The 144,179-nt window shown below is 38.9% G+C and overlaps 1 protein-coding gene across 1 annotated transcript; it reads right to left on the bottom strand.

Moving 5' to 3' along the window:
- Positions 1-28,651: 28,651 nt before the first annotated feature.
- On the bottom strand, positions 28,652-108,516 carry LOC116997743 (syncytin-A-like). The gene is made up of 4 exons (XM_033062822.1): positions 108,272-108,516; positions 101,710-101,793; positions 92,050-92,138; positions 28,652-29,978 (listed from the first exon to the last, which is right to left on the bottom strand). Exon 4 carries the CDS (start codon positions 29,813-29,815, stop codon positions 28,652-28,654), a length of 1,164 nt encoding a protein of 387 aa, XP_032918713.1. The 5' UTR covers positions 29,816-29,978; positions 92,050-92,138; positions 101,710-101,793; positions 108,272-108,516.
- Positions 108,517-144,179: the final 35,663 nt, after the last annotated feature.

Here is a 144,179-nt window from a genome sequence, read left to right on the forward strand (position 1 = left end):
TAAAACAGTTATTAATAGTTATTGCAAAGAAAAAAAAAGCTATGGTAACCACAGTACCTAAATATAGAGGAAATACTCTTTCAGTCTCAGCGAATATTGATTTCTCAAGTAATACTTGTGTGGTAGTCCATGCAACTTTTTTGTGTAAATTATTTAGACATTAGACAATGTAAGTTTGTTGATAAACTGATTATGGCATACAGACTTAGGTCCTGTACATTTTGGATGCAGTTTTCCTGTGTTAAAGATTATTTTCTATAAGTTAGATTCCTGAATAAGAATCATATTTGAGGCATCCCTCCTAAAAAGCTTCTCCAGCAGGGGAATCAATATGTTATTTATGTTCTGTTATCTGTTAGATCATGTTGTGCTGAGTCCAGTGTGACCCTCTGGACTACAGTGCTACTCTTTGTGAGGGCTGATGCCACTTACTGCAGCCATGTGACGGGCCATGAAAAACAGCTTATAATGACTGTGAACAAAGAGAAAATGAAGCTGGCAAATTCTGCCTTTACTTTGACATTTTCATGCTTTACTGAAGATTATTACTACATTTTGTTAAGCTAAATTTGAGTGATATATATAGAGATACATATGGATGCAAACATAGCAGTCCTAGTTTTCTATTATGTAGTTAAACTTGAGAACTGTTGGTCCTCCAAGAACAATTTCTGGAATTCTGACATATCCTTATTTCAGTCTGTGTTCTTGGCGCTATAATGTGTTTATATTATTTTATTATCATTTTTTAAACTGTACAGCCATTACAAAGTATTTTTGTAAGTCACTTTAGTCCATACAAATCATTATTATTTGACAACTGAAGTTTTTATACAAAATGAAGTTCTTCAGAATAATAAGGAATGTGTAATATATTAAAGTTTCATGCTAATTTTCTTTCAAATTATGGTTTTTTGTGAAAAAAAAAAGAGAAAATTTATACTTTTGGGTCATTCTTCGTCTTTTCACTCTTTATCCTCTGGATGTCTGAAACAGTACTGCAGCTTAAGTTTCTAATGCTCAAAGAGGCAAATACATTCTTGCAGCACCCAGGGAGGAGGGTGAACACACAGACCTTGGGAATGACGAGTGGAAAGGAATTGGTCCTTTGTCTGATTGTTCTCTTGAGTCTCATGCATGGGTTAGAAGCCTGGCAATATTGGCATTGCTATGCATACTCTGTACTTGCAATCATGCATCAGGTCCTGCCTAGCTTTTGCTTGCTCTGTGTGCTAGTAAGAATATTTTAAAAGGAAAGTAAGGCTTTCAAGCTGAGAGATTTCACTGAATAATTATTTTTCTTATTTCTACCCACATGATGGCAGTATAAGTTAATCCAAGCTAAGATAATAATAATAATAAAAAAAAATAACTTTACAACAACAGAGTTCTGTTGCACTCCCCCAAAATCTAAAAAGCTATGAGACGTTTCCAAAAGCCATTATGACCAGTTATGAAATGATAGCTCTTCTTATAGTAAAAGCCCCACAGAAGTGGTGAAGCATTGCTTCATGCAAGAACCACATGAAGCTAATTCTGAATGGGCATGGCATGGTGCTGCGTTAAAAATAAAAGTGGTCAGTAAAGCTTTGTCAGTCATGCTTGTCTTAATCATTTGTAGTCAATAAAGTCATTGAAGTATAATTGCCACTCCCTGGCATGGGTTTTGCAAATGCAGAACTGGAGGTTTGAGGCTGCATGGGCAGCTGGGTGCGGAGTGTTTCATCTCTGGTAAAAGGACAGAAAGTCTAAACAGATAGACTATTGAGATACCAGCTGCAAAAAAGTTAGGCATTCCTTCAGAAGGATTATAACAGGAACAAAATCTATTGAATTTTTCAAGCTCTTCATCTAATTGTAAGTTGAATAAAAAGAGTTTGAATGGGGGGTGGTGGTTCTGAGTGTGTTTACTGGGTGGAACCAGATAATTTTGTCAGTAGTCATATATTAAAGCTTATGTTAAAACAAAACAAAACAAAACAAAACAAAAACAACAAAAAAACCCCAACCCCCTAGATATAACCCAGCTGCAAACACAATCTGAGCTTTGGCATATCTGTAAGCACATGCTATTTTTTAAAATTTTCTGTGCACTGTAATTTAAAAGTCTAGTACACTTAATTTTAAACTTCAACATTTTTTTTCACATCAGCGTTAGATAAGAAAATGTCAGTAGCTGAACTGTGTGCTTTCAACTGCAAAAAGATCAAACAGGTCACTCCAAATGCAAGAATAAGAGGTATCTATGAAACCCATCATGTTCCTTTATGTAAGGTCTCAGATGAGTGATACCTGTAACCAATTTACCTCCTGATCAGTTACAGAAGATGTGAGCACAAGCAACATTTTTTTCATTTTTCTTGGTTTTTTGAACTCAGAGTTCAGTCTTAACAGATGTGATTTTTCTTACTTTTTCCTGATGTAGTGTAAATGAGAAATTGCAGCAGTACTGTTGTATTTCTGCAGCTTTGGTTCTTGAAAAACCTGGACTTCTTGATGTCTGGAGACTTGCATGGCATGTACATGCAGATATGAAATTTAAAAAGTGGGAACTGAAGCAGCTAAAGTACCAGAGTGAGTAATCCTTTGCTATTTTTGTTTAGCACAGCTGAAATTCATGTTTCTCAGGTTGTAGAATATTGTATAATGCTAGTTCTTTCTGGCTTCTTGTATGACTATCATGGTTAATGAATTTTCTTACAATGCATCTCTTTTACTTGCTACTATCCATAACCAAAGTCCTTGCTCTCATTATTTATACTTTATATAGGTACATAGGAACTTAATGTGACATGCTACACTCCATATGTTTGGAGTTAAGACTCAAGTGATACTTGAAAATAAATCCCCAGAAGTATTGTGGTAACTCATTCCAATGTCTGCATATGACTGGTACTACTAATGGGAGAAGTCCTGACATCTTCAGTGCCTAGGGAGTTTTCTGGCCACATAATTCCTATAAATTTGATCAAGTGCTCCTTTCGTTTTACCTTTATTTACCTCTGTAATATTCTTTTGGAACATCTCACCTCTCAGTAGGTAGCCTACAAATAATAGTCTAGGAATTGCCTCTCAAAACTCCATAAATGCCTTTTTCCTCTGTTCCCTCACCTCTTATCTTGCATTAAAAAAATCTCAGTTTCCCACCATATACTGTTCTGCATGGCCAGGCTAGGACTATTTAATGACATTGTTGTTACACAGTTTACTGTACTATACTATACTATACTATACTATACTATACTATACTATACTGTACTATACTACACTACGCTATACTATAACTATACTATACTATACTATACTATACTATACTATACTATACTATACTATACTATACTATACTATACTATACTATACTATATTCTATCAGGAAGTTTTCCTATTAATTCTACAGAATCACAGAATAGGACAGGTTGGAAGGCACCACAGTGTGTCATCTGCCAACCTCCCTGCTCAAACAGGGTCATTCCAGAGCACATTACACAAGATTGTGTCCAGATAGTTCTCAAATATCTTCAGTAGGGAGACTCCACACCCGCTCTGGACAATCTGTTCCAGTGCATGGAACCTGCACAGGAAAGTTCTTACTGGTACCCTGGTGGAACTTGTTGTGCATCAGTTTCTGCCATGGCTTTGTGGCTGTTGCTTGACATCACTGAGCAGAGTCTGACTCCATCCTCCCACAAGTCCCTTCAATACAGACAGACATTGACAGGGTCCCCTCTCAGTCATCTCTGCTATAGCTGGTCAGGCCCAGCTCCCTCAGTCCATCCTCATCAGAGTGCTCCAGTCCCTTTATCATCTTTGTTATTGTGCACTGGAACTGCTCCAGGAGCTCCTCATCTCTCTTGTACCAAGGAGCCCAGAGCTGGGCACAGAACTCCACGGCTGAGTAGAGGGTCAGGATCACCAACCTTGACCTGCTGGCAATACTCTTCCTAATGCACCACAGGATACCATTGGCCTTCTTGTTCACAGGGCACACTGCTGGCTCATGGACAATTCGTCATCCACCAGGACCCCCAGTTCATTTTCCACAAAGCTGCTTTCCAGCAGGTCAGCCCTCAGCCTGTACTGGTATGAATAACCCCTGTTACCTAGAGTTATTCCTCCCCTAGTGCAGGACCCTGCATTTCCTTTTGTTGAATTTGAGACAGTTCTTCTCCGTTCATCTCTCCAACCTGTCAAGGTGCCTCTGAAGGGATCCACAGCATTCTGGACTACTGGTCATTTCTCCCATCTTTGTGCCACCAGCAAACTTGCTGAGGGGGCATCTGCCCCTTTGTCCAAGTCATTGAGTCAGTTAAACAACACTGGACCAATATTGAACCTTGGAGGACACCACTAGTGGCAGACCTCCAACTAGACCCTGTGCCACTGATCACAGTTCCCTAGCATCTGCTGTTCAGCCATTTCTCAATCCACTGAAATGTCAGCTCGTCCAGTCCACACCCCCGAGTTTGCCTATGAGGATATTGTGAGAGAGTGTTGAAAGCTTTGCTCAAGTCCAGCTAGACAATATCCACTGCTCTCCCCTCATACAAATTCAACTCATTTAAAATGTGCCATTTAGTAGAGCACAGAGATAATCCAGGACTAGAGTCTCCCACGCTATGCCCCATTCACATGAAGAAAAAATGTTTTCTGTAAAATGATTAACATGAAAAAAAAAAGAAAATTCAGATACAGTTACCACTAAAAGCTAGATAAGAAAGTAAGACTGTTGCAAATTAGGATAATGCCACATCAGGGGCAATGAGGGAAAAGCATTCCAAAAGATAAATATGATGGAAAAAGGGATAGATTAGATATATTAGAGAGGAGACGGAGGAGATCATGCTGTCTGTTTCCTACATATTGCAAATACAGTTGAAATTAGTTTTTATAAATATGCAAAATTTTCAGAATGTCCAGAGTTCTTTATTTAGGATTATTTCTACTGCCTGATTTCTTTCTATGCCTAGACTCCAAAATTATCCAGAATTTGAATATTAATAACAATATGAGAAAGCATAGGGAGACTCTGTACCTGTTTGAGTTTGGATTGCTGCCCTCTTGTTTTTTCAGCATTGGAAAGCAGAAATATGGGGTGAAAAATGACTTATCAAACTTCTCTTGGATGTTTTGGAGACAACCATCAGGGTTGCTCAGAGGAAACAGATATAGTTAAGCATTTGAGCGTCTGTATCATATGACACATGTACTCTGATACCCAACTTGCTGTCTCATTCCCTTACAACATTTGTTCAGGTTGAAGCAGTGCAAGATACTGAAGTCTAAGAAAATTGTTTCTTCCTTTGTGTCAAGCTGTATTTCATGTTCCTTCTTAGTTGTTTTGCTGTATATGTGCACTCCTAATAGTATTCGAGCAAGTGCATTTTTTGTCATGTCTAAAATAAATTTTTTAGACTCTCTTTTAAACTGTCTGAAAAAATTCCTAATGTGCTATAATTTGCTGTAAGAAAACACAGAGATTACTGACTACTTGACAGTGGTTAGAGAAACTTTCAACAGCAAGGTACTGTGAAAAATCCCATGCAGTACATTGCAACCAAGCTGCAATTAAGACGGTAACAGCTCTCAGATTAGTTTGGTGTCCTTTCAGGCCTCAGTGGGTAAAACCCTTGGCTATCGCTACAGCTGGTGTCAAAGGGTGGCCTGAGGCTGTCTGGCATCCACTGGGATTTCTTTTGTACAGACTTCCCTCCCTGCCCCCAGCATCAACCAGCCTAGCAAGCCAGCAGGATGTTTCTGGAACTGAGGAGTAGCTTGGATATTGCTGTTTCTCCTGTTAGCCAGTGCAAGGGTGTGTCTGGAAAAGACTATTAATTTGGCTGCTCTTTTGCTGCAGAAATATCCCTTTATAGGCTTCTGCTTGCTTATGTAGTTCAGAGAGGCCTTGGGGCTTCTTTGACCTAGTTCCCTGTAAAGATTAATGGGAGTACTGCTCTCAGGCTCAAAGAGTGCCTTTGTTTATAGTTTCCACTAGCACAGTGAGAGATTTGGCTTTGGTGGGCTTGGAGAGGGATAGCTCTGACCACCTTGTTCTCAGTGTTGATACCTTTCAGACGCAAGTGCCCAGTGCTGGAGCTGGTGGCACAAGTTTAATTACGGCATCAGCTAACTGTCTTTAAAGTGCAGGATATCTACAGCCATTAAGTTCTTCTTTATCCCCGTGTCAATTCAGAATTTGGGTTGTTTTCTTCAAGACAAAAGCTCCGTATGATTAGGTTATACACAGGTCAACAAAGAGCAATCAGTAGGTCAAGTAACATGCCCATTGATTAATTGATAAAGAGCTCTCAAACATTTGATATAAATTAAATGTAGCTTTATCCAATACTGATAATAATGAGAAAGCCTGACTTTGCCTAACTGATTTGGCTGGCTCTAGGCACAGTACTTGGCTAACCTGTCCAGGGTATGATGGCAGCTCTAGCATTCTTTATGAAAACAGTTTGTATTTTTCCAAAAATAATGATGCAGAACTGTAAATTAGTAGAAGCCGAAGTTTCTCTTGGTTTGTCTAAACTGAATTGTGGCGTGGACACGGACTACGTAGCATTTTCTTATACAAAGCTCATTATGTTGTGGGTGAAGTAATATTTCTAAAGGTTCATGATAATTTTAACATCTAATATCTATTTGTTTCTTTAGGATTTCTAAATTTTTACATCATCTTAAATGTAACTTGTGCAATGGCCTTCCAAAAATGGGCATTCCTTGTAAATAATACATTACTATTCTTGTCATTCTCTTAGATTGCCCTCAGAATATAGTTAGGTAATGATTCTAGAGTTTAAAAAGTCAACATTTCTTTAAATATTTTTTGCAAATAATCTTTATGCCTCAAAAGATGGAGAAATCTAAGCTAAAAATGCTTGAGACAGGAAGTTACCTTGGTGGTTAACAGAAAAGTATGTCTTTCTGGGCTAGCAATTCCAGAAATTACAGATAAACAACAGCTGAACTTGCTCAGGCCAAGTATGAAGATTTAATTTTACTCCACTGATGTTCACAGAATTGCAATGATGTAAGTTTTTTTTTTCCTTTGATGTGAAACAGGAATACAGGCCAACTCTAGGATACCAGTCTCCTAAACAGCCAACATAGTTTTATTGCCAAGCAAAATTATATCGTCATTAATATTTTGATACTCTGTTTGTTATGAAGGGTGTGATGGTCTTGACTGCATTATACCCCTGGCTACCTTTTTCACTTTACTTTGACACTTTTCAATAAAATTTGTTACAGAACAGTCAAATGTGATCAAAAAAGAAGTTTAGAGATTGGCACTGATTTTTAGAGCTTAACAATTCTCTTGGTGGGTGGAAAATCAATTATATTAAACATAAAGTATTTTGATGTTGTCAATTTGGTCTAAGACAGAGAATAAACTATTCTTATTTTCCCATATTGAGAAACTTATATTAAAACTTGCAAAACAAAATGATCCATGTTACTGTGTATCACTCAGGTACCTAACCAACACAGAATTTTTCTATTTAAAATTTGGTGCCTCATGGCTGCAGTAAAGCCATGACATCAGTGTGTCCTTAGTGCATGAAGCAATGAGGTGCAATTGATTTTTCTCATGAAACAGATTTGTCACATGAGTCCATGACCATGGATGGCATATGAGTTTATAGCAACATAAATCTGGTATAATTAGAAAGTCAAGAATGTCACATCAATTTACACTGCTGATTGTGTAGTCTCCAAACACAAATTTAATTGGATTTAGGCAGTTGCAACCAGAAATAACATATTGCTCTTGGCACCTCAGGTTGATAAGGGGCAGGGTGGGACTGACATGTGAAGGTGTGCCTTGGTCAACAGCCTTAATCACAATATCTTGCGGCCAAAATAAGGAGAGCTGTCTCTCTGGCACTGCAGTGGAGTTGGTGTCTGGCAGTTCATGTGCGTATAATAAAATATCTGCATCTCTCCGTATAGCAGCTGCACTGCATGAGAAGTAGTTCACTGAATTTACTTTTAACAGTGTTTTGGTTTCAGTGTGAAATGCTCCCACACACAGTTTTACGGGAATGTCTGTCTTCCAGTTAGGCAGAGTAGTAACTAAAGAATTCCCTTCTTCCATTACCCCTGCCCAGTGGGGGAGGACAGCTTATACACAGCAGGATCTTTTTTATGTCCATCTGTAGGTGGAAGTGCCCTGCAGCCAGACACTGGTTCTATGAGGAAACTTGAGCAATAAAAATATTTTATGCTTTTAACCGCCCCATCATTCAAGAAAGATATTTCTGCAGGTGTGAAGTGGCTTCTCCAGCAAAACTTCCTTCAGAGGCAGAGTAACAGGAGAGATGTTTGGCACTGCTGAAGAAGAGGTCAGATGACTTATACTGTCTTTTCAGATATGATATGTTTTCTGTGCTACAAGGCCAATATATGACCCTGCTGTTGTTGCAAGATAAGAGGATAATTGCACATTGTAAACATTGCAGTTGTGGCAATGAGAATTTACTTGGGTAGCAGGACCTGTAAATTTGGGGCTCTCACTTAGAAAACTAAGATAAAAGCATAGAATATAAACAACAAAACAATTTGTTACTTGAAGGAATGAATGCTCTGGGGATGTTCCTTGTCTTACCTGTCAAGTATTTAATAGTTATTTCTTACTGTCAACTGGAATATAATTCAGTCCAAGGCAGAAATTAGTCACTGTGCTTAGGAACAGGACTACCCAGTGGCAATTTGGGTGGTTCATGGACTTGCAAGTGAGCCAGGGTTTAGGACTTGATCAAATCGGTTGGATCTATCTCTGTCAGAGGCCAAAATTTTAAGACATAAGATCGGTCTACCTTTGAATTAAAACATCCAGAAATTTGTCTCTGAAGCAAAGTAGTTGCCAAGATGGCTTAAGCCTGATTGTCACAAACCCACATCCTACACTTGCTATCCAAACTATCCTGTTGTTACATTTGTAAAAAGGTAAAAAATGGCAAATAAAGAGTAATTTTTTCATGCAGCTGTGTGCACAGTGTACAGTCATAACTACTCCTCAGCTTTATGTAATGACTGCAGCATAGCAAAAAACCCCTCTGTGTAAATGAGTCAGTCTTGGAGAACTTGCTCAGTTATTGACCCCTCACACCTTGTTTGTTCCATTTTAATCAGCTCTAGCAGTAACAATGTTTCACCACAGACATGCAAGTCCTTTTCTTAAAGCACCAAAGCTCATATGTTTATTTCTAGCACAGCTTAAAAGGTTGTTCAAATGTTTTTGGGGTGTCTAGCATTTGTTGAGTAGCTGCAGACTACGATGTTTCATCTCAAATAACACTCCTCTGAACTGCTACTTGCAGAAGGCTAAAGTTGGCTGAGAAAGGAGAAAAAGAAGAGAAATCAGACATCTTCCATGACTTCACTTTTGACCAGGAATGGTGTCCTATACCGACTGTGGGCAATGAATATCAATGAGCCATGAGCTTGCCTTGCACTGCCCATGCTATCCATCAGCCAAGTAATGGGATAGTGCCTGAACTGCCTGGCTTACTCAGGAAACTTCTTGGCAAAAGGACCATGGTGTTTCTACTTTTAAGAAGGCTGAAATGACAGCTTGATATTTTTCTCTCTTTTTTGACGTTTCTTTCTTAGCACCAAATATACAAAATGGTACTTTCTCTGCATTTCTTCCCCTTACTCTTTCCTCCACCCCAAATGCCTCTCTCATTATAGGAGTATTTGAGGGGAAATGTTATCTTCAGCTCTGTTGGCTTCTCCACCAATTTCCTAAGTAAATGCCTGGAACAAAGAGAAGCCACTTGACTGTTCCTTCCTAAAAGTGCAGTTGGGATGTTCTGTCTGCTGCTGCTGCAGTGGTTATAGATTCACACTCACTTGTGAGCTTTTGATAGCCCTGTGCTGGCCCCAAAGACTCCTAACCTGGCCCCAAAGGTGTTACTGGGAATTTCTGGGCTCTCTTTCACACACCATGTAGCCTCAGTAGCCTTCCACAGCTGTGCCACGCCTGGGAGATGCTGCCAAAGCTCACTGATGAAATCTGGTGATTCACCGCTTGACTAAATGCTATGTAGGTGGAGAAAGAGTGATGTGGGGTACAAAGCTCTAAGACAGTGGATTTCGTGGACAAAAACAATTCATCAGAAAGCAGGCTGGCTTAGTGCTGGGACCTGGTGTGATTGCTGTACACAGCTGATATAACAGGCATTCTTCAGGCATGGGGAAATAAAATGGATTCACAGGGCATGGCTGCTGCACAGGAGAAGCAGAACACGAAGCTGTTTATACTATCACAGGGGTGAAGTAAACACCCAGTACCTGACTACTGATCTATGACAAATTTAGAATGCTTTACTTTTGGACTGGGTCTTTAAATGAAAAAAAAAATCCTAGCCTGCTTGTGGGAAACTTCATGTTCTTTTAATTCCTCATTTCTTTAAAATAATTCATCTTGCTGATTATACAGGCTTACCAAACTTCAGACAGTATGGGTCTTTTCTTTGGTGGTTATTCCCAAGCTTGTCAAATCAAGAACTATGCTGTTAAAAGTTCTAAACACTAACATTCCTCAATAAACAATTTCTAAATGATACAGACAGCACAAATATTTGGAACAATAATGAAATCTTTCCTGCATGTTAAGGCATTGGAATAAAATTAACTTTATTTTTTAAAACTGAGAATCATTTCTACCTGCTTCTTTTTAGTTAAGACTGACTTAAAAAGCCAAGTTTATATTTTAGTTTGAACAGAATTTATACAATGAAATTTTATCCTCATATGAAACTGATTTATAAAACACAGAAATAGTTTATAAAGGTAGTGGGAAGAACTCAAAACTTATTTCAAGAAGAATTTTCTATGATGCATGTTGTTTTTATTTATCTGAATAAAGTCAAATGAAAACAAATCCTAAAATAAAAAGTTAATTTTGTCTGCAATACTTCCTTTTACCATTTTTCCTTATATTATCTCCAGACCTCTAATCTAGGTAGAGAGAGAATATGATCTCATTGCTTTAAAGTACATTTATATTTACTTTTTGATATTTATTTTAATATAAATCTTTCTTGAAAAGTTGAAAAGAGTCCTTCGCATGACTTAGTGCTTTTAGTCTCTGACTGGGACACGAGAATGCAGAAATCAAGACTTGGGATTTTATTACAATAGTCCTACTGAGCTCTGGATCATAAATTGTGAAATGCTGTTATGACTTCTGTATTTTTTCTCCACCTACCAAGTGCTGTCTTGGGGAAATGGACTGCCTGTGGAATAAATGCTGTTAAAGGGAGGTAGTAATGCTGGTTTTGCTTCCATTCTTTTAGGTGCTCACATAATTTGCTTGAGTTTTTACTGGTCTTTTTCCCTGGCTAATGAAATGTATCACACTGTTATGCCTTTCACCAAAATATTTGGTCCTTCTGGAACTTTCAAATCTTGGTGAAACTATTATTTTCCCAATTTACAACCTTGTATGTTCCTTAAATCTTTTCTTAGCCAAGCTTGGGGATTTCTTCCCATCTCAACCTTAATCCCAGCCTCTCTCAGCATTAAGTCTTGTCCTAGACCTGTGGACACTTCAGCACTGTGATATAAATCTAGCTCTAAATCACTGAATTTCACAACATTATCTCTATTCTCACCCTAAACCATGCAACCTAAGAACTTCTGCTCATGTAGGACATAATCTAAACCCCAAGTGATTCACAACCTTCATGCTAATCTATTGGCACTTCCAAAATTGGCAACTAGAAAGATATTCTTATCACCCTGAATTAACCTGTGAGATTGAGTAATAAGCATTGCTCTTGTCAACGCATTTTGATTTTTGTTACAGTAATTTCATGAATACAAGCTGCACTGAGTATAAGCCGCATCTCTGGGTGTTGGCAAATATTTCGTTCTTTGTCCATAAATAAGCCACACCTGAGTATAAGCCACTCTGTTGTTCGCAACAAGGACCCGCGTGCAACAAAGTTGCTAAATAGTAACAGAACGGCGGTAGGGCGGGGTTTACTGACTCAGCTAAGGTTGTGCAGGTTCGGCCTGCTCGGGGTTGCCGACGGGGCCAGGTAGCCCAGTCCAGCGCTGCCGCTCGGCAGGGCCGCTCATGGCTGGCCACCACTGCCAGTGGGCTCGTCACCCTGGCCCGGCGCTGCCCCGTGGTGGCAGGCAGGGACGGAGCCCCCCGCCTCCTCCCCGAGCCGTGGCGATGGCGGCACGGGGCCCCCCCCGTCTCTCCCCCGGGCTGCGGCAGAGGAGGGAAGGAGAGAGCTCTCCCGCCTCTCTCCCTGCTCCCCATGCTGCCTGCAGGGAGTCAGGCTCCACCCGCTGCGCAACAGAGTAACAATTTGTAACAATCGCGAAATGCCGGCTTTTACTGGCAGCTGCTCTGCTCAGCACCCTGGCTGGCACTTCTGAGGTTGTAAATGTCAGAAAATTATTCACATATTAGCCGCTCCTGAGTATAAGCCGCATTTCCGGTTTAGGAGCAAAATCTTAGTCAAAATGGTGCGGCTTGTATTCGTGAAATTACTGTAATTTTAAGCTTACAGAATCCTGTGCCTAACCTTAAAAATCTGCATCACCTCAAGTAATTACTTCAGTTTGGGGGACCAAAATGCTTTAAACTCTACCATGAACTGTTCTATTTCCAGTTATATCTAAGCTGCCCAGCACCTCCTCCAAACAGCTCAACTTTCCTCTTAGCCTCTCTTAAAGAGCAAATCTTAGCCCTATTTCTTTTCTGTCTATGTATTAAATCACTTGTCTACTGCACATGGCCTTTGCAGTGATTCAAAAGGCCTTGCTATAAACAGTCCTCCATCTAATCCGAGTCCTGCTGTTACCTCTAGCTTTAACTTCTGACACAACCAGATCTTTCCCTCTCAGATTTCTAAATTTGAATTGAGGGTAACAAGCTTAATCCAACTACTGTTAGAAATGCAGGTGTGTTCTGGTTCACTTGTCCCTCACTGCAGACTTTCCAGGTCCTGACACACCTTCAGTGCCTCTCCAAATGTCTGCTGCCTTGAACCCTTTAATTACACGAAGAAAACAAGCATAATAGGAAATTGCTGGATTTTAAATGAGCTCAAACTTTTGAATTCTAACTCTGGGAACAGAATGGGCATTTCTGCCAAACACTCTTGGTGGGTAAATTTCCATAACTTATCCAACTTACTGAAAGTTTTCAGTAATCTCTTGGGTTTTTAATTTGTTCCATATTTTTTTGTTATCCTTGATCTCTTGAAACAGACAAACAATATCCATGAGTATCCCTGACTGGAGGTCTTAAACATTGGCTCAAAAGACTTTATCATTCAGAGATTTACTTTTCCTCTTTGTGTAAAAGGTTATAATTATGCATCATTTGGACCTTCAAAGGAAGATTTATATGTCAGAAAAGTTATATGCAGTATTTTGGCATGGTAACAAATTATTTGGCCAAGAAACAGGCCAACCAGATTTTTTCTTTGTTCTATTGGCTGCACTTTTTCTGATGAGAGGAATGACATTATGGGTCTCATAATGCTGAAGTTCTAAACTGCCTCTTGCTTTCTGAGGCAGCTGATAATTTTTTTTTTTTTTTTTTGCCTTTGGGTTTTCTGAGGATGGATTCTATGGAAGATGACAACTAAAAGGCAGCTTACATCTCGGAAGTTCAGAAGACAGCTGTATGGTCAAGAATGCTTTGACAAAAAAGATTCAACTTATTTTCTTCATGACAGGTATTGTTCTTTCACAACTTAGAGAACCATCTTTGTTTAAAAATAAATTTGATAGTAAATCCTTGGATTATTCTTTAAGAGGTGAAATTATTTACAGTAGATCCTCTAGGCATTTCAATGAGCAACCTCTTATGATCTTGAGGGATGAGTAGAGGGCCAATCTGAAGTGAGGGTGGTTGTAGCTTTTTGCTAAAAATCTAGATGTATCTAGCTATTGGCCATACATTAAAACCTTTAGGCCCCTGAAAAAAACCCAGCTGTTTTGTTCTGCCTACTGCACAGGCAAACTGCAGACCCTAAGTGCTGACAGAATCCCCAAATATATTTGAGTACATTAAAGGAAAAATATTTAGAGCTAGGTGGTTTCCCCCTACATGAAGAAAAAGTATTTTGTCATTGGATTCAATTGCTAAGTATCCACTAAACTCCTGAGGATTTCAGTGTTGAACATCACTTATTCAAGGTTGGATTCCATTATTTATGTGTGTTTGGTTTATTTTCTGTCCTCAAAACCAATAAAATATACTGTATGTATTAGTTAGACATGCATACCAATTATTTTAAAAATTCTTCTGAATAAAAAATGTATGTGCTTCTTCATATCAAATGTAATTTAGGACAAAAAAGTCTCACTTAAAGAGCAAACTTAGAGACCACCTTTTCCTACATACTGTTAAAAATTATGAGTATGGCCCTTCATCCTGTGAGAACAGAAGCTTAGGTGGTTCTTATAGCACATGACCATTTTCTTGCCTTTTTCCAGTAAGGAAAAAAAACCATAATCTTGTTCAAGGAAGGATGGCTGAAGTTTGAAAGAGTAAGAGGAAGCTGATGTTAGTGCACAGGAGATGTGCGTAGAAATGCATTTTGAGAGGAAAGAACATCAGTAACTCTGAACAAGATCATGGATGATACATCTGTGGAGAGAAATAGAAGCTACAGAGAAGTTGGATAGATAGGGAGGAAGGAGTATGGGGAAGGCAGGGAAGAAAGCAGTAAAGAAAAGTCAAGATTTCTAGGAAGTTTGAAATATTATAACAGATGGGAAACTCATGGAATCCCAGAAGAGGTTACTTTAACAAAGTGGGATTTGGTAAATTACAGTGTTTCAATTGCTCTTTTGCAGCTAAAATTATCTGAGAAGTCCAAATGGGGAGGGACATCTGTATTTGAAAAATTAGGATTTTTGGGGGTTTGTTTTTGTTTGTTTTTTTTTTTTTTAATTGTTATTCTTCCATGGTGTTTCCCACCAAAGAATTCCGTTTCATTATTTTTTCTGATGTCTTTATCTGGATTATAAAATGCTGAGGCTCTTGCAAGACTGAAAAAAAGGAAATGCTTTAATCTCCAATGCTCTAAAATATTATCTGAGCAAAAAGTTGTTCCCAAATACACAAATCTGTGTATACTTGTTTCTCTCTTGCCTGGCCTCAAATGATTCAATTTCTCCTGTGTTTTTACCTCTTCAAAATCTGTAACAAAGCTGTAGTGTTTATATCTCAGAGCTGCTTACTCTAACTCAGCTAGCCAATCTAGAAAACAGCTTCTCCTCCCTTTTTATTCCTCTCCACCTCCCTTGGCAGGGAACTGTTGCTAGTTGAATTTTTTTATTTGATCCCTAGACACCATCCCAGTTTGCCGCTTTTTCTGTCAACAAAGACACAAGCAGTCTCTTTTATCTTGTTTGACTTTTATCTGTTCTCTGTTCTCTAAGATGTGACCTAGAAGAAAAAACAGTCATCACTTAAATTCACATTGAGGTGAAAGATCAGACATTACCTGTGCTAGCAGTCCATCTTTGATACAAGCTCACCTGAGAGCATGAGAGTACAGCCTTCAGAGATGTTGCTGCTGTCATTAGTGAAAGCAAATAGGAGTTTTAGGAACCTCTTTGCTGGAAGAGTGATGGTTCCTTCATTTGTTAACAAGAATCTGAAAAATGAATGGGAAAATATTTAGTGATTCAAAGCTGCTACGTGGGGTACTTCAATCATAGCTCTCTAATACTACCCTGACAAACTGAAGAGTATTTTGTGACAGCACAACAATATAAAATGATGGAGTTTAATTTTTTTCAAGTAGTAATGTACCTGCATTAAAAGGACTCAATTCTGAGAAGTGCTGCAAAGACTGGTAAACTTCAGTTCTACCTCTCTGCAGTATCAGTGAGGTAGCTCCTCTGCTGGAATTCCAGAATATTAGAACTTGAAAGTTTCTGCTTCTGCTTGGGATTAAAACATTAAAATTCCTCTCTTGCTCTCATCCAAATTTTCTCCAGCTACCTCAACAAGTTGCTCCCCAAGGTTTAATTAGTACTAAGAGAACAACTGCCTTTGCTGTGTAATGAAGCCATCCAGAACAGTTACAGCGCTCCTATCTCAAGACAAAAACTCTTTGCTATCCCATGCATATTACCCTTCTCCTCTACAGTGGACCTGTACACATCTGTCAAACACACAGGTCTAAGTTTGTCTTCTACATGTAGTAATTAATCATTAAATGTACTTTATTTATTTTAGTGTTGGGTTTTCCTAAGTCATCTTTCATTCTAGAATTTTTACAGCATCCTACTTGAAGGATTTTACATGTCTCCCATATCCTTTAATTTTAGCAAATAATTTTTTTGTCATTAACCTACTATTAACAGTGGCTAATCTGTACTCCTCATTTAGAGTATTCAGTGAGCTAAGGGTGGAAATAGTGAATCAGCATTAAAGCAGGAAATCAAGTTACTTTGAGAAAAAGAATTTCATTAAATAAAGCAAGCAAAATATTAGGGAGGTTTCCTAGTGAACAAAAATTGGAAATGCTGCATTGTTTTGCCAACACAAAGATGCACAGGATCATCCAAAAGAAGTTACACTGCCTTTCATCAATTTTAATGCAGCTTGTAGCTGTAAAACTCTGCAGCATACAGATGAAGGAGTCTAGGCATATTAGTATGCTAAATCATAAACAGTCTATTTGCATTCTGCATCATTTGTTTAAACTTTAGGTTCCAGATCAACCTGCAGAAACTGAATGATGTGTGAAATTTGTAGCTCTTTGAAAAATTAGATGACGTTTTTCCTTATATACTTTCAATCAGTTAATAAATTTTCTAGTCGCTGTGGTTGAAAAATATTTCTGAAAATAGCACTTGGCCAATTATTGGCTACTGTGGACCAGTTCTACCTGTTAACTATCAGGAAAGAAGTAATTCAGTAATGTATTTTTTCATTATGCTTTTAGAAACTTCCTGAGAAATAACAATACAGTAGTATGCTGCTTCTTTTAATAGCAAAATAGTTTTCTCCTTCCTGACTATGGAATTAAAGGCTAGTATTGTTGACTGCCTCGGATAAGAGTTTCAAACCAAAAGACCTACAGTAGTTTCACAAATACAAGCCGCACGGAGTATAAGCCGCACTTCCGGTGCCTCGACAATGTTGCTGTCTTTGTCAATAGATAAGCCGCACCCCGAATATTAGCCGCACTTTCGTTCGTAGCAAGAATCCGTGTGCAGTTTTCACAAATTGGTCAATTAGTAACAGGATCGCGGCATAGCGGGGTTTACTGGCTCGGGGCGGGGCCAGGAAGGCTCAGCCCGCTCATGGTTGCCGTCGGGGCCGGTCGGGTAGTGCTGCAGCCGCTGCCGGGCTCACTGGCCCCCCCTCTCCCGTCAGCAACGCCTCGTTGCCGCGTTTGCTCGCCCTGCCAGCGGGCCAGCCGCTGCCGCCGCTGCCAGGCACGCCGGCCGCCCCGCTGCTGCGTTTACTCGCCCTGCCGGCGGGCCAGCCACCGCCGCCACCGCTGCCAGGCACGCCGACCACCCCGCTGCTGCATTTACTCGCCCTGCCGGCGGGCCAGCCGCCGCCGCCGCTGCCAGGCTCGCCGGCCGCCCCGTGCCATGTTAGCTCGCCCGGCCGGCAGGGCTGCCGCCGCCGCCAGGCTCGCCGGCCGCCCCCTCCTGTCTGCACCGCCGCCGCGTTTGCTCGCCCTGGCCGGCACTGCAGGCCCCCGCACCGCCGGGCTCCCCCACGCTGCTGGCCCCGATTCTGCTGGGCTTCCCCCGCTGCCAGGCAGCCCCACCTGCCAGGCTTCCTGCTTCTGCCATGCTCCCCTGCACTGCTAGCCCCAGTTCTCCCGGGCTCCCCCGCCCTGCTGGCCCGGGCTCTGCCGCCCGCCCCCCACATTGCTGGCCCCGCCTCTGCCAGGCTTTCCCACCTCAGCCGGGGCCGGCCGGGCTCCAGCTTGGCTTGGGGCTGCCGCGGGCTCTCACTTCCATGTTGGCAGCTTTTAGAATATTGTTCATGTATTAGCCGCCCTCGAATATTAGCCGCACTTCCGGGTTTCCACCAAACTTTTGGTCAAATTGGTGCGGCTTGTATTCGTGAAATTACTGTATCTTAAATTTTACCTTCCCTAGACAGGAGCTGTCTGACACAAATAAATGACTACAGTTATTGAATCTCTGCAGATTTGGTGCAAAATTTGTATCAAGGGATGAGTCAACTGATGCAAATGCATATCTGGTAAAGAATCTATTTATTTGAAATTTTCATATTAACATTTCTTTTCTCTGCCTGCTTTGTAAGATAAAAATCTGGTCTTGCCAAAAACAAGGCCAGGTTCTTGCAGAGAAACAAATACACATGGACTTCAGAACAGCCTGACTAGGTTGCTGTGTCATCACACATGTTCTGACAGTAAACTTCTAAATTCAATTGACTTCAGTGAGATGAAATTTAATCAGTAATGGACATTTGTGCTTTTGGAAGTTGAAGAAAAATGCCAGGAGGTTTGAAGCCTTAAGAAAGAAATAGTAGACTGCATGTACATCTGTAAATGGACTGTGTATTATAAATATTTTTGAAAGATGAAGTTTGACACAGAAAAGCTGCCTGTTAAAACAGAGCAGTCACTTAACAGATTTTTTCCTGTATTTTGCTTGTGTTTTTTTTTTAACACTGTAGGTGTTACTGCCAGCTAACTGTGTGCCAATGGCAACTGTTTATTTGAACTAATAAATTTAAAAACCTGAAGAATGCTAATTTTAATTTAGCCTACAGGCACATGATGACCAAAATATCAGGATACAAATTCTGATGGAATGGTCCTTGACACTTTAAAAAAGCAAACACAAATTAGTAATAAAAAGCCATAACGACGGTTTCACTTCACCCCACCCCCACCTAACAAAAAAAAAAAAAGGTGACTAATATTGCTTATTGTTAATTTCAGCTCTAGTTGTCCATATATACTTTTTTCTTTTTCTTCAGTTCAGAAACCAATGTACAAAGTTCCTGTTTGCTAGTGACCTCAGTAGTACTTCAAAATTCATCCTTCCTTAGTTATTTCTTAAAGTGTGCAGTAAAAATATGTCACCAGAAGTAAAATCAATCCTTTAAGTGAGTTTTTCCTGTAAGGAAACAGAAGATTTTTAACACAAAGGCCAGATATGTCCGTCTATGATGTCATCTTGAATTTGTTAACTTGATTAGTCTGCACTTAAATAAGTGACTAGGTGTACATACCTGTTATAGCAACACACATTTGTTTTATTTTTTCAATGTTAAAGTGCTAGTTTTCCAAGGTCAAAAAATTCAGTCTTCATCCATAAGTCAGTAGCAGGTTTTCATTTTACAGTTTTTCCTAAATTGCTTCTCCCACCTGGCCGTGCTGGAACCTCACCAGCCCTTTAGGGGTAACACTAGAGTAGAGACAGAGGAGCCTGTGCTGCTCAGTGCCACCTCAGCCCTAGATCATCCACTCACCCCTGCCAGCAACCCTGGGCTTTGTACTTCTGCCCTGATCCTGTTTTCTCCATTAAAACTGTCCTCTAATTACTAAAGATAGGGAAATCTCAGTAACAGCAGAAAAGCAACTTTGCTTGGATGGCTGAAGTAGTTTTGATAGGACAATATTACAGTGCGTCCAAGTCTGGAGTATTTTGGGAGGGATCCATAATGCCAAACCACAAACCCTGTATGCTATTGTAATGCTTAATTGAAACAGACTGTGAGTCTTCTGTTCTGTGAAAGCATCTCACTGCAGAGCTGCTGTTTCAACAGTAATGAGTTAAATGAGCTTGCAAATGAGGTCTGCTAACAAATTGTAGCCGTCAAGTCTCCATCATTCTTTACCAGGTCATTGTGCAGAATTTGGTCTCTCAATAGCTCAGCCTTATGATTCTTACTAAAATTATTTTTCCCCTTGGTCTTTAAAGCGTCTTGAAAGATTGAATCAAATTCTGCACCACACCTGAAAGAAAGTAAGGTAATATACCCTCAAATCCCAAAACAATTCTCTGACTTCCACTTTTTTTGCTGTTTTTTTTTGTGGCCGTGTTCATTCTTTGCTCATACTGGAGGTGTTTATGGTGTTTGGGAAGGCACAAAGTAGGATCAGTTGGTAAAAGCATCATGATTTATGTCAGTGGGTAGTATTTGGGTAAGCATGAGTCTATATTTTTAAGCTAGCTTTGAACCAAATGTTGCTTCAGGTTTAAAAATGTTAAAATTATAGCTTTACTTTGGTAAAATTGCAGTTTTACTTCAGTGAATCTGCTGATCATGACTGGTATTGTCCGAAGTATTGTCAGACTTATATCTGCTTCATATGCTGTGTTTTTTGAACTGGAGTTCCCTGTTATTTGCTGCTTTTCCAGTGCAAGTTGTGGTAGTGTGGGCAGAAGGGTGGTTGGCGAAGTGGAGAGACAATCTACTCTCAAAAGGTAGTTCAGACTGGGAAGATAAGAATATCAACAGGATGGTTTGCTCCTACCTCAGCCATTCTAACATGCTCTCTGGGTGAACTGGTAGCCCATGAAGAGTTAAAAGTGTTTGTTTCACAGGAAATTGGAAGAAATTTATGTGCGCAAATGAAACTGAAAGGTCGAATGTGTGACTCATATCTATTGACAGATGGAATGAGCATAAGAAGACAGTGACTAGAAAACAAGCAGGTTGTGTGAAAGTATTTTTGAGACTAATTTCTACCCAGCTGTGTCTTCTACGAACAGAGTAAGTTTGTCAAAGTTACCTAGAAGTTGCCTAATAGCTACCTAGTGGCAATTAATTACATTGATGAATGTAATTTGAATGGATATTTCATCCCTTGGGATGAAAACAGTTAACATTTTATAACAGCTCTACCTGAGACTTAAAAGAATGTAGGTAAACAAGAATTAAGAGAAGATATAAGCTGCTAATAGTGCTCATAAACTTCTACATACCCACTTACTTTACCTTAGTTCCCCTGTTGACTCCCACTTCTGTGCTCTCTTCCCCTCTCAACCTATCTATTTTCCAGCTTAAAATATATCCAGCTTGCTTGTTATATAATGATGACTCATACTTTCATTGGCTTAAACTTTACCCAATCTTTCTTTCATGTCATTTTTGATCTTTAAATTGAGATTTAGCCTCTTCAGTTTTGGTTACTACATTGAGGGTTTTTAGTAAATTCTACTGATATAGCTGGGAAAAAATGATGCTGCAACTAGTTGCATAAAAATTGTTTAGTAATATGGGGATAAAGATATTTTACATGATAATGCATCTTGCTGGACAATGTATAGAAACACATATATCCTATGTGGTGTTTAATAGTCTTCAGCAAATTTGGACCCAAGTATAGATATAAGCCACACAATAAAGTACATGGGAGTGTTTATTTCCTAGTTGCCAGGAAAAGTAACTTGGGCATAAAATGCAATATAGCATATACATTACTGGGCTTGTGTATTTTGTACACTATGGTGTTAAGTTCTGAGGCAATGAGCTCCAAACCTAATAACTGCAATTTTTTTCTATTTTTGGCTTCATATATGTTTCAGCCAAATGATCACCATCAAATATATTATGTATACCTGGAAAATTACAATAATGAGTGAGAACCTTATGGCATAAGGAAATATGCTACTTCTACCTCTGCCCTCATCAGATGAAAGGAACTTGTATTTCCATGAGCCACAAAGAATATCAGGGGATAGATAGGGTGGGGACTTTTCAAACAGCTGGTGGAGTTCACTCTCCCTCTTCCCAAGCTGCAGATCTTGTTATAATTTTTTCTAAATTACCTTTATTTACCTTTACCTTTAAAGGCAACTCCAATTCCTAGGCTATTAGATGCTTACCCTGGTGTCCTGACTATGAACTGGGCTCCAGTTTGCAGACCTCCTGCTCTATATCCAAGTGGAATAGTGAAAACGTCATGCAATGCAAACTGATTAATTATTTTTGTTAAAGAGGGGGAAAGGAAAAGAGGAGAGATAACCATTTACCTCAAACTGGGAGAATTTTAGCAATGACAAAAATCTGGATTTATTTTTCAATCCTTTTATTTTGTTAGCTTTTATTTTTTGTATGGCATCTCTATAGATACAAGCTACTGGTAGTACAGTAATTTTAAGATTATAAGCCGCACCATTTTGACTAAAATTTTGGTCCGAACACACAGTGAGGCTTATAATCAGGTGCGGCTTATATATGGAAAAAGAATGAAAAGTTGCTGTTTTAGTTTGGAGGACAGGTGTCTGCTGAGAAAGGCAGGAACTTCTCTTTGAAAGGAGTATGTAAACCCCTTCCCTCCAAATTATTATAATTTTGAAATCAAGGGACTTTCAGGCAAAAATATGGGAATTAGGAATAACAGTTCTTTTACTAGGAAAATTAAGATAGAAATACAGTACTACAAAGAAACGACCTCCAAACCCTGACAGAGTCAGAGTACAACCTGACACCCTGTCAGGCAAGGTGTTGGTAGCAGTCCCATTAAATGGTGGTTGCAGTCCTCCTGCAGTGACAGATGTGATTCAGTTGGAGCAGTGCTCCTGCAGAAGGTGCAGTTTCCCTCTGGAGGTCCAGTGGTGATGTGGAGAAATCTGGTTTTCTTCTGGAGTCCAGTGGAGAAAGGCGTTACCTTAGTGTCCCAAAACCTCTGTTTTTATCTTGGTAAGAAATGTTGGGCTATTCCCCCTGGATGGAGCAACTTCCAATGGGATGAAGTAATTTTATCAGTCACACAGTGGGACTCAATGGGCCATTAGCAGAAAATGACTCGCTGGAGGAAGGATGGGTTGTGAAAAAATAAAGAACAATGGTTTCAATGGATGGCTCATTAGCAGAATATCTGCCGTTGAGATAAGGATCACTGCCTCCACCCTCCACAGGTGGTGATAGAATAGATACCTTTTATCACACTCTGTATTGTAACATGCGGCTTATAATCAGGTGAGGCTTATGTATGGACAAAGAGCGAAAAGTTGCTGAAACCGAGAAGTGCGGCTTATACTCAGTGCGGCTTATAATCGTGAAATTACTGTATGTTGTTAACAAGGTTCTCACAGGAGCTAGCAGGACAAGTAGAACCTGTTGGAATGAAGTAAACATCTGATGTTTTCTTTTATGAGAAATGAAATCCACAGTATATTAATTCTACAAGTTTACTGTCATGCTAAATGACTGAGAAACAGTGTAAATAGAATGGATAAATCCTTCTGTTAGTAAGGCATGTTGCAGCAATTAACATTTTCCCTGAACAGTTATGTTATGATATCTATAAAGGTGAAGAGCATAACTTGTTCATTAGAGTGGGCAGCAGGGAGTCACAGTAAAAATGCATATATTACAAGTGCTTTTTTGAGGTAAGTGTATGCATATGTTGATTCCACTGTCCATACTCCTTTCTCATCCAGATATTCATGTATTCCTCTTCTGGAGCTCACCCAAATATTAGCAGCACATTTTTCTGCTTAGAATGGAAAACCTAAGAGTACAGTAATTTCACGATTAAAAGGCGCACCATTTTGACTAAAATTTTGGTCCAAACCCGGAAATATGGCTTGTAATCAGGAGCGGCCAATATATGGACGAAATTCAGAGATCTGCCCTTACCTTGTACCGCGCCGGTCCTATCCCGAGAAAAACTGGGTTGAAATCCATGACCTTCCATTGTTCAGATGATAAATCAGAGAACAGCTTCTTGCCTGTCCATGGATGACAGTGTTACTGGCGGGGTGGGGGATGTTAACGGGGTGAGTTACCTCGAAATGGCTACAGAAAGGAGACTAGCTTACGATGTAGAGTTTAAATTGAAAGTAATCGACCATGCAAAAGAACGTGGGAATAAATCTGCAGCTAGAGAATTCAGCATTAATAAATCCATGGTACATAGATGGAGAAAGCAGGAAGACAAACTTCGTCTTACAAGAAAGACAAAGAAGAGTTTCTGCGGCAGAAAAGCAAGGTGGCCAGGACTGGAAGACAGACTTCACCTCTGGATCTCTGAGCAAAGGGCAGCTGGCCGAAGCTTATCAACTGTTGCCATTCAGATACAAGCCAAAGCAATTGCAAATGAATTGCATATTGAAGAATTTAAAGCAGGACCGTCTTGGTGTTTCCGTTTCATGAAATGACGGCAACTCTCTATCCATACAAGGACGATGGTGTCTCAGCAGTTGCCGGCAGACTACGAGGAAAAGTTAGCCACCTTCTGGAGGTACTGCAAAAGCAAGATCTCTGAAAAAAAAATACAGCCAGACCACATCATCAGCATGGACGAAGTCCCCCTGACATTCGATAGGCCACTGATGCGAACCGTGGAGAGAACAGGAACATCGACAGTACCGATAAGAACCACAGGGAACAAAAAGTCATCATTTACAGTTGTCCTCGGTGTTTCATCAAATGGGCAGAAATTACCCCCACTGGTAGTCTTTAAAAGAAAAACATTGCCTAAAGACAAATTTCCAAAGGGAATAGTTGTTGCAGTGGATGGATGAACACACAATGCAGACTTGGCTAACGGAAGTTTATGCTCGCAGACCGGATAGGTTCTTTCATCCGTTGCCGGGACTGCTGATTTTCAATTCCATGCATGCCCACAAAACCGAAAGCGTGAAAGCCATGGTGAAAAAGATGAACTTGGAGCTTGCTGTAATACTAAGTGGTTTGACCAAAGAAGTGCAACCAGTGGACATAAGCATTATTCGTTCCTTCAAGGCGAATCTGCGACTTCTGTGGGAAAACAGGATGGTGGAAGGGGAACACTCCTTCACAAACACTAGGAGACTGTGCCGGGCAAGTTATGCTACTGTGTGCCAGTGGATGTCTGGGGTAAAGTAACCACCACAACTACCATCCGAGGGTTCGCGAGGGCCGACATCATTCCTGGACTGACCAGCAACAGCATCGAGAGTACCGAAACTGATGACTCTGACGGTGAAGATACGGGCGATACGGGTTTGGGTTTGCTGGATGCCCCCATAGCCCCATAGCCCAACTGCTGATTTCCGATACGAAGGACGAAGAGTTCGAAGGTTTCATGGAAGATGAAGCCACTGATGAAGCGGCTGATGAATGAAAAATGAAGTTGTTTAAAAGTTTGATCAAAGTGTGTGATATTTCTCTGTATTTTTTTCGGTGTTTTCATTCTTTTGTGGCTGCGCAGCTGCGCAGATCAGTGGTTGGGCAGCTGCCCAACTGCATGGCTGAGCGGCTGCCTGGCTGCGTGGCAGAGCGGCTGCACAGCCGAGTGGCTGTAGGCAACGTGGATCCATTGGAAATGCTTGCAAAATGACCCCACTATTGTTCGAATCTTTTTCTGCTTGTAAATAAAGCTTGCAGGATACACTGCCACAGCTATTGTCTGTATCTTTTTTCACATGGAAATAATGTTTCCAAGGTCGGCACCTGCCAGTAAACCCTGCGATTCTGTTACTAATTGCCAAGTTTGTGAATGTTGTGCAAGCATACTCGCTGCGAACGAAAATGTGGCTTATAATCTGGTGCGGTTTATATACGGACTAAGAATGAAACGTTACTGACACCTGGATGTGTGGTTTACAATCAGGTGTGGCTTATAATAATGAAATTACTGTAGTAAAGAGCTTCTTTTTCAAGTAATATCATATTCCCACAGGAATAATGTATTAGTGGAAATCTTTTATATGAAAATAAAGTACTGAATAATAAAAAATAAATCATGCAAATTGTGGGGCAAATTTTTTAATTCTGGCTGATAAAAATACATTAGCAAGTTTATGAATGAAATTGTCTCTTTTCAAGCATTACTCCTGCTCATCTCTATTTTAAATTATTGTTCCCCCAAAACTGAGAAAAAAAAACCAAACAAAAAAAATCTGTTTTCCATCTATTTTACTTGTATTCTTAAAAAATAGTGTTTTCTCAACTTTCCTTGAAAAATCTGTAGGAGAATACTGTTTCATATCTCAAATTTAAACTGAGACCTAAAATCTCATGTACAATTAGGACTTACTTTAAATAAAAATAGAAACTGGCAGGTTACTATAAATGTAAAGATTACAGTAGTGAGTGCCTGAGATCTTTTTTAATATGAAGGGAATGTTCCAACTGCTGCCAGTATCTGGTAGAATACATACCCAAACCTCCTATCTTGAGAAGGGATGAATGGTCCAATATGAACAAGAGAGATTCATCCAGTATTTGATGTTAATCAGTGCTCTTCCTTTGCTGTACAGAGCTTCATGCTGATTTTTACAATTGATGGGAGGCGGATTTTTAGTACTAACATAGTTCTTTTCCCTCCACAGTTGTGTAATCATTATTGGTGCATACAAAAAAGAGCCCCTACCTGGAGTATTTCTTTTCTGTGTTCGAGGTTTTCACAGTTCTCTTTGTTTTCAAATCTTGTGTGCATGAAGTTTTATGACATTTAAAATTTTGCATTTGTTTTAATTTCATTGGGCACTAAATGACTTTGCAAAACACTTGGGGTAGATTTTGGAATTGTGACTCAACAGTCAATGGAAAAGTTGCAGGTGGTTAATAAGCAGGTTTTGCACATCATTAAGAATATATATGATATTTCTTAGGTGAAGAAGAAGAAAATACAATTGTGATTTTGCAGACCTCGGAGTTTAGGAGTACTTATAGCTGGGAGAATATCTTGGGTATTTCTTCAGCAATGAAATCACTTTTCTGTTTTAGATTTTCACATTCTTCACTTTTACAAAATTTGAAAAAAATGTTCTTGATGCTACTATCTATACCTCTAATATGTCATTAAGATCTGTGCCAGAGCACATCCTGACTTAAACTAAACCCACCACTAACAAGATGATTAAAATAATGTGATCTGCATCTCTGCATAAAAACAGCACAAGATCTGATCTACAGCATTTATGTTTTAATTCTGCTTTTACTATGACTACTTGAATGCCTTGGTATTGCATTTTATTCTGAAAGTCAAGTATTCTCTTCATACGATTGTTCAATTCATGTATGTACTTTTGAGTTGAATCACCAAACGTTGGTCCACACCTGAATTGTGATAGGACTGTTGAAATGGAAAAGGAAGAAGGTGAGACGTACAAACTTAGCCTACATCTGAAGAGAATTAAATCTAATGTCCACAAAGAGGTAGACATATGTTCAGATATCCATATGCACGCTTGTTGATGATGTCAATCTCATCTCTAAAGTTCTTCTTTACCCTTTTCTACTCTTCTTTACCTGTTTCTCCCCTGTCTGATGCATTAAATTAAATAAGATTTTTTACCCTTTTAGCTAAAAGTTGGTTAGTAGTCTTGCATACAAGCCAGGAAATGTAAGCATTGCAAAATTCTGAAATCAACAGTAGAAATACTGTAATTAAATTTTACTGGATGCTGTTGCTTTGTACAATGACTTGTCTTCAGTATTCTGTTACAGGTATTGAAAACTCCACTGTTACAGTATTATTTCACAGGTGACAAGCATTCCCACACATTCCTTGGGGGATTTTTAGACTGTTACATCTCTCATGAATAAAAAGAAATGGTGCTGATTATTGACAGAATATGTATGTAATTAAATGAGTATCCAAACATGCTTGTGTACATCATCTCATTCTTATCCATAAAGGTACCTAGCTACTTAGATAAAGGTTATTGGTGACTAGGTCACATGCCTGAAAGTGAAGACATGTTGATTTCCTTTTCCCCTTGCTTATCAAAGAGGTGCAGTGTGTGATCTGGCATCATTACACTGAAGATTTTTCTGTCTCTAATTAGTTATTTATGTTTTCTGAGGGCTTATCAGCTGTTGGTGTAGGAGTAGCACTGTATATTAATAGTATTTCTCTTCTAACCTCTGTTGCTGCTTTCAGTGGTTTTAATCTGAGTGTTTTCTTACCTGTACAGACAGTAGAAATTTTGGAAAATTTCTTGGAAAATGGAAATTTTATTGGGCAGTGGGGTAGGAGAGAGAAGAACCTTCAGGTCCCTACAGGCTCATCACAAAACTGTTAAAAATTTGAATCCACACGGTGCTGAAGAGGCCTGCAAACGTCTCACAGGTTTGTTCAGGATCATCTGTTATTACTCTGCTGTGCTTTTCAGAACAGTAACTGCCAGCCCTCCACCCTTTGTAGGCTATAGGCTCACTAAATCAAAAAAAAAAGTAAAAATACATCAAAACGACCTCCCCAGATGTGTTGAACTCTAGTAAGTCCATTCAGACATTATTATTATTAATAATTGTTATTATTATTGTTATTGTTATTGCCATGCTGTGACCCGGTTGACCAAGTGAAGTTGTCACTAAGGGAAACCCCCCCCCACCATAGGTTTCTCTCTTTTTCGGTCCCTGGTGGATTTCAACGGGACCGGAGAGTGCTAACATGTAGCAATCTCTCAGAAACCCATATTTCACCAGCTGAGAAAGACCGGAGGCCACGCTTGACGATTTCCACATGAGTTTATTTCATGCGAAAGGGGGCCAGGCAGGATTCTCTCAGAACAAAGGGCAGACACCTATATTTATAGGTTCAGGAAGGATCCAACTACAACCAATAGAAGCTTATACAAAGAACAGAAACTGACCAATTAAACATCCTAATTTCTAACCAATTATGTTTCAAAGTGTTAGGAGAGTGACCAAATTCTTAAGGAATCTGGGTCAGCCTTGGTATCTAGGATACCTTATCTATTACAGCAAGTTCCAAGGGCCAGGGGAAGATGGCTTTGGAGAAATTGTATCATCCACAATTCCTCTCTCTGTATTTATTAAAAAGACGCTTTTTGTAACTTTCTTGAAGCATTGAGCAAAGCATGCAAACATAACTAACACAACAACAACTACAATCAAAATCCACAAAATTCCTTTGACCAAAGATGCAGCCCATCCCGTCAGTCCCCATTGACCAAAAAGATCATGGACCCAGTCGGGGGTGGTTTCCTTTTTCACATCCTTCACGAGTTCGTGCAGCTTCTGGATGTTGGTGTGGATGGATGTGGAGCGGGATGAAAGGTTGAAGCAGCACATCCCTTCAAAGTCTTGGCAGCCATGTCCACGGGCGAGCAGCAGGAAATCGATTGCAGCACGGTTTTGCAGAGAGGCATGTCTTGTGGTTTCTTCGTCTTTCAAGAGGTCACTCAGGGCAGCAGATTTAGTGTTGGCTTGCTTACTAAGCCAGCACCCCAAATGATCAATTTTGCCAAGGGCTTTTGCTACTGCTACCCAGGGTAGAAACAGGGAGACAGTAACTCTTTTGGGTTTGTTCCAATTGTACAATTTAGGGTCACAACTTTCATCATATTCAGTGTAGGATCTTTTTTCGCGTTTTGATTCACTATCTTTTCTCCAATTGTGCAACAGAGTGATGTTTGGGGTGAGGGTAGAAAGTCTGCCAAGGCTACAGGGTCCTCCCTGAAGGCGGGAGGGAATTCCGGCCCAAACTCGATCGCCACAGATAAGAAACATTCCTCGGGGCAAGGTTTTGGGATGGAGAGTAGTTTCTGAAAGTGTGTGGGCAGTGTAATTGCACCAATCTGGGGAATTGTAAGCTTTGTTAATGGGGGAGATATCTTTTCGGTATGTGTTTTTTGTCAAATCCAAATCGGCAAAGTTTTGTCTTGGGTGTCTAAAGTAAAATTTGACACAAAATGTTGCCCTGGAGGACCCCAGCAAATCCAATTCTTGGGGCTCCTCCTGCGCGTTTGGCAGCATTTTTGTCCACTCATCCCAATTGTCCACTGGATTGAGTCTCTTACCTGTGGTGCGAAGGAGTTCTGAGTTATAAACTGGCCAATCATCTGCAACCAAAGGAATTCCTACTAAACAGGTGGAAAGTGGGTTATCAAGGTTGCCCATGGATAAACACAGATTATCTTGATTTAGCTAAAGTCACCCAGACATTTTGTTTGGGCTGCGGGGTGATCCAGCCACAGGCATGCGGTGCAGTGAGAAGCATCCAGGCAGCAGTGAGGGCAACACCAACGAAGATGCTTTTCATCTTTGGACAAGGGTGTGGCTTCTCATGGGAACACAAGCAAAATTTGTTAACTTTTTTAATTGGGAGAGGAGGAATAGGGTTTTTTCCGTCCCTATCTCCCCCCCTCCCCTTTTTTGACTTAACTCTAAGGAAAGGGGAGCGGGTATAGGGTTAGGGGCTTGCTAAGTGTTATAAAGAAGAAGCAATGGGGTTTTCAGCAGGGTTAACAGCGTCTAAGCATCTGTTCTGTTGCCAGGCTAAGTCTGGCCTACGATTTGGCTGAAACAGCAGCTATCTCTCAGAAACCCATATTTCACCAGCTGAGAAAGACCGGAGGCCACGCTTGACGATTTCCACATGAGTTTATTTCATGCGAAAGGGGGTCAGGCAGGATTCTCTCAGAACAAAGGGCAGACACCTATATTTATAGGTTCAGGAAGGATCCAACTACAACCAATAGAAGCTTATACAAAGAACAGAAACTGACCAATTAAACATCCTAATTTCTAACCAATTATGTTCCAAAGTGTTAGGAGAGTGACCAAATTCTTAAGGAATCTGGGTCAGCCTTGGTATCTAGGATACCCTATCTATTACAGCAAGTTCCAAGGGCCAGGGGAAGATGGCTTTGGAGAAATTGTATCATCCACACCCCCCCACTTGTAGGAAGGCATCTGGCTGCTCTCTCTAGAGTGAGCTTCATCTATAGTGAGTAAGACTCCTGGAAATAATTCTTTCTGTTTCCATTACTTTTCCATGGCCTTTTAATTCACAGCAATAATTTTGCCCTCCTTCCTGTAGCAAGAATGATGATTTGAACAAGATCAAGTGGAAGAACTGTAGGGAGTACTGAAATAAGTGTTGAAAGAAGCAACCTTCCTCAAAGAAATTATTCAAAATGTTAGTTTTACCACTGTATATACTTCATGGTTATGTTTTAATTCTCCCAGTTCTTCCAGGCATTTTCTATGGTTTTTATGAAGTTTGTTCCACCTTCAAATGGATAACATTCATGAGGAAAGTTTTTGGGGCTTATAGTATCACTCAGTATACTCTTTGAATATGTTCCTCTTTTCAATTTCATAGTAGCTACCTTTGGTATGTGAGCAGCACACACTTCATATCTTCAGGAAAAGTGTATGGACTGATGTTACTAGTCTCAAATGGAGTTGAATTTACTCCAAAGCTGGGATACTGCAACTGGGGATGCCTTGATAGGTAAATGACACAGTGGATTTACATTGGCTATCTGCCAGGTGCCCCACCAAGCCACAGTTATTCCCCTTTTCAGCAAACAAGGAGCAGAAAATATAACAAAGGGCTCGTGAGTCAAGACCAAGACAGAGAAATCACCATGTACACAAAAATGCTTCTCCTGAGCTATCATAGCAGTAGTTAATGCTTCAACACCTTTTAGGCAGAAAAAGATGTGTGAAGGAACTGAAAGACTTTCCCTCTTGTCACAGTTTAGAACATGTCTGAGAAAGGCATGAAACAATAGCAGTAAGTGACTGAATATAAATATTGTTGTGTTTCACTGTCCAGTTGAAAGGTTCAGGTCTAGCTGGTAATAAATAGATGGATCATGTAACTGTATGACCTGACTACAGAAATAAATATGTAACTCCCATGCTAACTTGTAGTTATGCAGTGCTCTGCATTGTACTGCTCTCCATTGGTGCTTCTGGTAACCCATGAATAAATAGCTGGATTGAAAAAAAGGGAATTATTTTCACGTAAAAAAGAACATTCAGATGGGTTCTTTTCTGTGAATGAAAATGGCAGAAATAGGCATTTGATGCAGTCAAACCAATTTCCATTATTAGTTTATTCTGCTGGACCATTCTCAGTTGAAGATGCACCAAATTTATAATCAGGCAGATAAAAAAACCCAACCCAAAATTACGTTTTCTGTGAAAAATGGTAATAGACTGGAAATCAGAAAAATGAGATAAATAGTCTAGCAACGTGCAGAGAGGTTAAACCCTCTCACCTGTATTTTTGCAAACCTGTTATTTCCTGCTTCCTCTCTTCCACCTCCAACTTTGGGAATGTTGTTTTTTCCATCATTCCTCACAAGACAAGCACCTCTACTCTACCATTCTCTAGAGTAGCACTATCCTGAAAGGAGAACCATTCCTGACCAGAGATGGGAAGGAGAGGAATAATTTTCCTGTTAACAACTTTTCTTGTGGATCATTGCATTGGTTTTCCACCTTTGCCAAAGTGACCTCCAAACTCTGCACAGTGCAACACGTCTCATCATGTGCAGCCCACAGCTGACCTACCAGACTGGATGCTCAGCAGTTGCAGCATATCAAGCTCCTCTGAGGAAGCTTTTAGACTTCATCTGTTGAGATGCAGCACTTATTTCTATGACTCTGCTTTGAAAAAACATTGTCATTAGGCAAGCTGAGACTTTCAAGGGGCAGAGCAAGACACTGGAGTGGCTTTTGCAAATGGCTTGGAGAAAGGCTGAAAGCAAAACTTGAGCAGTCTGTATTGCTGGTTTCCCTGCTATGAAGAAACATGAAATCCAGGTATACGCATGAAATATTTACTGAAAACAGCTGAAATGCCAAGTCACAGCTTATTAATCTGTGAACTAGAACCTTCCTTTGTTTTTAATAAAAGACACTGAGAGACACTAGCTCTGACTAAAACCACTGTGTTGTGCTGTGTGCATGAAAGCAGGCATCAGTGTGTTCTTAAAACATCAGGAGTCCCTTAGTGATGGTTATATGCATGCTACATGACTATTAAACCTCCTTTTCTGCTGTTGTTTTTTCCTTACTATTTATTTTAAGTGAGCATATTCATTTAACTGAAAATGCCAAGTGAGTAATGTGTAACTAGATTGAGAAATACAAAAACTGATCATTCTGTTAGAGGAATGATGTATTCTTTGTGCATAAATTCTAATGTTTGAGTGCAACTAAGATATAAACATGACTTATTGCTGATAGTGATGAGTGTTTCAGAGACCCAGAGATTGTCAGAATGGCAGCTGTCATCTTGGTATTAATGAGAAACAAAATATATAAGGATGCATTTATTAATAGGCCTTACACAGAGTCTGAGACTAGGTGGTTTGGAAAAGTACTACATTGTTTATAGTAATAAAGGTGAAGAAACACTGGAGGAAACATCCCTGGGGCTTAATCAATGATCAGCATATGAACGTAAGTCAAAGATTGTTTAAAATTGTTCCAAATGAGGAAAAACTGACGTCAAGAGCTTGCTTGACTTCTTACCTGCTTCACACTCTGCTTGCCTGCAGTGACAAAAGTACAAACACAACAAGCTGAGTAAGGCTTGGGGTGGATGGGGGGGGGGTGCGTTATCTGCATTTTGTTTAATTTATTTACAGGAAAGCCTTAGATATCAAGGACAGAACTGTCATACACTGGTAAATCCAAATTTTGTTAGCATCAACAAGTGATGAAGCCAGGAACAAGCAATGTGTATTGTTAACACAGAACTGAAGCACTGCAAGCCACAAATGACATTTTGCTCACTAACAGTGGGGTTTTTTTGTGTTAGTAGCATGACGCAGGTACAGGGCCAAACTTATTGCGACCCCACGGGCAAAAATGTTCTACAGAATTCCTTCTGCCATTCCGTCTTTCAGAGAAGGAGTTGTTGAGGTGGGATAGGAAAGGAATTCTCGGAATATTGAAGCAAATATGCATAATGCGTTCTCATAGGTACTGTGTAGCTGCTGTAAGGGAAGTTGCATCAGTTGCTTCATTAATGGACACATTAATTTCAACTCTTGGTCAGGAAACAGTTCAAATAATGAAATTTTCCTGGATATTTTTAATCAGGTGACTAAACTTCTCTGACATTCAAAAGTGTCTCTGTACTGATCTCTTCTGAGATCCTAAAAGCAAGCCTGAAGTCCATCTTCTAGAAAGTTTATGCACACCAGGGAAGAAATTTGTCTTGTGGGCAAAAATAAAAGTGATGTGCCTGGGACTGTTTAAAAGTATTGTTTAAGCAAGGTTTATGTAGTTTTCTATTTAATCTATTAATGGGGAAAGGAATGCATTTAGCAAAACTAATCTAAGAAAAGGAAGAGTGGATTGTATCACCTGTGAAAAGAGTGGAAGTGTTGTTGGTCTTGTTCCAACAGCTGGCCTATTTTCATAACTGATTTTTCCCATTATCAGTGTGGAAGCCCAGGGCAGAGCAGTGAGCCCACAGCACTACATAGACCAAAAAATGACCTGTAAATGAAAACCAAATATTGCCTTATACTACATGGATGGATTTTCCTTACTGCGTGTGGTTGCATGAAACCTTGAATGAAAAATGTTGCCTGAAAATTTACCTACTTGTTCTGTCCTTCAGTTCTCCACTTAAAAATTTCAGTTTTCATCCCATGTATTCCTATTTGCTTCAGATAAAGCATTGTCTTAATGGACAGTAGCCTTGTTCACTGTACAGACAATACATATCCTGAAAGCTGCCTAGTCTTTGTCAGGAACATACATGACAGACTCATCTGAAAAATAGCTTGTGATCCTGCTTAAGTGTTTGTTTTTTTTCTTCTTTTAATGCATTTACCTGTTACTTCAGTGGGATTCAAAATTGTTTAGATATGTTAAACATAAATACATCGACCTGCCTGTGGTATTTTCTTCAAAAGATGTTGAACATATGGAAGAATAATTTGCTTCAAAACCAGGTTCTGGATAGTTCAAGTAACCTTTCTGTGTGTCTGTGTCACAGATTTGAAATGAAGCACTGTTGGGAATAATGAGCTAGCATTTGGGCTTGTGCAGGCATGGAATGAGTAAACACCTAAAAAAAATGCACACAGGACTTAATTTTGCTTTCATTAGGTCAGCCTTTATCATTGTGTATAGCAAGAACCACAGTTAAGGGTAAACTAAATACAGTTCAAATATTGGCAGCTAGAAACTTCCAGCAAATTATCAAGTGAAAATGTTCTCTTCCAGCTTTTCAATTGTATATGTTCTGGTCAACCTACCACACACACCCTTCTTCCTTTCTTGGAATGGAACTGAGCCCATCAATTCCTCAAATGTTTGAATTTCTCCAAAATCTGTTTTCCATTTGTCCCTCTGGTCTTCATTCTTTCGATCATATTAACTCTTAGCTTGTGGTCTGGGATTATAACAAGTCAGTTAAGATTTTTAGCATAGAGTAAATTCACGAATACAAGCCGCACTGAGTATAAGCTGCATCTCTGGATGCTGGCAAATATTTCGTTTTTTGTCCATAAATAAGCCGCACCTGAGTATAAGCCACTCTGTTGTTCGCAACAAGGACCCGCGTGCAACAAAGTTGCCAAATAGTAACAGAATGGCGGTAGGGCGGGGTTTACTGGCTCAGCTAAGGCTGTGCAGGCTCGACCTGCTAGGGGCTGCCAACGGGGCCAGGTAGCCCAACCCGGCGCTGCTGCTCGGTGGGGCCACTGGGGGTCGGCCACCGCTGCCCCTGGGCTCGGTCACCACGGCCCGGCGCTGCCCTGTGGTGGCAGGCGGGGACGGAGCCCCCCGTCGCCTCCCCAAGCCGCGGCAGTGGCGGCCCGGGTCCCCCTCTGCCTCCCAGAGCTGCGGCAATGGCGGCGTGGGGCCCCCCCGTCTCTTCCCCGGGCTGCGGCAGAGGAGGGAAGGAGAGAGCTCTCCCTCCTCTCTCCCCGCCCCCCGTGCTGCCTGCAGGCAACCAGGCTCCACCTGCGGCGCAACAGAGTAACAATTTGTAACAATCGCAAAATGCCGACTTTGCAGCTGCTCGGCTCGTCACTCTGGCTGGCACTTCTGAGGTTGTAAATGTCAGAAAATTATTCACATATTAGCCGCTCCTGAGTATTAGCCGCATTTCCGGTTTAGGAGCAAAATCTTAGTCAAATTGGTGCAGCTTGTATTTGTGAAATTACTGTACTTTTAATGATTTGGGAGTTTTGGAGAGTTGAATTTGGGTAATTTTCTTAGCTTTTTTCTCCTATCATTTATAGGACACATCACTTAAGTAAAATTGCAGTGGCTGACATTCCCAATTAGACATAACTGAGCACTGCTAAAATTCAACTGTATTCTATTTTGTGCACAGATGAGTTATAGGACTTAAATAACCCAAGTATGTTCAATTGAATGTCTTCTTTGTTTTACTGTGTGATTAATCAAGATTTCATAATGATCAGTAACCCCATGGAAGTGATGACGTTAACAGTGTTTATTCCCTCTAAACAGTGAGGCTCCCTTGCCTTTCAGCCACTACAGTTTGTTTTAATATCTGATACAAAACACTACAGACAGGCAGGATGAACTGTATTGTGTGAATATTCTTTATCCATGGAACAAACCAGAATTCTTTTTTTTGTATGACTGTATGAGGGGTGGATATTTGAATGACTCTTTTCTATTCATCTGAAGGCCATGTGGTTTTAAAATGTCCCTGAAACTTTATTTATAGAGAAACGTTGGGTCTGGAACCTGTCTTTGATAGGAGATGGTAGAGAATGCTAGTCACAATGAGTCCTCACATTTATCAGCAGATATTAGACCGGATTGCAATCAGCCTCTGTCACCTCTTGCCTTCTTTAAACAAGCGGAGTTGAATGGTTTAAGAAGATATTTGATTTGTTTATGTGTCCACTGCAATAGGAAAAATGTTTTCAATTTTTTGTTCTTTACAGTTACCTCATAAGATCATAAGAGCCATATTCTTATGGTAATATAAACGTTTACAAAAACTCTGTCTTTAATAAAAACACAGTAGGTAAAGGAAAGCATGGGAGCATGGAACAGCGAAAGAAGCCTGTATTGTATTTATTGTGCTGAGGGATGATGGTATCAAATCTTGGCTTATAATTTTAGATAAACCAGAAAGCATTTCTAACACTAGAAATCTAAAAGTATCCCTGAAGAGCTGCAATATTTCCTGTGTCTGTTAATCTGGGTGTAGGCTGTTCTAATCGTGGGTCAAAATGTTGGATTTATTTGGAACAAGTAACTGAAATGATGAAATAACATTCTAGTTGAGTTGCCCCTGTGTTGCTTACTTACCAATAATTGAAAAATCACTTCTATTGACCAATCTATTTTTCTTGTTGGTTTAATGATAACACTACAAACTTCTCTGTTTGGAGGAGAAGTCCTGATTTCTCGTCCTGAGTCATGAGGGCACCCTGGAATCATACAAATTGAATCACTCTGCAGGTTTTGGACAAAATATTTTTTCTTTTCCTACATATAGGTTTAATTGATTCTTGAAAATTTGTTCTATTTGCTAGTGTAGGCTTCTTTCTACAAAATTGCATTTGAATGTAAGCTCAACATAAAAACTATTCCAAAATAAGCCCTACATCATATGACATTTATCCCCAATGAACTTCTACTTGATAAGGTAATTTCTACAGCAATAGATTAAATATTAGAGAATCACAAAATGACTGTGGTTGGAGGGGACTTCTGGAGATCATCCAGAAATCTGACCCCATGCTCTTGACAGTTATTCTTAAAATATTTGAATGCACAATTACATTTGTGATACTAAGATATTAATATATCTTCATTTTTTCATTTCACATATGGAGAATAAGGTTAAGGGGAAAAATACCTGGAAGAGTGCAGAGTTTATTTCCAAAAATAGACTTTTATGGGGTTTTTTTCAGTTTGATATAAATTGCAAGATTTTCAGAAATCTCGTTGTGTGCCTAGATCAGAACTTAGAACTGAACTCTTATTCCCATAGGCCCAGGATTCTTTTTTCCTTTGAATTCCTTTGAATCTTCATTTAAATTATTTTTGTTATACATTTTTAGGGAGGGCAATAGCACATAAACAAGCATCTTCAGAGTGCTTTGAGAAGAGAGGGCTTGCAGTGGTGAGGGAACAGTTTCTATGATGAGAGTGTCTCCTTCCTGTTTTGTCCTTTGTACAATACCTGCCCACAGCATTGCTGAAGATACTCCAGCATGTGTGTCAAATGAGTAATTAAAAGTGAAATCTGGCCCCACTGATATCAGACGGAACTCCCTCTGACTTGTAAATAGAGCAACATGTATCACCCCATGACTTGTAAATTTGCAGAATACAGTACCAGGGCTGAAAAAAGAGTTAATATTGGTGTAAAGACCCTTTTGCTTGGTATAAGATACCTCAAATAAGTGGCTGTGGCCAAAGGCATCTGGTTTTAAATTTTTAGCTTTTCTCAAATACATAAAAATCAAACACTGAATTTTATGCTCTATTGCTAAAAGTGTGTAAAAATTCCAAACTAAAAAGGAGAAGCTTTGTAGACAGAGCTTATGATTTAACCAAGTAATACACTGAGACAGTGAAAACTATTAGCAGTCTGTCTCACACTGTATGTTGCTTGGGTTAGGGGAGTTAACAGCAAAGATGGTGCATCCTTACAAGCTGACTAGGGAAAATTACAGAATTCCTTCTGAGTAAACAACATTAGAAATGCTTCCCCCTCCCCTCCCCCATATACTTTTTTGTTCTTACTAAAAAGATTAAGTTAATCAAAACCTTGTAGATTAAATAATTAAACCTGTAGATAACAACAATTTTTTATTGTTAATTAGACATAGAGAGGTGCAATTTTCATAGCATGCAGAGTCCCTAAATTTAGCTGTGGAATATTACATTGATCACACAAAAAAACATCATTGATTCTCAGGGGAAGGGTTGGACGTCAGTGTGTGCGTTTTGGCTCAGACCACCTTTCACCTATTAAAGGGGGTTACAGTAGATCTTTATCCTTGCTGCACATAGCAACAAAATGTGATTTGCCATCCTTAACCCTTCGAACATTCTCAGCATCTTAGCAGGATGATTCACACTTACTCAGTTACTCTGCTCTCATGCTCTGTATTGCATCTGAAATCTTTATACCAAAAGTGCAGTGTTTTTATCTTCTGCTCCTCTGTCAATTTTTTAATGTATGTTATATTAGTTTAAATGTTTAATATACACTGAATCCATTAAAACATGTCTGTAAAAAATCTGTAATATTACACCTTCCTACTATGACAATTACTTCTTTCTTTAAATGACTTGCAACCTTTATATAATTCTGAAATTAAACCCTGACATGATGCAAAATGCTGCCTTTTACTTCACCTGTTTAAGCTAACCAAAGACAGTGGATCTTATTAAAATACTGTGCAGAATATTTTTATTGCTATGTAGATCTTTGTCATTATTCAGTATGATAATTCTCAGATCCATTTTCCAACAATCACTAATTAAGTGTAACAGGCATGCATCCAGACACTCCTGAATTTTAATCCTCATGTTTCTTAATGAGTTGATCAAATATTACACAGAATGTAATGAAAATATGGGACTCATTTAAAATACAAATATGCAATTTGTATAATTGTCCAACTAATAAATTATGTCTAAATGTTATGATTGCTTATGCAAATACTTAGGGATGTGTCCATGCAAGTAGCATGTGCACATGCAATTAAATATTCTATACACATAATTGTCCATAAGGATTTTCAGAAGCATGCATGGCACTAAATTTGCAGAATACTTTTGAATCTAGACACAGCTCTTGCTTAAAAAGAACAAAATCTATTTATATTAAAAAATAATGATATATAATTAAATTCTTAGAAGGGTAATGATGATTCAGATAAAACAATACTCAATAGCCCTAGCTTGTCACCTGACCGTAGCACTGACCTTTCCTACATTCTGAAATGATGGAAGAGCTTCTTTCCTCCCTTTTTTGGTGATGGGAAATTCCTGTCAGCTTAAGTGCCTGATATTTGACCTGCTTTTAAATGTTTTGCATGATTTTGCAGAGTCAAGGAGCTTCCAGTAGTTCAGACAAGCTTTCTGCAAAGATCTAAGCATCCTGCTGCTTAACCAAAGTCATTTTTTGATGTTTAATATCACTTAATTTTGGTTCATTCTTCTTCATCTTAAAAAGCATCAACACAAACTCAATATTATTTATTGGAAGAAAAATGAAAGTAAAAAATTGTCAGCATTTGTGTGAGAAGCATTTATTTTTCTACATTATCAGAGTTATAAGCACAGCAGCTCTAAATGGTGAGGGCCAGCCAGAACTGTCTTGCTTTATTCAGTACAACATGATTTAGCTGGGTTCAGTTGTTTTTATTTTTTTATTATTTTCCAAATCCCTGGGCCCATAAAGGCTGGGAAGACCACAGAGACAGATTGCTCAGGCACCAAAGAAAGAGAATGTTTTGTGCTGTTTAGCAGCAAGCTCTGTGTCTGACTGTGCGAGAGAGGCCCAGGAAATTAGCATATGCAGGAAATGCTGGTCCTGGTGCCTTGCATGCTGCAGGTCGAGAAGCAGGAGTGGATCTGCAGAGGGAAAAAAATAGCTGCTGCTGACTATAGTAACAGCTGACCTGTGGGTTAGAGAGGTGTAATAAAGGAGGTTTGTTTTGAGAAATATTCTCTGACCATTGCTGTCGGCATGGAGACTAAGTGAAGAAGGAGAAAAAGAAGATAACTACGAAGAATACCCCACAGCTATGGAAAGTATTTTTAGAAAGGTCCTGGGAAGAATAGGGGTGGAGAACCACCAATGATTGTTATGTTGACTAACTGTGACCGGTGATGAAAGTGTAAACTGTGTAGACGGTCTAAAAGACAGTGCACTGTTGTAATAAACCGATATCAGCCTTCCTGGTATCCCCATTGCATTGCCATGGAATGGCTTCTTGTCACAGCAGCTCAAGTCTGGTGCCTGCCCTGCTGCAGGTAAGAGAGCTCCTGCGGTGTCTCCTCCAGACAAAACCCAATTAGTGCTCAGTGAGATCTCCTCTGTGTGAACCAAAGCACACTAAAAGGGATTGGGTAGAGACTCTCCTCAGAAGGGTTGTTCTAACCTGTGCTGAGACACTAACAGACTTGTACTCTTATTTTCTCTATGTGGGACACAACATGTGAACCTGGTCAGACCAGAAAGAGTTTTTAGGAAAAGAATGTTTGAACCTAAATTGATCTTGGCTCTTAAGCTTTGAAAGTGAAAGGGCACAGAAGAATATCCATGCTGGGATAACACCCCTTCCTTCTTACAAATTCCTCTTCAAATCTCCATTGAGATATTTAGCTACTTACTGTAATATACTTTCCAGTGATGGTTATGTACATATTTTGAAACTTCCATTTTATTATCTATTTTTTAGATTTTTTTTACCCTCTCCTGAATAAATTAAACTTTTTATATTATGAAAAGTAGATGCATTCTTTTAATTGACAATTTATTTATCAGTCTAATTTAAAGCAATAACATACATTTAAATGGGACCATCAAGTCCTTCTGCAACTGGACCACCCCAAAACCAAAAATATTCAAGAATATTCATTGAGAACAGGGAGAGTTTAAGAAATCAGGAGATGGATCAGGCAAAACCAAAAATATATCATTTTGACCACTGTCTCTTCTGTAGACATGAAAAGGGTATCTTGAAAGACTGACAAATCTTCCCCTCCTGCTCTTCTATTCCATCCTGATGCATGCCAGTCCCTCAGTATTTTCCACAAGCTTTCCAATATTCACTGTACTTTTACACTCCAAGCAAGATAAAAGATGTAAAAACTTTTTGAAACTACTAATGCTGTAGCTGTATGTTGTAACCACTGTGTAGGATCTCACTCCCACTTGTTGCATGTCTCTCTATGGATGTGATATGTTGCTCTACATACTGGCAAAGTTTCGTAGCAAGAGTCTTAAAGGATGCCCCATTCAACCTATCACTGTTCATGAGAGAATTAGCCTGGGAATTTGGACCTGTGAATTCAAACTCCCTTATTTTACAGAAGGTACTGAACTAGTCAGAAGGAAAACTATGATTCATGTTTTAGATGCTAAGCTCTTCCTTCAAGTATCAATAGTACTTTCATGTGAACTAGAAAGCAGCTGTTACAAATAAAATTAGTGTAAAGCAAAAGGGTAGACTAAACATTCACTCCATAGAGTTGTTTTTATCTGGAGATTGGGTATCCATCCATTATATGTGGCTGCAAAGGCTAAACTGTCCTTTTTAAAGCACTCCATCTGCAGTGCGTCAAAAATAGTGCTGTCCTGCACATGTTTAAATTTTTGGCAGCAAAGTGACACCTTAATTTCTTTTACAGTAAATATATAGATACATTACACGGTGATATGTAGAGCAGACGTTTCTAAAAATGTGAAGAAATTCCAGTCTGTTCATGTTGATGTAGTAGTTTTAGTACTTCAAAAAAGAGATGGTTGGGCAATGCAGTCATAGTGCAAACATGAATATTTGAAAAGCCTGTATACAAACACCTTGTATCAATGGGTATGGCCATGACATCTATGAATAAAAAGAAAACTTATTTCAAATTTACCTATAGAAAAAATAAAGCATTCCTTTTAAAAGTTTTCAAAGTGGGGGACAATTCTTGTATTCGAGTTCCAGCATAACAGGCTTGACTCATCGATAGATGACACATCAAGCACAGGGAATTTGAAAAAGCACTGCTTAACCTCACTAAAAAAATCATGGTTTTGAGAACAGGAAAGAAGGAAAATTGCTTTCTGATCCTTGACTCCACTATGTTCAAAAAGGGTAATGAATGTTCTGATAAAATACACTTCATTGGACAAATAAATCTGGTCCAAACTGACAATGTTATGTAAAGGGTTTTTCAAGTCTGTTTCAAAATCATCTTGAAGCAGAAAAAACCCCAAACAAACCAGAAGTCCAGTATGAGACAAGAAATTAAGTTTACCAGCGCATTCATTTTTTTGGTTGTTTCTCTTGTAAAATGTTTTTAGCGACCTCCTTCCCTTAACAGACTAACCCAATAGTATAAAAGTATAAGACATGAAGGAGGGTATCAAAACCAAGCCTCTAAATTGCAAAGTACCCAAACAGTCTTTTTAAAAAGAACACACACATCCTCCCAAGGCCCGAATACTACACTTAGCCATTCACATGTGGACAACCCCAAGAACGAGAATTGCTTTTGTCTCTCATACCAAATAGTGCAATGTGGTCCCTTGCATCTCATTTAAAGATTTAATTACATAGAAGATCATAGCTACACCAGGTCAGTATCACTGGCTTAATTCAGTTGCTTAAAAAGAAGCATCTCTTGCCATTTGAGATGCAATGAAGGATCTGAGACAGATGCATGGGATTTGGAGATTATGATCTATGGAAACACATGAACTTCTAGGTTGTCAACTAGAGGCCAGCGTGAATATCATAGGCCTTGCCAAAAAACACTAAATATCTGTTAAATACATTGAACTTTATGTTTTCAATGTTAAAATGCACCTCACACATCTTTTGAAATCAAGGGGATAGTAAACCTCAGGATTACTTCTTTGAGCCCTGAAATTGTGCCATTGTGCACAGTACAAATTGTGTATATCAGCTTTTCCCAAGGGTTACCATGTTTTTAAAGGTAGTATAAGTTAATGCAATTGGATAATGTATTTTATTAATGTTATTAATGATGATGCAATCACCTTTTTACTATTTTAAGATTGATGTATGAATAGAATCAATGGAAGAAAAAAGAAAACCCTTATTTTGCAAAGCATGTAATTCACATATAATTTTTTATTTCCCTCATGATGAAGGACTAATTGCATGAAGTGATGAAAGATATAAATATTTATGAAAAATTAAGGTGTTGGAAAGAATATTTAACTGAGTAGATAATGTGCAGATCAAAACATAATATAAAGCATGCATGTAGAAATTATACACAGGAATATCTAGGAAGCCAATCACAGAAATTAAAGTAAGGCAAGCCATTCTGGGAAGCAAGCCTGTCATAGCTAAAAAATACACCCACAGCCTATAAGATTTCAATGAAGAAAAATGTTTGTTTGTTCCAGGTGAAAAAAAAAAGGGTTAATAACCAGATACTGCTTGTTTTAAGAATTGCATGAGTGTCAACTCTTAGTTTTTTAGCAAACTATCTAAATGCAGTATACAATACCATCCATTTGGGAAATCTCCTCAATTTAGTGCAGTCTGACAGCATGAAAAAGTGTTTGCATTTTCTTCACACTTGCTGAGCAAACTGACAAAACATTAAGCATCACAAGTGTTAACACTATTTGTTTACGATGAAATAGTAGGTTTTGCTGCAAGAGCAGAAAACAGCAGCAGTGAAATATCACATGTTGCAGCTGAAGAAACTCTTGGGAGACTTACAAAAATCTAACAAGACAGGAACCATCAGAGGAGAGATTTGTCAGCCAGCTGCTTACCTCTAAATTTGTGATGTATGTTTAATATCTCAATTTCCCTTTTGAAAAACTGGGGACTTGTACACATCTGATAAATGTGCTCTAACATTGTTGTCCAAAACATCATTGCATATGAGAAAAAGAGCTAAACATAAAAATTGAGAGCATTGCTTCCAGTTGTCTGGGTGATACTTCATCCATGTATCCACTTGGATGGAAACAAAATTGAAAAATGGAAATATCTACTTTCTATAGAAATAAAGAAGAAAAAAATTCTTAAAACCCTTTGCAATTTGTACAAAAAAAGATGTTTTGAAACACTTTTTTTTGTCTGTTAAGCTTACTATCTGTAATATGTTAGTCACCATTAGCAAAACTGAACTTTCTGACTATCTCCTTAAAATAATTTTTTCTCAGCAATTCTCAACCATTTATTGTTTCCTCTGTTGTGAAGAACCGAAGGATGTAATCTGGTATGAATATAGCTGAGATTTGTTTAGTGTCTATGGTCAAGCAGGGAATTTATTTGAAGAAGTGTTTTTTTGGAATCCTTCCCCTCAAAACCTAAAGCCTCTTAAAATATTGACATTATATATACATGCAATATAAAGATAAACTTGTTTGGAACTCATGAGATTTTCACAGAATAGTTAAAATTACACAGATGTACAGTTGAAAATTATTTCTTGTTTAATTGTGTGCCTGGAGATGGATTTTTTGGGTACTGACATTTGAAAATGTTGGCCTTTGCATAGAAATTATTCCATGATAAATCTGTTCAATTAATGAAATTTTATGTCCAAATGTCTGTCATAGTTAACAGAACCAACATTGATGCTATGTCTTCAATTTAAGTTATTTTCTAATATTTTGTGAGTTTCTTAGCGTTTGGATTTTCTTTGCCAGTAAGCAAGGTGGGTACAAGAGGTTGTTTTTCCAATACACTTGATCAAAAGAATAAGTAAAAGTCCTAAGAATTGCAAGAAATTCTGCAGGTGCAATAAATTTCTTGATTAAGGAAGGCTAAACATAGTAGATTAGAATTTTAAACTTTTACTTCTATATAAGTTTAATAGTGATGAAGGGTTTGAGCCATACTGGAAAGCAATGAAGATATAAAACATGTTCTGAAGGTGTTTTAATTTTTCAAATGGAAATTATAAACTTTTGAGATATTTTTATTTGCTTTTATTTTTAATTTTTCTTCACTCCCCATTTGTTTTTTTTCTTTCAGTGAGAGGGTCGTAAGGCCAGAAAAGAGAGGTGGGAATGGAAAGAACAGAGGAAAGCGGGTTAATTTTTCTATTGGTTTTATTAAGTGAACTGCTATTGAAACTACTTGCAAAAATCTTCATTATGCGAAAATAAGCCATTGAAAATCATATATTATATATTTTCACTGGAAGTATTTAACTTCAGTACAACTATAATGTATGTCAGTGTTGGAAAACAGTACCCTGCTTATACATTTATATAGTTGAACATGAAGGAAGACATCTATGACCTTGGGGGGCAAGAAACAGCAGGTGCAAATTGAAGCATGAGATATTCAAACTTTGGTTCAAAGACCTTTCCCACTTAGGGCACTGGAATAGCAGAACAGGTTACCCGAAAGAATTGTATATTCTCCACCTTTAGAGATTTTTCAAGACATGGTGGCTTCAAGTCTGGAGCAACCATGTCTCATCATATGACTGACCCTGTTCTGAGCAGAAGTTTGGATTACATGAACTACCAAAATCCCTTCCAAACAGGGTTTTTCTGTGTTTCAAAGATGTTGCATTCAAGCTTTTGTTGTTTGAATATGGACAGTACTTTAGAGATTTTTTTTTCTCTCAAATGACCAATACACAACTTAGAGTGTGAATAATCAAGAATTGAAAACTGAATGGATATGGCTGCTGGCTACAAACCCAGCATTTAATATAGGTCCTAGAGCACAGGCTGTGATGTGATTCAGTAAAGGACTGAATCTCTGAACCTCTAGTCTGGCAGTCTGGTGGTCGATATGCATGGAACGGTTTCCTAAGTCATACAGGGACAGTAAATTCTGTAAAGGAAAACTAGTTGAAGGATGGTCATCTCTGGTTCCTTTCATTGTCAATAAGACAAAGAGTCCTGCTTTCTGGCAGAGCCTGGAGAGTACTGAAGGTAGTTGTGCTGAGCTAAAACTAGTCTTTATCATTACGTCTCAAGTCTCTACCTCTTAATTTCTTGTTCCTAACACCTATAAGGTCCTTGCCTCTTTAATCTCATTAATCATTTTCTTTATAGACCAAGCTCTCCATAGAATGGCACTATGTGAAGGTATCCATAGATATAAATAGTTTATACTGAAGTGAGAAGTTTAAATAGATCCTTCATGAATATTTAATGGTGATCAAATTTGTCACATTAATACAACTCAGGTGTTTCAGTTGAAAAAAATTATTTTGAACTCTCTGTGAAAAAAGCATGTATTGATTTTTGTTCACCAGTAAAACTGACTCCTAATAAAATGCAGAGATGCTTTCTTGAAATTCCAAAAGAAACTTCCAGAAGCAAAATATATTAAGATAATGTATCACTGAAAACAATTCTGTTTTCACAGAATTTTGGCTGTCACAACTATGAAATGTCTCTGCGACTGTGTATGCACAAAAGTTAAGATGAGCAAAGAAATTTAAGTCCATACATTTCTGACAAATCCTTGTACTTGCAGTGTTCTATAAATAAAACTCCTGCAGAAGATACATTCAAGACAGTAGTTGATTTCACGCCAACATTTTTAATTCATTTCTTTTGTGAACTTTAGTGGAGTTGTTGCAGTTATTTTCTTTTAAATGAGAAGGGGATATCATATTTAATTTCCTCCTGTCTACAGATCAATAATTTGATATTCTTCTTGACATTTGGTGGGGTGGATTTTTCTTAAGACTCCCACACTTGATTTTAAGTCACTTGCATTGTAATAAAACAAATTTAAAAGCATAAATTAGTGCATTTTGAACAGAAATGTATGAAAAATATGATTAAATGGTTAACCACCTCTTCTGACCAAGTATAGAAGCGCTCAAATTAAGGGTGAAATTGGACTCATTAAACTTTTTTCATATTTCAAAGTTTAGTTCTGTATCCCAAAACCAAAGTAAGCCACCTACACTTGCACACATTTGTATTGCACTACACAACATTAAAAATAGAGAGAATTTTATTATCCAGGTATTTGTTATGGAAATGTAGATTTCATTCTTATCTTTTGGCTCTCTATATCCTTTGGGAGATATTCTTTCCATTTGGTGATAGATAGGAGAATTATATTAATAGAAATAAGATCTAGCCAACTCATTAAAATTGTCTGAATTTTAAGTTAAGACTACAAATATTGCAGCAAGGCCTCTTTCCATTTTCAATCCATAGCAATTTCCCAAACTTTGATTTAGAGCAAAATATTTATCTAGAGAACTAGGGAAGAGCTGAGGGTTAAACATTCTATTCAAATATATTGAACTCTTTATTTGTATTTGGAATATTTTATCGGTTCAGGAAAGAACTACTGGTCTCTGGTTGTTTGAGGTTTTTCCCTGCTCCCAGTTACTCCTATCTTTTAAGTTCCATTTTATTTGTCATTTAGTATAAGAGATATCTTACTCAATTCTGCTCCAATTTTGTTTAAATTAGTAATTCCACTGTAAGGTGGACTTTAGAGACAGGACACAATTTTCCCCTAAACCTGTCCTTGCCTTACCAAAAACAAAAACCATTGAGTTTGCATCCTCAAAGTTGTAGAACACACATCTTAATTTTCCTCTTAGTCAGCGCTTTTCACTGCACTGGCTACTCCTTGCATCGAGAATGTTTCTCATCTTGATGTATGAACATGGGTATTTTTATTTGTTGATCACACAGTAAAGCTGAATGGAACTGAAGAGGAAATATTGGGAAAGGACATTGGTTTATGCATAGACCATCAGAAGGATTTGTTTCTTAGCCTTCTATTTCTATCACATATGAAAAGTTTCAGCTGTTTATAGAAGCATCTTATTTTAGTAGGTTTGAATGTGCTTCACCTAGTTTACTTAATTCTCTATCATCCTAGTGTTTTCAAAATAAATTTAGATGAAACTGGAGACAGTAAATTGCTTGAAATCATCCTGTGCAGATAGCAGTACCTTATTGTGATCTCATATTTGGCATTTCCAGAGACAAAAGTAATCTCCATTCTGTCCTGCACATAGAGGATTCTACAAGAAATTGAAGTCAGATTCCATAACTCAGGGAACTGATGTCTGGGGACCTTCCCTACTCTGTTCTTTCTTGATGGGAGGTGAAAATATAGCTAAAAATGGGAGGTGAAAATATAGCTAAAATGAATCTGACATAAAAAGAAACTTCAACTGCCTATTTATTCTACCCACTTTCACCTCCTAAGTGAGTGGAATGATGAAAATCTATGACCTCTTCTCAATCTGAAATTGGAGAAGTTAATTCTTCCCTGAATCACATCTGTCATAACTTGACAATTGTTTATTTAAACCCAAGCTTTGATACCATACCTGTGTAATGAAATACCTTTGTGGTGGACGCCAACTTCTCACCTAAACAAAGGTGGCCTGCATGAGGTGGAGTCAGAAATGAAACGCAGTATATTGAAAGAGCTGGACCAACAAATTAAAATCCTTATAATTGTAAATTCTTGCATAATCTACCTCCATTAAGTTAATGAAACCCCATCTTAAATATTTTTGTTCCCACTGCAGATCTCTTCCAGATCTTTATTCCTCTGATGTATAGGAGGCTGTTTTTAAACTTATTTATGGACAGCTTATGCATATTTATCCTGTCACAATGACCTTTCACACAGCCCTTTCCCTGACTGCTTTCTTTCTCTGGTACGTTTCTAGGGAATACATTTATTTCTTTCCTTGGTTTTTTCCTCTTCCCAAAGATTTTGTTCTGTTTGGAAAAATAAGCCATTTCGGTTTAATTTTTCCTTTAATTATTCTATCAATTCTTCTGTTTCCTTGCTCCATTAAAGTTGTTCATATTTAATGATGGATAAATGTCAGGAGTATTCCAGGTAGGAGATCATATTTTGAGAATCTCATGTTTAAAGTTCAACCAGTGCTGGTCTGATAATTATTTCCTTCCTATTTTCAGAAAGAGTAAAGATAGTATCAATGGATATTTAGCAAATATAAGGTCTGCTTTTGCAAACACTAACATTTTACGTGGCATACGTAATTATATGGTCTGCTGTGAGTCAAAATTATTTTTACTCCCTAAAACAAAATATAGAGTCCTTGCTTGGGGAGGAATATTTTAGTCCTGGTATTTGGTCATCTTCAGCAACTTTTGTACAAATAGATATTGTATCTGTATATGAATGAATATCAATGATCTTCTAGTCTGCAATTATGGGCCTGATTCTCCCTAGAAACCTAGTGCAAAACCATATATATTTTTATCATAAAATTCCATATTGGTTGCTTAATGTATCATCCACTTCACTTTCAGACTTCTTATGAGGTGTCCTAGATTAAAAGTCGATTTAAAAAAAAATTATAATATTAATTTTACCCATTAGGCATCACAGGGTGAAGTCCCATGAAACCCAGGCAGGTGCACTGTATTTCCTGTCTATTTGCTCTGTTCCTGCATTCTTCTTTCCTTGATTGCCATTAAGATATTCAGTCCATTCTAAATTTTTAGAACTATACTGGAATAATCTTGGTGTCCTAGTCAACCTTTGTTCAATAGAAATATATTATTTAGACCTATGAAAGATGTACCAGGACCCAAAGAACAGGTGTAATACAGCCACTTCATTCCACCATAACAGGAAATAAATTATTTAGTCAGTTATCTTGGATGGTTTTTATGAAAGTATTCATTGTATATCAGTGTGATTGAAATGTGCCAGCTGGCTGGCAGCAGAAATTGTACAACTGTGGGCCAGAAAGGAGTAGGAGGAAACTCTGTGGGTTATGTCTTTCTGAGTCTGAAGCCAAAGGATTTTTCATTCCAGCTCTCTAAAGGCAGGCACCCTGTAGCCTGTACTCAGCAGGAAAGGGTTCGGTCTTACCTACCTGAGATCTGTGTCCTGTGACAGCTTAATTAGCCCAAATCACAGAATCAACTAGCCTGGAACAGACTTCAGAGATCATCAATCAAACACTAACTTGTAAACCAGACCATGGCTCTGAGCGCCACATCCAGTCTTTCCTTAAATATCTGCAGGGACAGTGATTCCACCAGCTCCCTGGGCAGTCCATTCCAATGCCCAATCACCACTTCTGTAAGAAATTCTTCCTTGTGTCCAGCCTGAACCTCCCCTGGTGCATCTTAAGACTGTGTCTTTTTGTCCTATTGTTGGTTGCCTGGGAGACAGTCTGACACTTTGGTTCTTAAAAAAAAAGCAACAAAAGCTATATGACAGAAAAATATAAGATGAATTTTTTGGGGAACAGATTAAAATAACCTAGATCTTGCTTATTTAATTTATGTGAGAAAAATCTTTCTCTCATATCCAGAAACCCACATCTAGAATGTTAATATTGCCCGGGTGTCATATATTGTTAATATATATTGTTAATATATATTGTTATTATTATTGTTAATTGTTAATATTGTTAATATTCTGGATTTTCTGTTTAACCTCTGTTCAGCAAGTAAATTAATTCTTAAGATATTTTAAATTTATTTTAAAAAATATTACAGTAAATTCACGAATACAAGCCGCACTGAGTATAAGCCACATTGCCGGGTGTTGGCAAACATTTTGTTTTTTGTCCATAAATAAGCCGCACCTGAGCATAAGCCACTCTGTCGTTCGCAGTGAGGACCCGCATGCAAAAAAGTTGCCAAATAGTAACAGAACCGTGACAGGGTGGGGTTTACTGGCTCGGCTTGGGTCATGAGGGCTCGAGGCTGCCAACAGGACTGGGTGGCCCAGTTCGGCACTGCCGCTCGGCAGGGCCACTCGGGGCCGGCTACCGCCACCGCTGGGCTCGGTCACCCCAGCCCGGCGCTGCTCCACGGTGGCAGGGGGGGTACAGAGCCCACCGGCACCTGCAGCGGCGATGGGAGGTGGGATGTAGCCTGCCTGCTCCTGCGGCGGCGGCACGCAGGGACGGGAGCCCCCGAGCCGCAGGGCTAAGCAGGAGAGAACCCCTGCCTTCCCTGAGTCGTGGGGCCAAGCAGGAGAGAGCTGCCCCTGCTTCCCCCACCCCCTGTGCTGCCTGCACGGAGCAGCTCCACCTACTGCGCAACAGAGTAACCAATTTGTAACAACCGCGTAAATGCAGGGTTTTACTGGCAGGAGCTCAACTTTGCAGTTTGCACTGACTTGGTTTGCACTCCCGGGGTTGAAAATGTCAGAAAATTATTCACATATTGGCTACTCCTGAGTATTAGTCGCATTTCCGGTATGGGAGCAAAATTTTGGTCAAAACGGTGCGGCTTGTATTCGTGAAATTACTGTATTAGTCAATTAATTAATTCATTCACTCATTCATTCCTTCATAAGGCGAACCAAAAAATACTACTACTCCTAGCAGAATATCCAGAAAAAAAAAGTCTAAAACATTGCTGGTATGTGTTATTACTAGATTATTTTTCTTTATTTGTTTCATGTATGCTAAATTTGTCTGTATAGTGCTCCTTTCTGGGGACCTCAATTTTAATTTGTTATAATTATCCATTTGTTCTTTGCTGCAGTGATATCATATACAGGCATGTTATTTTTAGGAGAATTTGTCCTTAAATCAAATCTGATGCCTGTTCCCTTTATGACCCCTTTTTGAGATCTTTTTTCAGCAGCACCAGTCATTCTGCATTCTGTTGTACATGTGCTGATATTTAGCAAAGAAATATGAGCAATGCCTGCTCTGAATGCATAAAAGAACCTTTCCTCAAAGTATATATTGATGCATTTAAAAAATCTACCTAGATTCTCTAAGCGAATTTAACTAGATTCTCTGACTGAGATCTAAATGTGTTCAATTTCTTTGCATCTTGAATATATTTTAAGTTGTAAAAAATACATTTTGTTTAAGTCTGTTTAAATTTGTGAGAGGGTACGTTTTAGGGGATGGGGTAGTTCTTATTTCATGTTCAGAACATTATAATTGATACTCTTCAGCAGTTTTCTGTGAAATCTTACTGTTCTTAGAACAATATTTTACTCCTTCAAAACTGATGCATACAAAACAGCTTTATTTCCTTCAGTGGAATTACAGTAATTTCACGATTACAAGCCGCACGGATTATAAGCCGCATTTCCAGGGTGTCGGCAACGTTTAGGTCCTCGTCCATACATAAACCGCAAAGGATTATTAGCCGCACTTTCGTTCGTAGCGAGGATCCGTGTGCAACTTTCACAAATTTGCCAATTAGTAACAGAATCGCGGCATAGTGGGGTTTACTGGCTCGGGGCGGGGCCAGGCAGACTCGGCCCGCTCATGGTTGCTGACGGGACCGGGTGGCCCAGCTCGGCGCTATGGCTCGGCGGGGCCGCTCGGGGCTGGTTGGATGGTGCTACTGCTGCCGCCGCCAGGCTCGCTTACCCCTCCCCGCTGCCTGCATTGTTGCCACCATGTTTGCTTGCCCTGGCCAGCACTGCTGACCCCCACGTGGCTGGGCTCCCCCACGCTGTTGACCCCGATTCTGCTGGGCTTCCCCGTGCTGCTGGGCAGCCTCGCGCCACCAGGCTCCCCCTCACTGCTAGCCACGGTTCTGCTGGGCTCCCCCACACTGCTAGCCCCGGTTCTGCTGGGCTCCCCCACGCCGCCGGGCCCCCCCACGCTGCTGGCCCTGGTTCTGCTGGGCTTCCCCGTGCCGCTGGGCTCCTTCATGCTGCTGACTCGGGCTCTGCCGCCCGCCCCTTGCACCGCTGGCCCCACCTCTGCCAGGCTTTCCCCTCTGCCGGGGCTGGCAGTGCTCCAGCTTGGTTTGGGGCTGCCGCGGGCTCTCACTTCCGGGCTGGCAACTTTTAGAATCTTGTTCATATATTAACCGCTCCAGACTACAGGCCGCACTTCCGGGTATGGACAAAACTGTAGTCAAAAAGGTGCGACTTGTAATAGTGAAATTACTGTAATTAAGTTCTTACTTATATGTGTGTTCAAGGACTTTGCAAGAATATGTACCAATTTTACTGGCACTGTAGAATCTTGAATAAAGGTTTTTCTGTTGTTTCAGTCCTGTTTTCCTGTCTCCTGAACTTTGCTGTGAGAACTGACAAGGATTCCTTATGAGAAAGTTAAGGAAGTCAATGTACATGCCTTGTCATGAGCACAGTTACTAAACCAGATTATAGTGATTACTCAGGATTATACAATGAAGTAGAAACATGAAAAGTCACACGTCTGACATTTATGGAGGGGTGGAAATCACAAGGAAGGCCACCAAAGCCCCATTTCCCACAGGAACATTGTGGTGCCTTGCGTTGCACAGAGACCTGGCAGTGGCGCAGGTAGTTAAGCTTTACAGACACTACTCTTTACATTTGCTTTTTCTACTTCATTCCTAAAGCTGATATTGTTAACTTGAAATGAGTTGCCTGAAGCTGACTTTGTTGGGTTGTTAAAGATGAAACATTTCAGCTGCATCTGGGAGCAAATACTGGCATAAACCTGACTATTTTTTTCTTAAAATAAGAGTCCTCCTGGACATTTTATTGACATCAGCTCCATATTCAGGAACAAAATTAAAAATTAATTAAAAGGCTCTGAAATCCTTGTTCAGCATTCTTTGACATGGGTTTTTGAAAGCAATTTTCATGAGTAAGTCTTCACGGCACTGAAGTGCTAGAATAATAAAATTCAGAAGGAATTTTCTCTGAAACTGCAGTAATGGATTCTTACTATGTTTAGAGGTAATGGTTCATTTTAATATCAATTAATTTTAATACAGTTAGTCCCGTGAAACAGCAGCAAGTTGCAAATGACTTTACATCCAAAACAAAAATCTGTAAATTGAAGAATGATAATATTTAATACTTTCAGAATCTTGTAAAATAATTTTCTTGGTGAACCAGTACATGTGAATTAGCATTGCACCATGGAGAGAGAGAGAGAGAGAGAAAACAGTGATATGCAACTTTTTGTATGTTTAATGATTTTGCATAAGTACCACACTACTTTCCATGAATAGTTTTCCAACATTGGATGCAGTTCATCAAATATAGTAAGTATCACAGATAAAAGTTTAACTCTGTAGTTGTCTTTCCCGTCATTTTATGGTAAGTGCAGTACATCACTGAAGTCCATCCATGGAAAAAGCACAACTGTTACCTCAAAATTAGGAGGAAGGACTGTTCAGCAGTTTTTAACATGTTGAAAAAGCACAACCTGGTCTAGACAATGTAGTAGGTGATTAAGATATAGCATGAAAGTCCAATGTAATAGTTATCTGCAATAATCAAAAAAGAAGAACTCATGTTGTAGTTCCTGATGAATAAGGTACAGTGAGAACTTAAGAAATAGACTCTGTTTTGTTTTCTATAACTTAATTATTTAGAGTTAAATTCTCTTATTAAATTCTCCTTATTTTTGCAATGGGCAATAGACAAAGATATTCAATATCTGTAATTTTGTTTCTGTCTGATCTGAGTTATCTCTGAGAAAAAGAACTGGCAGGAGTTGCAAAGTTCCAATTGGAAATGTATTGTGCACTCTGTGGAAGAAGGTATTGCACAAGCTAAGGAGGCGACAGAAGATGAGGACAAAAACGTTTTCTCTTGATCTTGACCTTGAGTAGTCTTTATTATAAGGATGAGGGAGTATATTCTTTTCTTTTCTATTTTGGGGGGTTGGTTGTGGGGTTTTTTTTAAGGCTGGAAAAATAAGAACATTTGCTGCTGACCTGAACAAATGTGTAAAAATGCTGAGAGGTATTACAGATAAGTGTGGTTTGTGAAATGTCAGTGTGGGTGGACCTGAGATGATTGAAAGGAAGGATGTCATGAATTCTTTATAAAGAGAAACTTGCCCCAAACTCTATAACATTTGTGAGAGTTGTTCATCGATGGTATGAATAATCTTTTGGATTGGTATCTCTGGTATGTCCTACTATTGTAGCTCTGCATACTGAGAGAGAAATGGATGCTCCATGTCTCTTGGAGAGATGTTTCTTTATTAAACATTGGCATTGCTGTTAAGCTTTGAAGTTCTCTCATTCTTGCAGGTTTTCTTGGTGTAGGGGAAAAAAGTTCTTGTTGAAATGTTTTTTAACTGAAATTGATACATAGTGGAATATTAGAAGTAGTGAAATGAAGGAATTTGCAATTCTAATAATATTGCCAGGAAAAGAAAGATGCTGTGCAAGAACAATCTCCCACAAAATAGATATAAGAAATGTGTGTTTTGTGCTTTCTAGCACCTGGAAAGTGCCGCCCCGAGTAACAGAGGTGAGTTGACTTCCATTTTTTTTATGCTACACCTTCTGCTCACTGAAAGGTTTCATATCTGGCAACCTAATAGATGTGTATCTCTGGATTTCTACCTGGCCCTGAGAACCCACAAAATGTGCAGCTTTATAAGCATTCTAGGAGAGAAACATGGGGAAACACTACCTCAGGAATGAGGGTCCTGGTGATTTTGGAGTGTGTAAACAAGCAGGATGGAAAGAGATTCCACCAAGGGTAGGGCTGGAAGCATTCTGAAAGTATGGTTGTAGGACTACAGCAGTGTTAGGAGTGTATTTCCTCACATAGGAAAGAGGAAGGCAACCCTAATGCAGCCTCACCAAGCTGAACCTGACATGAGTTATTAACTGCTTTAACCTTAGATAGCTAACTGAAACAAACCAACATAGGAACAGGGAACAGTCTGACAATTAAGAAAAGCAAATTCTTTACAATAAACATATCTTAAAATAGGGTTCGAGAAAAAACCCTACATGCATACAATATTCCAGACTGGGTTAAAAATGGTAGCTGGGAACAGTATCTGTGATAATGAGTTAAGTTTCACTTATCATGATGTATTGCATATTTCTGTCAGCATCACTATGGAAATATGACTTTCAGAAGCAACCAAAAATACTTGCTCTTTTAGTGAGTAACAATTTAAAGCATAACTATATATGGGACAAAAGACTCCTTAAAACAGTAAAACTCGTATTACCTGTCCTAGAAGATAGTATATGTCAGAAAAGAGATCAGAGTTAACTTTGAATTCACCAGCTTTGGGATCAGTTAAGGACCTGAGTTAAAGCCATGTTTTTAACAGTTACCAGAATGTTTTATTTGCAAAGATAGGGTATGCTAGTGTGAGGTATAATAGTGTGCATAAAAGATGTATGTTGAAGCATGATAGAGATCAGTGACTTCAGGAAGCAGTAGAACAGATAAATGTTATTGTGTGTTTTGTATAGGCCTCAGGGTCCAGCTTTTAGCACCAGTTGACTGAGTCCTTCAGGTTTCTATAGAAACCTTTTGTATGAGACTTTAAATAGAGGCTCTGAGTGTACCATAAAAGTAAGAATTCTCTGGTGTCTTTGATTACAGGGCTCTTTCACCCAAGAGTCAAGTCTGATAATATTGAGAAGATCAGAGATACTTTGGAAGAAACAATGTTATAGCAATAACAAATATCTGTATGATTTACATCATTTTTTGACCTTATGTTCTATATAAATAAACTGTTCAAAGCATATAATCCCCCCAAAAGTTTGTTGGCCTCATTTAATAATACACAAATATTAGTTAATTTGTAATTTCTTCAGGAAAAATAAATATTTCTCACAATTGTGAATGTTCATTAATCATGTCTTCTATAAAAGATCAGTGTTATTGGTAGAATTATGCTTAGAGACCATGAGACAAATTCTGCCTTCATCTGGGAACATAAGACTCCCAGTAAAGACAAACTTGTGTTTGTTATATGGAATAATAGAATCATAGAATACGCTGAGTTGGAAGGGATCCATCAGGATCATCGAGTTCTAGCCTTGCCCAGGACACCTCAGGAATCACACCATGTGCCTGAGAGCACTGTCCAAACACTTCTTGAACTCAGGCAATACATGTCATCTGTATCTTTAAAAAATAATTCTCTGTCTCTTCCAAGGTGCATTTTGTATAGCCATTTCGTCAGAAGGATGTAACTGTACCAAACACAACCTTGCCAAAGAAGTTCATTCGAATAAAATATAATTAAATAAAAATACTGAGCCGTGGTTCTTTGATGCCACACAGTTTTCCTTTTATATGTCTTTCTGTCCAAGTAAATCCAGCCAGACTTTTATCTTGGGATGTTTTTTTGCTTGGATGGTCCAGTTTTCATGCAAAATGAGCTGAGAATACATTTTTCCCTTAACATATTAATTTTACTAGAAATTAAGTTCAATAAATGTTTGGTGGGTTTTTTCCCCAAACAGGTACTTTGACTTTTCACATAAAAAAAAACCTAATTGGAACTTCTATTTTCTAATTTCCACTTCACATTTCCACTGCTTTCTAGGAAAAAGAAGTCATCCAAACTTCTTTTGAGAAACAGAGCAACCAGAGACAGTGAAAAGTGATTATCTACAGTTCATTAACTCGCTACACAAGCTCTTGATGCCAAAATTACTGCCTTCTAGAAATTGGTTTTGAAAGGACTAGCTCTTTATCAATCAATAAAGTCTTCTGTTTTCTGCTATTTCCTGTGAAATATTGGGAATTTATTGTGAAATTATTGTTTTGGGGACATGTTTCATTGCTTTTCTTGGTAAATTGTCAGTTAGAGTGATGGGTAAAATGCACAATTAGGATAACAGGATTTAGATTTCATAGAAATGTTATGCAATTAGAAGTCCTGTAAACTAAACAGGCTCTTCATTCACTTTGGTATTGTTCTTCCAGAAAATCCAAAGTGTTCACAGAGGCAATTTGGTAACATGTTGCTACATGGGAAGTCCTTAGTGGTGGAGTTGAATGCAGAAGTTGTACTTGGAGCTGGTAAATTCATGTATGGAAACTTTTTTGGTCACTACAGTTCCAGTATCAATGAAAATGGCCAAAACAGTAATCTTTTATATATGGACCTGCCAGTTCTTTCCTACAACTCCATAAATTATTTAAAGAACAGAATGGAATAGACTTCAATAGTTCCGGTTGGAAGGGACCTTCAACAGTCAGGTAGTCCAATTGCAAGTAGTGGTGAACAGGTAAATTTCTAGGGCTTTTTTGGATGAAAAATTACCTATATGTTTCCCTAAGAGTTGTAGAAGCAATAACAGAAAAAAAAATCATTAAAATCTGCCTAGTGGAAAAGCAGACTCAAAGCAAAAATAGCTGCTGTCAGGCAGCTTGGAAACTATCTCGGCTGAGCTCTCTGTAGCAAATTTAGAACTACTTATAAACTAGAACTACTTGTGAACTCTGATCAGTTAATAATAAGTATGTTACTTGTATATATATATATATATATGTATATATACAATTTTATTATTATATAACTGATGATTATTTACAGATGCAAAATCACAATTACTCTACTCCTACTGGAACCATTCCAAAGTCCACGGAGCTATTGTTCATGATTCCATCCATAAAGTCTGTTTAAAATAAAAGCAGTATAATGTTAAGATTATCCACTTAATAACCATGTGTATTAGAGAGATATTGTCATGCTCATCAAAGGAAAAAAAAATCTTTTGTAGTCAGTTTTTTAATTTTGGTGCTCAGAGAATTTTAGAATATGCTAAGTTGGAAGGCACCCATCAAGATGATCAAATCCAACTCCTGGACTGTTGCAGGACACCCCAAGAGTCACACTGTGTGTTCAAGAGCATTGTCCAAATGCTTCTTCCTTGCCCAGCTGGTGAAACTGTACCTAATGAACCCTTTTGTTTGGATTTTTTTTTTTTTTAATCTTGTGAATTCCAATATTTTGTAGTTGTGTATTGAAACAGTTAATAAAATACTTCTAAACTAGCATTTTCTCATACTAATTACTTGATCAGTCTTGTGCATGACTTTGTATGCTTCTCAGCTCAAAGATCCATGAGGATGAATCTCTCAAACTTGGTCTGCTTAACTCATTTAAAGGCAAAATTATCTCTTGTTGAAATGCAGAGAAACTGTAGATGAAAGGTCCATCAGTGTCAAAGAAAGGGGCAAATTAATTTGGATGAAGGTTCAACGACATGTTCTGAGACAGGACTGAGAAGCAATACCACTCTGTTGAATTACTCTAGTTAATTTATATGTCATCTTTTGTTCAAAATTATTTTCAGCTCTATGATTTAGATGTTTCTGTTGCTGTACGACTGCACTTCTTTTGTCAGATGCATCTCAGTAAGACTTTTGTCTTAACTTGTCATTTGCCACATTTTTCATGCATTATTTGGTAGATCTTTGTCTTGTTCTTTGTGTAAGTTGATCAGTGTTCAGGTAGAGGAATATTTGGCATATTTTGAATGAATCTGCTGAACTAAACTCAGTGTTCAGAATAAAACCTTACCAGCAATAGTTGTTTTCTATTTGAGCTCCTTTGGTCTTGGTTAATATGGGATTATTTTAACTTTTTATTTTCCTTTTCAACACTAGTGGAATTTTTGTCTCCAAATGTTCAGAATTTGTTTAAAAGATGCATAGAGTGAGTCAAAATTTCCTTTTCTATTTTACCTTCAGCATACAACTTTGCAGTGACTGGAAAAAATGTCAGACTTCGAAAGAGCATTTGCTGTGTCTAAGGTGCTTTTGTCTATGAGAGAGAACTGCATGCAATTTGGATGAAAAAGGTCTAGAGCCCACCTCTCTGCTAAGAATGTCTGTCATTCACATCTCCTAATTAGTAAGCGTTATATTCCAAGTGAACTCTGAGTTATGAAACAGCTCTCTGCAGAATTGAAGTACAACATAAGAGAGCCAGGTAATTACAAGCTTTCCAGACATGCCAAACACAAGCCTGTCAGCAAGGGCTCCACAAATAAGAAATCTTAGGTCTTGAAGGACATTTTTCATTACAGCTCTCTCCACATAGAGCCATATTGCATGGTGTTTCCTGCATCTTTTATAACACAGATTAACTTTCTGCAGTCACTAGAGAGAGTAAATTGGATGTGACTCAAATCATTACATATGCCTTCTAAAAATGGTGCTAATAGTTCATATAAGAATACAAACAGAAACTTTTAATTGAGTTGACTTTGCAGTGTTAATGTTTTTTGGGTTTTTTTTTTAGTTGTAATGGTCTATTTGCTACCTACTGACTTGGCATCTATTGAGATGATTCAGAATAATATTTTATTTATTGCTGATTGCCTAGTGGTTTGTAATACTGAGTAATTCATAGAAAGAATAATCTTATCACTGTGACCTTAATAACTTTGTCCACCAGGCAAAAAAGTGCATTCAGGAAAGCAGTCCGGGAACTAATTTTCCAGTAGATTGGTTTTTTTACCTGCATTCTATTTGAATTTACTTTTTGAAATGAAGCTCGTTTCAAATTATTGTTTAAATTCTGTTATAAACTTCCTTATTAGCAGTACTTTTGGGTTAGATTATTTTTCAAACTGGATGTAAGATGGGCCCAGCACCAAAGCTATGCAATACATGCATGTATTGAATGAGTCATAATTCCAAACCCTGCCAGAGCTGAAAACTGTATCATGTTCCTCGTAGGTATTAGAAGGATTATTTTGCAAATATGCAGGTGTTACACATGATGATGCAAGCAATATAACAATGTGACGGTTCAGATCAAAAGTAATGAAAATAAATAAAAGTTCCACTAATGAGATCTCAGACTACGTGTTACTTTAAACTTGCATAACCAGGTGGCCTATAACAAGCCATGCTTTTAATCAAATTAATGAGTCTACAGTTCAGCATGAGTCAGAATAGTCTTTCCCTACAGCACAACTTCCTAACAACCCTTCATGTATCATTCATTAAACTCAGACTAGCAACATTATGTAAAGCATAAGCATATACAGGACAAGAGATTTTGAAAATGTAACCATACACAACTTTGGAAAGCCCAGTTTTATAGCAAGTCCCTTAAGAACAAAGTTACAAAAAAGCAACTCCTTATTTTCACCCATTCTGTGAACATTGCGTGTATCTTCAAGTTTCTTTCTATGAAATACTGATCTTGCCACACAGTGACATATTCTTAATACTTGTTTGAAACATGAGAATTTTGAAAATATTTTTGCACAACTTTTTTCTTTTTTTAACTAAGTTTAATATTGACACAAATTAGCAAAACCATCAGAAATCTGAGACAGCATTTACTCCAATAATGAAACCTCAACTGAAACAACAGTGATAGCACCATCAATCTGAAGAAAGCTTCCATGAAGGGTAATCATATCTGAAGAAAGAAGTAAATTATTTATGCTGAATTCAGATTCAGATTTATTTAATTTTTTTATTGCCACCTTATGCTCTCTCCTGCTTCTGCTAAGGGTTTAATTACTGATGTTACCATGAGTCCTATCGCATGGTGAGACTTCCAAATACAGGGAACAATTATGGGAGTGCAGGCTCCTCAAAGAAGGTGGAAGAGCTGAGTGCATGCCTTTAGGCTTAAAGAGGTTGCAGAACTATCATCTGAAATATACAGTAATTTCACGACCATAAGGCGCACCGGACTATAAGGCGCATCCCCCGGAGTCGGCAACTTTCACAACCTTGTTGATCAGATAAGGCGCACCAGACTATAAGGCACACTATTTTTTTTGCAGTGAGGAGCCGCACGGCGTGCAACAAAGTAACAAATTACTGTCAGGTGCTCGATTTGCAAACATTTTCCAAAGATCGGTGTAGCCTTTAAACGCAGCCCCAGGCACCCTCCCCGTGCAGCGGGCCCTGGCACTCCCACCCACCTCCAGTGCCAACTGGCACGGTTCACGGCTCACGGCTCCCACTGAGCGGCCGCGCTGCGTTCTGGCTTCGCCTCCGCTGGTGGCAGCTCAGCTTCTCAGCACTTTTTCGCGGCGCTTTTTAGCGGTATCTTTTCACTGCTTTTTGGTGCTTTCCTGCTGTGCTTTTTCGCCTCTTCTTGGCGCTTTCCCACAGCACTTCTTGGCGCTTCCCCGCAGCTACGCCGCTTCCCCCTGCTTCTACCCGGCCGGCGGCCGTGCCGTTTCCCGGTTTCCCCCGCCCAGTGGCTGCAGGTCCCAGGGTTCCCGACTCCCCCCGCACGGCCGCAGCTCCTGCGGGTCCCAGCTCAGCTCGCACATCGCACTTCCGGGTTTGCAAATTTCCAAACTTTGTACATCAGATAAGACGCACTGGACTATAAGGCACACTTCCGGGTTCGGGGGAAAATTTTAATCAAAAGGGTGCGCCTTATAGTCATGAAATTACTGTAAATTTTTTGTTGGTGCTTCTCCAGTAAAGAGGTTGGTTTTGAATAACCAATATTTAATATAAAACTATCTTAGGTCAAAAAGAGCAAATAAGCCTTGGATCCAGATCCAGTTTTAAATCATTGAGTGAGGCGCTATCAGTTTCATGTACATGGTTTTGTGCATCCCTTTGTTTATTTGCTAATCTAAACGGCTGCTTCTCTTCAAAGCTGGCAAGACAATATACAGCAATGTCTTTGAAAACATTATTCCACAGGTACCTCAGCAAGCTGGAGTTTGCCTCTGACACTGGAAGAGTTTCCTCCACAAGAGTTCTGTGGGAATGGTAACCAACATTTACAACCTTGCAACATTATTCCCAAAAGTGCTGCCTGACTCATGTTCATTTGAAAGAGTTTTCAGCTCTGGGGGAAATTACAGTGTGTAGACTATTGTTGTAAAGGACTCTGATAACAATGACGGTGTACAGCCAAAGACAATTATCTTTCTTATAGAATATTACAGACATTTGCCATTTTCATTCAAGAGGACTGAAAAATGTGTATGCGATATTTGCAAAGGTCTGTAACATGCCATGGTCTCCAGAAATATTCAGGTATGGAAAAAAAAAATCAATGAAACTTTCTTTTATAATTCTTATGGCACAATTTATAAGATAAGTAGATTTTTAAGGTGGTATGATTTATGTGTTCCTCTTCATCATCCTCTGCAAGCATGAAATGTGCTCTGATTTTTAATAGCACTGCAATGGTATTAAAATTATACTTTTAATGTTTTGTTGTGTTTGTGTTCCTTTTTTTTTTAAACTAGTGAAGAATTAAATTATTCAAATTTGTAATTAGCACTAGTTTAATTCTGAAGAAAACTAATTTTCCTTAAATGTGAACAGAATGATCTTCACATGGACAAAATGTCAGCTTGTAATTCTTAGTGGTCTTGTGTTGCTTAACTAGTCATCTTTTTGCTCTGACAAAATACTCTCATTTTATATGTTTTCTAAACTTCAGATTAGAAGTGTAGGAGTCCAGTTCCTGAATTTTATTTCCAGTTTCTATTCTACATAAAGGAAAATTTGTATATTTGTTTGGTTGGTTTATTAAAAAAACCAACAGAAATTAGGGTTTTTTTCCATCTCAGCAGTACTTGTCTGTTCAAGGTTTTGACATTTTAAACCCAAGTTAACAGAATTAATCAGTTGCACAATATTAGACTTTGAATTCTGAATGCATATGTTGTTAGTTAGTTTTTATGTTCCTAGTAAGTTAAGAGCTACCTTCCTTAATATGGAAATTTCTGAGAATTGGATCTCCCATTTTCTATGGATAGTAAGAAAATTTTTCTGAAATTTTCAGTTTATTTTTTCTGTTTCTGAATGAAGAAGAGTTTGTGATTGTAAGTTTCTGTGTCTCACACCATTATGCTGCTATGCTGTGGTTTTGTGGGTTCATTTCTTTTTTACTTTTTTTTATGTAGTATAATATACATTATGTTCTTCTATTCCTTATTATGAACAATATTTTCTCAATGGAACTTCATCATAATTCAAGTGCCACTAAAATAAAGGTTAGATTCTCTGTATATATATAAAAAAAAAAAAAAGGAAAAGCTTTTATAAATTACTTTATTGTTTCACAGGCTTTGGAGAGTGCTGTTGTGGATGGCAATGAGTGTGACTCATCTGGCTATAGAGCTGGAAGTGTAATATTAAAGAAAATAAATAACAAGGCTGAAAAGAGCATTAAATGAGGAAATGAGGCATGGATGTGTAAGACAGAGGTTAGTCTACTGCATGTAAGTAGAGATCACCTAATTACTCAGGAAACAACTCAGTGAGGAAAGTGCAAGATCATGAATGATCTAGAAGCACACTGGGATATGCTTGACATCTCAAATGTAACAACTTTCCTTCCAGCAGAAGGTGGCTGCCTAATTCTGCAGTATCTGGAGGAATATCTTGAAAAGTCCAGTCTTGAAAGGAAGTGCATTAGAATTGTTGAAAAAGAGATTTATCCTATCTTTTTTTTATTAAAGATTTTGCTGCTTTCATATATAAGCTGTTATGAGGAGTTCATCATATTCAGTGCCAAAAATCATGGTTTTGCTACTGAAAAAAAAGAAAAAAAATACCCTAAACATGCCCTTAGTTTAAGATTTTACTATGGAAATCTTTAACAAACTACAGCTGGGAACTACAATGTAAATTTGTGGGCAGTGCCCACTGTCACTCACTTTAGCAGGAAAAGCATCATCATTTGTATTTTAACCCCAAAATTGTGCATTACTTTTGAGGAGCCCTTGCTCTCACCATGCTATTTTGTTTTCTTTTCTCCCCTTAGAACTTTTATTCTGTTATAGAAGAGAAAAACAGCTCTTCCAGCTCTACAAAGGAGAATTCAGTGCAAAAACTCACTTTTTTTTTTATCAGTCGACAATTGACTGTGGTGAGCTAGAAAGTTCGCTCAGAAGACATCGTTATGCACGAGGAGTTAGACCCCGCCCTCTCCATGGCATTAGCCAATCACAGCTGTATCGAAGTTACTTAAGCCCGTGTTTGCCGAGAAATAAACGCATTTCACCGTCGACTGTATCAGTGTAGCGAGTGATTTGTCCGGCGACTGGGATTGTAAAAGTGTATGTGTGTGTGTTCGCCGTGGCCCGCTCTAACCAGGTCGCCACTTGCCTTCATTTCTCCCCCAACGAAGGCAACATAGTGGTGCCGAAACCCGGGATCGCCCTCAGGTGTTCGGGTGAGGGAACAGCCCCCGATACACGCGGCTGAGGGCGATCCGGGTGACGGGACTCGCGCTGGAAGAGGTGGGCGGTCGAGGCAGTTGGATCTGACCCCGATGGTGAGGACGCTCACGTACCGCCAAGAAATGGATGCGCTTGGCAAGGTAGTTTCCCAATTGCATAGGCAATGTGGCATCCAATGCAAATCAAGGGATTTTGATTACGTAATCATGCAGTTGTTAAAATCGAGGGCGATAGACTGTACCACAGACACCCTGCATTTAGGGTGCTGGAGGGAGTGTACTAACGCCTGCACTAACAACGTGATTTTCTCCAGCTCTGGTAAACGTTTGGAGAGCTGGGGAGGAGTTGTGAAGACTCTGGAGGGAGCATTGTTGAAACGGGAAACTTGGAGAGCGGCCCGAGACTGTTTAAAAATCACACCGAAAGTGGAGGTGGCCGCCACTCAGTCTGCGTCTGGTGATCGTGCGGGGTCGAAAACTAACAACTGCTCGCAGCCCCAGTCCCTTATCTCAACCCCCGATCCAGCTACTAATCGGTCGCCAGACTGCAAGAAAATATGTGAGCCTCAGGGCATCTTTAAAGAGGCGAGTCCTGAAGAAGTTTTAAAAAAAAAAACAAAAAACAAACAAACAAAACAAACAAACAAAAAAAAAAACCTGCTGCTCTACGCATCACAAGATGGTGCCGAGCCTGAGGGCGAGGGGCGGGGCCAAGAGCTTTCTCGCGCCTCACACACGGGCAGTGACGAACATGAGGGGCCATGGCGGGGCCGCGGGTGGAGGCTGTGGAAGCGCTGCTGCGGGAGCTGCTGAGGGAAGAGGACCCGTCCAGCATTGCCGCCCTCGCCGAGGAGCTGTTCCAGGCGGTGGAGGGCATCTCTGAAGAGGATGGGAAGGTGGCGGAGGGAGAGCCCCCCGCTCCCAGCCCGTCGGGAGGAACGGGGGTGCCTCACACCCCACAGCCCTGGCCCAGGTTGGTGCCGCAGCTCCGTAAACACGAGCTGCTGCTGCTTCCCACCCTTCGCGGTGAAGCCAAACCTGTAGCACTACTGAAACATAAAGAAAAGAATTAATTTCTTCATCGTTCGCCCCAATAGCGTGGAAGTTCAAAATAAAGTGGGCAATGTTATTTTTAAAAGTCAAAAAAAAAAAAAAAAAAAAAAACAACCAAAAAAAACCAACCAAAAAACACAGGGAAAAGAAGCGGGGAGAAAGACAGATTTGCCCCAAGGCATCTGGACATCGAACTAGCCAGTCACAGAAGAACATCTAGCTCCCATCCACGCAGCAGTCCCTCCATCAGCTTCTTCTCGCGCCAGGACTGCGGGCACTCCTCCTGGAGGGGCACCGGGTCCCCATCCAGCAGTCCAGGCAGGAGCGTGCCGACACATGCGAGAATTCCTCTGCCAGTGCCCTGGTGCACGGACTCAGCTGCAGTTAACAAGCAAGAGAAGACATGGCAGAAACAGCTGAAGAACATTCTGATATTCCAGCTGTTGTTCCTTTATCGGAGTATGAAGCAGCAGAACAGGAAAAGACGGAAACCCAATGAGTGAAAGATGCTGAAGCAATGAGAGAACAAACCTCAGAGGAAAAGAGAGCAGAAAAGTTAGAGGAGACCCTGAGGATGGAGTAATGATCTGAAGGGCTGGTACATGCAGTTGCTGTTACCGTTGTGGAAGAAGAAAAGGTAGTGAGCAGCATTGAGGAGAGATCACCATCCTGGATATCTGCTGCTCTGACAGAGTGCATTGAGCAGGCAAGAGAAGAGGAAGAGAAAGAAATTCAGAAAGCAGCTGAACTGGGTGTCACTGTGGAGGATGCACTGCTAAGACAGTGCCAGAGACTAGAAAGAATGTAAGTGATGACACCACAGCAAGTGGACTGGAGCTAACCTCTAAAGCAGTGACTGCTCTGGAGACAGCAGAAGCTTCCTGCGCTAAAGAAACGATGGAAGCTAGTTGTAATGGGCAGTAAAAAAATGATGATGTCATCAAGTGGTACCCATTAAAATCCATAAAGCCCGTGCTGTCTAACAAAACCGATGAAACTAATGAGATCTCTGAGTTTCTTTTGACAGGTTCACCGCCGTGATCCATCTCATCAGCCTCGTGTTCCATCTTCGTGCTTCGGTGTTCTGTTGTTGCCAAACCCGCTTCATCAGCCAAGCCAACAACTCAAAGACAAGTTCCAACATCACGGCCAAACGTTCCGGCAATGAAATCAGTTCAATTCCCCTGTTTACCACCCATGTGTTCACCCTAGTGGGACTAGTTGCAGTTGTTGTACCCGTGTTAATGTTCGGTCCCCGTTTCATTGTTAGACTGGATAAGTTATAACCAAGTTGCGATTGCATTTAGACGTTTAAAATAGTTCACGTGTTGTTACTAATATGTTTCACGAGTTGTTACTAACATCAGTTTAGCACAGCTGCGAAGGCTTAATCGGTCATGGAGAGGGGGGAAATGTGGTGAGCTAGAAAGTTCGCTCAGAAGATGTCGTTATGCACAAGGAGTTAGACCCCGCCCTCTCCATGGCGTTAGCCAATCACAGCTGTATCGAAGTTACTTAAGCCCGTGTTTGCCGAGAAATAAACGCATTTCACCGTCGACTGTATCAGTGTAGCGAGTGATTTGTCCGGCGACTGGGATTGTAAAAGTGTATGTGTGTGTGTTCGCCGTGGCCCGCTCTAACCAGGTCGCCACTTGCCTTGGTTTCTCCCCCAACGAAGGCAACAATTGACTGTGGACAAAAATACTTTTTGTACATCTTACCAAATTCAGTTCTCATATATCCTAGAAAGCTAAGGACATAGAATGAAACTGCTTAATAATTTTCATGCAAAACCTTGTGAACAAATTGTGTCTTCAAAGGACACAGGGACTCATAAGGGTGTGCTCATTAGCATTTAGCTGTTTGAGTAAACAGTTTTTGCTCATACAACCAGATGAAATCTTTCACAGTTCATTTTTTGAGATTGTGAAACAGTCATCAGCAAAGCCTGCTGGGAGAACCAAGAGTAAAAGCTATATGATAATTTTACTGATCGAGCATATTAATGTATTAGATATTTACTGAATTGGATCTAATTATTTCATATGAAAATGAATTAGAAGGAGAGATTTCTACTCCACAAATTGCATTTTAGACTTTGAAATAATTAAGAATAATATGTCTAAGTCTTATGAAAATCTATGTTATCTAAATATTATATATCTGATTTTTTTTTTTTTTGTTTACAAGATGAGCTGTGTGACAAATAATGCATTTTCCAAAGCTCCTTCATACAAACTACAGGAATATAGCTAAATATGAGGGCAGATAATTTCCTATATGTGTAAATATAAATAAAACAAGATAATGGTTTGATTAGATCATTTTAAAAGGAAGTGGACCATTTCTAAAGAACTAAATAAATCAACAATATTTATCAAGAACTGTAGGTTAGAAAGTAAATTTAGAGACACTAAGGGAAAATACACTTTATATTAAAGTATTGATAGTAGTTTATGAAAAAATGTTGTTCACAAAGAAGTGACACATTTACAGTAAAGATTTGTATATTCCCAGGGGGTAAAAAAAGGACTGTCTATCAAACTTAGATCATCTGGGGTTTGGAGACATCAAGGATATGGTGTCTGTCATTTTAGATATGTCCAGTGTTCAAACTCAGGTAGTATCTGAAGAGAGAATATATAGAAGTTTTTGCAGTCACAGATGCAGAGGATGATTCAAGTTTTGTGCTTCCTACTGCATTTTAAGACGACTGGTGGCAGTTCTACCAGTTCAAGAAAAATTAATGTATACAGTAATTTCACGATTATAAGCCGCACCATTTTGACTAAAATTTTGGTCCGAACCCGAAGTGTGGCTTGTAATCAGGTGCAGCTTATATATGGACAAAGAATGAAAAGTTGCTGTTTTAGTTTGGAGGACAGGTGTCTGCTGAGAAAGGCAGGAACTTCTCTTCGAAATGGAGAATGTAAACCCCTTCCCTCCAAATTATTATAATTTTGAAATCAAGGGGCTTTCAGGCAAAAATATGGGAATTAGGAATAACAGTTCTTTTACTAGGAAAATTAAGATAGAAATACAGTACTACAAAGAAACGACCTCCAAACCCTGACAAAGTCAGAGTACAACCTGACACCCCGTCAGGCAGGGTGTTGGTAGCAGTCCCATTAAATGGTGGTTGCATCCTCCTGCAGTGACAGATGTGATTCAGTTGAAGCAGTGCTCCTGCAGAAGGTGCAGTTTCCCTCCGGAGGTCCAGTGGTGATGTGGAGAAATCTGATTTTCCTCTGGAGTCCAGTGGAGAAAGGGGTAACCTTAGTGTCCCAAAACCTCTGTTTTATCTTGGTGAGAAATGTTGGGCTCTTCCCCCTGGCTGGAGCAACTCCCAATGGGATGAAGTAATTTTATCAGTCACACAGTGGGACTCAATGGGCCATTAGCAGAAAATGACTGGCTGGAGGAAGGATGGGTTGTGAAAAGATAAAGAACAATGCCCTGCCTGGTTTCAATGGATGGTCCGTTAGCAGAATATCTGCCGTTGAGATAAGGATCACTGCCCACACCCTCAACAGATGGTGGTAGAACAGATACCTTTTATCACACTCTGTATTGTAATGTGCAGCTTATAATCAGGTGCGGATTATGTATGGACAAAGAACGAAAAGTTGCTGGCACCCGGAAGTGCGGCTTATAGTCAGTGCGGCTTATAATCGTGAAATTATTTTACATACATGTATATATGTATATTATTGTATAGGGATTTTCACATGAAAGGATGGTTTATGCTCTGCACTCATATTGAGGAGGATTCTTTTCTATTCTGGCATATTCACTTCTCTCACTCTCCTACAAGCACTTTCCGTCATCTTGCACGTCCATGTGGGAATTTATTGTATGGTGGGAAGGAGGAACTGGTGTTCTGCAGTGTCTGTACTGTAAATCCATTTAATATATTAAGTAAACACACAAGTTTTTTTTATTCTTCCTTTTGACTCCTACTGAGGTACTGGCATCAAACTACAGAGGCCTATAGGTAATCTTCTGTTCATCTTCAGCAAAAGACTGTGAGTCAAATCCAGATTTAGGAGTCCTGATTTGACTAATTACAAAAGTTACAGAAAGAACTCAAAGGACTATTATAATGAAGTAAAAATTTTAAAAAAGAAATAAAAAGTAATAGCTCTGACATGTCCTTACACTTAAGGAAATGAAGAATTGATAATTATTCTAAAAAAAAACCAGAACTGCAGTTTTGAAATGCAATATGAAACTTCACTGAGCTATTTCTTAAAAACTGTCCCTGCTAAGTCACCATCACACACAGAAAGAGTAAAATCAAAGATGAAAAGTTTTCTGTGTTTTTATGTTCTTTACCTGTTGTTTTTCTTTTTACTCTCTCCTCCCTGAGCTACACAGCAGAAAGCAAAGACCTTCTGACCACCCTCTACTTGATCTCTCTTCTCAGAAAAGTGTGATTCAGCAGCAGTAAATGTTACAGGTACAGGTTTTTTCCTTTTCTTAGAAACATCAGTTACAGTAAGCTCAAATGCATTGTCTTTATTATAAAAAAGACACAACCTATTCTTATGGATTTGACCTGAATGTTTTCATTTATAGAAGGTTATCTTTCTAGAATAATGGTAGGTCCAGGCATTTGTTTTAACAATTGTCATTCTTGAAGTCTTTCCCCTCAGTGAGCAAATTCACCAAATACAGTAAATGTCCTTTCTTGTGTTTAGTAAGAAAAAAAGTGTGTCCTATAAGTGATAGACAAAACTGACTGAAATTTGTGGGCTCAAATCAAAACTGATTTAAAGATTCTGACACTTGAGAGTTGCAGTTAGTCTCTTCCAACAAAAGATGGCACTGCTCAATTTTCTTCAAAACTAATGCCCATTCATTGAAATTAAATGCTCCCAAAAAAGTTCCTTTGTCTTTGTCTAGATCTACACACTTAGATCAGTGTTTGTTATTACCAATGAAGTAATAAATTGGCCTCAGATATTTCTAAAAATATGTATTTTTCCACAAGAAGTCCCAAGTGGAAAAAAGATAAGTGCCAATAATTCACAAAATACTCTTGCAACTTCCTGAAGTTCAATTTGGAGTCAATAATTGTTTTATGGAAGCAGTTTTTCTACAAGCAGGAAATGAAAGGCAAATAACTTCCAAGGTTGTCTCAGATCTATCTTTTTGCATGCATCATAAATTAATCATTTAGGTATTTATTTATATGCCTATTGGTAAAAGTATACCTCACATTATGGCTGTACTCAAAAGCAGAGATTTTACATAAATTTGAACTTCTCCAATGCCTTGTATAAATTTAGACAGCTGTGTACTTTAGAGTTTTGCTAAATTAAGGTATAAGAAATAATCCAATTATTATCATGAATTAAAAATTAGGAAGACAATAAGAAACACATGGAATTTATTTATTGTAGAAGACAAAATATTCCCCACAGACATATTGTAACACAAATTTGCAAGAGGTCTGCCATACCTGTTACCATGACTAAAATGTAAAAAACAAACAAAAGCCAAACCCAAAATGTTAAAAATAATTATAATAATATTATATCCCCAGAGATATTTATTATATACAAATTTCAGGAAATAATTATTAAATTATTTAATTATTATATTATTTAATTCAGGGAAAAAAACTTGAAATACCTCAGCATAATGTCAAAACACACAAAATCATGCATGTTTTTGTAATTGTCTTATTTCAATCTGAAGGGTCAAATATCTAAAGATAACAGAAATTTCTGGAGGTACCCAGAATGCTCTGTATTAAGTGACACCAAAGAGACTCTGAGGGTTTGGATCAAGAGTAAAATTTGCTTCTTGTCTTTTTTGTTGTTGGTTTTTTTTTGTTTTTGATCAGTTGTGAAGAAGTTGCTGTATTTCACAAGTTGAATTTCACTTATTTTTCAGTCTTACTTCTGTGTTTATTTTCTAAAAATACTGTGATGCTGTGCTTTGAGAAACACTCTTCCTGCTCTTTTTCAATCCTTTCCATAATTCCCTCAAAAAAAAAAAGAATTTTAAAATTATTATTATTTTTTTAGTATTATTTTTTAGAAATAAAATTGCTAAGTGAAAGATTCTGCATTTCCTAACAAGCTTCTTCAACATGACAGAATGTTTTTTTAGAAAGAAAGAGTCAGATTTTATTCCAATCATGAGAAATTATTCAGAGCACAGTGAACTCCCCAAAAATAAATGCCCCCCCCTTCTGGTGGGCATCAATTTGAATGGGACCAGAAACAATAGCCAGGAAACCTAAATTTGAAAAAAAAGAAACATGACAAAACTGTAATCTGTAATTCAAGCAAGATTGTAGAAATTTATGATAATGGCTTTATAGCAATTCAAAAAATGAAACAATTCAATTTCAGAAGGGCAATAATGAATTTTTTATTGGCTGAGAAGTCCCTAGCTCTTATATGTAGCTCACTAGGTCAGTCTTAGCAGCAAATAAGATAATGATGCATTGACAAAAACTCATCATTATCCTCATTGGGTAGAAAGAAAACTGTGTTTTTAAAGGTCTAGGCCCATTTTCACAGCAAGAAATCACCTTACCTCATTAAAAATACATTAGCATTTTGTTTATCTGCTCAGGAAGAAGGGATTTAATGAGATTCATCTTAAATTACTCTTTTGAGAGAAACAGCATATTAGCTAGTACACACATATTTCAGTATATATGCAGCAAAAAAAAGGTTCAATCAAAGGAAAAAATGCATAATATACTAAAATAAAGATGCAAAAATCACTACCTTGTGGGTTTTTTATTCCCCATTCCGCATGTTCTAATATGCCAGTCTTGGAGCTGGGAATTTCTCCAAATGTATACATTTAAATAAATTTGACTTTTTTTTTGCCCCATATCTTTTGACTTGCCTTAAGCTCCATGGTGAATTCCACAATTACTTTCTCCCAGTCCTGTCTCTGGGTTCTTTGCCCTTCCTGTGCTCTGCCTGCATCACTGAAGGGCTTTCTCTCTTCAAACACTCATGTCATGGTTGTGTTCATTAGGGCTGGAAATGAAAAGTGCAAGTTCTCCCAAGGGACACTGCAGGAAATAGTCTTCACAAGGAATTGGATTTTTTGATTTTTGGATTTTTGGATTTTTTGCTCCCTCCTCACACATAGAGAACTCAGCTGACTCCTGTCCCAACCCCAGAAGTGACCAAACAGGGACTTAACTCAGGAAATGCCCATAATTTCATCATGTTTGAGGTGCTGAAACATTCAGTTTACTGCTAAAGTTCTTTTGGAAGAAAACCCAAAGTATTATAGAGTAAAAGAAGACAGCATGAGGAAGAGATTGAATGTGATGATCAAGATTAAGGCAAAACTTTGACCAAAGGTCAATCCTGTACTGAGTATGAATAGTAGTAAACTGAATTGCAAACTTTCCCACAACAACTTAAAAATGCATTTGGTTATTTATAGGAGGGATGTAATTTTTTTTTTTGTATGCTGCTCTTTCATGATTCTGCATCAGCAAGTGAAATGGTAGAGAAATTTTATGAGGTTTGTGGTTTGCAGATGTCTTCTCAAAAGTTTATATTCTTTCACAAATGGCATCACAAAAATATGCTGTTAAAGAAGCCAAAATTTCACATGGGACATCTTTTTTTAAAATGTGCTGATTTAGCTATACTGAAAATAAAAAAACTACTCTTAAATTTTTATTTATAAAGTGACCATTTTTAACACAATGTGGAAATCATGAAGGTATTTCAGGTAAAAGGTTTTTTTTTTTAATTTTATACATTCCAGAAAAATAACATGCATTGGATTTTGTGAAAATCTTTGAGACACCCTTAATTTCAAAATAGCCAATCATCAATGAAGCTACCTCACCATATGCCTAAAACTATAATTCTGTGTTCCTTAAGATGTCAGCAAAATCCATATGCTGAAAGGTAAAGCACAATAAAATGTAATAGAAAGCAGATTTGAGAGTAGAGTATCGCTGTTTTGCAGCCAAATTCCTTAAATAAATGTATGATCTTATCTTCAGATTCAGGCATATGCTGTGGTACCGTTTGCAGAACCTAGTGTAGGTAATTAGGAATGTTGAATAAGTGATAGAAGCTCCCATTTGGGCAGTTCAAAGACTGCTGCTGCTTGTCACAAGATTCACAGCTCTGTTAACCAAAAATTACAGACTTAACATGAGCTATAGCTTCCTTTATGCCAAACCAGCATCAAGCACGTGGTCAGAACAGGAAAAAAGGTAATTATTCTTAAGAAATGCTGAACACTGTGTTCTTCCAATACATCCTTTAACTCTGAGAAGGATCTAGCACAAATACTTGCTAAATTATGAGAGGAAAAGTAATTTTAGTTCTTATCCCATCTACTGCTGCTCCTCAAATTGAGGAGCGGTGCCTCTTTATACTTGGCTTGCAAGAAGCACCTCCTCTTCCTTGCACCGTATGTTTTGACTTGAATACGATAGTTTTTTATTTTATCAGGAAAGATCTTTGCCCTGCCCCTGATGCTTCCTGACACTGACACTGGAATAAATTCTTATTTGTTTTCCTCTGCCCTCTCTTCCAGCTCTGTTAAATTCAAACTTTACCCACACGATCTAAGTACTTAGGAAATATTTGGTAAAGGCTTTACCTGTCTAGGACATAAATGAGAATTTAGATGCCCGTGTCTAAACTCATAGCTTATGTGCTGATACCAACTGCAGGAAGTCCTTAAACTCACAATGACCAAAGATCTCGAGGTGTCCATTGTATCCCAGAAATTCTGGAAGGAAATAAATGCTGACTGTACTGTGTATTGCTGCTTGTGAATGCATTTTGTATACACATAGTGTCTTTGGAGAAAATATGAAAGCAAGGATAAAAGTCCGAAACTTCCACTATCAGGAGTATGTCCTAACCATCAGCTATTGTAATATTGTTAAATAAATGGGTAAAATTCACTCCCTCTGTCTGGCACATGAAAATTGTACGTACTTGACTAACCTGAATATGTAGGGTTTGGACCATGTTTGTGAAAAAGTCAGGAGTCTAGTAAGAGACCATAAGTAAAAAAAGGTTTTCCTAGTTCAAGGAAAAAAAAAATAGTTTGATTTGCACAATATAAGACATTCTGTGTAGTACAAGAATATTTGACTTATAGAACAGGAAGAATATAGTAGGAATTCTCTATTCCTACTAGAAAGAGTATAAAGGAATATTAGAAAATTTCTGAAGCAAAATGTGTTCCTTATCTTTTCAACTTATATAATGAAAACAAAATTTACCTGGCTAGCTAAAAATCAAAGTCAGCACTGTTTAGTTTAGATATTGCTATCATATAAAGGCTTTTTATCACTAGAAGCTTCTTGAGCACCTAAAACTGTTCATTCGTAGAGAATAGAATGTTCTTTCATGTTTAGGTTAATTTAATGGAGTTTGGAGTTTCTTTGATAAAAAAATTATAATTGCTTCAGTATTTATTTAAAACATCATTCTGCCTAATATTCTTGGACACAAACCAGAAATATTAATAGTATAATGCTGTTTAAAATTGGATGAAAAAATTAGTCTTCTTCCACACTTTCAAATTTTTTTAATAAATTATATCAAAAAGTATACAGAAATACAGTGCAATATGCTAAAAAATACAATTGTTACAGGCAATTAGGAGTCAATCCCTACTTCCATTAAATGCTGTTTCCATATGGTAAATTCATAACATTTGCTTGTAAAGCAAGGCAAATTTAGGAGTTTGGAAGCCTTAAAAAATTATGTGATTCTGATTTCTATGTGGTCAAAGAGAATTACAACTTTAATTTTTACAATTTCCAAAGATTAACATCTTTATAATTAAAAACACATTACAGTTTTCAAATAGTTTAAAATCTGTCTGCATTTATTTACTTATGTTATGACTTCTCTTATATTCCTGAATTTAGAGTGTTGGCTTCAATCATGTGAATAAAAGGCCTTGAAAAAAAGGAAAAAAATATATATATATAGAGAGAGAGAGAAAGAGGAGAGAGAGAGAAAGATGAGATACATATGTAAAACAGATACATATGAAAGGTCTTGAAAGTATGTAAAAGACATTAAGTTATATGTTGGGCTTTCATAAATTTTTTTCTGTAGTTTTGAAGAGTTTTGAAGCCTGGCTGTGACTTTCAGGCTGTATGAATGCAAAGAATTAATCAGAAAGCAAAGAAATATCAAATGCTCTATTTGTTATTTCTGCTTTGGCAGCACGATTTCCCCTATCATTACAGCTGTAAAACCAGCATTTTCCTAGTGTAAAAAAGTAAGGTTTTATTATTCCAGCATAGCCTGTAAATGAGTAACATGTTATGTAGATTGTCTCCTACCCAACCTGACATTTTGGACTTTTTAGGAGAAAGGAATTGGATGATCCTTCTTTCAGATCTTAATGTGTAAGGATGTAATCATGTCAAAGGTACTGTCTTACATGCATGATATTATTTTTTTTTTTTTTAACTTGGATTCTTTGATTCTGTGACTGTAAGACTTGAAATAACCTTTTTCTTCTTTTTTTTTACACTTCACTCATCATATGGAAAGCATATAGTGCAGGGGTTTTTTCATGTTGCCTCTCATTTAACTGGCACCTGTTTCTAATTTCAGTAGTGGGGATTATAAACTGCTGAAAAAACTTAAGTAGACGTGAATTTCATTTTCAAGGTGAAAAGGCAAACCTGGTCCAGACATGCAATAAAATTCCAAGTGTGGCAATGGCCATTCTTTTCTTTCTGGTCTGTCTGATCTTTGAAAGGGATGTTTTGCAATGGATTTTCTACATTCTCTTACAAACACATTCAAAGTACAAATTTTTGAAGACTAATTTTTTCAAATCCATATTAAGATGATTCTTTGTATAAGGATAGGTAATGAATAAAATCCAAGAAAACACTTTAGCTTACGACACATAAGGGATATTTGGACTTTTTAAATTTTTTTTGTGACCACAGAATGAAATAAAATAACTGAAGAGGAATAAAAATTCCATGCATTTCAAGACAAAGAATTAAATACCATGTTCAGTAATGCACATTTCATCTAGTAAACTTAAAAGTCCTGTTTGTAAAGAAAATCAGGCCAAATGGTTTAATGGAGTTTCAATTTTATCATTGTGTCCTTAGGGTTGTGCTATGGATGCTCTGGGAATTAAAACAACTGTCCAATGATCTGATCTAGACTCAATTTCAAATTGTGTCTTTTCCATGGACTTCCCATGACTGACAAATCTCAGACAAACCTTTTTATCTAGTTTGGAACTCCATGTCTAAAAATAAGAAAAATGATTTTTTGGCATATCTGGTTTTGGGTCATTTTTTTGCAGTGCCATACTGATCAGAGGCCACACTGGGAATATTTTGTACTGGGATGGTGGCAAATTTCTGTCCTGGTGATTAGTCTTTATTGGTAAGACACATTTCCACACATTTTGGGAGAAATAACTTGAAAGAATGGGTTTAAGGTTTGTTTACCTCCCTTATCATCCACAGCTTCAAGGAAAAAATTCCAAGAGGTACCAGCTGGAAGATAGGGAGTTACTCAGCTTCATATTTCCACATTCTACCATTTTTCTTGTTCTCCTGTCCACCTTGCCATTATTCCCCTGCACAAATATCAAAATGCTGAAGGGTCCTCACTCTACAGATTTTCTTTCTGCCTTTAAGCATTATGCTTGCTCACATCTCCAGTGCTGGCAAAATCACCCAGTAGGATTAAAAATTCTCAATGGGTGAAACTCCTTTTCATGAACAAAATTAAAAAGCCAGTGTAGAAATTTTGCCTATCTTCAAGATGAGTTGTCCTCAAACTCATGATTTAAAGCAAAAGAAGTGCCTTAATTCATAAGGGATTGTTTCAAAGTATATTCTTATTTCACAAACTCACAGTTTAATTCTGATTTCAGTTTTCAATTCTGGGGCATGAGGGTGGGCATATAACCCTAAAGATGAGCACTTGCTCCAGATGGAAACTGGGACCAAGCCAGATTCAACTGAGTACAGTTATCTATGTACAGGGCTTGGAGGATTGAATCTTTGGCTTATGATGGATATGGCTGACAACAGCTATGGTGGGATACAGAATGTGGTGGTGAGCAGCCCATTTTCTGTTAGTGGACAATTCCAGGAGACAAAATCACATGGAACTAGGTGAAAACAGAAACTAGCTCACTTCAGAATTTCTTCTGCTTTGTTCCATGGAAGTGATTAATGGCATTTAATGATAGTTTTGTGAACCACAGTGAAATACCTCTGGGCATGCTGCCAGGGTAAAAGTGGTATGTGAGTTGAATAAAATGCTCTGGTGGTTTAAAACCCAGCTGGAAAATTACACCCCACTTAAGCTGCCCCCTTCACCCCCTCCCCTTCTGATAAGGAAGAAACAATAAGGAGAGATCATAAATTGGAATAACAATTTACTACAATCACATAAACCACAGCACCACCCATATAAAAAAGCACACAAAAGATAGAGGCATTCACCATGGGGTACCAAATACATAATAAATAATAAATATAATAAAAATTATAATAAATTTTTTTTTATTATTACCAGAAAGAGTGGTGGTCTCCAGGCTAAAGGCAATAGGAGAACCCTTGCAGCCTGATGCTTTTCCCCCCACATCTGGACAACAGCAAAGAACCAGGATAAAACAACCCCTTTGGCTGACTCTATCTGGGCATGCGAGGCTGGGTTTGGCAGTGGGCAGGAATGCCCCTCTCCCATTTCTGGTTCTTGCCTTTTCCTCCCAAAACCAAGCCCCCAGTGATGACAGGGATGGTTTGGAATTAAACAGTGCTAGAAACTCCACACCCCTTTTCCTGTGCTCCCAGAACAAATGCCCCATGAAAAACTGAGTTAACTCTTTTTACTTGATTTCAACAACCAGTAGATTCAGTACAATACCTCAAAAGAAATACGCATCACTATTGAAAAGAAACATCTAGACCTCACGATATGAACTGAATCATATGATTAAAATTATAAATAAAATGCCACCAAATAATTTCCTTTGTCACAAAAAAGTAAAATTTCTTTCTATTATTACAAACAATATATTGCTAGTAAGAAAAGAGGAGGAACAAAGAGACGCAATTGAATTGCTCCCTATTGTAATTGTACATGTCAAACTACTGTCCATGACAAATTTTACTTGAAGGTAGTCTATATATAGCTTCATAGCTGAAGGCAATTGGCAAAATCCAAAAATATCTGCATCTGCATGTTTACAAGTTCCTTTTTCTCTCTCCTGTGCAGACTATGCATTCACAGCCTGTTCCAGAAGCATTCCTGATGCTTCATTCCTTTGTTCTCTTTCATATCTCTTTGCTCCAAGGGGTTGTTAATGATATATACTGATAAGCCTGTAAACTAGAAACAAATTGCTCCAGTCCCTCCCTGGCTAAAGAACAGAACCAAAGCAGAACAAGGAACAGTTTGCTTCTCAACCACTTTGCTTGGGAAGCTTGCAGTTCATGCCATGGTCCTGTGCCTCCAATTTTTGTAGTTTATCTATGAGTGTAAAGGTGTTTCTAAACCCTTCTACATAAAGTTGAAATGTACTAGAGTCCTCTGATTTTCTTGAGCATAACTCAGTGCAGATTATAGATAAAAATTAAAATGTTCATATAATATTAATGTATCTTTTTATTAACTATGCCTTATTAGAGGTCTATATAAGTCAAAAGTCAGTGGCAACATCTTGCTGGCCAGTATCTTCTAAAAACAGCAGAAGTCGCTGTGTCTACAAAATAAAAAAATTTTAGCTCTATTAATAATTAGGCAGTAAATTTGAGTGCAGCAAAAAAAAAAAAAAGTATGTATCTAAAGAAATGTGCAATTAGATCCCTTTCTCCTGTAACAGAGCAAAGAAATACAAGGCAATAAAATCTCACTGAATCTTTTTTAAGGACTTGTATCTCTGTAAAACACACTGCAAAGTAACTTACTGATAAATCCCCAAACTTGTCAGTATTTACTCACATACTTTCAAGGTCTTATAAAGACAATGTACTGTCAACAGTGGATTTCAACAACATTGAAGAAATGCTGTCAGAAATCAAATACATCTTTGAAAAACTCTTTTTCTGAAATAATCTCAATGACGTATTGTCTTGCTTTGCTTGTCCAGCTGAAGAACAACTGTCTATTTGATCTCAAGTGAACTCTTAAGAGAAAATTGAATTTAATCTATTAGGTAAATAGCTAAGAATCTCTGAAAGATGGTAGTTTATTTGCTTATATTAAGAGTCACTATGGTTTTGATTTGCTTTTATCCTTTTTTTCTTATATATACCCATTCTTTCAGTATTGGACTAGTCTGTGACTAGTTTATGATTGATCAATAAACTTCTGCAATGGAGACAACTCAGGGGCTATGGAGGAATGTGATATGCTCATGTAGCTCTGGGAAAAGTGGAAGGAGTGACTGAACAAAACAGTCAGAAAATTGAACTTAGCTCAACACTAAGGGAACCAGAGGGTGGCCTTATTTCAGTTGAGTGGAACAGGTTGTGTGAACATTTCTGTGAGTTAATCAAGAGTTTGAGCTAGCACACTCACATGGAATAGGATATAAAATCTCAAACCACTTGTATTGTGGTTCAACTGTCTGGTGCAAATTCCTGTGTTCCATGAAGAATAATTTGCTCATGTATTATGATTTTGGTATGTTGAGGTATCACTCTGCTAAATCAAAATCCTGTATAATGTCAAGCATCTACAAAGAAGAAAATCCTTAATTAAACATTGAAGCATCCATGTGTGACATGACTAGAAGAACCCAGTTAGAGAATCTTGGAGACTGAAAAAGCTAGAATATCTATTTACCTCTCTGATAGCAAGACTTACACTTTTTTATTATCTGAAAATTAGGAGGAATTTTGCTTCAGCATGATTAATTCTACAGAGAACTCTCTTGTTCTCCTCTTTCGTTAAAGGCTACCATACTGATCTCTCTTTAGCTGGAATTAGCCTTCAAGTTGTGTGTAGAAGACAGGCAGACCATGTTAAGTGCCACATGAATCACAGTTCTTCATTTGATTGCAACATTTTTAGGCATACTATTAAAAAATGTCAGAATTGGAAACCTTTCGTTTGACATTTATCTGAAAAACCATAACGTAACTGTATTTAAATGTCAAACGAGAATAAAGCTGTATTATTATCTGTATAAATATCAAATGAATGGTTGTTTCCTCTGATATTTGGGGTTCTGAAAGGGTAAAGGTCAAGTGAGGTGGCAAAGGTTGGTATTGCAGTATTCTAAAGCAATACCTCACACCTGTATTCTGAGATTTGTTGCCATGAGTGCTCAAGAGAGTGACGGAGGAACAGAATCTTTCTGAGGCAGCTGTACCTGTAGTCAACATAGAACTTTATTCTTGTTTCCTTCCCCAAATTCTGCTTGTACATGACATGATTTGGAGAAGGGAGATGAACTCAGGTATGCCACTTTCCAGGTGAGCACTCAAATAAATGAATTAATTCATGTTTTATAGTTTATCTCATTTTCATACTTGCTGAAATAGTACTGCAAAACAGAGTAGAAAATGAAGTACAATCGAATAGGGCCAGTAACGACACAAATTAATATACCTAAAATGTGCATGCCCCTCAAACTAACAGGTCTGCTTTTTCTCAGGTACCAGCAGAACAGAATTACTACCAAGTAAACTTTTGTTTAGCCACTCCATATTGAAGAACATTGATTTCATTATGAGTCATCTAAAATTATTAGATTAATAACTAAATGGAACTAAAATAAGGCAAATTTGTTTTTCAATACCTAAATAGGTACAAAAGTAAGTTTACCCATGTATAACAGAATCACCAAATCATAGAATCAATTAGGGTCGAAAAGACCTCTGAGATCATCAAGTCCAACTTTTGACTGACCACTCCCACGTCAACTAATACTATGGCATTAAATGCCACATCCAGTCTTTTGCTGAGCACCTCCAGGGATGGTGTCTCCACTACTTTCCTGGGCAGCCATTCCAATGGCCAACAGCTCTTTCTGTGAAAAATTCCTTTTAATGTCCAGCCTGAACCTCCCCTGGTGCAGCTTGAGACTATGTCCTCTTGTCCTGTCATTGACTGTCTGGGGAGAAGTGGTCAAACCCCACCATGCTGCAGCCTCCTCTCAGGTAATAGCAGAGAAGATTAAAGCCAGCCCTGAGCATCCTCTTCTCCAAGTTAAACAACTCCAGCTCCCTAAGCTGCTCCTCATAGGTCTTACTCCCTAGCCCTTTCCCAGCTCTCTTGCCCTTCTCTGCACTCGCTCTAGCTCTCTTGAAGACTCAAGGTGAGGCCTCACCAAGTGCCAAGTACAGAGAGACAAACACTTCTGTAGTCCTGCTGGTCTTGAATTCTATCCACAACATAAATACATCTATAGCCATAACTGAATTGCTAAGAAGAAAATAAATCAAAAGGACCATTGTCCACAAATGCATGTAGTATTTCCAGGTAAGATCCTAAAGATATTGGTGGAATTCCCAATGTTACTATAAATATGGAATTATTGAGATTTACAACTCCAGTTGCTGATTCTCTTATACATTCTAAGTGCAGACTCTAAAATTTCAACATTATAAGAACTGCTTTTTGCAACACCTGTTTCAAGTACATTAACCTGTTGCAGTTATATAATGAAGGCATTCCAAGAAAGCAGAATTCAGGAAAAAGGCTGCTATATTATCTCATTTCTACTGGAGGAAAAACAAAAAGAAAAACAAACCAACAAAAATTGTGTCCTTGCCTACCTGCTGTGTAAATCACAACATTCCTTTCCCACACACACTCACCTTAAGCATTTCCTTTCTGTACTAGCTTCTTTGCCACTCACTCATCAGGAAACAGGACTCCTTTTATATTGCTGGGACTACTAGCCTGAGAAGTTGTGATACACTATTTGGAGTCTATGACACATGTCCAAGTCCCTTGTCTTGAGCATCCAGAGCTAAAGCAGGGCTCTCCCTGCAGCCTGCAGCAGCAAGTTGCATCTTCACACTGGGCTGGGCCAGGAAGCTGGTCCTGAGAATCCTAATCAGGGATCCTTACCCGTCCCCAAGAAAACATGAGCATTCAACCACACAAGGTATTCCACTAGGTGACAAGGAACCTAAAATTCAATTATGTGATGCTGCCTAGGAATACTCAAAGCTGCTTGAAATTTCTTATCTTGAGGCTTTACCAAAATAAATAAAATAGCTTCTCTTAATTTCATTGAAATTCTGCTCCTGCACAAGTTTAAATTTGATTTATATCGTCAGTAAATACCTTATACTATACTTTTCAAGTAAGTGGTAAGAATGACATAGAAGGGCCTATATTTGTTCTGGAGTCCCTTCTTCCCCTGAAGATATATAGTCAACTCAACTTCTTCCTGTATTCCACTCTGCAAACATAGAAAGATGTGTGAAATGAACAAAGTATGTGTATATAAGCATGATGGGTAAAGAGTGTTGATGTTGAACCTGAAATGAAACTAAGGAAAGCATATGAAGTGTGAAACATATGGCAATGCATATGTATGAAGTTTGGATCAGGATATGCATCACAAAATAGTAATAGGTTTTTATTCTGGGAGAAGAAAGTGATAAATCAAAGGGGAATAAGAACCTCACACTAAAAACAAGAGAAGTTGGAATCTCCTTCCTCTTAGCTGTTTGGCATTTCCTCTTGAAAGAAGTGGAGGAAGTATTTAAATATTTTATAACCTTCATTATTGGAACATACATCTCTTTATTACATTTTTGGAAGCATGTGTTCTATTTGAAACCAGTATGGATATATAAATATTTTTAGGAGATGATTATTCTCTGTATGTAGGTGGAGAAGAACATCGAATTAGTGAGATCTTGCTTTTATGAGTAACAGAGCAGCTGGCATTACCCCCCCCTTTCCCTCCGCCTCCCTGGCCAAGGGAAAAGACCTCATACCCTCAACTTTAATTCCAAAAATAAAATAAGAAATGGTTCTGGCTTTCCTCTTTCAATCTTTTTCTCCAGGTAACATTGAAATTGCATCTGCTATGCTTGCAATTCCTTTAGCAGGTCATCATTAAAGTGAAGAGTGAAAAAAGAATGGCCCAGGGCTATCATAGAATTGTGGAAAACAGAAATTTTAGTCTATTTTCCTCTCTAAATATTTGTTATCAAAGACATTTAGTCATAGGGACTCAAAAGTGTTACCTAATCTTCTGTACCCTTTGCACATAAGCATACATGTTCAGATGCCTAAGAGGAGGAGCAGCTTCTCTTTATCTAGCATACAACCATACAACCATAAAGCTTGGGTACATCTACCAATCTGTGGCATTTAAGTGCCCTGTGATCTTCCCCTTATGTATTCAGACAGTGCAGGTGGAAATTCAAATGTCCACTGCTGGTGCTGAAAAAAGAATATTCTCCTCAGTACAGGTATGATGTAAACATCTTTGAAAGGGCTCAAGTCCAAGAAAGCTACACAAGAACATTATTTGGAAAAGTCTTCCAAGGCTTCTTTATCCCTTCTCTGTATTGAGATGTGGCAACAGAACAGCACAGGAGATACCATGGCTCTAGTTTAGCCAGCTGAAGCCTTGTTATCTTTAAATCTCTTTTTTTTCTTATATTTGTTTTTTGGGGTTCCAAGAAAGTTCAAAGTTCATGAGACTCAGCGGCCTATCCTGTTCAACTTCCCTGTGTACCATCTTCCTGGCTGCAAATTTTGTTTGCTTGTGTTGAAAGACCCAGATTTGATTGAGCAGCACTGAACCATTACACCTGAAAATCTGGCCCAACATCTTCTGTGGTAAAACACTGCAGAAACAGATAAACTTCATCTTTTTAGAAAATCATGGACTCCTTCTATCATTCTTGGTCAAGTATAACAGAAAAGGGCAACTGCTTAAACACACCAGGGGAAAAAAAAGAAATCTTTAAGAGACAGAAAAGGTTTGAGGATGAAACTGAAAGCAGAATATAACCAATCAATAAAAAATAATATCATTCTATTATGTTTGTCAAATTAATTTTACTCAAAGTCTGACTTCTGGAGTGAAGTATCCATAGTAAAACTGATCATACTTGAAACTGCAAAGGGTTTTCTAATTGCTTATGTTATCACATAATTCAAAACATTTGGATTTTTTTTTCCAAAGGCTAACTGAAGGTAATTCAGGTAAATAGAGATAGCCATGAAGTCCTCAAGGTAGTTGAGTACTCCATTTGAAAGCAGATAAATAGATTTATTTGCAATTTAACAGACTAGGGGCAATTTTGCTATTTTCGTACTTGTTTGACATGAAAGCCTTAACATTAAAGATAATCATAAATTAATTTAAAACTGGATCAAACCATTACACAAATGTGTAATATAAAATTTTTACTTTTCTCTCATCTAATTTGTTTTTAGAAAGATCAGCTTCCTTCAGAATGATGAATCTCAGTTTTGAATGGCCTGTATGCTTTGGAGTTCTGGCGCAGTTTTTGCATTGGCTCCTTGTAAAGTCTGGCGTAATATATAAACTTTTAATGAACAATGTTTGGAATTTTCAATGCTACGATACTCACTGTTCTTTGAAATATATACTTGGATAGTAGCCATGGAAATCTGCAGACAGTGAACTGCTTCAATATGTGCTCTGAAAAGTCCCTAACACTTCTGTGCCTGCTTATTCACAATTGACAAACAATAAAATGTTAGGATTCAGTTTAAAAAATCATTTCAGACTTGCTTCACTCTTAGTAACTTACTGGTTAAATATGTAGTCCTCACTTCTTATGCCTTTCCAGGATTTTCACAGCAGCTAATCTAGCCATACTTACTGTCTCCACTTCCTCTAACGTTGCCTCCCAGACAAAAAAACAAAAAAACAAAAAAAAACAACAACAAAAAAAAACACAAACAAAAAAAAAAACAAAACAAAAAAACACTCAAACGGACAAAATTCGAAACCTCAGCTACAATATATAATGAACAAATAGTATATTAATTTTACTTTTTTTTTCCCCCTCATTTACACTGCCAAGTCTTTTACTCTCATTTGTAGTCTTAAGACATCTGGAAGTAAGGTACATGACTTTCATATTTGTACAGATCAGAAAGAAACAGGGATTAGACACTGATTAAGCCCTAATGTCATATAAGTACTTTGTCATTGTCATCCATATTAAACAAATATATTTACTTGAAACTAAGCATGTTAATTGAGCAATGACATTTAATGGGAAAATTTTATTTCACTGATAACTGGCATGTTAAACAAAATGACATTGATATAAATCTGGAATGATCCTATTATTTTGAGTGGAGTTAATCCTGACTGATACAAATATTAACTGAAAACAACAAAGTCCAGAATCCACAGGGAAAACAATAGCACAACTGTATTTTAGATATGCATTTTTATTTTGTCCAGGTTGTGGAATAGACTCAAGGCAATTCTCTAGCATGTGAAGCCCTCTGATAAGCCTGTACCACAATTTACTTCAATTTTAGAATAGTTATTTACTGCCTTCCTGCAGATGCACATGTTAATTAAATTGATTTTGATGACTGTATTATTTATAAACCCACAGTACTAAAAGGTCATGAACTACAAATTTCTTGCAATTTTGATTCCAAATTATTTATTAGATATGGTACAAAAAAGACCTGGTTGCTTGTGGGAGAAGTGTCACTTTCTGTTCATTTGAATCCAATTATGAAGCATGTACATGTAGAACATTCCAAAATAGCATTGCTGTCGCTATGACTGCATTTCATTTTTGTCTCCATATCACTGGATTTAGTATTACACAAAAAGAATTGCATCAAACTTTTGTTTCTTTTTCTATCTTTTTATAAGGCAGCCTAGGAATTTCCTTCTAAAGTTGAGTTGGAGCAGTAAGTACAGATTTTCCTGAGTGTCCCACAGACACGTAAGTCATTTGGTTCATGTGTGGGTGGTCTTTGACTTATTCAGCTAGCACTGTTATAGACTAGCAAACACATCCAACACAATTAAATAGATGCACAGTATGGTCTTTACAAAATATCATTCAGCCATGTATCCTGCAACAAGCAATTACAAGTCATCTTCAGGGCATTGATTTATTCCTCATTGCCCTAGCAATTTAATGACCTTATGATTTATACTGATTATGGAAGTCTCTCCTTGGCAAGCAAAGTAATTATCCATCAATCTCAAATTCTTTAAGGGAAGAAAAATGTTTATTTTCTGTCTGCATAATAAGTTTTATGTCATTTTTAATGTCATGACTCCCACATGCACTAAAGATATATGTAGCAACTTCCAATGTCTCACAGAATGTCAATTGTAAATGCAATCTGACAACAGGCTTAGTTTCCATTGTCTGATTGTTTGGCATTATATAATGAAGGTGGTTACGTCGTCTGCTTGGAAATGCATGCATTATCCTAGGATAAAACAATGAAAAAATTCTGTGGTTCAGTCATGAGGCCCCGTAGAAAATCCTCAGTAAGAAAAATAGTAAGATTTTAAGTACATTTAAATACGTTTAAATAGCCACTGTACAAATGGAGCTTGAGGAGCAACAGGACAGATCATTCCTCAGCACAAAGGGGTGAAGCACATAACCTGTCAGTTCCCCTTCTGCAACTGTTTTTCTGTAATTGCTTCATTTAGAGTAAGGATTACAGTTTACCACATGTGAGTTTATTTTGTAAGAAAATAAGATTTATTTGAGTTTTAATAGGAAAAACTTAGGTAGGATTGCATTAGCTGCCACACTAACATGCCATATCTGGTCCTCTGGAGAGCTCATATATTTGGTTATTTATGGGTTGCTTGTTTGTTTTTTCTACTGTAGAACTTGCAAATTTAGAGACCAAGGAGAGGTTAACATCCAAGAAAACTGAGTTTTACAGATATACCACTGAGTTCCCCAAATTTTACCCTTTCTCAGCCTTTCTCTTCAAATATTCACACAAAGTAGTCAAAATCACTCTGATGTCACCTTTCTGTTTATTTTCATCTTTTTTATTATCTTCTCCCAGTCTTTAGATATTGACTGACATATGTCATCTATTGATAACTTTTGTATTTCAAGAGCCAAAACAGAGGAGTTATGCAAAATTATGAAGTCCCTTCCACACATTAGATTTTACAGCCTCTACTCTTTACCCATTTGATTCTCATGTTAAAGCGAAGAAAGAAAATCTAGACAAACCACCAAACTCTCTTTCTCCATAAAATCTGAAATTACACATTTTTCTCAAGTTAATGTCACCAAAAATGACCCATCACATACAACTCTAAAGTCTTGAAAAGCAAAATCTTCATGCTATCTTAATGCAACACTACTTCCCATTTGACTGGCCTGGCACAAAGATGGCACAAGTGGCTCCTACCACACCTTTCATTACAGAAAGCAAACATTTCTTTTTCTTCCTGTGAGCTCAGGTTAGGATTTTATTTTTCCCTTAAAAAAAAAAAGAAAAAAAAAGTTTTTCTTAACTAGGAATGAGAGCAAAACAAAATTTCTGAATTAAACTGTAGATTGGCTTTGGATTTCACCATCCTCTGGTCCCCAAGTGGTGTTCTGTTGCCCTAAAGCACTGTTATTATTATTAGTAGTAATGTTACTATTATTGCACAGTTCTGCAATTTCAGAGTGTCTGTGATAACAAAACTGCTCCATGGCAGCCTTCCAGAGAGATTGATTATGTAGCACAAAATTGAGGTGACAGAAAGGACTGAAGGACTGGCATGAGGGGGCATTTGAGGGTACTAAACACTGAGATTATTTTTTTTATTTAAAGTCTATGCAGGTAGAAGAAGCTACATTTGATGCAGTGATTTGATTCATCCTGGTTTTTTGGGAGTGCTCCAATTCTACCTCTCAAATGATCCACAGAAAGGACCTGAGTGAGGGATCAGGGATCCACTGCTTGAGGGCGCTTCTGGGCCATCATTAGCAGTCTAGATAATCTGGTGTAACAGGACCCAAAACACAAATAGGACATATCTCAATTCAGAATGTCCCTAGCATCTGCTGTGACAAAATGTCTAGCTCCGGGAAAATATTGCAGTATTAAGAACAACATCTTTGAATCAGGGTCAAAGATAGCATAGAAACAGATACTATGGAATAGAAAATAAATGTGGACTGAAATACAAAAAAATAGGCCTGTTGCAAATAATTTCCAATTTTATGAAATTAAATGTCATCAACCAAACTACATGTGAATTTTGAGCAGATTAGTTTGTTCACATAAAATTTCACAATTTCAAGCATTTAGCACTGAAGAACACGTATGGGTAAAATCCATATAGAACAGAGGATGCTGACAGATTGTAAGCCACTGTGTTAATTGGAATTTTTCCAGTGGAGTCAGGTGATTTCATTTCAACATTTATCTCATTGGGCCATTATAAAACTGAAAGCTCCCATGGCTGTTTAACAAACTTGCATTTTAACACGGCTAGATGCAAGAGGATGTCTGCAGGAACTACTACAACTATAAACCTTATTTACAAAATGCTTGCAGATAGATGTCTTCTCAAGGCATGGATCTGTTTATATAACACTTCTGGGGTTGTCATTACTCACAAAATGATGGTTTGTTAAGATATTTAATTTCATTTTGACATTCATTCTATGAAGACAACTGATTAGGATCAATGATGGGGTATCTTGTGGGCTTAGCAGATTCATTTCAAATGAAACACAGATTAAAACAAAACCACAAGAATGATGCTACAATTTGAAATACAGTTTTCCACCACAGATTTCATCACTGAGAAGAAAGACTGGAGAACTTAATTCAAGTTCATAAGTATCCCTATGCTTGAGACTTCAAATCTGACAGACAAGAAACTGAGAAAAGAACCCACAAATTTTGTTATGGGAATTTGTTTTTGTCACACCTCTGTTCTGTTTCAGGTTATTTCCCTGCAGTGAAGCCTGAAGAACACAATGTCTGCTGTTTTCTTTGCAGTTTCAGTTCATAATTCAGAACCTTAGCTTAGTATCTACCTTTATGAGTCAGTCAACCTAAAATGTCACTTTGGACTGCACAGACTTAGGTGGGATGCACATTGCATTAACTGACTCTATAGCTGGGAGCAAAACCTTAAAAAAAAATGGATCATGGTGATTAAGTGGCACTGGAAGTAGCTTGGTCTGAGGCAAGATTTGCCAGTGTCTCTGGTATGATACTTGATTTTTGCCATGGAAGTAGCAAGTAACTAAAGGCACTCTTTAGTATACTGTAGAAAGAGGAGTTTATAAGCAAAATCTTTTGTAGGTTTCTGAAAACAACTTCTAGGTACACTGAAAGTAGCTGGAATTACGCATTTTTGCATGTAAGACTGCACAGTCTTCCTGGAAAATAAATATTATGTCATGCAAGATTTTGGAAAAGTTTTTTCTAGATGCTCCTTTTAAATTAAATCGAGGCACTTTTTTAAACAAAGTGATTATTTTTGAATATATGCAAAAAATATTTCAAATGTATCCAGTTTTTGGAATATAATATATTCGCACATTTTTTTAACAATATGAAATCAGTTTTTTCCAAATATTTTAATAAATCTTTGACAATTAGTATATGCTAATTTGACAATTAAAATAATGAAATGTCTTCTAAGTGTCTTGTTAATCCATTATCAGAGTTGGAGGGTCGGGTCATATAGCTAATTGTGAATCTACACTTCCTAGAAATTTATAAAATTTCACAGATACAGCTAATCACATATGTATCATGCATATGATGTATAAATAAAAGTATAACATTTTCCATTAATTATTAAAATGCATTTTACATCTGAATTCTACCTTTAACACATACTACACCTTGACATAAATGAATATAATGCCATTTACAGCATCCTGAAATAGTTATCTCTATCTACATTTCTTCATTTGCAATCATCCTTCAAAAATTATTTCATACACAGTGGATAAATTCCACTGAACTTAAATGAATCTGTGATTTTAGGTACATTTTTCTGGAAGACAAACACATAACTGTACCTGCAAGACTTTCTCACCTGCTTACCTTTCCTACTTCCCTTCCCACCTCTGTCATATTAGGTATTTCTAAGAACTTGACACTTTAGATGTAGAATCAAACACCAATTTTCAGGGCACTGAATTTCACTATAAAACAAGTCTTTGCCCTGTAGGATTTTTTTTTCCCTTTTTCTCCAATTCTCTCCGACCTTCCATATAGCCTATGGACTTAAGTAGATTCTACCACCCTTTACCACAGCAGTACTTCATACCCCAAGCATACATGACCTAAGAATTGATTGGTTTTGTAGATGCACAAAAGAGAGAAAGGAAAACACAACAGGATTTTAAAAGATGCTTGAGATGTGAACAGTGATTCATAAGTTATTTTTGTATGGGAAACAGAATGTATCAACAAGTTAAGTAGGTGTCATAGATCATAGGTACTTGTTCTTTGCAAACCTTCATGAAGACAGTAGAAAAGGAGGAAAAAACCCCAAAACCTTAATCTACCTTTCCCCATGTTTTACCACTGCATTTTGTAGAATATAACATAGAAAATTATGTTAACAACTCAAAGAAAACTGTGTTTTTCTTGTGGATCTTTGTTTTGAGTTTGGTTGCAGTTTCTGTGTGATTTTTGGTTTTGGTAGTGGTGGCAGTAGTTTTGGGGTTTGTGTGTTCTTTTAATACTAATAACATTCCTACTATTGACTGCTTCAAACTATTTTATTATGAAAAAATTTTAAGAAGGTTTGGTTACGCTGTAAATGTCAGGGCCTTTAGGAAGAAAACACGGAAAATAGATGTTTGTTGTTTAAGTATACAATATAAATAAACCAATGGGACTAATATTACTTACTTGTCATTGCTTAAGAAGTAGCTGTTCCTCCCACCTCCATCTTCACTGATTGGATAGTGCCTGGTTTCCACCCCCAGAAGATTGCCCCCCTGTCAGCATAAGTTTCCCCCTTTAGTAAATTGGAAAGGAAAGTTAATATACATTTAAAGGGACCACCCACAAAATTTTAATTGCTAAATGCATTGTTGCTCTTTACACTTGCAAGCAACATTAGGAAATTGCCTGAATTCCATTTGTTTTACCTGGTCAGAAATGTAAGCCCATCCTGCAATTAGAATGAAAACATATTTGTGCATAACAGATTCATACGGTTTCACAGGAACTCGCAATACTTCCTTGAAAAAGCAGTAGCAGAATAGAAGCTAAGCTGCATGTTCACAATTCCAGAAAATCCATGAGGAAAAAACACAGAGTAATGCCATGCCTTGAGAGGAACTGGAGGAGACAGAGTAGTTTTGTAGGTGCCAGAGACATCAGCAAAACAGCAGTAGCCTATCAATGTTTGTGCTTCTTGGGCAAGGTCAGCTCGAGGAACATAAATACCACCTAACTCTACCCAGCTTATCATCTGCCGAGTACATATTCATAATTGATATAATCACCAACAGATGATAAATGTAAATCCCACACTACAAGATATTTATATTGTCTTTTTAGTTTTTTTTCCTCCCTATGAATTCCAAGACTTGTTTACACAGGGAAATTAATGTGGAACAGGCTATAGAACAATGGTTAAGCAGGCCTCTTTATTAATATAGGACTCTTTTGATTCAAAAAGATTTACCAATATCTTACTTTATCCAGTGCGTTAGTGAATTGCTGCTAGCTCTTAACCTTCTGTGAATCAGCTTGTTTTTGTAGAGCAGTCCCAAACCTATTCTACTGTTAAATATAAAAAATAGGTTGTCTCATTTTCCACTAAGGAGCTGGCCATTTTTTGTTGCCATGAAGTTCATGATCTGTGTAAAGCCTCAATACAGAGGGTGTTTAGCCTCTATATAAACCTTTAGAAGGCTTGTTAGTTAAGATATTTTTCTTACCTTAAAATTCTAATCATATGTCATGAGTCCTTCAGCTTGAGTAGAAAAATGGGTTGAATAGAAGCTGTGAATCTTTGTGTGCTTCATTGTTTTGTATACCATTACTCTGCCCATTCTTAGTCATCATCTATCAAAGACACTCAACATTTTCTCTTTCTCTGCATGTTGAATATTTGATGTTTTCCCTTGCCTTTACTGTTAATGTATGAACTGCACTTCTCTTACCTCAGTGCCATTATTGAATCCAATTTGAATACTCCTCTGCAAATAAGTATCTAAACGCTGTCTTGAATTTTCCTGTCATGAATTTTCCTGTCATTAAGCTTATATGCATTTAGCAAGTTAATCAAGTCAGCTATATAGCTCACTAATCCAAACAGGGGATTTAGAAAACTTAATTTAAAAATTAAATTTATGCATGTAAGTTTTTTCTACAGAGAAAAGACAAGAAAACAAACTGGTTTGATTGTTTGTAGTTATAGTAGTATGAAAACTTCTTATCAGAAGAATCTGGTATTTTATTTCAGTATGTATATGGTCACTTTTCAGCAGTGAAGTAAAATAATTTACTGTTATTACAACAGTAATTGACACTGCTAAACATATTACAAAACAAACAAATGTTTTTTCCATGGCGACAGAATTTTGTAAATGACTGAGAGTTTTATGTACATTTATATAATACTTTTTAAGGACATTCCAAATCATCTAAATTGCTAAATTTCTAAATTATAGACAGCATTGGTTCATTTTTTAAAGCAAATGTTCTGATATTGATACCTGGAAAGGCTGACCTGGAACAGAGACTAGACAGAGCAGAAGGAATAAAATAGGTATTTATTAAAAATATACACCTTGGGCAGTGCAAGATCCTGGCTGGGGCTACACCCAAATCAAATCCAAGGTGGATCCCAGTCATGAATATAAATGCTTAGATGGTGACACATGTCTGTGTGTGGGGAGGAATGTTAAACATGATACAAAACCTGCGGTGGTATCATCCATCATGGCACTACCAGGCAAAGTATTTGAAGCACCAGAATCCAAATTCTAAAATATATTTAGGCACTGTTGTGGCTTTGACCTTTATAATTTGATACCTAATTTTCAAAGGAATTTGAGTTATACAAAATTCAGGATTTGTAATGGAAATTCAGATTTTTTCCTTCAGAAAATGGATTTTAACTTTTTAATAGAATTTTTACAAAAATACATAGATAATAAGAAGTGGGATGGACTGTAATATTCTTTAGGATCTTTTACATGGATTTTTAGAGAAGGTAATATGTGTCCTAGCTTCCTACCAAATTAACCTATCAACCTATAAGGATGTGCCAAGTTAGAACCTCTTTTTACCTTGCTTATAAAACTGGGCTATAAAAAATTAAATTAATTCTAAGTGCAATTAAACCTTATTATTAACCTTGACCATTCCTTTAAGTATTTGAGCAAATTAACGCTGTAAGGGCTGATTTTTCCACCTCTTTGATGAATTTAGAGTAGAATTGTAAAAATGTTTCAACAGAGATTTTTAAACTAAAGAGATGCCACAATTATTAAAGCAGAGTTTTGATACTTCGTCTGGAAATTAGGAAGAGGGTTGTAATCATCTGAATTTTAACAGAAGTCCTGGGACCTGAAAATGCCTGCTTCTGCTGAAGCTTGAGCAGGGTACATAACAGACTGTGTGGCAGAGCTGCTGGCTGCACAAAGGGAACTGGGCACAGGGATCTCACAGAAATGCCTTCATTTGCTGCTATGGAGACAAACTTGAATCTAGGACTGCTTATTTACTTAAAAAGTGAACAAGGAACAATTCAGAGGTATTTGATTAATTAAAATATAAAGTCTACTTATGTTTCCTATAGGTTTGATTTCCATGGTATGAAGTATGTATAGACAACACATTATACTATATAAAAAGTTAGAAGCTATTCTACAAGGTACAGTCAAAAATTTCCCTTATCAATCAAGAGAAGGGAGAGTACTCCTTTTTAATATAAGGAGCATACTTACAGAATCACAGAACCATTAGGCTGGAAAAGACCTTTGAGATCACCAGCCAACTACAAACCCAGCACTAAATCATGTCCCTAAGTGCCACATCTACACCACTTTTAAATATCACCATAGGTGATGGTTCAACCACTGCCCTGGGCAGACTGTTCCAGTGCTTGTCCAGTCTTTCAGTGTAGAAAGTTCCCCTCACATCCAGTCTAAACCTCCCCTGGCACAACTTGAGGCCCTTTCCTTGGGAGATGAGGAACTCCACCGACCTTTCAGGGAGTTTAGGGATGGATAAGATCCCTCCTGAGCCTTCTTTTCTCCAGGCTACACACCCTGAGTTCCCTCAGCTGCCCTTCATCATACTCATGATCCAGACCCTTACTCAGCTCCCTTGCTCATTTGACTTGATGCCTTTTAGCATTTATATTGCTCTTTGTCCTCACAAAACCCAAATGACTGGATACAAGGAAAGTTTCCAGTGCATGAATGAAATGTGAACCAGGTACAGTGTGCTCCAGCAGGGGAAATGAGCCAAAACCAGCAGTCTCTAACTTTTTAGAAAATATCTTCAGTAGTTTTGAATGTACAAAAGTCAGATAAGGCATTAAAGGGGCATGTTTGTCCGTACCTTCTCACCTTCATCAGAGATGAAAAAATTGCAGACCAAAAGTTACTTTAAGGTTGTGTTTGAGTTACATGCTAAAAATATGAGATACAGTAATTTCACGAATACAAGCCGCACCAATTTGACCAAAATTTTGGTGGAAACCCGGAAGTGCGGCCAATATTCCGGGGCGGCTAATACATTAACAAAATTCTAAAAGCTGCCAACACGGAAGTGAGAGCCCGCGGCAGCCCCAAGTCAAGTTGGAGCCCGGCCGGCCACGGCTGAGGTGGGAAAGCCTGGCAGAGGCGGGGCCAGCAGTGTGGGGGGTGGGCGGCAGAGCCTGAGCCAGCAGGGCGGGGCAGGGGGGGCGGCAGAGCCCGGGCCAGCAGGGCGGGGGAGCCCGGGAGAACTGGGGCTAGCAGTGCAGGGGAGCATGGCAGAAGCAGGAAGGCCGGCGGGTGGGGCTGCCTGGCAGCGGGGGAAGCCCAGCAGAATAGGGGCCAGCAGCGTGGGGGAGCCCGGCGGTGCGGGGGCCTGCAGTGCCGGCCAGGGCGAGGAAACGCGGCGGCGGTGCAGACGGGAGGGGGCGGCCGGCGAGCCTGCCAGCGGCGGCAGCGGCTGGCCTGCCGGCAAGGCGAGTACGTGAACGCAGCGGCGACGCAGCCGGCATGCCTGCCAGCGGCGGCAGTGCCTGGCCCGCCGGCAGGGCGACTACGTTAACGCAGCGGCGACGCGGCCGGCATGCCTGCCAGCGGCGGCAGTGCCTGGCCCGCCGGCAGGGCGACTACGTTAACGCAGCGGCGACGCGGCCGGCATGCCTGCCAGCGGCGGCAGTGCCTGGCCCGCCGGCAGGGCGACTACGTTAACGCAGCGGCGACGCGGCCGGCATGCCTGCCAGTGGCGGCAGTGCCTGGCCCGCCGGCAGGGCGACTACGTTAACGCAGCGGCGACGCGGCCGGCATGCCTGCCAGCGGCGGCAGTGCCTGGCCCGCCGGCAGGGCGACTACGTTAACGCAGCGGCGACGCGGCCGGCATGCCTGCCAGCGGCGGCAGTGCCTGGCCCGCCGGCAGGGCGACTACGTTAACGCAGCGGCGACGCGGCCGGCATGCCTGCCAGTGGCAGCAGTGCCTGGCCCGCCGGCAGGGCGACTACGTTAACGCAGCGGCGGGGCGGTGCTGACGGGAGAGGGGGGCCAGTGAGCCCGGCGGCGGCTGCAGCACCACCCGGTCGGCCCCGTCAGCAACCATGAGCGGGCTGAGCCTGCCTGGCCCCGCCCCGAGCCAGTAAAGCCCGCTATGCCGCGATCCTGTTACTAATTGGCCAATTTGTGAAAGCTGCGCACGGATTCTCGCGACGAACGAAAGTGCGGCTAATATTCGGGGTGCGGCTTATCTATTGACAAAGACAGCAACATTGTCGAGGCACCGGGGGTGCGGTTTATAATCCGTGCGGCTTGTATTCGTGAAACTACTGTAATTCTTTACACAGGGGAAACTATCAGAAAACGTTACTCATCATGAGTACGGGGTAATGGAGTTGCAGTGAGGTCAGTACCTAGTACTCAGAATACAAATTTTCTGAAGAAATTGCTGATAGTTCATATGTAAATGCTTTGAATTTGCAAGCACACACTGTTCTTTCAATTAATTACCTCATACTTTATACTCTGCCAAGTTGCCAATTGTAATACACAAAAAAATCTAATCTCAAATCGTAGAGAGCAGACGTTCGTAGCAAGAGTTTAATGCTGAGTATTTTAGTATCAGCTGAAGGCTGCATCCAGTTTGGGTTGAAGGAGGTAACGAGTCAGAAGATTTGGGTTATCCATTTTGGTACTAATTGTTTAGGTTTTGTTTAATTTTTAGTTTGTGTTGATTCTAGTACTATAAACCAGAGTAATTTTGATGGAGGTACTGGAGATTATATGAAATGCACTCATGTTCCATTTATGGGACTCCAGTATTTCTCATCAGCCTGGATCACTTAACATACATTTTATAAAGATGCTGAGGACCCTTGATTTCCCATGGTTTCAATAAAAGCACCAAGTTTCTGCATTTCTTTTGTACCTTTTTCAGATCACCAAGAAGCTGAGTATAAACTCTTATACCTCATTAGAGTAGAACTGAAGATACATTGCACCATTTGAAACTGTACTCTAAAAAATAAACAGTCACAGAACTCCTAAGCTATATCATTCTTTCATTAAACTGCAAAACACTTACTGATCTCAGTATTCATTTGTCTGCTGAATCCTGGATTTGGGTTTTGTTAAAAATAAGGAAAATGCTACAGCAGTTTTGAAATGTTAAAAAATATATGTTTTTTTTTTGGTGCACGAGCAACAGTCCTTTGTTATACAGACTGCTACAGTGCTTGACAAGAATTTGGTCTGTGAGTACTTTGCAAGCATTAATTTCAATCCATTTATGTTCATTCTTGTACAGAGGCTTATAGCCTCATCAAAACACAATCTAACTATATCAGCTGCAAAATTCCATTCAAGTTAGCAAAGCTGGGTGTATCTGCACTTCCAGCCTAGGGCTTGTGCCAGTGAGGTCTGGTGCAATGCCCAATGAAGACAGTGAAGTGACCAGAAGAAAATACCTGGAATGCATAATTACTCAAAATACAATATAGAAGGAAAAAAAAATATATTTTTTTCTTTCCAAGTCTCAGAAAAACACTAGATGAGATATTCCTAGTGGTGTGAAAAGGTTTGGAGAAATTTCTCCTTAACCCACACTACTGAATCACCCTTATGTCAGGCTCCATCTGTGGAATTCTTACTCATGTAAATATTATAGGGCTTCATGTTTTCCCCAGTGATTTTTAAACCTTTTCATGTTATTTGAAAAGGAAGAGACAAAGGTAATCTCAGAAGCCTGATTTTGCCATTTCTAGCAGTGTGGAAAGGGGCAGACATAGGAGAAGAGTATTTTTGAAATGAAAGAATATGTAAGGTTGTGAGATGACATGAATTTCAGACTTTATCAGTAAAATTAAATGTGTTGTATTGAACACATGTGAAGTCATGCTTCCCATAAGATATCCAAGACATTTGTCAATTTTATGATGCTTTAACTGCCATAAATGAGACCATAATAAAAACCTTATATTGAAAATTATCTACTTCTAAATCAGTAAGTGTTGGAATAAAGAATCAGTTTCTTAAAAAATTTCTCATATCTGAAGCAAAACATCTTGTCTGCTCATTTGTGCAGACAGATGCAAACTACAGAAGGTAGAAACTGATGCCATATAATCAAGTAGGGAAAAAAGTTACTGAAATTGGGAAAAATTTATTTGTATTGCACTTATTTCATGTTCATGGTATCAAAAAAGTCTCAACAATCACTGCATATACACGTACAATGGCACATGGAATGAAGAAGTAAGGGAAAGACAGCAACAAAATGCTGGGAAGTGCTGGTTGTTGTGGATGGGGACTGTTTTGAGATCCTTCAGTCAGTTCAGGGGAGCCACCAGCAGTGCAGCATCAGTGCAACTTGACAGAGCACCCATGCCATCATCACTGCTCACACAATCCACTAATCATACCAAGCACTAGAACCCTTTGCAGAAAAAAAGATTAAAACAGAATAACGGGCATATAAAGTTCCCATTTTAGATTTGACATATTTCAGTGACAACTAGGGAACACAGTTATTAATGAGAGCTGAGCCACCTTTTTATGACCTGAAAGTTGGTGGTGATTTCTCCAAATATTAGCCAGCTGTGACTCGAGGCAGTCCTGTGAGAGACTATTGTTATGTTTCTACACAGGAGTGAGAGAATGTATAAGTGAGGCCATTATATAGTTTAAAGTGTGCATAATCTTGTGTGTGAGACATTTCTGCATGTCCTTTGATAGAACTAATATCTATTTCTCATATCTGTTTTTCTTGGTGAAGGACTATTTAAAGAAAAACCTATGTTATGCATGGCAAAACAAAGTAGATTCTTTGCCTAGCATATGGATTTAGGTTTCCACTTAATTTAATTCTGATTAATTTTTAAATTCCTGCTTATTTTCACAACCAAAGACCTGCCTTATATAATATATATGAAATAAAACCTGTCCATCTCCTCACAGTCTCTATAGTTCATAATTGAGGAATGAAGAGCTAAATCATACAATTAGTTGAATTTTATTATATAGCAAAAGATGAAAGACAGCAAAGCAGGTTACTGGGAAAGTGATGATTTAAAAAAAAATTAGTTTATGTTAAATTAAAAGTAAGAGATATTCAAGAGAAAATGTCAAATGCTGAAATAAAAATTATCAGTGATGACTAGGAAAGTTATCACACGAGTACATTAATAAGACATATAAATGAAAATAAAAAATGGGTGAGAATAAATAATAGAAAAATGAATTAATGTGAGGAAATACTTCCCAAAGGTAGAGCTGGAAGCTAAAGAAGTATCTAGTTATTTTAAGTATCAGAGAATAGGCAGTGGAATCACTGAGGGTGTGAAGAGAGTGTACTGACGTGAATATGAATTTTGGGAAAACATTACCGAAAATATTAAAGCAAGTTCTTTTGTGGCTTCAACAATAACGCTTAAAAACAGTTTCTCCTGATTTCAAAGTAAAGAGCTGTTTCCTTCAAGGTTATACAGCTAGCAATTCCGTACAAAGCCAAATGAATCAGAAAAAAAAATTTAGACCTTTTCTGGAGAAGAGGAGGGATTGGTGTAGAGAAGCAATTGGTACTAGAAGTTCCATCCCTCTTTCTCACCCTGAGCAGCAGAAAGGGAAGTGGTAAATGAAGTTATCTGACAGCTCTAAGCTGTGAAGCTCTACAGCCCAGAGTAGTGAATAAGCAGCACATCCACAAGAAGAAAAAAGGTGTATTATAACCACCCAGCCCCAAAACGAGCAAGAGCAAAGCTCCCAATCCAAATTCTACAAGTATGGGAGTTTTGGAGAATTTGAATATTAGTTAATTTAATTTCATGTCATATAAGAGAGTTGTTTCAGGCACATGTTATTAATATGAACAACGTTTTTTGGTGATGAGTTTATTAAATCCTGTGCTTTATATTTCTTATCTGATGGGGTTTTGTTGTTGCTAGTATTACTGCCACCAAATTTATGATCTGTGGAAAGATCAAACAGTGCAATGGAAATTATGAATCAGGCCATTAAGAGCAGAAAAAAAAACTTTCCCAGATAACAAACATTATTAAAAGGTTCTAAAAAATGGATAGAGCGAAGAAGTGGACCTGAACAGGTGTTCCACTTCTGCACACAACAGAAATACCAGGAATAAAATTACTAAGAATATGTCCAAAAGGTGTGGTGCTGAAAAAGAGGAGCCATGATTAAAAATATTTTTCTGTCTTTTGTAACATGACTTTAAATTTTAATAACTTCAAAAACACTAACTTTATTAAAAACATCCTATCAATCATAAACTATCTTATGAGATACCCTCCTGCTTTTCATACATCACTCTTCACCCTTACCAATGTTTCCCACACTTGTGATACAGTTTGTTGTCACCTGAATTGTGGCAATTCAAAGCATTTATGGAAATATGCTGTAGATGCACCCAGTTAAAATTTTCAGGTTAAATAACAAACTGAAAAAGCCTTGAAGCTTTTTTCCTAACCCAGGTAACTCCATGTGCAGGAGTGTTGGCACAACCAAATCTGCAGCATGGGGTCAGGACCAATTGCACAGAAACAAAAGCCTCTAAAACTGACTTTCTGGTTCAAAAGAAAGAATCCTATCAGACTATGCAGGTAGGAAGGCTGCATTAAACAGAGATGTTGAAAAAGCACTATGATACTCTAATACAATCTATAAGTGGGCCAGCATAACTCACTCAGCTGATATAAAAAAAGAATCTCTGGTATGTCACATAAATACTCATGAATAAAAGAAAAAAAAATCTTTTATAATGTTAACAGTGAACATGTAGTATGGCTCTTAAAATCTTGTTCTTATGCATAGAATTGGATAAACAAGAGAAAGAATGACCTTCAATTCTTACCCTTTATTTGCCTTGAACGTCACGCGGAGAACAAAGATAATAGACTTTTTCACCTTGTCCCCTTCTTTTTGCAAGAAAGGACATCTGCAACATATTTATAGAAAAAAAATGATGCACTATTTGATGAAAAAAACCTCTAGATATATGTGCATGGTAGATAAAATAATTTGTGGGCCGACATTGCAAAGGAAAAGTTAGCTTTTCAGAAAGGATGATTTGTTATTTGCTATGCCTGTGTCCTGGTTCTGGCCAGGACAGGGTTAATTTGTGCAGTAGCCAGGAGGGGCCGTGGTCATTTTATACCACTTCATATCATTTTCTGGGAATGGGAAAGGGTCCTTTCCAGGTCAAGGTAGTGTGGTGGCAGTCAGGTATTTTTATGCATCTTGTGGTACAATGGTGAGAATTCACACGGGATTCACTCATCTCTCTTGGACAATTTTGCTGTTATTATTGTTGGTTACTTTTTATTTTCTTATCCTTTTGCCAGTTCCAGTAAATTGTTCTTATCTCAACCCATGATCTTTGCCCTCTGTGCTTCCAATTCTCCTCTCAGTGCCTTGTAGAGAATAGAGTGAGACAGGGAAAGCGAGCAAGCCATGCTTATTTTGGAGTGATTTCAGTGGGAATACTAAATTGGGGAATACCATTCCTAAACCAGAACAGCTTTATTTGATGCCCAGTGTAGGTCATGAAGGGTTGAGATAACAACAGATCTGCCCAGAGTGGATTGGAAACAAGTTTGATCCAAGCATTTTCTGCATGAGGTCTGGTGCCACTGGTCACAATGTTGCTTGGTCTGTTCACGTGACTGTGGCACCTAAACCCGTATATATTTCCACATGTGCACTATGTGCATCATGGTGCTCTTTTTCAAAGCAAGGAGAGGGATCAGGATTGCTATGCTCTACTATAGAATATCAGTTCATGACATGATGATATCAAGGGCAATGAAGGTATTTTGGGATGTGTATGCACTGCTGCCCTCCTACCCCTACCTTTGTGAGTCCATTAATAATCATATCCAGTCTGTGGAGGGAACAGGGGAGGGTAATTTTCCCCAGCCTTTTACTCCCTTTTCCTCCTTCAGGCTTGTTACAACAGCTTTTGAGACTTGAATTCCCTTTGGATGTTAAGGAAAGCAAATTCTTGCTCCTAAGTCTTCAGGTTTCCTGGGGGGTCCTAGAGATTTCTAGGGAGATCTGCCTCAAGAGTAGATAGACATGTGTGGCATGGAATGTGGAGATGGGTCATCTCTTGAAGGATTATTCTGCTCCAGTGGTTTGAAAGTTCACCCCTGAAGAACTACAGGACCCTGATAAAGTGGCAGAATTTGAAAGAAAAATGGTGTGGCAGTTCCATCGAGGCATGGAGAATACAATTCCTAAACCAAGATAGACTGGCTTTTTTTTATTCACTCCTTCACAATTTTTAATATATGTGTATATGTTAAAGAGTTTCTGATGTACATGTAAGGAAAAGTATGAATTACTTGAACTTTACTGACCTAGGAAGGTGTTAAAGGTTTCTCCACTGTCTCTAAAACTTTCAACAGCCTTTGACCAGTTAAAGTACCTTGATGTCTCATTCCTGACATTTTATTATCTCTTTATTTCTCCTGGCATAAGTGTTTACTCATCCACACTGTGAACCAAAGTGGGGAACTGATCGCACTGACAGGTGTCCAGCAGAGAAAATAATAGGTTTGAGTTGGTTGAACTTCTCAGCTACACAACTAGCTCCCCCAGCACACTGAAAGAGAATGAGAGGAATTAGCAGTTGAAGGTGGAGCCTAATGCAGCCTAATTAAACCAGCGCTGCTTTTGAAAAGTGTGTACATCCCAGAGCAGCCTCAGGCTTCCTGAATGTCAATTAAATGTTCAACAATACCAAAATGCTGCAGCTTACTTTGCTTATTTTTTAGCAGGTAGCTTCATTTCAGTATACATAATTCAACACAATTTTTAGGTTGTGGACAGTGATCAACCTTGTAATTTTTACGATGTAAAGGTGCGTACCATAGGATTATATTTGTCTTAATTAAATTAATAGTTTAGATCTTGATGTTTTAACAGGCATATTATTTATACTACTTCATGTTTAAACACATCTGGGCTGCTTTCAGGTTTTTTTTTTCTGTGCAGCTGTTCAGTAAATTGAGAAAGCTAAACTAAAAGGAGTGTATTAAACAGGCACCCAAAGCCTGTGTATTCCTTTGATGACATGTGGAACTGATATGTGGACTGAGAACAAAGCTTGGAATGCCTCAGGATGCAGTAAGATGAGCCAAGAAAGTGAAATATATAATTCCTTGGAGGAAAAAAAATTGTCCTAACAAGAATACATAGTGTTATGATTTGAGGAAAGGAAACTGACATTTGCAGGGATTTAAGAAGAAAACATAAGAACTATTTTCCCTGATAGTACTGGGACTTGTGATACCTTAATGAGACTTCACGTATTTTACAACGTGTAATGCCTTGACTCACAGTTACATTTTTTTAACCTTTTCCCTGAAAGCTCAAAGGCAAGATGCAATAAATCTTTCAGACTACTTTTGAAAAAAATGAGATGTGTGTGTGGTATGCGTGCCTAAGCCAAGAAGCATAGCATCACTAATCAGGGATAGCAAGTAATGGTATCTATTAAGTACTGAATAATGGGACACATTCTTCCTTCACTGACCCCTTATTTGTCTTTAAGAAACCCACCTAAAAGGAAGCTTAAATGTTCAGCTGCTAATCTTTACGTATGTTCATTGAAAATAAAAATGTGCTTTTGTATAATTTTGTAACAGACATTTTTATAAAACCTACCAACAGTGCAACTTTCTACTCTATGTAAAGTGAAAATGAATATTGTCATTTTATATCATAATACTTAATTAACATGGAGAAAGATTATCTGCTATAACATTGGATCTTATACAAACCTTAGGTTATTCAGATAATTAGAGGCTGACAGAACTCTACCACATGATCCTTCAGGGCACAAATAAGAACAGCTGTACTAGGCTCCTGCTCTAAACTATCCCTTGCTCTCTCTCCACTGACTGCTCCAAGAAGTTTTGGAGATTTGTTCTATACTATAATTAGCTGGTGTGTATTCCCACTCAGTACCAATGCAGAGATGTCCATCAACATCAGTCAAATTTCAACTCCATCTTCAGCTAGTACAGTGCAATTTGTGAAAATATTTCACATTAAGAATTCTGCTATATTACCTGCTTGGTAGAGAAAAAGAGATTCATAGCCTCAATTTATAATTCCCATTTAAAATTTAATTTTTATACTTAATATGTAAATCTGCTACCCATAAATAATTCCAAAATGTAAGTAGAATAATCTTTCACACTACTCTCATGTACGTGGTGTGACTCTTGGAGCAGTCCTGTGCAAGGCCAGGAGCTGCACATCAATGATCCTTAGGGGTCCCTTCCAACTCAGGATGTTCTATGCTTCGACGATTTTAATTTAATCTTCAACATAAAATATGTTCGTATCTGGTTTTAGAGGGCAAAATCTGTTTGAATACCCACAGTATCCATGCATAAAAGTGTGTTATTACTATTTCAAACAACCAGTAAAAAATGAAAAATTGGTCACAATATAGTATTGAAACGAAAGGAAAAATATTTAGGTGGTATTCTTGAAACCAAAATAACTTTATTGGGAAACTTCAAAAAGCTTTCTTGTTGCACCTGAAATATCAGACAAAAAAACTCACTACACAGAAATGGATTAAAGTGTAGTCTAAAATGTTGCATATAAAGCAAAACAAATCAGTGCAACTATCAAAATTTGAAAAGGAAATCTTAAGAGCTCTTGGAAAACCAGGTGAGATGAGAAACCAGTATTGAACACTGACTGTCAAACAAAGAGTATAGAGTCTGTGTGTAGCAAAACACCTGAGCTGGATTCCAAGATAAACCTTTTTAATTGAGTAGGAAGAAATAAGTCCATTCTAGCAAGGAGAGTTTTGAAATCCTGGTTCCACAGACACACCCCCAAGTTTAGCACTATCTTTTCAAACAGATCCTTTCTCCTCTCCACTTGTTACCCACCCCATTACTCAAGCTACTGTTTTTGAAATCATGCAAACTTCATCAGGGAACTCAATTTGGCCTGAAAGAAAGTAACTCCACAGGACAGGAATGAACTGTTGACATGGCAAGAACAGCCTGACCTGACATTCCTACTGATAGAAATATGTGTAAAAATGTTCTCATGAATGAGGAAATAATTGTTAATTGTGCTTTTGAGATACAAGAGCTCAGTTCTCAACAAACGGTTTCCATACAAAGCCAACAGAAAGAGACATTTTATTTACTTTCCTTGGAAGACATCTCATTGATTGGACTAAAAACGCTGTGTTTACTCACACCTTGTGCTCTGAAAGAGGAAATACAGGGTTTATGCCAATATGGTATGTTTCCTGCTTTTTTTGATAGGCAAACTAATGCCAATTTTTGCATTTGACTTTGGCCTTTCAAGCCTGTAATAAGCTGTGTTGGCACAAACCAGAAAGTTGAAATGGATGAATACTTTCTTCTGAGCTAAATCAGAATGCTAATAGAAACAAAACATGTTAATTTTGATAGGTAAATCCCACACATAATAGCTCTTCAGCCCTGGGGGGAAAACAGGGTGAAAATACAATGTAAATTATTCAACTTTAAAGGTTGATTCTCAGACTCTGTAGAAACTTGTCTTTTAACCTACCTTATGGTAAAAAATGTCTGAGGTGTAAGTGCAAGTGAAAAAGATCAATAAGCTCCACAGGTTCTCTGGACAGACACCAGAAAATTTTGTATTTACCTGAAATGGGTCATAAAGATGGAGTTCAGAATTTCCTGTCACTGAATCTTTCTTCCTGTCTCCCCCAGGTCATTCAAATATTTTGTCTTCACACAGAATGTTTGAGTATCAGGAGCAGGGGGACAAAAAGAAATTAGGTACATTTTCGTTATATTTATGTTTTCTTATAAATTCTTAATTTTTTTTTTTTGTTAAAGACTTTAACTTATGTGGAAATAGTTCTAAACCAGATGATAACAGGAAAAGCCTAAGAGGGAATCCATATAACTAGGCTACAGATATTGTATGGGAAGAAATTGAGGAACTCAGGCAGCAATCCTGACCCATCTCTCTGGACAATGAGGAATTATAAAGAACACATTGATTTCACTTCCAGTCTATCAAAGATTTTCATATATATTAAGCTGATCATGTCTTAATTCAAAGAACTACCTAGTTTTACCATTATTCAGTACTTTACATTTCAGTGATAGCTAAAACTCCAATGCTGAACATTCCAACATTCCTTTTTCTCTAAACATGTAAGTACATACTTATTTGAGTTTACAGATTTATGCATTCTAAAGTTATATTAATGTATTTCCATAAAAATAAGTTATCAGCTAAGAAAAAGAATTTTAAAACTGCCTAAGCAGTGTTTTCAGGCAGAAGAAGAAATAAACAAACAAAAATACTCAATTAATGGCAGCACTTGAGAGCTCAGTCCATGTCTTATAAGGCTGGGGATAAGAGCACAAATCCTATGTCTCAAACTTTTCAGGATTTTGTCATCCTTTATGCAAAGGATAAGACAAACAAGATGTGAAAACCCTGCTCATCCTTTGCCTGAAGCAATACTACTGCCAAACACGTACTACCTAAAACAGAGGTTTATACAGTAGGGTTGCATACCAGAGCAGAGACCAAGAACACATTTTATGACAAGTGCTCTGCAGTATCATGCTATGCATTTATTTTTTCAGACCTATTTATAACTACAGCACAGCAGTACCCAGTGATGGCTGGTCCCTTGTCACGCTGTTGTTGTGAAGGCAGAGATCTCTCTCCCAAAGAAGAAATTCTCACACCAGACTGATTCTCAAATCTCAAAATTCAGTTTCTTTACCAGCTCATGCAGCTTAACAGAAGAGCAGAACATCAGTGAAAACTAAGAATGTACAAAAAGGCCTTAGTTAAAGATGTTGAAACAAGCAGCTCTGTATGATGCCCTATATCATTGCTAGCATGCATCCTTCCCTCAAGGGAAAGGAAAGGCAGCAGAAAACTGAGATGATAACAACTCAGCAAAAAGTGGGTTGGAGGTCCACTGTCCTGCACCAGAGTCAGCTCCAAACCTGCCCATTTCACCATTCTGAAAAGGTGGGACCTGAACCAGAATGCTGCCCTTTGAGGTAGTTATCACCAAGTTAGAGTAAAAATAATACCTATTTGTATTTTGAAAAGTGTATTAATTATCAACTAAAAAAAAAAATCTGAGAAAAACAATCTTTTTCTTGGGTGTTACTGTACATTGATTTGTGAGTGTATGATGAATACAGGCAGCTCTCTGTATGATCATACCCTCTTTAAGTTACACAAAGACAAGGAGATGCATGCCAGTGACCACAGAGGAGATACAACTTTGCCCATATTTGGGACAGGACTGAGATCACTAAAGGAAATTGCAACTACAGTAATTCATAGAAACTATCTATAATCTCTCATAAAGTAGGCTACATCCTGGGAACTCAGGATGAAAATCTCACCTGCTGGTTCTGGAAAACAGGCTCATCCATCTGCAGGTTCCTCCTCCACAGCACAGCTATTCCCTTGTAACACCAGGAGAGAAATTCTTCTTCATTTCACTGGGGTGATGCTTGTGAGCAGCTGTTCATTCTCCCCATGCTTGTGCAACTGAGCTGACCCAACCCTGTCCTCAGCAAACTTTAGGAGTACATGTAGATATTTTACGTATGAGTTTAATAAATGGATTTCCATCACATATAAACTACCCAACAGAGGAATGGCTTGTGTTAAGCAATGCACACATCTGCCGTCATCACAGACCACTTGGGCTTTGCTCTCATGGTTACTATGATATCATCACAATCCCTCTGAGTGCCTACTGCCTTCTGTCTCACCACCAATGTCAATTATTAATGCCTGCTCATCATAACAGCACTTCATCCAGAAATGCATTTTCCTTCTCCCCATGCATCTTAAATTAAAAAAAAAAAAAATCTTCTCTCGTAATTTCTAACAAAAAAGCACATGTGTTAAAAAGACGTGTTTGCAGATGTCCTAAAGAGTTTGCCTCTCCTGGATTAAATGGTCCGCTAATTATCCAAAACAAGAGTAGTGGGTGTTTATCATTGGAGAAGATATAAGCAAGGCAGGTGGGAGATGTTTATACAGGCCAGATAACTAAATGTTCCTGGTGCCAAAACAAACAGGTGCAGATTTTATTGATGCAACAAACAAGGAAACAAAACCAAACAAATACACAGTTGATGGGGAATATTTCTGTTCCACAAAAACAGCACCTACAAAGTAAAACAAAAGATGTTCTGTCTCCTGGTGGCAACACTTTCAAAGTTAAGATTTCTCCTCTACATTCTGAATTTCAACATGAAGGATAACAGCCAGGGGATTATAAGAACATTGTCCCAGAAAAATTGTTCCAGTATACCTGAAGGAAATCAACTGACATATTCAGATCCTCCTTTTTCTGCCTGAGATGCAAGGCAGTGATACAGCCAGTGGAAAAGCTACCTTAGTCGCATCTTACCATTCATCCAATGGATAGAATACACTGAATTGTTGGATTATATACACCAAACTAAATCACTGATGTAGATGCAACTTGTAGATGCGGGGAGATTTTTTGTGTGAAGTGAGTGATTTCTGTTGTGGCCATGTGACCAATGCGGTTCACATAAGAGAGCAACATTAGGGTGTGCAGAGCAGAACTAAACCAGAAGATGCACATCAGATTCTAGTGGTGTTCTCTCTGTAAAACCAGCATAGAGGTCATCTGGGGAATATTCACCACCCTCAAAAGCGTACACCATGAACTCTGGCTCATGAGCACCTATTGTTTTACTCAATCAACTAATTTTATTAAGTAACTCTTACTAACTCCACTGAGAGACTCTAACCTCAATTTTTACTATCTGTTTTGGACCATATTAATTTTCCTTTTCACTGCTTTCAAACAACTAAGATAACAATTTACCTTCCTGCTAAACTGTTTGTTTTATATACGTAAATGTAAAATATTAGTTTGTTAAGCTTTGTTTTTGAAGAACAAAATGCAGCTAAGAGAAATTAGATCAATTATGGTTGTATGGTAAAACATGCATACTAACAAAAAAGAGATGCAATAAACTCCACATTTAAGACTGTACAAAGACCTGAGTTGCTTTCTAAAAGATGATATTTGATATTTCTCATCAGAGTAGAAACAGACTGTGAAGGTGCCTATAAAAATCATTGCATAACATTCCGTGTTCAAGCCTTATGCAGGTTTTAAAATGTCTTGTAAGCTTAAAAGAAGATGTATTTCAACAATTCCTCTGGCTGAAAACCTGAGGTGGATGAGATCGGCAGGTGTTTCACACTTGAATAATGATGAGATGTAACAGGGTGGTGTCAGTCATGGGGAGCTGGAGGTTATATCATTTCTCTGTAAATTACTGTCCAGTTGCATTTCCTGCCCAAAGACAGACCATGAGATAATCCCACACATCCAGCCACAGACCTGATGCTCCTCCTGATGAGACCACTGGTGAATAATTAATGCAGGCAGCTGAAGAAAGGCCTTCCCATATATGTATTACACAATGGTTATTACTCACAGCATATCAACTAGGAACTTCTTTTCCCTAGTCTGGAGTGTGGAGATGCCCAGAGTGAGGAAACTAGGGCAACCTGCTTACACTGCTGTGAAACTTTGGGAATCCACTCAGTAAAGCCCTTTATAATGCTTGGCTATACAAAAAGTTAGATGGGGCAAGCAGTTTCCATCTATGGTAGAGGAGGGACATGCCAATGACCTTGAAATAGCAGAAAACTTTTGAAAGTAGTCAGAGCTCCCTTAAGTATCTCTCTTTTTCAAAAGCATGTGGCTGTGGATGAAATGTAGGGTAGCTGGTGCAGTGTATTTTAACTCCCCAGCTGCCTGTGCACTCCCTTCGGCAACCAATCCTAGAAATCATTACCTGACCTGAACTGTGAAATGCTCTTTGTTTCCCATCTCCCTTCTGCCCAGAAATATTTCCCAGCCCTAGAAAGGGACAGCAGAAAAGAGAGCAGCATAAAAACTAACACTTCATTGAAGGACATCAGGTTGTAAAACGATTTCCCATTGAGCTGAATCATGTGGCTGTGGAAGCCCACACTAAAAGGCAGCTGCTGCCCATTTCCAGGATGTCCCTACAATGGGCAGCAGGGTTTATAGGCCCTCAACTCCTCCCCCAGTGCAGCTTCTTAGAAAACTTATTTTCTCCTGACAACACTGTCCATAGTGAAGGAGAGGAATGTATTCTATAGAGAAACGAATATGTTCAGTGTAGCAGGTAATCACTACAACATGACCATCTTTTATTTGAAATATTGAACATTGTATAGGACCATCTCTATAAACACTTGATGGTCTCAGGTCTCAGTGAAAGTTGAGACATTTGAGACTTTTATTTTAGTTTAGATCTTTGTCTCTGGATGTCTTCATATACTTCTTGTTGTCCTTTTTCATCGTTACTGCTTCTTTATTGTCATTTTCTACAGAGATACCCGAAAATTTATCAGGAATTATTTGCCGCCTTTTTTTTTTTTTTTTTTTTTTTTAATTTGATAACGTTTTTCTGATTTGAGAAGTAGCACATCAGTGGTTTATTTACTAATCTTAATGACAACTATTTTTAAGAGCTTTGACATGCAAATTTACTGGTTTTTTTTTTCAATAAATCTTGCTTAAATCTGAGTCTTGGCCACCATACTCTGTCACCCTGAATCATTTTCTAAGTTATTCAAATAGAATTCTGTATTTTCTCCTCCCTTTTCTATGTAACTGCTGCCTGTAAACTAAATAATTTTTATAAATATTCCCAGCTTCTCTTTCTTTTTACTGTCTCAGTAGTCCCTTTTGGTGACTAGTAAATGACATCCTTTACTGTGATATATGTGGACTCAGTCTATTCAAATTATTTACTGTAATTCCTTGTTTCCTACATTTTTGAGCAACAATCTAAAAACAAAAATGAGAAATCCATATTTCAGAGCATGCTATCAGTATGTACCTGTAGTTGTGTGAGAGTTAGATTCTCAGCCACTAAGTAGAATAGGAAATCATTACATTAAAATGAAAATCAGAATATTTATACACAACATACTTTCTTCATACCAGCCAGCTTCTTTTCTTGTCAGTACTGCTTAGAAAATTATGCTAAATTAGAAAATTAGTTTAATTATGATACCTTTTATTTCTTTCCACAAAACAGAAAATCTGTACCTCTGTGAATATTCCTTCAGATTGCTGTCTAACACTATAGAAGGAATCCCTTTCTTGTGTGACAACTAGAGACTATTACAGTGGTAATTGTAAAAAGAAAAGTCAATTTAAAAATTAACTAAAGAATTAATTGACATATGAGCGTGTCGAATAATAATAATTTATAATTGCTTAGGAAATACTTTGCCAAAGTTAATCCACAGAAAGTTTGGGGATATCTGAACTACTATTTAAAACAAAAGGCATCACTCATTTTTTAAACCATCAGGAAGAATCAGGTTGATCTTTTTATTGTGAAAGAACTCAATATAACTCAGTATTGTGAAATACCTGCACAATGAGTCAAAATTCTTCCCTACAATTCAGTTCCCAGCCTGAAAGATCTGTGATATTTACCTCAAGCTCTTGAAACTTCTCCTTTGATACCCCAGAAGAGCCTTTTCATCTCAACTATTGTGTCTACAAAACCTTACCAGAGCACCTGCAATAACACCCTACAGCCAAATTCGTAGTCTGTGCATGCTGCCTTGCAGCAGAAGCACTTGAGGATGTAGTTGAACACCTCAGCAGGAAGACCTGCTTGAAAGTCCTTTTCCATGGCCAAGTATCAGAACACTGCCTTGGGAAATGCTACATGAAATGGGAATTACAAGTATTGGAGACTACGATACCTCATTCCATGGTTACAAAAATACCTTCATGCCACATTGAAGTATCAGCAATATTCACCTCCCTCTAAGTTCCTTAAAATTTTCTTGGGCCTCTCTCCATTGCCAATTTGGCTACTCCACAGAAAGGCAAGTTACCAGCAGAGAAAACCTGAACACTTATTTAAAAATTTCCTCTGTTTTTCATGGGACGCCCTAGGGTATAATGTTTCTGGACTAAGAGAGAAAAAAAAAAAAAGAGATAAACACTCTGTGGGGGAAGATAATACTCTCTAAAAAGTCACTTGCTCCCTTGATGAGCCATACATGTTCACATAATGTACAGTTCTTCATTCGTGGGAAATGCAGCTGCTAAGACCATGTCCAAGATAATCCTAATTGCCAGTCACAATGTGGTTGGACACACACACCTTAGTTCTTGTAAGCAGACGTCCAGAAACTGCCAGTTTGATCTGTGTGGACCTAAAACATTGTGCAAGTAGGCAGTGACTAATCTGATTCTCAGGCTGTCTGACACTCATGAATCAAAAAGTTACAGCATCCACTGAGGCTTCCTGTTGTCAGGCAGGTTGGAAAAAATCAAGATCCTATAGAGACAACTCAGGAGCATCTAATTATGTGAAGATAGTCCTGGCTAGATTGCCATCAAGGGAACAACCTTTGGGAATGCTACTGGGGGACAGAAGCAAATCTTTCCTCTGCTATGCCTATTATTGAAATGAAATATTGAGTTTATAATATAAAGCTTTCAAAACTCCTCTTGTAAGAAATGTTATTGTCTTCAGGGAGATATCTTTTCATGTGATCCCACACATTAATGCAGTTCTTTGTCTGACCAAGAGTTCTGTAAGCCTTGTCACTTGTGACCAATATGTGGGTTCAGGCACTTTGAGTTTTACTGGGTTTTTTGTTCTGTATTTCCAAATCCAATCAGTGTTCAAAGGTGTTTAAAGGCAGTGTAATAATTTTCCTTCTTTCTTTCTTTTTCTTTCTTTCTTTTTCTTTCTTTCTTTCTTTCTTTCTTTTTTCTTTCTTTTCTTTCTTTTTCTTTTTTTTCTTTCTTTCTTTCTTTCTTTTCTTTCTTTTTCTTTTTTTTTCTTTCTTTCTTTTCTTTTCCTTTTCTTTTCTTTTCTTTTCTTTTCTTTTCTTTTCTTTTCTTTTCTTTTCTTTTCTTTTCTTTTCTTTTCTTTTCTTTTCTTTTCTTTTCTTTTCTTTTCTTTTCTTTTCTTTTCTTTTCTTTTCTTTTCTTTTCTTTTCTTTTCTTTTCTTTTCTTTTCTTCCTAGAAATCCTTTCTGATATCCAAACTGAACCTTTCCTGGCACAGATGAAGGCCATTTCCTCTCATCCTAATTCTAGTTCATGGGAGAAAAAGTAAATCCCCACCATGCTACCATGATGCAGCCTCCTTTCAGGGAGCTGCAGAGAACACTAAGGTCTCTCCTGAGCCTCCCCAGTGCTGAGTACGGGGAGAAAATCGCTGGCCTGGTCATGCTGTTTTTGATACAGGATTAAAACAGGTCATTAGTAAAACATTTCTCTTGGTTTGGATCACATTGAGATATCACTGGTTTCAATTGGAAGCTCAGCACTTTAAAGAACAGGGCTGTTATTCAGGTCACTGAAGATTGAATAGAGGAGCACAGTTTTAGGGAATTATTTGACATGTGTTTCCTATTAATGTAGAGTTAAAACATTCAGAATGGGGAGGTTATTTTACATCTTGTATAGAATGAAGCATATTGATAAGGTGTAGCTAAGATGAAAAGTAGCCTACTCTATCTCATTTTCACAGTTTTTGTTATATGGCCTCATCTATAGCTTTTCATAATAATCTGTGTTTTTCCTCATATTAGAGAGAGCAAATATGCAGAATAATTTCAGAATGCTGATCTTGTACTCAATGATAATTTAATCCTAGCAAAAGATCTCAGCCAGTACTATAACTATTCACAGAATCATAGAATGGTTTGGGTTGTAAGGCACCTTGAGGATCATCTAGTTCCACCCTCCCATGGGCAGGGAGCCTTCCACTAGACCAACTGCTCTAGGCCCTATCCTGCCTTCCCTTTCATATTTCCAGGGAGGCACAGCTTCCCTGGCCAACCTGTGCCAATGCATCACCTCTTTCACAGTAAAGAATTTCTTCATCATATCTAATCTAACCCTGCCCTCTTTGAGTTTAAAACTGTTCTCCCTTGTTCTGCCACTGCATGCCCTTGTGACAAGTCCCTCTCCAGCTCCCTTGTAGCCTCTTTAGGCACTGGAAGGTTACTGGAAGGTGCCCCCAGAGCCTTTTTTTCTCCAGCTTGAGAAACAGCAGCTTTCTCAGCTTGTCTTCACAGGAGAGGTCCTCCAGCCCTCCAATCTGAACCCTCTCCAAGTGGTCCTTGTCCTTCTTATGCTGGGGGCCCCAGAGCAGGACACAGTGCTCCAGATAAAGTCTCACAAGAGCTTCTCACAAGATGATGAGAAAATCACCTCCCTTGACCTGCTTGTCACACCACAGAGTTGGCTTTCTGGGCTGCAAGTACATGTTGCCAGCTCAACCAACGCTTACCCATCCTTCTCCTCAAGACTGCTCCCAATCCTTTCTCCACCCAATGTGTGCTTGTGCTTGGGATTGCCCCAACCTGACTGTAGGACCTTGCTCTCATCCTTGTTGAAGTTCATGAGGTTTGCATCCCCTCTCAAGCCTGTCAAAGTCCCTCTGGATGGCATTCCTTCCCTGCAGAGTGCTGTCTGCACCACACAGCTTGATGTCATTGGTAAAACTGGTAAAACTGGTGAGTGTATTCTGTCCCGCTTTCCAGGCTGCCACAGGAGATGTTAAACAGATCACAATACTGAACACCTGAGCATTGCCACTTGTCTACACTTGGTCATCAAACACCACAGCTCTGTGATTGTGACCATCCAGACAGTTGTTTATCCATGACATGGTCCATCCATCAAATCCATCAAATCTTTGCCTCCAGTGTAGACACCAGAAAGTCATGCAGGGCAGTGTCAAATGCTTTGCACAAGTCAGCTGCTCTTCCCTCATGCACCAATGTGATATTCCTAGTGTAGAAGGACACCAAATTTTTCATGCATGATTTAACCTTAATGAAACCATGTTAGCTGTCACCTATCACCTTCTTATTTTTCATTATCCATAGCATGATTTCCAGAAAGACCTGCTCCATGATCCTGCCAGGCACAGAGGTGAGATGGACTAGACTAGTGCCCCAGGTCTCCCTTTTTTCCCTTTCCAAAAAAAGGAGGTTTTTTCTACTTTTGCAGTCATTGGGAACTTCACTGGACCTCCATGACTTCTCAAATACTAGAAGCTACCCTGCAATTCTTGAAGACCTTCAATTGTTACAGTCAATAGGCTTACACAGGAACTTCCTGATATTTAAAAGCCACAGAAAGATGGAAAAGGATTTTGCAGCCTGTAATTCCAAAAATATAGCAGATGTAATGTTCCCTCTCCTGAAGCCTCTGTGGTCCAATAGAGATCTGCATCTCCAGATATGCAAACACACATTAATACAGAAGTTGACTTAAATATGTAATAAAGGTGTCACCATCAGAGATTCTTAATACATTATCATTACTTGGCTAAAAAACATTATGACATTTTCACTTATGGTCAGCCAGACTGACCATAAACACACAGAAAATCACCTAACTTAGTCTGATAAAATGTAGAGAACTGATGTCTTGATATGTAGTTCCATTCATTAATCAACTTTATGACTAAAACATTTTGTATATTTTTAAAATTTCTCTCACTTTATTCCTTGGATTCCATGGCGTTTTTGTATACCTTGCATTATATGATCCTACAAAGTTGAATGACATTACTTAAAATGAAGCACATATTGAACTTTAACTTAGAAGTTAACATTTCGACAAGTTTTCAACTCATTAGTTAGCTCCTAGCAATAGATGCATTCCTGAAATAATTTTACTTTCAACTGGTACAAATACTAGCACTTAAATGTTAAGTTTCATATGCTTTTTCTGTTACTAATTCTTGAAGACTAAAAATGGTTGTCAAACTAAAACTGTAAAAATGTATTTATTCTATGTTTTCCATACAGTAGAGCTTGCTACTACTGTATCTACTACAACTTTGAAAGCATATTGCAGCACAACAGAACTTCAGGTTTTTGTATGTAAGGATGAACCAGTGAAACACTAATCTTAGAAAAATTAAGATTTTAGTTAAACTTAAATAATTGATTGATCGTCCATCATCTCATGTTTGCTCAGGTGTGCTTACAATGGGAAAAGACGAAACTGGTAAGCAGACCTGAAGAAGCACGAACAATCGCAACCAGAAACCCATTCTTTGAAAAATTGGGATATCCCCAGAAATCATTTGTATTGTCATTAATAGAAAAGAGTCGAAAGTTCAGGGCGAGGAAGACTAGCCTTACTTCCTCCTTTTAGGACCCCTCCCCACAAAAATGACCCCAGACTTAATTCAAGAAGCCAACCACGCATGCTTAATAGCCATTCAAGCTAATTACCATAGGAAGCATGGGATGGGAGGGGCTGGTATTATGAATATGCATTTATTTAAACCTTTTGTCAATAAATAGACTCTGTGACCACCTGTAATTTTGCAGTGCGTATTAGGGGGCTACCCCACGCTGCTGCCCAGCGCTGAATAAACATACCCTTTCTAACTTTAAATGATTAGAGAGTCTTTTGTCCGTCACAGATGAGTATCAGTACTAGACCAATACTCATATTTTGGTAAATCACCGGCATACTTAGCGTACACACTTATTTGTTGCCACACAGGGTAACAAGAGATAGTAATTATTTTTAAAAGCTATCATTTAAAGCTTTGCCATTTAACATTTTGGCTGTGTACCGGAGAATATTGTGGTGGGACTGGTACTTTGAAACCATAACCAGCATATTTAAAAATTCGCAAATAATTGCTATTAATTTGAAATTAAGAAAAAAATAAATACAGAACATCAACAAAACTACTAAAATTCAGTTTAAGTAACCAAAATATTTGCAAACTGGATGTAGCTACTATCACTGAGATTTCCAAACAATGGGACAAACTTCATGGATAAAATTTTTAGGCATTCATTTCTAAAGAAGATATTGCTAGCCTCCTATATTCCTGAAACCAATAAGATCAGGGTTTGGCAGCACTGAAAACTTCAGAGAAAGATAATTGAAATCATCAAATAGAAATCAAATAACCTAGTGATCATGCCCAGACTGTAATAGATATTATGTTTTTTGCTCACACTATGAGTATTTTTTACTTCTCTACTTCACAGAAACTGAAGTATTCTTCTACCTCCATTTCTTAGTTAAAGAAAACTTTTAAATATCTAAGTTTTAAATATAAATAGATATAAAAAACCTAACTTTTCAATATATCCATTTTCAAGATGTATCTTTAATTTCTTCTATAGTCAACTCTTTGTGGAAGAATATTTCCAGCAGCAAGCATTATCTGACGTCAAACAAAACCACTTAAAAAAACTGACTTATTTTGTATCTTTGTGTCTTACGTTTTCCAGCACCTCTCTATTTATATTTTGAAGAGTTATAAGGGAAGAATATATTTGGGCTTTTACTTTCTTAAAAAATATGTTGACACTGAATTTTTAACCACGATCTACAGCAGCAACATCTCAGTTGCTAGGAAAAATTGTGTTCATGTGTTGTATTATAATGATTGTGGACATTTTTGTTACCAAGGTCTTTCCTAGAAAAATTAACTTTTATAAAGTAAAATGTATAAAATAAAAATTTATAAAATACAACACATTTGATAAAGTCTTCAGTCTATTTACATTTTTCCCATGGATTTGTCTTCTTTTCCATTTCTTCAACCATTGTGATACTGGTTTAGAGAAAGATTCAAGATGCAATTTTATATCACTTTTGCTGCAGTTTTAGGTTTGTGTGGCCAGCCTATTTGGAGATATATATACAGATTATAAATATAAATATAAATATAAATATAAATATAAATATAAATATAAATATAAATAATATAAAATAGAAATATAAAAGCATATATTTTATATATATATATATACACATTTATTTTTTCCTAAGTTGCTGGGTGTGCCTAAATATATTTCACTAGGATTCCATTTTGTGTAGACGAAACCAAGAATACCAGTTCTGTCTGCTTTCAGTCACGCTCTGTACACTGCAGCCAGCTTTCACAAACTGCATGTTTGTGCCTTTGGGGACAACACTACTCAACATCTCTAATGCTTACTTTACTGCACTAAAGTAAGGTTGGCTATACTTGTCTTCATCAGGTTCTGTATTTTTCTCTAGTCATACAATCTGCAATCACAAGCCTAACTGCAGTTTCATTCAATAAGAAGCTGACATTTCCCCTGATAATGTCAGTCTACAGTATTGACTTTTTTTGTAATGCGTTGATTAATATGTGCATTGCAAGCTCTGATCCCATAAAATGTTGGCAGAGGCACATGAAATAGCAGTGCTTAACAGACAGCCCTGACTGCCACTCCCATTTTCTGCAAAGGTGTAGGGGAAAGTACTTCTCATAACAGAAAGCACAAGTGAATAATTAAATTTTTGTAAACTTAAGGTCTGCAACTGAAAGTAAACAGAGTTGGCTGTGCTACAAACACTGAGAGTCAAATCAGGCTTACTATCAAAGGTACCTGGTCTTGCACATAGATTCAGTCTTAAATTTGGAGAGGTGAGCAAAACAACAGTAATTTCACGAATACAAGCCACATCGTTTTGACCAAAATTTTGCTCCCATACCAGAAATGCGGTTAATACTCAGGAGCGGCAAATATGTGAATAATTTTCTGACATTTTCAACCCCGGGAGTGCAAACCAAGTCAGTGCAAACTGCGAAGTCGAGCTCCTGCCAGTAAAACCCTGCATTTACGCGGTTGTTACAAATTGGTTACTCTGTTGCACGGCAGGTGGAGCTGCGCTCAGGCAGCACAGGGGGTGGGGAAGGCGGGGCAGCTCTCTCCTGTTGGTCCCGCGGCTCGGGGAAGGCAGGGGCTCTCTCCTGCTTAGCCCTGCAGTTCGGGGGAAGCAGGGGCTCTCTCCTGCTTGGCCCTGCAGCTCAGGGGAAGCAGGGGCAGCTCACTCCTGCTTAGCCCTGCAGCTCGGGGGAAGCAGGGGCTCTCTCCTGCTTGGCCCCGCAGCTCGGGGGGCTCCCGTCCCCGCGTGCCGCCGCCGCAGGAGCAGGCAGGCTACATCCCTGCCTCCCATCGCCGCCGCAGGTGCCGGCGGGCTCTGTGCCCCCCCTGCCGCCATGGGGCAGCGCCGGGTCGGGTGGATTGAACCCAGCGGTGGCAGTGGCTGACCCCGAGTGGCAGCACCGAGTGGCAGCGCTGTGCTGGGTCACCCAACACTGTCGGCAGCCAAGCCCTCATGGCCCAAACCGAGCCAGTAAACCCCGCCCTGCCGCGGTTCTGTTACTATTTGGCAACTTTGTTGCACGCGGGTCCTTGCTGCGAATGACAGAGCGGCTTATACTCAGGCATGGCTTATTTATGGACAAAAAATAAAATGTTTACCAGCACCCGGCGATGCGGCTTATACTCAGTGCAGCTTGTATTCGTCAATTTACTGTAAATCCAATCTAAGTGTAGAATAGCAATTTCCACAACTTTAGTATAACTAACATTTGATTTAAGTTCTGTTTTCAGGGTCTTGAAGAGCAGGCAGAAGAATACACAGTTTAATAATAATACCAAAAGAACACATAGTTTCCATCAGAATCTTCCCCTAAAATATATCTACCAGTCAGATTCACTGATGTGAGAGTAGAATGGAGAAATCTGTGGGTGAAGAAATTACTTTTCTGGGGAGTTGATGACTTCAAAAGAGAGTCAAATCTATACATTTATAGTGTTCTCTAGCCACTGGAACAAGTTTTTCCACAGAAAGTCAAATGTGTTCCACAGGATTCTTCTTGTCAACTGTGTAACAGTAAGTAAGATTGTGAACATGACCCCAGAGGCTGGTAAGTGGGATGTTTCAGAAAAAAATGTAATCTGTTTTGGAGCCAATATCCCCCAACGTACATATGAAAAGGACATGACATTGTTTGCTAACTCACAGTGCCAGGCCATGTATTTTCCCTCTATCCTTTTCCATCTATCTTTTTGCCCCTTGGCACAAAGTTGCTGAGATGCAAGGAACCAGTTACTGTGGGATAAAAGTAATCTGAAGGAGAAGACTGCAGAGAACTTGGTGTAGCCCTGTATGTTTTTGGAGAGTTCCTGGAGGCTTCACACTGAGACAGCTCAGCTTTACAACAAACAAAACAAATATGCCTTATAGTTAAACATAATGAGAGAAAAGTTTGATTTTCTTTGGAGCGCTTTAGAAATTCTCCCAGTTGTCTGCACTCCCCCAGTCCATGCAGATTAGAGGAGTGTGTGGGGGCAGAAGAGTACCCACTTGCTGGAAGCTGCATAGAGTGAGAGCAAAAGCAAAAAATACCAGTTACAATGCAATTACTCCTCAGGCATGACTGTACTGCTACCCACTCACCAACTGCCCATGTCTGTGGGTTGTCTCTAGTTTAGTTTTACTATAGTTAAGGAAATATTGTATCACTTGTCATTCAGATAGATGGCATGAATTTAACTGTACTGTTTTTTCCTTGTTATTTTAAAAAATGTGTTGCTTTTCAAGGTTTTTTTGCTTGGAAGACAGACAAGTACAGCTACTTTGACAACACAAGACAGATTTATCACTATAGATCCATTTGTTTTGTTATTTTTATACCTAAATAGTGATAGAGATAATTCCATCATGGATAATGTGCTATTTACAAAGCCTGTTATAGTAGGTCAAAATTAATCCAGAATTTCCTCCCACCTCCAATTTTATTTATTAAGGTTTGAGTTATTTTAACAGGAATAAACTCAGCCTATATAAAAGAGCTTTGCAGAATAAGATTTAAATTGATTAGAAGTACAGTAAAAGCCAAAGGGTTACTCTTAGGCAACTGAGCTAGATTTTTAACTAAGAAAGGCATTTCTCTGATATTTGGAGGATTAGAGCACAAGAATAGGAGAGAAAGATTTAAGGACCATTTTTCAGCCATGGAGACAAAAAAGAGACTCTGTTAAAAACAAGCAAACAAACAAAAACAAGCGCACAGTGGAAAGAGAGCAGTGACAGGTCACTTTCTTCCAGGAGCAGAGAAAGGCAGGAAAATACAATTTTTCATTTGTGATCACTGTCATAGTGTAACTCCAGGTGGCAACTGAGTACCATGCAGTTTTTGATCACCACCCTCACCTCTACCCTCCCCACCAACCCCATAGTGAGATGAGGAGGAGAGGTGGGAAAAAAACCTAAAATCTGTGGGCTGAGATAAGGAGAGTTTAATAACTGAAACAAAATAAAATTTAATAATAACCATTATTGTAACGGAAAAGGAGACAACAACACGAGAGAGAGAATAAAACTCGAGAGAAACAAATGATGCACAGTAATACCACTACTCAGTAGCCCTACCAGCCTATCCCCAAGCAGTCACCTGTGACTCCTGGACCACTATCCCCCAGTTTATGTACTGGGGAGGATATTCTATGAATGTAAATCTCTTTGGCCAGTCTGGGTCACCTGTCCCAACTGTGGTCTCTCCCAGCCTCTTGTGCATCTGCTTACTGGCAGGGAATGGGACACTGAAAAATCCAGAATTTAGGGTAAACTCTACTTGGCAACCACCTAAATATCAGTGTGGTATCAACATGGTATGAGATATTCTCATACTAAATAAAAAACACGCCACTTTACTAGCTGTTGGCAAGAAAAATAACTTTTCTACCTGCAACCAGGGCAGTAATTCATGCATGACTGTAGTTTTATGGGAAGAACTCTACACTTTTTTTTCCAGAAATCCAGTGGAATTTATTTTTTGATATCCTTTATTATTTTATAAGAAGTTATGCTAGGCTTCCAGAAAACCTGTAAAAGATGTTTCTACCCTAATTTCAGTGTTTTAAAAGGTGTTTATACAAGTGAAAGAACAGTCTACTAGACAACAATGAAATTTACTTAGGTGTGAGGATTAAAAAAATCAGTGTGCTATAAATGTAATGAGCAGGTAATCATTTCAGTAGAACTCAGTGATGTCAGATATGGTTCTTTGAAGGTCAATAGATGAGATTATCTCCATTAGAAGAGATTATCTCCAAAAGATGAGATGATCTACACTATTACATATTTAGAAAATGACCAAAAGTTCTTCTATCTCCATAGAATGTCCCATAAATTATTTTGTAAACCTTTACAAACAATTAATTTAAAAATACAATGTTTTTTGGTGATCTATCTCAAGGAAAAGAGAGGTCCATGGCTCATCACAAGGATGCAGCTATTATTCCCTGTGTTGTAATTACAGTTGTAATTTCACGATTATAAACCGCACTGAGTATAAGCTACACTTCTGGGTTTCATCAACTTTTTGGTTTTTTGTCCATATATAAGCCGCACTTGATTATAAACCGCACGTTACAATACAGAGTGTGATAAAATCTATCTATTCTATCACCATCTGTTGAGGGTGGGGACAGTGACCCTTATCTCAATGGCAGATAATCTGCTAATGGGCCATTCATTGAAACCAGGTTGGGCATTGTTCTTTATGTTTTCACAACCCATCCTTCCTCCAGGGAGTCATTGTCTGCTAATGGCTATTAGTCCCACTGTGGGACTGATAAAATTACTGCATCCCATTGGAAGCTGTTCCAGCCAGGGGAAAGAGCCCAACATTTCTTACCAAGATAAAAACAGAGGCTTTGGGACACTAAGGTAGCCCCTTTCTCCACTGGACTCCAGTGGAAAACCGGATTTCTCCTCATCACCACTGGACCTCTGGAGGGAAACTGCACCTTGTACAGGAGCACTGCTCCAACTGAGCCACATCTGTCACTGCAGGAGGATGCAGCCACCATTTAATGGGACTGCTGCCAACACCCTGCCTGATGGGGTGTCAGGGTGTACTCTGACTTTGTCAGGGTTTGGAGTTTGTTTCTTTGTAGTACTGTATTTCTATTTTGATTTCCCTAGTAAAGAACTGTTATTCCTAATTCCCATATTTTTGCCTGAAAGTCCCTTGATTTCCAAATTATAATAATTTGGAGAGAGGGGTTTTACATTCTCCATTTCAAAGAGAAGTTCTTGCCTTTCTCAGCAGACACCTGTCCTCCAAACTAAAACAGCAACTTTTTGTTCTTTGTCCATATATAAGCCGCACCTGATTATAAGCTGCACTTTGGGTTCGGACCAAAATTCTTTTCAAAATGGTGCGGCTTATAATTGTGAAATTACTGTATTTATAATTCTAGACCTATAGTGAAATCTGTTTTGTTTTCACATACGTTGTTCAAGCAGATATTTAATCATTTTCTTAAAAGAGAGTTTTCGGATATAAATATGTAAAATTATAGACTCATAGAATCGTTTGAGTTTAAAAGGACCTTAAAAACCATGCAATTCCAGCCCCCCTGCCATGGGCAGCAATGTCTTTCTCTGTATCAGGTCGCTCAGAAATCCATCCAGCCTGGTCTTGAACACTTGCAGGGATGGGGCATCCACAGCTTCTCTGGGCAGCCTGTTTCAGTCCCTCACCGCTCTCTCAATAGAGAATTTCTTCCTAATGTCTAATCTGAAGTTAGTTAATTTAAACTTTTTCAGTTTGAAGCCATTCCCCCAAGTCCTGTCACTACTCACCCTTACAAGTTGACTTTTCTTATAGGTTCCCCTTTAGGTACTGCAAGGCCACAGCTAGGTCACCCCGGAGCTTTCTCCTCTCCAGACTGAACAATCCCAGTGTTTGACATATCTTCAGATTTTTGGTTTTTAGCATAACAGGCAGACATGATGCAAAATAGATTTGGAGCAGAGACTACGTAACAAATGCAGAAATGACCATGAAATATTTGAGAATTTCTAGGTATGGAGGAGATGCGTTTTAACTTCTCCAAAAAGCAAGGAGAACACCAGTCAAATGGGGAGGCATAAAGAGAGAAATAGTGAAATGTCCATAGAAATTAATAGGAAATAAAACCAGGGTAAAGTAGAAATGGAAATTATAAGCAAAATAACTAAGAAATAAGGAGGAAATACATAATTAAATGAGGAGAGGAAAATACGTTGGAAAAGAAGAACAGAGAAGGAAAAAAGAAAAGTCACAGTGTGTGGACTTGATTCCCTCTTAATTAGCATATTGAAATCAGCCTTACAGCAGACCAGAGGGCAGATTTGTTGCAAGTAAAGCTTATCTTTAAGGCAAAACTGAATCATTTAATTATGTATATATATAAAATTTTTAAAAAAAGAAAGAAAGAAAGAAAGAAAGAAAGAAAAAAAGAAGATAAAAGAAATATTTAAAAGTGACATGACAAAATTCGGACTAAGCAAGAGGAAGAAGTTGTACTGGTATATCAGTATGTCTAGTGTGTCTAGTTCACATAGCAAAAAGTTATATTTTGGTACTGACACTGATTTCTCTCTGATTGCTCTTTCCACCATATGAGTCACATCAGTGACATAGATCTATTTTTTCAAAGTTATAGAAACTTATTTAAAAAATTAACCATATCTAAATGATCCTCTTAACTATTGATGTAGCTGTTCAGACAGGATTAATGTCCTAACCTGAGAGTCATTAGTCACATGCTTAAATGCAACTTAAAGCATGTGTAATAACTTCTGAAATTTTATTCATATTCTTACAGTTAAACAAGTGCTCCACCCTAGAGATGCCTAAACCCCTATGTATTTCTCATCCTCACCTCACTCTTTGCATACTGCAAAGTGTCAGCCACTTTGCTACGGTTATTTTGAATATTTTATGTAACCCATCAGGTCCATCAGGTCTTCTGTTGACCGTGTTCCTTTGTCCTGTGAATTTAGAGAAATAATTTTGATTTGCACTTATACTAACCCATACTCTAGGGGAAGGTAGCAAAGAAGGGTTGGCTGTAAACCCTGACTGAACACTACTCTGGAGGTAAAATAAATAACATCTGAAATGACAAATGAGGAAACATCTAAGTCATCCACTGGAAAAATCCTGTTGTAAAGAGTGCATGTGAAAAGTGCATGGGGGGAAATGTGGATTTGTCCCTCAACTGAGCTGTTACTAACAGTGATTCCTTCCCACTGCAGAATCCACATCCGCAAAACCTCTCCTGAAGGCAGGAGCTCCCAATGCCTGATCTTCAGGGCACACAGCAGGAACCAAGCAGTGTTACAATTCATCTCAGGTTTTGGATAGCATAGTGGTTAGGAGCTACACCTACTAATAAACACAGTCAGGTCCAGCTGCCTTCTTGAGCAGTTGCATCAAGTCAATAAAAGACTCCAAGTTTCAACGACTTTGCGATTATTCACAGAGATGTTTTCTGTGTCTTGATGAGACAAACAGCAGGTAGTTAATTGTACATATGATTGTTGAGAAGCATCTGGGCAATGACAACAGCCAAGCTCTTGTTAACAGAGAAAAACAATGATGAAATAGTGCCTTTACTATTATTCACTGTTATTGAATTAAAAAAAAAATTAAATCAATATCCCTTTTGAGTTGTACTAAGCAGCATAAAATAAAAGAATCATATTTCCTGGTGAACAAGGTTTGCTGCCAGAGGCTGATACTCTGAGTAAATCTGAAAGTTGTCTTGTTGTTTTCTGAAAGGGTAGATTTATGAACAGTGAATAGTAATGAACTAAAATATAATCAGTTTTCATCATTTACTGTATTATTGAGCTTTAAAACTACACAGTTATGCATATTGTAGTAAATATGTATATACATACAGATACATAAATGGAAAATTAGATTTCTTTTATCTACAGATAATCTTATAATTCAAAAGTATAAAATATGATGTGTTGTTTCTTTCTTATCACACAGGGCTTTAAGGTTTAAAATAATTTAATAAAGGTTTCTGATGAAGCTGGAATAGTTGGTGACTCATAGGTCATCAGTGGGTGGCAGGTGAGAGAAGGGAAAGCCTAAAGCAGTTAAGATTTTAATGAGACTCAGTGCTAGTTTCCAATTCAGAACATTCTTATTTATTATTTTTTCCTGTTATTTTAACCACTACACAATGTTAAATATATTCTCTTTTCTCAACTTTTGTTTAGTCTAATTTGTTCTTTCTCTTTTCTCCAGAGTGTTTCTAAATAACAAAAAGATTCTATCAGAGTTTTTAAAAATTGAAGGATTAGTAAATACAATGATATTTTAGCCATAATGTCATTTAGTTATGAGTTTTGCTTCTTAAGACTTCATAAGTTTGACTAAAAAAATACTATTAAAATACCATCACTTTAGTGCTGCATCTTAACTTATTCAGTATTTATTTATTTTTAATTTGACTTGTGAAGAAAATCCAGAATTTGACAAGCTTCCACAATTTCCCAAGTGAATTCAACTGAATATGTTAACCATTTCGTATATCAGTAAAGCTGTCAGCACCAGTTTAGCTGACATTTCATGGCCGGACCAGGAACCAAATTTTGGATATTATGTTTTAACATATGAGACTGTTCTACCTACATTACCCCAAGTGCATCCCCAGCTAAATTACTGAAGCAGACTTTTTTATTGTCATTTGGTTTCAGCCCTAATCTTATGATGGGCAATCTCTTCTTTCACCATGTGAATGGGAGGCAGCCAAGTCCACAGCAACCATTCCTTTGGAGAGGATAATCATATGAGTCAGTTGGACTGACTGAATCACAAGAGAGCGAAAAGAAATTCACCATATTCCCCAGTGGCAAATAGAAGCCAAAGATAAAATTTAGAGATATTTTGACTACATGAACTTCTTTGAATAGCTTCTGGTCTTCACCTTTCATAGGCTTATGTCATTCCACAGGGAAGAAAAGCCTGGTTTCATGTGTTTTTTTCCCCTAGAAACATATATCATCACTGCACACTGGCAGATTCATTTACTTCTCATTAAAAAACAGCAATAATACAGCTCTGGTATGCTCCATTCTTCTTCCACTCCTTTTAGCTTCTCCAGTCTATTCTGTTGTTCTTCACCAAAAACATCAAGGAGCAAACATGACCTCTCCTCCTCACACATAGGAGCAATAGAACCTCTTGTGCTAAACAGAACTGGAGAAAAAATAATTTATATGGCTCCCAACCTGCCAAAATCAAAACAACATCACAGAGTTTTTTTATTATCGCATAAACTAAGTGACAAGGCAAAAGAAAGTCTGAAGATCTGTCCTGACAGACCTCTGCAATCCCTTTTACTTTGACAAAATTAAGCAGGTGCTGGGATTGAAATCTCTTTGGGTTAGCTCTCTGCCTGACTGTCAGTAAAGACAGGGTTCTCTCCTTTTCCAGGTGCATAAGACTGTGATCTGCCTGAAATTCTCAGCATCTATCCACAACTAGAAGACATATGGTTTCCTACATAAACTCTAATTAAAAGAATAAATAGTATTTCTTATTATTGATGAGAGAAATAAACCAATGAACCACAAGCCCAAAACCACCACAGAACTGTGTTACCTTCTCCAAAGCATTTTGAGTGGGACTGACAGTATAATATGCACAAATACCTTACTGTGTTCCAAATAATTCAAAAGGGAACACCCTGATCCTGCAGCAAAATGACAGTATGATGCTGAACTCTCCTGCAACTTCAACTTATCTTAAAGAACCTCCACAGTACGTTGAGTATCAACCCCAAACTGAATGGAGGCAGAGAATTATTACAAACCACAAGACTAATCTAAGGACTACATCTAAATAAAATCTTTTAAAATAACCTAGGATTTAAAATTATTGGATCATAACTCTTATTCTAGGACTAACAGTCACATGTGGATTCTGTTCCAGTCACCACACTATGACTGTGTGTTGTCATGTTGGTGCATTGAAAGAAACAAACCCATTAGATTTCAACCAAAGACAAGAATATTCATCCTCCCTGAGCTTCCACGTTAGCATCCATGGTGTCTGAAAGCAAGCATTCATGAACTTGATGTTTTAAAACCTGTAATGTGATAGCTGTCCTTGGTCAATTAGAATGACCCCCAGGCTCTACCTGCCATTCACATCAGTTTACTAAACTCTATGCACAATATTTCTAAAGACCTTAGCAGCAGTAAAAGTGATTTTGTGTGGTTTGATTTCATTTTCTTCTTCTGCAGAGCTCACATTCAACCATTTTAAAGAATATGTTTTCCACACAGCTGCTTCTATGCATATGTAAAAGTGTCTTATAAAGAAAAAAAAACAAAACAAAACTGTTCTTTAACACAATAAGGTAGGACTAGGAATTGCTTTGACCTGGATTTCATTAACCAAGCCCAAAAAGAATTAAATGACTAATAGTATGGAATTTTAAAAATCCTATTAACCAATGATTTCCTATTCTTCCTGTCATGATACTAGGTCAGAAAAGAAAGACAACATTTTGCTAGGTATTGTACACAGCAAGAAAGAGTTCTTTCCCTTTTAAAAAATAAATTATTTGAAATTTTGAAAAGAAACAAAGGAATTAAACAGAAGAAAATTATAGGATCAAAAGTGAAACAAAGCTATTTAGCATGACAGGTGGCTATTTTGGTACTCCATGGAGTTTCTTTTTCTATGCATGACAGTGGAGAAGCTCATTGAATCACATACGACTTACCATGATTTCATGTGAGATTAGAGTGAGACCCTTCAAAAAATATGGATTCTGTTCAATTTCTAGAAGAGAGTGACAATGAGGTTGTTTTGTATGCAAAAACAACCAATTCGTAGCCCAGCTAAGATCAAAACCAAAAACCCTACTGAAGAAAACAAAATAGCCAACTGTAAAATAGATCACGGTTTTTGGATAAAATTTCTCCCCAAGTCTCTGGTAATAAAATCAACCAGAAAATCTTGTTGTGAAATTACCAGTTGCATCAAATTTAGGTTTAATTTGTAGTAAAAACCAACATTATTTTAACATTTAATATCTTTGGTTTGCAAACAGAAAATTTCCAGAGAGTCTTTTACTATGAAAGTTGATATAATACTTTCATGATCTTGTATATAATGATGTCCAAACATCAAAAAAAAGACTAATGTAATATACAAAGTGTGAAGGTAATTTTAAAGTATCAATTAATTATATGCCCCCTAGCACTGAATTTTGTGCATTTGTTTTAAAGTATCTAGAATCTACACACATAATTTTCTCATTATGCTGCCACTACACTTTTAATTCAATATTATTTTTCTTTTTCTAGGAAACACAACTTTTGCCTCTCTTCTTCTATGGTCTATGGTGGTGGCAAACCTCCGCACTTTCAACGCTCTTGAATAATAATGCTGGGCTATATAGCACAGTTCACAACAGAGACATTAACACTGGGGAACTGTTCTGCAGAAAAACCAAAAAAGACTACTCGATCTCCAACCTTAAGTTTTCTTCTAGTTATGTTCATCTTTGTCCCATAACTCTCAGACTGAGTTTAGCAAGCAGCGCGAATTCTACACAGTGTTGAAGAGTTACACAATTGGGGTCATTCAGCTGCCTACTAACAAAAACCCTCTGCAGGCAAGTAAGAAATGAAAAATAAATATCATTAATGTATTATCCCAGAGCAAAGAGGAAACTGAATTTAGGCTTCCTAAGTGGTACTTCATGACAGTGGTAGTATTAGTCCTCTTGTCTGAATTTCTGAGAAAAGGTAGCCAAACCTGAACACTGAACTCAGTTTTCTGGATCACATCAAATATGTTCAGAAACCTTTGCAGACTTAAAGAATGTGATTCTGTGGAAATGAAACCATAAGTTTTCAACAGGAAACAGGCCTGCACAATATTAACATAATCTTCCTGGATTTCAGTAAGGTATTTGATACTTACATAATATTTTTCTGGATAAAATGTCCAGGATTCAGCTGAATTAGCACATCATGTGATGACTGAGCAAGTGGCTCACAGGTCGGGCACAAAGGCTGATAGTGGCTGGGGTGACTTGTCACTGGTGGGGTTCTCCATCTGTGCTCTCCAACATTTTAATAAGCAACTTGGAGGTAGCATTAGAAGGGATGTTATGTTTGCAGATGATACAAAACTAGTCCTGCAGAGAGACCTTGAGATGTTAAAGCAATGGGCAGTCACCAACAATATGAAGTTCAGCAAGAGAAAGTGACGGATTCTGCACCTGGGATGGGCCAGCCCTGGTTGTGTGTATGGACTGGAGAAGGAGAAGCTGGAGAGCAGCTCTGTGGAAAGACACCTGTGGGTCCTGGTCCATGGCAAGTCTGACTTGGATCAGCAGTGCCCTGGCAGCCAGGAGGGTCAACTGTGTCCTGGGGGGGCATCAGACACAGCATCACCAGCTGGGCAAGGGAGGGGACTGTCCCACTCTGCTCTGACCTGGGTGCAGTTTTGGATGCTACAATATAAGAAAGTCACAAAACTGTTAGAGACTCTCCAAAGGAGGGCTATGAGGATAATGAAGGACCTAGAAGGGCAGCCATAGGAAGAGCAGCTGAGCTTACTTGATCTGCTTAGCCTGAAGAAGAGAAGACTGAGTTCTGACCTCAGCACAGTTTACAAATTCCTCATGAGGGGAAGAGAAGGGGCAGGCACTAATGTCTTCTCTGTGGTGACCAGGACACAAGAGAATAGCCTGAAGTTCTGTCAGATGAGGTTCAGGCTGGATATCAGGAATAGGTTCTTCACCCAGAGGGTGGCTGGGTGCTGGAACAGCTCCCCAGGGCAGTGGTCAAACCTGACAGAGCTCAGGACAATAGTTGAACAGTCTCTGGCACAAGATTGCCATCCTTGGGGTGTCCTGATCTGGGCCAGCAGCTGGACTTTGATGATCCTTGTGAGTCTGTTTCTACTCAGAATATTCTGTGAGTCTGTCAGGGCTGGTTCAGTTGGAATAGTGATTCTTTTCTGGCATGTGAGCTTTAGGCAACTCATTCGATATTCGTGGTAGAAAGTTAAAGCACACTTTAGCCTCTCTGGCCAAGTAGTAAATAGTGACTAGTTTGTATTTTGGTGTGTAATTTTGTATTTTGTATTCTTGCATTACACACTAGGTTTTCAAATTCATCTATTTAGCCACCTAGGACAACAATTCAAACATTGCTATTTTTTGCACAATTTTAGGAAGTCAACAAGACCATTTTTTACCTGTGAAAAATAATGTTATACTGAGATCTAGGAAATGTGCATGAGGAAATGTTTTGAGGATCAAGAGAAGTGGCAGTAAGAATATTGAATAGTGGAGGAGGAAAAAATATCAGATTTCTGATGGGATGCTGAAACCCAAGGGGTTTAAGCCACTTGACCAACACTACAACAATATCCCCAAAATGGATTGTACCAAAATTGCTGGTTTGGGGTAGGATATATAACCCTACACTTCTTCCAGACAAAAGAATATACTGATAAATAGTTCCTTTGGAAGAATCTATTGAGTAAATTTAAGAATAAACCTGAATGTCCAGACCACTTGAGAGGAAACTGCAGAGTTCTCTCTTCTGCCAAATAAAACCAAAAGAAAAATGTCCATATTCTAGTAAAGTTTTCTGAATAGCGTCTGTTGTACTTGACCATTTCCTTACTTTTCCATGGACTTTGTTCAATTTCTAAATTTCTAATTAAAAAACTATATATTTGTATTGATTCTTAATATAAACTAGACCAATACAATACCAAATTTCATTGCAATTTGACTGTAAATGATTCATTGGCTACTGGATAACAGTGTTCCAGGTTTCACCATTAAATTCTTAATTGCTTCAAATTCATACTGTCTTGAAATAGATTTCTATAATTCTCAGATTCCTATTGTTTAAGGATGACTTTTAAAATGAGTGAATATAATATATAAGCAGTTGTTCTTGCCTAAACCAGCCCCTAAATACTGAACTTTCTTATTGTTAAAGTCCTTGCTTAGGTAATATGCATCTGCTGTCTCTTGAACCTTCTGAATAAATGAAATGAATAGCAACTTAAGTAGGGTATAAAAAGGTATTTCCTTTTCCTGTTCCTCTTGGGAAATGCCTACAGTGATCTCCATCTTCACGGAATCTTCATTATGATCTTATCTTCACATGCAAGAGAGGGGAAAGTGAAATGTATCAAAACCAATAGACTTGCACTCCAGACCTTTTCAGCTTTCAGATGCAAACTTAGCATTAAAAACTAAACATTCTATTTGCAGCTGGGCAGCAAAAAGAGAAGGTGGGAAAATAACTCACAACTCTCTGATCTTTTCTCCCTACCTTACTTTAGGGGTCCATGATTTAATTTATTGCCATGTAAGAAAGATTCTGCTAGTTGAGATGAATCCCAAAACAATTGCTTCATCTTCTCTGTTCCCTGGCTATTTTCTAGCATACTCCCTGCCTCCAATTTTCAGCACAGATGTAACAAGTCAGGCCAGCAAAGAGGTATAGGAGTCAAAAAAATCTCAGGTATTTTCTGATACATATGGTGTTTTATGATGTCCAGGGAACTCGGAAAGACTATTTTTTCCCTTCGCTTTTGTTTCTGTGGAGAGTATCAGGGAAACAAGTGAAGTGTGACAGAAGTCAGAATGAAGTGACAGAGTCAGATCCTAAGACTGTGTGAATCAGTTTACAAGTCATAGCACTAAATGAACCAAGAGAAGATGCAATCCTCCAAATCTTTCATTGTTTCAAATATTCCTCTACTGATTTCATTGCTCACAAGATAAGAAATTTAATAACGAAATATTTTAAAAGGATACTTTAAAGCTAATCGGTATCTTGTGGGCTGGTATCTTTTTCCGGGTTGACTTATATCTATGAATCTATTGCAGAAATCTCAAATCTAGGTTGTCTTTCTTTGAGCTGAGTTTCCTCTCCCACTTTCCTAGCCTTCTCACAAAACAAGTACAAAGTGAGACTCCTAGACTTCTTTCTCATTACTTCTGAGAGAGCTCATTGAGCTGGTGGTAAAATTATCACATAGAGCTGGAGCTGCATTTTCTAGTTCTGAATCATACTACTAGGTTTTACAGTAACAATTATAGCTTATTTTTCCCTCTTACTGGAAAATGTATGTGATTTAAAAATATTGAATTTAACCCATTTCCAAGAAATTTATTTCAGACTGAAGTTTCTGCCATAGTAAGTCTCTCCATATCTGTTGCCAAAACTTCATCATTTACTTGCACATTTCTCTTCAGCTGGAAATGAATCCTGAGCATGCAGCATCACCTAAAAATGTTTCTGAGGTGTGGGAGGAATTTCAAGATCTGAAAATGAACAAACCATAGAAAGTGTCTTGAAGCCAGAATATGATGGTAGAATGACATAGTGACTGCATCATGAATTTTTTTTTCTGGTTAGAGCTGCCAGCACTCACTCTTCTAGAGATTTGATTTGTGTTAAATAGACCAAAACCATAAAGCTTCAGTAAAGTTCTATAAAGAATGTAAATATCTCTTAAGAATTAGTTGCTCACTTTTTACCTTGAATTAGACCCGATTTTGATACAAAGTACAAGTATAGAAAAATTCTTTTGTCTTAGCTTTCAATAGTTTCAAGAAAACATATTCAAAATTATCTACTTTCAGTTCCCCTCTTGGAAAGATTGCAGTTAGAGTAAAATTGCAACCTTCATGGTCATAGAAATTCAGCTCCAGCCAGGAGTTAGACCCACATCAGCTCACTTGTCTCAACTAGAGAGGGAAAAAAATTGGAAGAGCAAAACAAAGGAGAACTTGAGGGTCAACTGACTCTTTAAAGGAGCAAAAAACTTAACCCATTCAGTGATGCAAAGGAAATCACCCACCACCATGCTGATAACCAGCTAGTCCCTGAGTAGCTGAAGTTGCCTTGGAAATAGTAGTCACTGGTTTTGCTGCCAAGCACCATGCTAAAAGGCATGAAATGTTGGTCTGGTCACTTGAGAGCAGCTGTCCCCTGTGTCCCTTCCCACTGCCCTCTGCAGGAGCAGAGTGAGAAACAGACAGGGCTTTGATGCTGTGCTCTACTGCTCAGCAACAAATAAACCCTGGTGTGCTACCAATACTGCTTTGGTCACAAATCCAAACCACAGCACCATAGAGGCTCCTAGAAAGAAAATTAACCACACCCAAGCTAAACCCAGTACAATTCTTAAGTCACCACAAAGACTAAAGGTGATTTATTAAATTCTGGTAGTGCTTTCATGTGTTTTCAACTGTCTAACAACAACAAACTACAAAACTCTTCTAAATCTCTTGCTTTTATCTGTTGACAAAATTGCTAGACTTGGAAATTGCAAATCTGGTATAACTACTGCTCATCTAAGGACTTCCCATTGCAACCACTACTTGATGAACAGACAGGGAACAATCCCAGCAGTCATTCATGGTGCCAGGATCTGGATACTGTGAGAGCTAGGGAGAAAGTAGCTTGAGTCTTTCGCACGCTACTCAAAGGAAAACAGAAGAGAAAGAATTAATAACAGAGATTAGCACCTGCTGTTGGCCCAGGAGGGTATGTGAGAGACGTGATATTTTGGTGAAAGCATGTTTGCAAGGGGTGTTACCTTCCTTGGACCAATCAATTTGACTCTATCCTCAGTTCTGCGATCTAGTCTGTAAAAGTGTGATTGCTTCTGTAATAAATTGCTTTCTTCTGCCTCTGAAGGAAGTCTGTGTTGCCAAATCCTTTCACCACTCCTAGCCCTACAGTGACACCAGGACAGTAAGACCAGGCTTGTCCACCATTGCAACCACTCCTTGATGAATAGAGAGGGAACAATCCCAGCAGAATTCATGGTGTCAGGACAGTAAGACCAGGCTTGTGCACCAGGTCTTGGTGAAGGTCATTCATGGGGCTCACTCTGAGGTGTCAACTCTGATTCAGTCCAGCTCTTCAGTAGGGTTCATGTGAGAACCATATTATGTGTTCAGAAGTCCTTCACTTGCAGGTAAAATTCCATTCAAATCAATTCAAAAGCTTTTATTTAAATTCAAAAGCCTCAGCATAACCAGGGCTTAACCACAAATTCCAGTAAAATTCTTCCTGGCCTAAGTCATAGAATCAGGGAGTCAGAATCTTGAGGCATTGGAAGGGACCTCAACTATCACCTCATCCCAGCCCCTGCTGCCATGGGCAGAGGCACCTCCTGACAGACCTGGCTCATTAAGGCTTTATCCAGCATGGCCTTGAACTCTTCCAGAATGGGGCAAGCTGTTGCCATGGCTCACCACTCTCACAGTAAAGAATTTCTTCCCAATATCTAACCTAAATTTCCCCTTTTAATTTTTACCCATCATTCCTCCTCCTATTACTACAGTTTCTGACGAAGAATCCCTCTCTATATTCCCTGTAGAATCCTTTCAGATACTGGAAGGTTGCTATGAGGTCTCCACACATTTCTCATTTCAACCTTAATTTCCCTGTATTATTCATTAGCATTCACAGTGTGGTAAGTGTTGACTACATGCTTCACTTTCCCACTCAAAAGCAGCCTGCCTGTTCAAGCAGCAGAGCTTCAGACAGCAGCATAAATTGCCTGCAAAAAATGTATTTGCAAAAAAAAAGTCTAGACATTTCATAGCTTTATATTTTGTGAACAAACTAGGAAACATGTAGCTAAAAAATCACTAGTCTGTCGTCACCACAGAACATTGGTACTCTATCAGTAGAAACTGACATCGAAACTGACTAAATCTTTGATTTTAAGATTATTTTTATAATTTTATTTCCTAAATACTAATTTTGGGTTAATGCAAAAGTACTATAGGATAGTAAAAGGAAAAGGAAAGGAAAAAGGAAAGGAAAAGAAAGGGGGGGAAAAAAGAAAATTAAGAGAAAAAAGAAAGTCAAAAAATACAAATCTTTCAGCCAACCAGAGACTGCACTATATCAAAGCGCAAGATACAGTATCTAAAACACTTGAATAATTAATGAGCACGCAATGATCATCCAAGTCAGAGAGAGTAAGGATGCAGCAGGACACTGTTCACCTAAAACCGAAGGGAGGGAGAATCAAAGATTTTCCTTGGAACAATACTAAACACTGGATGTTCTCTTTGGGTGACTTTTACTCTACTCCATTATTGGCATTGGCATAATTTGGTGGCAAATACTTATTACTCTTTTATATGAAGAAACAACCATCTACAAGGAGAAAATTGAGTATTTTGGGTAGTTTTCTTCTTTGTTTTTAAGTAATCAAATTTCTAAATGTCAGGAGAACTTCTTCCTTCAAAAAGGTTCTCAGAATTTTGTCATAACCAGACCTCAATCAAGCTGGCATTTTAAGTATTGACTATAGGAGAAACAGATACTTAGAAATAGTTGCAGGGTTGTGCTGGGAACCTTTTAAATGGGGAAAAAAAATTAGTATTTTGTTCCTAAGAGTGAGGCAATAGTCTTTCAAAATCCCTTCCTGAAAGGACACTTAGGAATCCATGGTGAGAAGTCTCTATACCTGGATTTCATCTTACCCCTCTCAATTTTTTATTTTCTTGGCTCTTTATTTTTCTTCCTCCCATCTCAGATTTTCTGACTGTTGGCTACAGCTATTTTTTTTGGGCTCAGACCCTCTGTCCTGGTTTAAAGGGACAGTATTGCCAGGAAAAAGGAAAAGGCGAGAGTATTTTTTTCAAAAAAATCGATAGTGAAAATCCCCTCCCTCCCAGTTTACTATAATTTGAAAATTCAGGAACTCTCAGGCAAAAGGTATGGATTTGGAATAACAGTTCTTTGCTGATATATTTACTAGACAAACAAAACCAGCATCAGCTATGAGAAAAAAAAAAAAAAAAACAGTGACAGAACAGAACGAAATTCAGTCTCAGTCCCTTTTTCCAGTCACAGATGCCCCTCCTCGTCTGCACAGTCCCGATGGAGCAGGGCAGGCAGCCTCTCAGTCACGGCTGCTGCAGAAGCAGGGGGAGCGAGGTGGCACCGGCCATCCCAGGTGGGAGAAGGGTGAGGAAAACACTCTGCTCACCGTGGGTGTCCCGGTTCTCAGCGCTGTTTTCAGAAGCAAGAAGCTTTAGCAGTCAGAGTGCAGAGGGCCTGATCCCACCACAGAGAAAACAACCTCTCTCCTCGAGTTCGACCGGCGAGCTGCGAGTGTCCCCCCACCCGTCGAAGGACAAAAGCAGCACCCCACCTTCTGCAATCGAGAAATCAGGACCAGCCCAGCCATCCCTTTGTCTTGAGCACTTAACGGCTAAAAGGGGAGCCATCCCGGCCAGCTTAACATAATAATGGGAAAAATTTCTAAACCTCCCCCAGCCCACAACATTATCCACCCCAAATTTTTTCCATGCTAACATACTACATCAAATTAGAACCTTTAAATTATATACATACATGCAGTTACAGACACACTATCATAGATAGTTCACCCTAGGACAAGGTCTCCTTGGGGTATGTATCGGGTTTCTCCATCCTTTTGCATCACCCACCAGGTACAACCTGGTCCTTGAGCAAAAACCACCCCATGGACAGGATTGTCTTTGCTGGAGGCAGAGTTCACCCAAACAGTTTTCCCTAGCATACCTCTCATGTGTACCCCTGGAACCTTATCCCCATCTGGTGTTCCCAAGAGCTCAGATTGGGCAGGGCCTGCTCGGTTAGTGGAACCTCGGGTATTCACTAACCATGTGGCCTTCGGTAGATTACTTTCTCAGTTCTTGAAAGTCTCCCCACCAAGTGCCTTCAAGGTGGTTTGAAGCAGGCCATTGCACCGTTCGACCTTCCCAGCTGCTGGTGCATGGTAGGGGATGTGGTACACCCACTAAATGCCGTGTTCCCTAGCCCAGCTGTTTATGAGGCTGTTCTTGAAATGAGTCCCGTTGTCTGACTCAATTCTTTCAGGGGTACCATGCCTCCAAAGGACCTGTTTCTCAAGACCCAGGATGGTGTTCTGAGCAGTGGCATGAGGCACAGGGTAGGTCTCCAACCATCCCGTGGTGGCTTCCACCATGGTCAGCACGTAGCGCTTGCCTTGGCGGGTCTGAGGCAGTGTGATGTAGTCAATCTGCCAGGCCTCTCCATACTTATATTTGGACCAACGCCCACCATACCAGAGGGGCTTCACCCGCTTGGACTGTTTGATGGCAGCGCACGTATCACAGTCATGGATAACCTGAGAAATACTGTCCATGGTTAGATCCACCCCTCGGTCTCGTGCACACTTATACGTGGCATCTCTGCCCTGATGACCTGAGGCATCATGAGCCCATCGAGCCAGGAACAATTCTCCCTTGTGTTGCCAATCCAAGTCTATTTTTGACACCTCTGTCTCTGAGGCCTGATCTACCTGCTCCTTGTGTCGGTGCTCCTCATTAGCCCGACTCTTGGGGACATGGGCATCCACGTGATGAACTTTCACAGGTAGCTTCTCTACCCGGGTGGCAATGTCTTTCCACTCATCAGCAGCCCAGATTGGTTTTCCCCTATGTTGACAGTTTGCCTTTTTCCACCTTTCCAATCAACCCCACAGAGCACTGGCTACCATCCACGAGTCAGTATAAAGGTAGAGCTTTGGCCACTTCTCTCTCTCAGCAATGTCCAGGGCCAGCTGAACAACTTTGAATTCAGCAAGTTGACTTGATCCACCTTCTCATTCGGTAGCTTGTGCAGCCTGTCGTGTAGGGCTCCATACGACTGCTTTCCACTTCCGGTTCATCCCCACGATGCGGCAGGAGCCGTTGGTGAAAAGAGCGCAGCATGTTTCATCTGCTGGCAGTTGGTTATACGGTGGGGCTTCCTCAGCCTGGCTCACTTGTTCTTGTTCCTCATCATCAGCGAGACCAAAGTTTTCGCCTTCTGACCAGTTCGTAATTATCTCCAAAATCCCAGGGTGATTTGGGTTTCCGATGCGGGCGCGTTGCATGATGAGGGTAATCCATTTGCTCCATGTAGCATCAGTGGCATGGTGGGTAGAGGGAACCTTTCCTGTGAACATCCACCCCAGCACTGGTAGTCGGGGTGCCAGGAGGAGTTGTGCTTCTGTGTCAATCACTTCTGAGGCAGCTTGGACTCCTTCATAGGCAGCCAAGATCTCCTTTTCTGTGGAAGTGTAATTGGCTTCAGACCCTCTGTAGCTTTGGCTCCAGAATCCCAGAGGTCGGCCTCGAGTCTCCCCAGGCACCTTCTGCCAAAGGCTCCAGGACAAGCCATGGTTCCCGGCTGCAGAATAAAGCACATTCTTCACCTCTGGTCCCATCCTGACTGGGCCAAGGGCTACCACATGAGCGATCTCCTGCTTGATCTGGGCAAAGGCTTGCTGCTGCTCAGCACCCCAGTGGAAATCGTTCTTCTTATGGGTGACCAGGTAGAGAGGGCTCACAATCTGACTGTACTCAGGAATGTGCATTCTACAAAAGCCTATGGCACCTAGGAAAGCTTGTGTTTCCTTCTTGCTGGTTGGTGGAGACATTGCGGTGATCTTATTGATAACCTCAGTGGGGATCTGGCGCCGTCCATCTTGCCATTTTACTCCCAGGAACTGGATCTCTCAGGCAGGTCCTCTGACTTTGCTCTTTTTGATGGCAAAGCCGGCTTTCAGTAGAATCTGGATGATCTTTTCTCCTTTCTCAAATACCTCCACTGCTGTGTTACCCCACACAATGATGTCATCAATGTATTGAAGGTATTCTGGAGCTTCACCCTTTTCCAGTGCAACCTGGATCAGTCCATGGCAGATGGTGGGGCTGTGTTTCCACCCCTGGGGCAGACGATTCCACGTGTACTGCACGCCCCTCCATGTAAAGGCAAACTGAGGCCTGCACTCTGCTGCCAGAGGAATGGAGAAAAATGCATTGGCAATGTCAATGGTGGCACACCACCTTGCTGCCTTGGACTCAAACTCATACTGGAGCTCCAGCATGTCCGGCACGGCAGCGCTCAGCGGTGGAGTCACTTCGTTCAACGCACGGTCGTCCACAGTCAGTCTCCATTCTCCATCAGATTTGCACATGGGCCAGATGGGGTTGTTGAAGGGTGAGTGGGTTTTGCTGACCACCCCTTGGCTCTCCAGCTCACAGATCATCTTGTGGATGGGGATCGCGGCATCTCGATTCGTCCAGTACTGCCGGCGGTGCACTGTTGAAGTGGCAATTGGCACTTGTTGCTCTTCCACCTTTAGGAGTCCCACTGCAGATGGGTTTTCTGACAGTCCAGGCAAGGTGTTCAACTGCTTAATGCCCTCTACCGCTACAGCAGCTATTCCAAAAGCCCACCTGAATCCCTTTGGGTCTTTATAATAGCCACTCCTGAGAAAGTCTATGCCTAGAATGTGCAGAGCCTCTGGGTCAGTTACAATCTGATGTTTCTGCCACCCCTCCCCTGTCAGGCTCACCTCAGCTTCCAGTAAAGACAATTCCTGTGTTCCCCCCGTCACCCCAACAATGGAAACACACTCTTCCCCCACATGTTCTGATGGTATTAGGGTGCATTGTGAACCAGTATCAACTAATACCCTATATTCTTCTGGTTCTGATGTGCCAGGCCATCGGATCCACACCATCCAATAGACTCTGTTATCCCGTGCCTCTCCCTGGTTAGAGGCAGGGCCCCTCTAGCCCTGGCTATTATTCCTTTCCTGCGCATACATAGTAGAGGTTCCTTCAAGTGGGTCTGACAGATCATCCTCCCTTTTGTAAAGCCTAGCACCTTGGTCATGGGAAGTTGGGGCTACCTTCACTTTAGTGTAGCTCCCTCAGTTAGCACTTACCTTCATGAGTTGACTCACCCATGCTGCCAAGACAGAAGTGGGTTTCCCATCCCATTTTCCCATGTCTTCCCCATGGTCACGCAGGAAAAACCATAGGTCAGCTCATGGGGTGTACCCTCTTCCACTAGCTGGGGGGCATTGGGCTGTAACCTTGGGGTATGAGGTTCGCACCGGTGCTGCCTTGATCTTCCTGATCTCTTCCCTCATCTCACTTATGTCACCTCTCATCCCCCTCACCTCCTTCATCTCCTCCCTTATCCCCCTCACGTCCTGGACCACGGAAGAAACCTGCGTCTGCACTGCTCCATTCATCACACTGTGAAAATCCCTAAGCTTGTTGGCAACAGAGCTCACTGTTTCTCGGTGCTCATCAGCATTAATCATTGCAATGAAGGTGGTGTATTGAGATGGCCCTCGGTTTGCCAGGTTCCACAGCATGTGACCTGTGCACCTGACCTTGTCAGGGTCATTGTCATGCTGTCCATCCTTCCCAAAGAGTACCTCCAGTACTGCCACCTCTCTTAGTTGCTGGATCCCTTCCTCAAGGGTCTTCCAATGCATTCTATTGTGGTGCTCCTGCATTCTTTCTTTGTTGACAAACTTCTCTCTTACACTCATTAAAAGCCGCTCCCAGAGGGGAAGTGGGCCTGGCTCCCTTACGAATATCTGGTCCACACCTGAGTCCTGGGACAAGTATCCCAAATTTCTTGCGTCTGTACCATCCAAGTGCACACCTGTACCCATGAGGTCCCAGACCCGAAGTAACCAAGTTGTCAAAGCCTCCCGGCCCCGTCGTGCAATATCTTTCCGCAGATTGCAGAGATTTTCATAAAACAGGGACTCAGTGATGATTTCAACCTCTGGCTCCCCTGCTGGTTGTGAGGGCCCTCCTCTCTGGTCCTCTTTGTCTAGGTGCCCTGTTTTCATTTTAGACTTCCTAGTTTCTACAGGGGCGACTGCTGCTGGCTGTGAGTACCCTTGCAATTCAACTGGAACCTGGGCAGATGTAGCACCTATGGGTTCCACTACAGCATCACTGGATTCTCCCCCTTTATGGCAGGGCTTCTCAACAGCTGAGGGGAGGTACTCCTTCATCATCTGGCCTATCTCCTTCACTAGAACCCCCATCCACTCCAGGTGGTTTCTTTCTGAGGTGGGCTGTGGGGCAGGGTCAGGCTCTGGGGCAGCATCCCTAGTCTCTGGGGCAAGGTCAATGTCTGCAGCACCATCCCTATTTCCTGGAGTAGGTATCAGGGTTGTTACCCAGCTCAATCTCCCCTTATCTCCTAATGTTAAATAGGACAAGCCTATCAGTAACACCAGCCACTGTATGATATCATTAGCATTCAGAGGAAATCTGAACCCTTCAAAAACTGGTGGGGTAGACCCAAAAATCTGGGTGAAGGGTTGGGAGAAAATTTCCCCTGGTGTTATTCCCTCACAGTAGGTGCCGTTATTAAAGTACAGTTATTTCACAAATACAAGCCGCACCATTTTGACTAAAATTTGGCTCCCACACTGGAAATGCGGCTAATACTCAGGAGCGCCTAATCTGTGAATAATTTTCTGACATTTCCACCTCCAGAAGTGGAAACCGAGGCACTGAGTCGAGCAACTTGCCAGTAAAAGCCGGCATTTCACGATTGTTACAAATTGGTCACTCTGTTGCCCCACGGGTGGAGCTGCTCCATGCAGGCAGCACAGGGGGTGGGGAAGGCGGGGCAGCTCCCTCCTGCTGGCCCCGCAGCCCGGGGGAGGCAGGGACAGTTCTCTCCTTCTTGGCCCCATGGTTCGGGAGAAGGCGGGGCTCTCTCCTGCTTGGCCCCGCGGCTCGGGGGAAGCAGGGGTAGTTCTCTCCTGCTTAGCCCTGCAGCTCGGGGGAAACAGGGGCTCTCTCCTGCTTAGCCCCGCGGCTCGAGGGAAGCAGGGGCTCTCTCCTGCTTGGCCCCGCGGCTCGGGGGGATTCCGTCCCCGCATGCCACCGCCGCAGGAGCAGGCAGGCTACATCCCCGCCTCCCATCGCCGCCACAGGTGCCGGCGGGCTCTGTGCCCCCCCTGCCGCCACAGGGCAGCACCAGGCCGGGGTGACCGAGCCCAGCGGTGGCGGCGGTCGGCCCCGAGCGGCCCCACCAAGTGGCAGCACCGAGCTGGGCTACCCAGCCCTGTTGGCAGCCCCGAACCCTCATGGCCCGAGCCGAGCCAGTAAACCCCGCCTTGCCGCGGTTCTGTTACTATTTGGCAACTTTGTTGCACACGGGTCCTCGCTGCGAACGACAGAGCGGCTTATACTCAGGTACGGCTTATTTATGGACAAAAAACAAAATGTTTGCCAACACCCGGCGATGCGGCTTATACTCAGTGCGGTTTGTATTCGTGAATTTACTGTAACCCCAAAAATATGCAGTCAGTGTGTGGTATCCCTGAATCCATGTACCAGCCTTCCAAAGGAAGTTAAAAATCCATTAATTCCTCACCTTATCAACCCATAAAGCAAGTTCTATAACAGTCACAGTACCCTTAGTTATAGGGTCCATGTTTAGATAAGGGTTTGCAAATGGGAGAGATACATGTATGAACACATGCAGCCCAAACCAAATTAAACTGGACCACGTGTTGCTGGACCACAAAAAAACAATCTCAGGCAACTGATGAACTGTTATTCCTTAACCTCAAGCCCCACGTCAGGCGTCACTATCTGTCCTGGTTTAAAGGGACAGTATTGCCAGGAAAAAGGAAAAGGCGAGAGTATTTTTTTTCAACAAAATCGATAGTGAAAATCCCCTGCCTCCCAGTTTACTATAATTTGAAA

Source organism: Catharus ustulatus, chromosome 6 (genome assembly GCF_009819885.2).
Source record: "Catharus ustulatus isolate bCatUst1 chromosome 6, bCatUst1.pri.v2, whole genome shotgun sequence".
In the NCBI taxonomy this organism is placed as follows: Eukaryota; Metazoa; Chordata; class Aves; order Passeriformes; family Turdidae; genus Catharus; species Catharus ustulatus.

Coding starts and splice junctions, on each gene's coding strand:
- LOC116997743 (XM_033062822.1), bottom strand. CDS start 29,815: ATGGGCAACCTTGATAACCCACTTTCCACCTGTTTAGTAGGAATTCCT.